A 144,179-nucleotide genomic window follows, 5' to 3' on the forward strand; every position below is an offset into this window, starting at 1 on the left:
CCGGGAATTCGGAATCAGGACCCCTCCAACCTCACCTTTTTACTATGCAACAATTAAATGGAGCATTTAATCAAAGAATCAAGTTTCAGGCAAAAACATAACAAACAAATATCTAATGTGGAAATAACGGCCACAGTTCACTTAGAATGACGAGGTCTGACATGATTACAGAATGCCGACATGATTGATTTAACTGACAAATCTGTGCACCATTGGTAGCAATGGATGCTCAAGTTCCTCAAGGTTCAGCCTAAAGAGAACGAGGGTTATGATCCCCAAATACGTCGGGTCTTATTCGCATCACCCCCTGGTTTCAGGGGAGTAAAGATTAACATAAAACTCTATATGCACACTGATTACATAGGCCATACTATGAATCATAAAACAGTCAAGCTCGAACTGGTACCAATTCAGAACCGGCCACTCAGGGTAGACATGAGATGGTCTCAACAGAACTTCCTGCGGTACCGCAGGAAAGTAAAAACCTAATATGATCCGACGTACAATTACGGGAAACGATCATAACCCCTTAATCTTGCCAGATCCCGACATCCTTTTTGACTGTGACGAACGATTTTATTACAAAATAATGAACAATTAGAATCAAGTAATCAAAATAAATGCTGCATGATTTTTATCCAAATAAAGTCAAAAGTTTAATGCATTCCAGGCGAAGAACTAATAGCAGGTAATGATACTTCCATTTTCACACTGCTGGTGTCTGAATATTTAGATAAAGGTGGTAGCCATTCATGAAATTTAGCATTGACATATATAGTTCTCGAAAGTATGATTCAGCTAGCAAATCCATCGGCTTGTTTGTCTCCTCTTTTTTGTCCAAAAAGTTATAGATCCGGCCTGTTCTGGTCATTCTGAAAAGATAAATAAAACAGCAGCAGACACAAGAATTGTTATTAGATGGCAGATTGCAAGGGGAGGTGGGTGGGTTTTTGAAACTTTTACATATCTACAAGATTGGCTAGTGCAATGTAATGCTGACGAGTCATGTGACGTTGATGTGCAGGAAACGAGAACCGGATCCGAATGAGGCAGTAATCATTTCTCTTTAATTGAATTGGTTTATCTTATAAATGAGATAAACCGTATTAATCAAAGAATCAAGTTTCAGGCAAAAACATAACAAACAAATATCTAATGTGGAAATAACGGCCACAGTTCACTTAGAATGACGAGGTCTGACATGATTACAGAATGCCGACATGATTGATTTAACTGACAATTCTGTGCACCATTGGTAGCAATGGATGCTCAAGTTCCTCAAGGTTCAGCCTAAAGAGAACGAGGGTTATGATCCCCAAATACGTCGGGTCTTATTCGCATCACCCCCTGGTTTCAGGGGAGTAAAGATTAACATAAAACTCTATATGCACACTGATTACATAGGCCATACTATGAATCATAAAACAGTCAAGCTCGAACTGGTACCAATTCAGAACCGGCCACTCAGGGTAGACATGAGATGGTCTCAACAGAACTTCCTGCGGTACCGCAGGAAAGTAAAAACCTAATATGATCCGACGTACAATAACGGGAAACGATCATAACCCCTTAATCTTGCCACTTGAGTGAGTCTATACACACTCATCAGAATCCCCCCCCCTTTCCACAACCTAAAGGTCCATTTAAGTGAACTAGCTAAGAAGGCATAAGTCTTTGTTAATACGTTTGAATCTTGGACAATCATAGTTTTCCTTTTGTAATAGCTTTGTTATAATGGTGCTGTTATCCTTCCATAATATCCCCTCAGCTGCAGAGAGATTTGTTTTGAAGATATCACTTCTTTTATTGTATTATCCATGTTATATACATATATATCTAAATCATCATAAAAACGCAATATTTTAGCAGTAATACGTCCACCGATCAATGGGTTTACTAAAAGAGTTATCTCGCCTCAACCGGCTTAGTTGAACAAATTTATTCTAAAGCACATACGTTTGGTACTTATACTTAAAATATTTTTAATATATATAATGCGATAAATCAGATAGTTTCTTCATAGAGATACACAGTTTAAGAATAAAATTGAATATCTGAGATTTGGGTAATAACTAGACTGATTGGTCACTGCAAAAGTACAATGCAAGATGGTGGTATACCATGAATCTACCCAATTGCTTTGTTAATCTGTAAAAGGCACTAATATAAGTTTTCCATTCTAAATTTTATTATCCTCTACAAAGTTTACGAAAATACATTACCTGTATATATAATTTATGCTATTCTAGGCACCCCTTCAAAGTCGTGTACATTTGAATATATATTTAGTTTAAACAAGTAACGTGACCAATATTTTGAAAACCAACGGCAAGGATGTATAACGTACACTTAAAAAAAAATATAAATTCATATCAATCAATATATATAGAAAGTACCACACTTCCTGTACTAAATCGTCAATCACATGCATTCCTAGTAGTACTTAAAATTCGGATACAGCTAAGCGGTATGTGCCGCTTTTTGGAAAGCTCAAACTTGAATAGTTTTACGTCGAATATATTTTGTGACCTAAAAGAACTAGGTGCTAGAGTAAGATTCCATGGTTTTACTTGAAGTAATGGGTGTATATAGATGCATAGTTGATTAATTCAGACTAGAATTAAAAAGATTCAGCTCTGTATATATATGAGAATGCTAAATGTTCCTTTTAAAGAAGGAAATAGATCAAGAGTATTTGAAATAAATTTAAAATTCATTGAGTCTCCCATCTGGATAATATGCGTGTTTGTTTGTAAAAGTCCTTAACAGTAACTTAAATACCGCATATTTGTTTGTTTCTAAAAATAGACGTGGGGAAGCCCATAGTTCGTGCTGACATGTAAAATAAATGTGATAGTAAAATACAAAGGTATCCTCAATGTTTACATACCCGTGTTAGATGATGATGCAATCAAAATATTAAAAACACTACATGTATATATACAATAACATTATCGCACTTCAAAGTAAAGAGGATATTGTGTACCATGCTCTGTCTGCTGCTTCGTGAGTTTATAAAGTAATTGGATAATTGTGTTAAAAGTGCACATAATTCCCTTATTTGCTCTAAGTTGACTTGTTGGTAAACTAATTGCCCTGTCCACGAGCTTTAGTGAGCTATCTGAAACCTATACAGACTAACAGATCATAAGTTAAGGTCTTTTATTTTTTGAATGATTCAACAACGTAAACATGAGCTCTGTAGATCTCTCAAGTTCAACTGACTTGATATTTTATATCAAAATCAACTATCAAATTTTATAAAGGCATATTTTATAACAAGAACACATGTATTATGTAGATGGCTAGGCAAACATGCAAAAATTAAAGCAAGCAAGCTAACAAGAAAATAAACGCACGTTGAAAAGTATAAATGTATATACATGTAACTGAGTAGCTCACTCGTGTAAAAAAGAATTGGTATGAGCCAACTCTTCACAGTAGACCAAACGGCAAATAAATCAATAACAATAAGTCATCGTACTGCCTTCAACAATGAACAGGGCCCATACCGCATTAATAACGATAAGTCAATTTACTGCCTTCAACAATGAGCGGAGCCCATGCCGCATTAATAATAAGTCCCTTTTCTGCCTTCACCAATGAGCAGGGCCCATACTGCATTAATAACAAAAGTCATGTACTGCCTTCAACAATGAGCAGAGCTCATACCCCATTAGTGAGTAAATAAAGACCCAAAAGAAAAATGTTAAACAAGTCAAACGAGAAAACAGTAGGCATAATTTATAATTTTTTTTTTATATAGTAATGCCGATTTAAGTGTATCAAACAATTTAGGAAATATTTAAAACTGTTCAAAGAATTTGCACGTGTAAATACTTTAATCGAAGCCATCGCCTCTGATTGGATTTATTCTAAAGCTATCGCGTCATCCGCCACAAAATTTGTCATTGTCTTCTAACTCTCATATAGTGTATTTCATTTACCGTACACCTTAGGTAAGCCATCTAACACATAGTGTATAATTGTGTATAATTAGTGGTAGAATCTATAAAGATAAGGTTGACGAATTTGCACTTAAAGCCCTCGTGTGTATCTTGTGTGTAATAACGCTAGGTGCGTCTTCAAACGACTGCATGGTTATATAGTACATTAAAGCAGAGACATGTAAAAAGGCCACAGTGCGATGTGAAATTCAAATTAAATATAGGACGTCAAATTATAATAATAAATAATCCTTTCAGTAATTTTATCTCATCACCATCAGATTAATCTTATTCCTTATGAGATAAATATCAATTAGAATAGTAATACACCACAAAACATCAACTTTTTTTTTATAAAATTTAAATTCAACATACCAAGATTAATGCTTGACGAAATCTGCAAACCGCTGGAACCAGCTAGTAATGAATTCTTGGGATCAGTGGTTCTCCTTCTTTTGAATCGCGTTTTCTTCTAAACGGGGCTCCTGATGTGAAGATATTGTTCTGCCATTAAATTGATCACCGGTCATTGAGCCACTGACAAATTGGAAGCTGTCCCTGTCATTCGAGCATTGTATAACTTTTATGGCGAAGATACATTAACTAAATTGTTTTATAATCTTTTCACATCTGAACATGTCGAAAGAAGCTGGATGTGTTCCTCGTGTTGATGGCATCGGATCGTGTGGTGACAGTTCGATTTACCTTTTAATTTCGTCATTTGCAAATGAAAATCCTTTCTTGGAGAATTACTATGTCTCTTCGATAGTTTCATATCAAAATATTAGAATATGATATGCGGATGTCAATGATTTTTTACGATTACATTTTTTGAAACTTTTACATATCTACAAGATTGGCTAGTGCAATGTAATGCTGACGAGTCATGTGACGTTGATGTGCAGGAAACGAGAACCGGATCCGAATGAGGCAGTAATCATTTCTCTTTAATTAAATTGGTTTATCTTATAAATGAGATAAACCGTAATATCATGTTTTTTTTCAAATGATAAATGCTTTTTGTCAAGGAGCATTTGTGTAGCCATAGTTAAAAAATAATGTAGTCGAGGAAAATATTTGTGCCAATAGAAAGAAATCTATGAAATAAACATTAACACATAGTTTAGATGTTGGTCACTATTATTAGTTTATTGCTACAACACAAAATTGGTAATTTTTAGACTTCGAGAGGTCGTGCATTCAATCAATTTTCCTTAATCATTGTTTTATTGTCAATTAGGCTGAACAACATTAGTTTCCTAAGTCGAATATATTGCTGCATATTTTTCATGTCGGGGCATTTGCATTATATATAAAAAGAAGATGTGGTATGATTGTCAATAAGACAACTGTCCACAAGAGACCAAAATGACAGATAAATTAACAACTATAGGTCACCGTACGGCCTTCAACAATGAGCAAAGCCCATACCGCATAGTCAGCTATAAAAGGCCGCAATATGACAATGTTAAACAATTCAAACGAGAAAACTAACGGCCTTATCTATATGAAAAATGAACGAAAAACAAATATATAAGACATAAACAGACGACAACCACTGAATTACAGGCTCCTGACTTGGGACAGGCACATATATAAATAATGTGGCGGGGTTAAACATGTTAGCGGAATCCTAACAGTAACAGTAAACATAAGAACGAACTATAAATACTAGTTGACAAAGTAGTTTTGTTTCTCTCTCATCATTATTAAAGGCCGCATGTGTGCCCATCAGTGCATACATCTACTTTATTCGAACCTTGCTGGTTAGTTCTCTCATAAGCAATTATACCACCCCTCTTTACTCTAATTATTGAACATTGAATTCGTACAGTGCATCTTCTCAAAACATCCTGCAGTCAGAAATTAACAGGAGTATATAGATTAAGGATGGGAGTTTCACTCTGGTTTATTTTGAAATAGAATAGAATGGCCTCTTTTTAGCCGAAAAAAAATCTTTCTTTCTCACATTTTTAGAAATAAATTGTCTAGATCCAAAATAAATTGGCTTGTTTTGCTCGGCATCTTTATCAAAATATAACGTTACAATAAATGATTAAAATAATAACAGTTATATATTATACCTTACATATATTTCAAACAATTCTATTGGGTGAAATGTTATCACGTGACATGGAATAATTCAGTTATTTTCATTCAATTGCAAGGAAGGACGACTATCCAAAAATTACACTATCAGTTGTTTTTGACTATAACAATGTGATGATCTCCCTATCAGACCCCTCTTTTATCCTGGGTTGGGACCCTCTATTTTTTAAATGGCTGGATCTGCCCCTGGCTCCAACACACGATATATACAAATAAATGGTGAGAGGTTTGATTTTAATCAGAATTAACTAGCTATGGCCAATGATGTATCTAATTGTAATTTTACTAACGGCAATTCAATATATTTATATATATCAAAATTTTAATTGATATATTAACATTTTATTGAGGATTGGACAAAGTATAAAATCTTTTGACACTAAGTATTTTACTTTCTTTCTGTAATATATTTAAACTACACTGTTCATGTCTAATCGATACCGTATAATTCATGCATTTTTAATCTTTACATTTTTAGATACTTCAGACTCAATCTTTTCACCAGATATATCTCCAGTTGAATCTTTCTCAAAGTGTGAGGTTGAAGTTCAACCAGAAAGTTGTTTGTCAGTAAACAATGATACCTCTGATACTATTACATGCACTCCCGCTACTGCAATTTCTTTACCAAGATACACAAGCACTCCATACTATAAGAACAACCCATCGAGGACTTCCCAACTCAGGAAATGCTAGCAAGGAAACAATATAATGTAAAAACAGTCAAGGAAGAAAAATTTAAACTTGAGGTAGAGAAAATAAAACTGGAAAATGAAAAACTTAAACTTGAAATTAGAAGGCTGAACCAGTGGAAAATACAAGAGAACGACGCCAAGTGAGAGGGTTAGCGCTATAGAACCAGGTTTAATCCACCATTTTCTACATTTGAAAATGCCTGTACCAAGTCAGGAATATGACAGTTCTTGTCCATTCGTTTTTGATGCGTTTTGTTATTTGATTTTGCCATGTGATTATGGACTTTCCCAATTGATCTTCCTCTAAGTTCAGTATTTTTGTGATTTTACTTTCTACTTACTATTGATGCATTAATGTATGAACAATGAAACAAAGAAAAAGATGATGTACAATTTTTAATCATTTATGTTATCTGTGATTATTTGTTTTATATGTGCTTTAGTATAATATAATAAAACTGTTATGCAAAAAATGTCCTTGCAATGTGATCTGTCACAACACGTCCTTCGTCTGGTCCTCGGAAATCTATGTTGATGTTCCAAAACATTTGAACTACATCGTCAGGATCCTCCATCGGTTGTCTCATCTCTATTGCAAGATTGTGCAAAACAGCACAGGCCATAATTAAGGTACATACTTTCTCTGGTTGCAGTCTTAATTCTGCGTGGTGGCAATAAAATCGATTCGTCCACCACCCCAAGGTTCTTTCAATGCAGCATCTTGTGCGCGTGTGAGCTGCATAAAATCTCTCGCGGTACGGCTCTGTTGGTCTGATATAGGGTGTCATCAGGAAACTTCTACATGCGTAGCCGCTGTCACCAAGTATTAATTCATCTTCTACACATTTATTTTCAGATATTTGTGAACATCTCATGATATGACTGTCATGAACACTTCCAGGCCACCTTGCTACAATGTTTGTAAATTTACCTACGAAAATAATAGTTGTATAACATGAATAATATAAATCAAGAAATACTAAAACAAATAAAACCTGTTAGTTTTTGAGAGCTAACTTGAATTGTTATTGATTTTTAAAGCAACACAATTTTAATTGATAGCAAATTCCGAATTTAGAATTTTATGACACCGTTCAAATGTTTTGAAATTGCCTTTTCAAATGTTTTGTTGGAACTTATACCTTTCATAGATTTTTCTTTGTAAGCGCTGGTCTGAATTTTACTTTATCAGGAACGCACAAACAGCTAAGCATCCAGATCTTGTGTAGCTGTTTTTATTCTAAGAAAAAGGATGTCGCAGATGGTGGTTATGTTCGTAAAACACACAAAAATAAAAACAAACATTGGAGAATGTGCTTGTTTTTCAAAACCATGTTTACAAGGATTTTCAAATCTACATTTAGTACCTGCATTTTTTGCGCTTAGTGCGTGATTTCTTTGGATAGGGTGTGTAATATCATCACGAACAATATCAGTTATCCTTTGGATAGATTGTCTCCCAAATCTATATCTGGATCGAAGCTGCTTGTCTGTCAAATCATTTAGGATGAGTAGTCTTTCTCTATACTTTTTGGTGCCAATGGTGGCCTTATATTACCAGCAAGGTTGCCGAAAAGCAGCATGTCTTCCATATTTAATCGATATGTAAATATTTAAAATTACCCCTTTGCCACTTTTCAATTTAAGTTATCTTTAAGTGTTACTTATCTCTAATAAACCTTTGTGCAACAGGAATAATGGTTACTTAATTTTAATTAAGGTTAAACGTATATTTAAATGACACTTAAATTTAAATGACGTTTGTACAATCCAGTCCAGATGTATAACTAACAAAAACGTTAAATCATACTGAGGAATATCAACATTGACAAGTACAACAGGATACGTACATTGCATTACATAATATATTGTTTTTTCAAAGTCTTGGAGATGGATGTTATTCAACAAATGACCATTGAGTGAAGAATACAAATATGAATACGTGGTGTTACTATAAAAGAGAAAAAAACTGCTTTGTTTGTTTAGAAAAAAGTAAAATCACAAAAATACTGAACTTAGAGGAAAATCAATTCGAAAAGTCCATAATCACATGGCAAAATCAAATAACAAAACGCATCAAAAACGAATGGACAAGAACTGTCATATTCCTGACTTGGTACAGGCATTTTCAAATGTAGAAAATGGTAGATTAAACCAGGTTTTATAGCGCTAACCCTCTAACTTTGATTATAGTCTCATCAAATTCCTTTATGTTTACATTGATGCGTTATCTAAACAGACACAATAAATAAAATAGTCAAAATATGGGTACATCAGCCATCATCGTATAACAATTTTAAAAGTAACAATTTAACAGAACACATATCATCTATCTACAAACACATTCATTGATTTGTGAGTCTGACGTCAGAAAATTTTATACGTCACATAAATTTGTCGAGTCAATGTGCATACAAACAATTTTAAAATTTATATAGGCAATGTTAGCATATAGGGTTAAAAAATCAAAAGCATGTAGTAGTAATAGTCCAAAAGCTATATATAGAATTTATGATGGTTTTGTAGCTTTGATATTAAAACTGTGTTTTATATGACTTTCCTATAGTTAATTTATAAAACATTTTTAATATTCATGGGACGTTTGGGCACAATCTAAAAAAACAAAAAAAGTCAATTGGAAATGTTAAGTTCAGAATAGCTTCGGATGGTCACGCTCTTTAACATTTTAATAAAAAAAAAAATTTCTAACAAATTCGATATTTTTTTGGAAAACTAAATCAATATGCTATTTGCATTATTATTTTTCGATTATTTTAAGCAAACTCAAGTTGCAGGTCAACTTTTCTTTGAGGTTCCTTTTTATTCTATCCTTTAGTTTTAAAACTTGTGGCGTTGAGTAATCCCCGTTTCGGTCACCACTTTTACTCCTCCCAAATGAAATTAAAATAATAAAATTTTCATAAAGTTACTGGTAAACATATTTATTTATAGTAGATTGGGATACAAGTTTTGCAATTTATATTAATCCCTTTCCACTTTGCGGGTGCGAGTGCTGCTTTGTAGCGGCATCAGCCTACTGTTTTTCGAAATCTTCAAGGGTGTTTTTTTTTACGTGCAAGAGCTATGGCTATCTCTTAAAACGGGTCAGCCATTTATCGTCCCATTACGACGGACTATCAACGTTTCCTGAAGACCATACTCGCAAATGGTGTCAAGGGAGAGCCGAACATTCAGTCCTTAAAAATTTCGTCCCGGAACGGGAATAGAACCAGGAACATTTGTGTTAGTAGTCCAATACACTTTTTTCTCTTGATAAAATTTTATTCAAATATGTACAATGAAACATTCACCAGACAGTACCTGGTGTCACAAACAGACAGTTACATATTGTCAGTAACAAACAAATAGAAATTCAACGTTAGTTCAGATACTAGTATGTTCATAATTAATATAATATTTCTGCATGGTTATCTGTTACTTTGATAACGGGATCCGGATTGTACAATATAAAATAATTTTCTAACAAGAAATGTTCTTTTTTCTGATTTAAAAGATAACAATAGAGAGAGATGTATTTTTTTTATAATGTTTTGAAATAGTCTACTAAATTGAGTTTAGCTTGAGGATTCAACAATATGAAATTTCTTCTTTTATTAATACTAAACCTTGCTTTAATCATAATAATACTAGCGAAATAAAAAAATAAACCCGTTACTTCTCTTTAAAAAACCATAAGCATCGCTTGGTCAAAATCAAGCGTATTAAAACAATTATCATCAACATTACAAATGAAATTTGATAAAAAAATCCTTCAAAAAATCAGTAAATTGTGATAAATTGACACAATTATTAAACATGTGTTCGAAATCTTCTCTAGATTGTGCACACATTGGACAAGTGTCATTATCAGACTTGTTTCATTTTAAAAGTTTAACTTTAGTAAAAAAAGTTCTATGAAGTATTTGAAAATTAAGTTCCCTGCATTAACCAGGCAAGATATATAAATTTGAAAAAATATACAAAGTTCTAATTCTGGATACTTTTCGATCCAATAAGATTCTGATACAGGCGATTTTCCAACGATACACTTACCACTACACCACGGCTCTTTCATAAAGTTATAAGTCCTACAACCAGTATTATATACTTATGCTATCGTGGAAAATTCAAATCGTTTGTTTTTTTCCATGCAAAGTAACCAATAGAATTGACGTAAACAATATATACAGCATGAAATTATTTGAGTTAATTTTTCATTTGCCTGTTTTACATACTAGTAACAGTTTTATCGATAATTTTTTGCATTATTTATAGAAAATGCAATGTCGAATAGATTCAGCTGTTTTAATCAGTGTTCCGTTTTAAATTATCCAAGATTGCAGATCTAACGAAATACAAATACTTCCAATTCTATGTATATGCTTTTAAAATATGTTATTATTTTGAAACTAAAATTGGACAATACTCTCATTAAAAACACAAAAGAAAACGTCATGTTAAGATAATGTTAGCAATCTCTTATTTATTGTATACAAAGCTACAATGCAATGAAAACAAATTACATATTTCTTGTTCTATACTAACAGTTTAAGACATTGTATCGACTCCAAGTACATTAATAAGTTACTGCAAATTACCAGAATTCGATTTCAGCCATGTTCTCCTATTTACTACTTTTTTTCTCATTAAGACTGAATCATATTTATACAATCCAATATACTATTAATAATCTCCTTCATTCTTTGTGGCTATGATCGTCGTTGTCCTTTTTTTGACACGGATAATAAGATTACAACGTTATATGAATGGACCAGAATCCTACTTAATGTATTGGTCTCGATGGTAATTGCATTATCATCGGCAATAATAAAAACTTTATAGACACATCCTTTATCTTATTTCATAACAAAAACAAAATAATAAAAAAACATCCTATCATTTACGAAAGACACTCAAGTGGTTAGATTACGTGCGATTTCACAGATGCTTGTTGACCAAGTAGAACGTTTATATATTTAATTACCATTCGAAGTGAAAATATGAATTTTTATGACTTGAATTATATTTTTCAAAATTTGTTGAAAGAATTACAGTTAAGGGTACAAAGACCAACTAAAGCAAAAAATAGACAAGTTCAACCGATTCCTTGTCAAACTATATGTTCATTTCAATCACATAACTTCGAATTTTTTTAATATGTCTGCTGCTATTTTGCTTACAACTCAAAGAGTCGATTTAGATAAATACCAAGAGTAAATATAATAATACGCTGATCCTTGTTGTTTGCATCAAGTCAATGTCAGGATTTTCAAGCTAATTCAGGACCAGAACAAGAAGTTTTCATATGGATTGAACCGTTGGTTTTCCTGTTTGAATTATTTTACAATAGTCATTTTTGGGCCATTGGTATCTTGCTATTCGGTGTGGGACAAGGCTCCCTGTTGAAGGCCGTACGATGACTTTTAATGTTTATTTTTCACATTATGAGATGGACGGAGAGTGATTTCATTTGCACTCATAACCCATCTTCTTACTTGTATTAAATATAAAATGTATGTTCTTAAAATGTTGTCAACTGTGATGTTGAAAAGTTATGTTGGAAAGTGGCTGGTATTTTCCCATGCATAAGGCCACACGTGGACCATTCATTGAGTCGATGAAGTGTTTTTTGACGTACATGCGCGTGTTAACGTTACTAGCTGACCAAATTCCCTTGTTGTAAATCATGAACTGTGCATCTCGGTTTAGAGATGTATTACCGTCTTGTACTAAATGTGAACGAGTTATTACATTGTTTTCCAATAATTGTTTCATTATATTTTGTCTAGAAGACACCATAACATTTTAATCATACAGCTGCAAAATAGTAAATATAAATTTCTTTACAATGTACAATGATTATTTAACTTCCGCTTGAAGTTCATTCATTATCAGGAAGATGATAACATTTCCTTTTTTGATGGAGGGAGGTTTCATGTATATAGACTATTAGCTTAAAAGACAATTCATATGATAAATACAGCATATTGCTTTGCATAATACAATTGAAATTCTTCTTGAAAGATGAGCATTCATAAGCTAAGAATAAACGCTTACCATTGAGGTTTAATTTGATTTCAAAGTGTCTTGTTTTGTGATTTGCTACTGGTATGTAGCCCCTCATAACGTTTCCGGTCTGTACACATTATTCGTTTTGCACCTTTTAGTTCATCATTATATCAGAATTTTGAGGAACTGATAGTCTTTATTTACGGCAAAAGTTAATTGATTCCCATTGTTACAACTAAGAGAACTTAATCAATACTACTTTTATATTATATAACGCAGTTAATCTACACCAACGAATCGTGTCATCGGCACTGATCTTTAATACAACTACATCATGAAAGAAATTGATGAAGTTGTAAAACTACTTTTTTTATCTGTGTAAAAGATAAAACATAATCGTTATTCCAAAAGCAATACAGCTTATATACATATCAGTACAATACATATTGTATTAGTATTCACATAGTACAGTTTAAGAAACTCATGAATAGGATTTAATTTGGGATCATTTGACTCTATATTATTTTCATTTGTCGGATTTTGTTTAACCTACGATGACATACACAATTTAAATTGTAAAATAAGACAACATCTGAGATAAAAACGTATGTTTCATAAGCTAACGATCAATTCATAAACCTATAATTCAATATAACGGTAAACATGACAAAGGTAAGATTGTTGTAGTATTTCGTTTAAGCCCCAGTCCCACTAGACCACGATCGCACCACGCTCACCGCGATCTAAAATAAATTTAGATCGTCGTGAGGTCGCGGTATGAGCGGCATGAAAATGTTAATTTTCGTTGCTTTCACGATGCTTCTACGTCCTAATTACGCTTCTACAACGATCCCGCTACGATTAAACCACTTCTCATCGCGCTATCTGCGACCTCTTGAAAATGCCAAGTCAGGAATATGACATGTCTTGTCCATTCGTTTTTGATGCGTTTTGTTATTTGATTTTGCCATGTGATTATGGACTTTCCCAATTGATCTTCCTCTAGGTTCAGTATTTTTGTGATTTTACTTTTCACTACGCTTATAAAGATCTTTCTACGCTCTTCAAGTTCTCACTACGACTCATACCCCGAGTTATCCGATTGCATCACGATCTTACTGCGATTATAGCACGTTCTTACCACGATTGTACTACGTTCATACCGCGATCTTACTACGTTCTCAGCAATACCGTCAATATCGTATTTCATATCAATATAGTTCCATTCCTTCTTTTTCTGATTAAAACGGAGATTTCTCGGAAACAATACAGTCATGCCACCAAAATCTACTAAAACACGTGGGCGTTGATGTAGATGCAGAGGGAGCAAAGTATGAACGTCATACTAAACTCCAAATAGTACACAAGAAACTAAAATTAAAAATAGTACAAGACTAACAAAGGCCAGAGGCTCCTGACTTGGGACAGGCGCAAACATAGTGGGGTTAAACATGTTTGTGAGATCTCAACCCTTCCCCTATACCTCTAGCCAATGAAGAAAAGTAAACGCAAAACAATACTCACATTAAAATTCAGTTCAAGAGAAGTCCGAGTCTGATGTCAGAAGATGTGACTAAAGAAAATAAACAAAATGACAATAATACATAAATAACAACATACTACTAGTAGTTAACTGACATGCCAGCTCCAGACTTCAATTAAACTGATACTATACACATAAGTAGTATAATACTTGTCAGCAAGAGATGTCGGAACGACCAATCAAACCTAAATTACAACCTATTGCTGGTCCATAAAGCTCAAATGACGATATTTTAGTGAACGATAGAAGAGATGACACAGATGTGTCAATATATATAGGAAGATGTGGTATGAGTGCCAATGAGACAACTCTCCTTCAACGTAAAAATCTATAAAAGTAAACCATTATAGGCAAAGGTATGGCCTTCAATACGGAGCCTTGGCTGACACCGAATAGCACGCTATAAAGGGCCCCAAAAATACCAATTTTAAACTATTTAAACGGAAAAAACCAACGGTCTAATCCATATAAAAACGAGAACCATGGTTGAGCCGTTAGAACAAATTGATAAATACATTCAGACAAACAAAATCTAGGGAGTTTTTTTTTATATATTTTATGTGAAAATGACAATAAAATGATGGTCGTAGTGTGAACGTAGTAAGGTCGTGAGAAGTGCGTGATGAGGACGGCAAGGGCGTGCTAGAATCGTACTATGGTCGTGAACAGCGTGTTAAAGTCGTAGTGGAAGCGTAATTGGGTCGCGGTGAGAACGTGATGGTCGTAGTAAGGTCGTGATAACGTCGCTGTGAGATCGTAGCGCAATATCTCCGAATAGAATCACGCTTTCGCTACGCTCTCGCTACGATTGTACAGCGACCTTTGCGATCTTACTACGATCTTAGTGCGCTCTCACTACGCTTCTTCTACGACCTTATTTCGCTACGACCGCACCACGATTGTTTTGAACATGTTCAAAGTTGGCCACGCTCTTCACGATCTTGAAGACCTCACCACGACCGTGGTACGACCTTACTGCGACCTACACGATTGTACCACGATCATCAAAATTTGCATTTTTTTCACAGATCGTAGTGCGATCGTGGCCTAGTGGGACTGGGGTATTAAACAACAAATTGATTAGATAGTTTCAGAAAGACATTTTATCGAAAATAAATAAATCATTATAAACATGTAATAACGTTATACTTTGTACTATTATGACTATTCTAGACAACTTCAAAAATAATATGTTCTCAATGAGTTCAAAGTTTTGATGATGTTCAATCTTTTGAAAAAGCATGTCAAAATAATAGAAATTTTTCATAGCCTGGATGGAAACAGTAACATGCAACCACCCACAAAGACAACAAAATTAATAAAATACCTCGTTTTATTTATACAATACCTTTAATACACAATTCGATGAAGATTTAGCCTTATAGACGTTTTTTAAGCGTTAGTACAGTATACTATAATATGACTTGCTAAATGTTAAAGTATCTGTAAAGTAATGCTACATATGATGAAAATTACAAATTCCTTTATTATATTTTATCAAATCATTTTTACACTTAAAACAAACTTGTTCAATAGGGTTGAGATCACAAAAAAACATGGTTTACCCCGCCGCATTTTTGCGCTTGTCCCAAGTCAGAAGACTCTGGCCTTTTTTTAGTCTTGTATGATTTTAAATTTTATTTTCTTGGGTACAATTTGGTGTTTTGTATGGCGTCCATTGTCACTATACTATTATAGATATTTGTTAAGGGGCAAGCTGAAGGACGCCTGCGGGTGCGGGAGTTTCTCGCTGCATTGAAGACCTCTTGGTGACTTTCTCCTGTTAATTTGATTAAATTGGGATGAGAGTGAAACCTCACAAACCAGAAGTAATACATAGAGATCTGGAGGTCACTGGACGGTCTAGGATGAGATATCATTTCAGAGCTGACAGTTGAACTACTTATCATATCTATACTTTATAACATGCGGTATCTGAAATTTAACTGGGAAACTTGATGAAATGCTGTACACCAAGTTTAATTGTTAAACAGCAATATGTGCAATAAAGAATTAATTAGATTGTTAAAAAAGGTATCTAATGTTTATAAACATACCAGCATTGGTCCGTTCATGTCGAAATATTTGATTACAGATTTATTCTAAATCTGAACAAACGTCTGACTACCAAAATATTGTGCCGTAGGGAAATAGCAGTTAATAGATTAGTTATGATATGTTCGTTTTTTTTTTATTACAGTACGTGTTATGTAATATATGTTTAATGGTTATCTCGCTTTTACTACTGAATAATTGAATGATGAATGTAAACCAAGATAAAACAAACCACAAGATGGAAAGAGTATTTGATCCTAATTTTGTCTTTTATGAACATGCATATGGACATTGATTATGTCTTTCTTAATCATACATTTAGTAACGTCATTCGATTATCATAAAAGTTCTTTATATTTGATTCTTTGAAATTTCAGTGTTAAATAATCATGTAGAAGGTTCGCTTAACGTTGTCAGATCTACAAAACTCGCAAAAAACTATGTTTAAAGAAGTTATGTTATATCCGACAATGTTCTAGCATTAATGCTTTGAAACGTTTAACCTCAGTCCGTTGATTGCAGCTTGACCTCAAAATTCTTTGTAATTAGTTGATAGCTGCTTCAAAGACCCGAAAACTAAGGACTCTTATTTTGCCATATATTTAAAAAATTAAAAAATGTTACAGTTTATGATTTTCATAATGTACGAAAATGAAGAATATGACTTCAATGGCAAAAGAATAAAACAGCCAAAATTATCTTTTTATAGTCTGATAAGTATTTCATTTACCTGTAATTACATTTGTTTTTAGGAATAAGAAACAGCTATATAACAATATAAACAACATATAAAAAGCTTACAAACAGGCCAACAAAAAAAGTGTCACACGAAAGTTAAAATACAGTTTTCAAAACTCGTCATGCAAAATAAGGTATAATTCAAAACATACCATTTGTACTGTATCTGAACTCGAAAAAGACGCTTAGTTAACGAGTTTAATGTTCCGGAATAACACACGGTTGTAAATTGTATTAAATGATAGAATAATATCTATATTTTAATTTCCGTCTGGTCGTAAAAAGTTTCTATGTTGACATTTTTGTAAGTTTACCCTTTAATGGAGTACCCCTCAATTTACGATTTTGGTTAGATACCTTAAAAATCAAAATATGCGATGCACATATCTCCAAGGATCATCGGAATGATGGAGACATAAATATAATACCATCTCCAAATAAATCTTTCAAACTTAAAGTTGGCTGCTTTTTAGATGGAAATTTAACGCGTTTTTCTCTGAAAACAAGAAAAAATACGATTCAAAAACAGTATTTGGCATTTGACAGGACAAAATATTATTGCTATACTGCATGCAAATTTTGTTGTACAAATTCTAAACAATTTTGTCAAAAACTCAAAAATAAAAACATCATTTTTACCTGGTTTAATTACGGAAATTCCCTAACCATCAATCATCTCCACCATTTATTTTTTTTTCACAATGAGTTTGATAGTTTGATGTGATTATGTACATTTTCTAGGATCAGATAATATATTTTTGAGTGATTTAATATAGTAGTTCTTTCGTGTATTTTCTGTAAATAAGTTTTTTTTTTGTTAATAAAATTTTGACTACGTATACATGTTATAAAAGTAAACCAAATCCTTCGGATAGGATGTTTTTCCGGATAATGACTAGTTGATATTGTGTGGAAATTACATTGTATGTCCATGTTCAACAATTAATATGCATGCAAGCGGTCGGGGACAAAGTCCTATTAAAGTTCCGCAGAAATTTGGTTTGTGACAAGGAGATGCTACAACCAACTTCTTTCTGCCTTCCTTGGACGAATCATCAGTGATGTTATGAGATGATCTCGTGGGTGTTTCTATTGAAAAGATGCCCGCATCGCTTCTTAAGTTCATTTGTTAGTTAATTGATGAAAAATCACACAAAGCCACTGTAGAACCGTATATTGTCCTTTAAGATAAAAAGAATTCGTAAATGTATGGTTATTACAAAATCAATCGTTTCTGTAGCAACATTCGCCCCATTACATTTGAGATTGGCCGCACAGGTATATCATGAATATGCATATGGGAATAAGGGTCACGCACATTTATAGAAACTTTTTACTTACATGGCTTTTGTGTTTCATATGCACTATTAGACTATACCTGACAAACATTGCCATGCACGAGTTTGACCGAATCAAGACGGTATTTACGCTCCAGATGGCATTGTTTCAAAATACCAAGGAGGGTGTTTGATACAAAAGGTGCCGACAATATAGTCATCAACACGGAGACAATTTCTCAATCATAACATTTTGTAGTAACGTCATTTAGTTATCATAAAAGTTCTCTATTGTCTATTCCTTAACTCTTCAGTATACATGAACCATGTAGAAGGTTCGCGTTACGTTGTCAGATCTACAAATCCTCAACAAATTATATAGAAAAAAAGCTATTTCAAGTATATTCATTACATAGAGCTTTGCAGTGAGGCTGCAATCTACTGAATTCCAAAACAGTGAGAAAATACCTTCAATTACAATTTCTTTCGAGGAATCAACAATTTAACAATATAAAAAACATATAAAAAGCATGCAAACAGCCCAACAAAATAAGTCGTACAAGAAAGTTAAAATAAAATTTTCAAAACTCTTCAAGCAAAATACAATGTAAGGTATATCAAAACGTACCATTTAAAAGTTTTAAAAAAGCATATTGTTTAACCCCATGGCAACCTCAATAGGGTTGAGTCCCGAAACAACGACAGAATTAAACGCTCGACGGTCTGACGATACATTTTTAGCATTTTTACCATTATTCTGACACCAATCTTACCAGTCAATACTCTCACTTCTTATTTCCACATCTTTTGCTGAGCAGCAGCTAATACTTTAAAGGTTTCAGATTGACACGACCAGATACAACCCCCAACATTCGTGATTAGCATAATAACATGATATTACAGAGGCGGTATAATACGACAGAAATTCGGATAAATGAGAGACCTGACCTCTTTATCTTTTCGGTTATAGATATTTTGTATTTATGGTAATGAAAGAGCCATTGAACAGAATAATTAATAAAAGACCAAACTACATTCTTGCATAGTCTACGATGTTTAACCCTATAATGTCAACTTATATATTGTTTTAAGTTTAAATTATTTGTGACTATTGACAAGAGGCTATCAATAACATTTATTTATTTTTTAATGCGACTGAACTTCTTATTTATCTCTGTTTTTATTCAATTCAAAGACAAATCAAAACAAATACACGATTTATTATTCCTTTTGTAATGAATCTTAAAGTGGGTACATTTATCTAGTCGAAATGACATCGATCTGGAAACTTGCTGTTACGGACAAAACAAACCATTTAAGTAATCGCAATATGTGAATGGATTCAGCTTATTCATTAGTGATATAAACAAAACAGACTACAGTCTTTTTCCGGTCGCTCGATTTACCGTATTTAGAGTAGTTGACCATAATTAGATGACAGGAAATTAACAGACGGGAAGGGAGTTAATAGTAGGTCAATGATACAACTAATTTAGTTGGAAAATAGACAAAGCATTAATTGTTTTGAACATGACGGGAAATATGCTACTCGGAAACACATTAAAGAAGCCAAAAAATTTCCTAAGTAACCAATGGAATACTGAATTTTAAAATATATCTTCAAAATGAAATTCTAAATGGCGAATAGTTTTTTCATTTCCCAAAGAAAATCATTTCTATCAACTGTCGATACAAAGGTATAAGTCTATTTTGAACCAAGAAGGAAATAAAAAACTACTTCAACTTACAAAATCACTAGTCACTCGTCTATCGTTTTTAACTACATGGACTTCTAAGCGAGGTAAGAAAAACTCACAACACGGCTTCTGCAAAATACATCTTGCAATTTTAAACTTATCATAACAATTCAAAACATCGCATCAAAATTAAAAAGAAACTATAAATTAGGACCGTGTAATTCAGTGGTTGTCGTTTGTTTACGTGTTACATATTTGTTTTTTGTTCATTTTTTATACATAAATAAAGCCGTTAGTTTTGTCGTTTAAATTGTTTTACATTGTCATTTCGGGGCCATTTATAGCTGAGTATGCGGAATGGACTTTGCTCATTGTTGAAGGCCGTACAGTGACCTATAGTTGTTAATTTCTGTATCATTTTGGTCTCTTGTGGCGAGTTGTCTCATTGGAAATCATACCACATCTTTTTTTTTATATCAAGTATATATCATTGTTATAGATTTTGTAACATCGTCTGAGGAGATTAATCATCAACACTAGTTGGAATACTACCGCGTCACTTTCAATCCAATTTTATTCTATATTCTATTTTCAGAAATTTATCCCTGACGTCACTGTTTATGACGTTGATACATTCGTGTGACGTACAGTTCATAATTCTATTTTACTGTATTTGCATCCTTTCGTAAATACGTTTTAGGTGTTTGTTGTTATTCTGCTGTTTGCATGTATAAATGTACCATTACATTATTCATTTATGTATGTCTCTGTCTTAAGTGACTTGAGTGGTTTTGCATTTATGTGTACTGTATTTCAGTCCTGTAATGTTGTTATCTCAGCAGTATCGTTAACGTTGGCATATAAACAGGAGATTTAGATAGCCATAACAACAGCTTGAAATCACCATTTGTTCTTGAAATGTTCTGTCCAAGTTAAGTCAGGACTATGGCATTTGTTATCAAATAGTCTGATTCTAAGTATTTTGGCGTTTATTTTTGTAGCAGTTCATTGTACCTTTTTTCCGTTTCTCTCCCTCTTGTAATGGATGTGTTCCCTCAGTTATGATATATGACCCTAATTTATTTCAGTTAAATCTATTTTTAACTATAGAATAGCGGTATACTTCTACTGTCTTTATTTATCAAATCAGGTGATAGATTAGCTCCTACCTACAGCACAGTTAGCAAAGCTTGATACTTGAGGAGCTGTTTTGATGCAAGTATAAGTACCACGAAAGGCACATTCCTTGGTCCAGGCCTTAATCAATCACATGTCAGAAACAGGAATTTCAACGACAGCCTTCTTTTTTAAATTATCACCAACCGAGCAGACCCTTTACAGAGTAATAAAGGGGTTGCGCTATTTTTATTTGTAATATTTTTTTACCAATTGTTTTTTGTATACTATATATATATATTATGTTGCTCTTGTTGCAGACAATGTGTGCATGAGTGTTTTAATAAACTTAACTTTTCATGTCTTGACAAAACCAATGCCATATAAGAATATCACATTAAATCGATGTTCATGTAAAAAAAGAAAATTTCACGGTCATACACTAGACACTGTCGATGCCATCAATAATATCAGTTACAACAGGGATTGACAATTTTGACAATGCAGCTCGTTTAAGACATCGCATTATATTAGTATATAAGCCGAAACCTTAAAGACAGAACAAAACCTGTAAAGGCAGCATCGTAAATATTCATAATCAAACCTTCAGTGGAATATGAAGCACTAACAGTTAACCAATCAAACCAGAATAAGATTAAAGCAATACAAGAAGTGCACATACAAGCAGCATTATTTGTGCACAATACCTATACGAACCGAACACTTATATGTAGCTGTGTCACAAATATTGTAAAATTATTATAATGAATCCAGCATGAAAGACTAGTAGTTAAAGATGGGCTTCAAAAATATTGTGAAGAGATATATTCTACCAGTGGTGTTATATTTTTAACCAAATGTGGATTCTCAAAAATTCGAGTAGTTTGACTAAACTTTAGAAAGATGTTTAGTCAAACATTCTGATGACCCAGCTATGTATCGTTCTTTATATGGAGTTTTGTGTAGTTTTGGTATCCAGTATAATGATGGGAAATCTTCTTCGATTTCTTTGATGTTGATACCAAAAGAAAGAAGGACAGATTTGTGAATTTGTAAAGTTTCGTCCTTGGTAAATGATGTTAAAGAATATGTAGGGTTACTAGTAGTTCTATTTATTCCAAGCTCTGTTGTGAGACATTGCAAATAATGGTTTTTACATATGAAGACAATATTATTGGGGGCTTTATCTGCTGTAACAACGAAATATTTGTCATGCAAAGAGGATAAAGCATCCATAACATCCGGATTCTTGAAAGGGTTCGAATCACTCTTGTGTTCATATTGCATCGTAGTTTTTGAATGCGCTTCTGAATGCATGATTGAACAGCTTTGATCCATTCAGACAAAGTGTGCAGTTCTGGTTAGTCTTGTTTGCCCTTTACCCATTATCTTGCATAGTCCTCAACTGCATCCATCAGTAACTTAATGTTCTTTTTCGAGTTGATGGGCTGGGGAATTCTATATTTTGGTCCCTTGGCTAACAACTCTATTAGTTGTTCATTAGTAAAGATGCCAAGGTCACTAGTAAAAACATGAACAGCTGGACTATAATTGTATTGTGACGATGCACATGAGCAATCCAGAGGCTTGTATTTCACATCTTTGAGGTTAAAGGCCTCTAAAACTCTCTTGTGGTTGAAATCCCTGGATGCAATAGACTTGGTGTAAGTATAAGAAATAACAGGTGTAGCTTTGTTTTTGAAGTAATCAGGTATAGTTTTTTGTACAGATTTCTGATGGAAAATATTGCTAATATTTACAGCATCTTAACCTTTATTGGCGAATTCTACCTTTAAAAAATAACGTTTTCCCTCATTTTTGGATGTAGTCGATACGGGTTTGAAAAGTCTATGGTTAGCAATGTCCATGATTATTGCAACTAATCTGTACAAAACAGAACGAGAATCAGTGACGGAAGTATTTAGGGCCTCTTGAAATAGTAAAAAAAGTTTTGACAATGGAATGGAAGACTCGTCACGACAAGGCTTGGTAACTGGGAAATAAAATGCTCACATTAAATCTCTACCGATACAGTGTGATCAATGTCTTCCTTTACAACACATCCTATGGTAATTTTCATATCAAAGGAGCAAGATATGCAACATACATACAACCGAAACCGATTCATATGTAAATTTTTATCAATACAAGGTATGAGAAGAGGATAAGGTAAAATCATTAATTTCGACATGGGGCTGTTATATTTGGGTTCGTAAGCCTTTATTTCTTTTTTGAATTACAAGCAAGTTAAAGATTGAAAAGACTGTAATAAATTATTCTGCTGTTTTGTTGCATTTATTGATTTTAATTTAGGGATAGAGCTAGGAGTATATACGACGCATGCAATATATATAATGTTGTTACAAAATAAGTAGAGGTTAAGCTCACTGTTACGACTTACTTATTTACTTTTAAATAACGTGTGCAAATTGGATAATGAACAATGATTTGAGCATTAACTTTTCTTGTTCCTAAGAAATTCTCATTTAGTAACGAGTCAGATATCGAAATCATCATGGTCTGAAACAACTTGTAAACGAAACGCGCGTCTGGCGTATTTAATTATAATCCTGGTACCTTTGAACTATTTGATTCGATGTCACTACTGTTGGACGTTTCGTCCCCGAGGATATCTTCAGCCTAGTAGTCAGAACTTCGGTTATGTAGAAGAAACGCGCGTCTGGCGTATTCGATTATAATCCTGGTACCTTTGATAAATATTAAGTGAACCATCTTCGGTTTCTATAGCTTTCGTAAATGTATTCTTAAAACTTTTTCTTAATTGATCTAAGTATTTAAAAGAAAGAGAATGAAAGAAGAAGGCGTCCATAAGACACACATGTCCAGTATTTTGATTAAAGGCATATTCAACATTTTTTCAATTTATAAAGGGACCGTAACTCATGAATGGTGAAAGTGACTTACGCAATAGCTGAACATTATCTAGAAATCTATGTTTGGTGGTAATAAGCATTGTGAATAAGTTTCATTATATTGGATAATGACAAATTAAAGGTAGAGTGTAGAACCAGCAAATTTAGCATTTTTTCCGATTTATAAAGAAGCATCACTCTAGAAGGTGACGCCACCCAAATTCAAACTTGATTTGTGTTTGGTCGTAGTAAGCATTGTGTATATGTAGCTTCTAAAACATTTGGTCGGAAACAAACCAAATCATACAAACAGACAAGTGTAAAACTAACTGCCCTCTCTGTAACGGCGAGGCCATGACAGTTTAAGTTCAACAACTCATTAGCTGATCAGGATACTTTGGTTCGTTGATATTTAGTTTTTTTTTGGGTATTTTATGGGAGTTTTTTTTTTATGTTTTTCAAATTACCAAATAACCTAAAATGACAATTTGTTTCAGCATGAAAGGCAATTTTGATACAAAATAATACATGTGCTGTAATCTTTTGTATCAAAAGGACATCAATCCCAAATTTGTATCTGACGAACAGTTTACATATTTTAGCATAGACATCCTTATTTTATTTTTATAGTATTGTATAGATAGAGTGGTATAATTTAATTAGCTTAAGGATTGTTACATAATTCAGCTGCTTGTTCAGAAATTTGATAAAATGCTCGTACTACATTAACGTTGTGTACTTTTATTAAACAAAAATATAAAAGTAAAAATTTAAAGACTCTTTTAAGATAGCCCTAGTCTAAATGTAAAATACGCTAAGAGATTTTTTGGCTCGACCTCCTTAGGAATATACTATATCCGTTGTTATAATTATCAATTTTTGAATAATTAATTTTTGATTCGAGCGTCACTGATGAGTCTTTTGTGTTTGAAACGCGCGTCTGGCGTAAATATAAAATTTTAATCCTGGTATCTATCATGTCTATGATGAGTTTATATCTTACAAAAATACCCATATATAAGGAAAATTGGTGAAAGGCATTATTTATGGTATGAAAATACTTTTGTTCGTTGTTATCGTGAAGAGCCAGATTAAAGACACAAGTGTCCTTAACCATCGTAAATGTTCATGACTTAATGTAAGTGTCACAACGGCTAAAAAGTAAAATCACAAAAATACTGAACTTAGAGGAAGATCAATTGGGATAGTCCATAATCACATGGCAAAATCAAATAACAAAACGCATCAAAAACGAATGGACAAAAACTGTCATATTCCTGACTTGGTACAGGCATTTTCAAATGTAGAAAATTGTGGATTAAACCTGGTTCTATAGCGCTAACCCTCTCACTTTAATGACAGTCTCATCAATTTCCGATATTTTTACATTGATGCGTTAAATAAACAGACACAATAAATATAATAGTCAAAATATGGGTACATCAGTCATCATCGTTTAACAATTTTAAAAGGAACGATAGGCATTTGAAAGATATTTTAAATAACAACTTCAAAAAATAATTCAGTGTCTTCAAAAAATTTTAATTGTTCAAAATGCAACGACATTTTCATTCTTTGATTGTGATGACACATGCATAAGGTCTTTCAAATGAGTGTGTATATCACAATGAGTTAGAATTGCACGCATTTATAGTGAAGTCATAGAAATTTACGGTAAAGATACAAAATGTACAAAATAACATTAATGTCATAAATAAATTTTTCACAAAAGTAGAAGTTTGATGGGAAATTAGAATGTTATTTTTTTTGTTTATATTTGATAGACATCTAGATTTCTTAAATGTGTTGTATGTGGATTGCTGACTGAATGAGATATCAAACCCTTTATCCCTTTGATAAAATTCCCTATAATATTCTAACCCTTTCCATCAATAGCAGTAATTTGCATTCTTTTCTTACGAAATTATACAAACCTAAAATCCTCGTGTTCTTACTTCAGATAAAAATAGAAAGATGTGGTATGATTGCCTATGAGTCGAGTCACCATCACAGACTAAATGACATAAAAGGTTTACAATTTTAGGTCACCGTATGGCCTTCAACAATGAGAAAAACCCATACCGCATAGCAAGCTATGAAAGGCCTGGAAACACAAATGTAAAAAAGTTAAAACCATATACTAACTTAAAAGTAGAATTACAAAAATACTCCACGGAAAATTCAAAACTGAAAGAACCTTATTTTAAAAAATGGCAAAATCATAAGCTCAAACACATAAAACAAATTGATTACAACTGATATATTCCTGACATGGTACAGACATTTTCTTAAGAAGAAAAGGGTGGTTTAAACCTCTTCTTATAGTCAGCTGAACATCTCAATTGTATGACATTGGCATAAAATGCCATTATATTAATAACTTTGACCAAACAAACATGTAAAAATGTCAAGAAAGGGGTACATCAGTCAACATTGTGCTATAATCTTAATCACTAAAAAAATAAACAAATATGCAAAAAGAAGCACAAAAAGTCATATAGACGAAGCACATTGGCAAAAATGCAAGACAAGAATATTTATATCTATCATAGCACAATAAAACAATAACGGGATGTGTAAGTACAGATAATCGTCATATGTAACAAAGAAGCATAAAAGGCATATAGACAAAGCACAATAGCAGCAATGATAGACAAGAATACACAAATTTTGCCATAGAAAAATAACACAATGCCAGGATCTATAAGTGCAGAGCATACTAAACGTATGTACTTAACGCCAAAACGGAAATCAAATACGATGTACATGTACAGCAACACAACATCCGTAATTATGTTTTCATCAGTGTTCTGTATTATAATGAGAATAATATTTTATATCTTATCAATTAGCCAATTTGTGATTTCGATATATTTATTAAAACAACAAACTTGTACTAATAAACTAAATTTTAATTTAAACATATATTACTAATTATTTTTGATTTAGTATAAGCAATATATAATGTTAATGCCAGTAACAAAACCAACTGTTACAATGTAGTTACAAAACAAAATTGGAAAAGCTTCAATCATCTACGATATCAAAATTAAAGTGTTAACAGCCTACACAAATTTGCATGCACATTTAATAACAATCTTTCTTCATCGCCTGTATAATTAAATAATTGACAAAATTGCATCATTCAAGGTTCTATACTTCGTTTTAAACTATAGGACACAGAGTTTCATATCTCAAAAATCCAATGCTTCTTGATTTGATGAAATTGATAAAGTTTCCGGCTTGAAAAGTTGGTAATTTTCAATCTATTTGAATTATTAAATACCGCAAAATCAGTTTTGAGCTTATCTGATTTGGCTGTTCTATTTAGACTGTACCTGCTTAATAATGTTTTGGTGCCGAAATTTTAATTTATTAGGCTATGGAATATGTATACAAGAGCAGTTATCTATAACAGCGCTACAAACTGAGTCTCAAATAAAGTAGTTCTGCGCTTTCATAGTTGTTAGTAATACATCTCTGATTGGCTACATTTGTATTTATGGTGGTTTGTGATTACATCTCTGATTGGCTTTTGGTGGTTTGATTGCATATCTGTAACCGTCACACGAATCATAGTCAGCACATTGAACTGTCGTGTTGGTATTCAACTTGAACTTTAGTTTGGTTTTTATTAGTCTTATGTGTATATAATTGGGAAGTCTATGGGCGTAAGTATTAGTAGGAGAATAAAATAACGGACCAGTTCTTTCCGTCGATTAAATCTTTATAATTCCTTTTTTTTAATTCAAATGTTCTAGGATATATTGAGTTTTTCACCTTGCAATCAATCTAAGTTTCTTTGGTTGTTGAGTATATTAATAGCCAGTCAATTTTATCTCCCATATGATATAAAATCAGTATCATGCGTTTTTCTAGAACAAACAGTGTATATAAAGTCCGTCCGGTCTTGTTAGCGCTCTCGCGTGTACATAGTAGGAGATATGAAAATAATTGTGCAAATCGTGATACAAGCATGAAATTTGATATAAAGGTTGACTGAATGATAATTAAAAAAATCAGCTGCTGGCCAAACCAAATTTCCATTTTTTTAAGATGACACCGCGTCATATCCAATTGGCTACATTTCATCAATCCTTGAAAGCTATGTTATAGATATAATCAAAAGTAACTTTAGATAAAACGTAAATAACACTTACTGAAGTAAAACAACCATAAATGAAGAAAAATCTTGACATCTGGTTCCAAAATGGCGGAAAAAACGTTGAAAATGTATTTTTTTTTATAATTTCCATCAACTAACACTTTCTTTATTAAGTTTAAATGCTTAGTTTGGCTACAAAGGTATTTATCTTATAATTATATGACAGTTGCCAATGAATAAATCCGCACGAGGAAGGCCAGAACGGTTGCATTTACACTTACCAACACAGCTGGATTTTTTGATTCTGCATTTTAAAAGTTCCTGACACGAGGATGCCATGGCAGCCAAAGAAGTCCATTTTGGTTTCCAAATGCCATTGATTTTTTCTTTCATCCAATCCCTGTGTTCATGACTTGGTACATGTACCTGTCGAATACATGAATCAGGCTGAGCCCAAACATGTCCTCCTTGATATGCTTCTCTTTTGATGTGCTCTAGAAAAGAACCTCTTGTAGGTGGAATTGCATCACAATGCCGTTGCTTCCTGGCAAACCATTCACATCGTGCCTCGTTAACAGAAAATGTTGATGTTGTTCTGTCATACATGATACAAACATAAGCTTCTATGATGTCCATGTCTGTGTCTTTATACTTAAGCGAAAAAAACGTCCGTTACATTTGGAAATACTTCCCATGTTAGCCAAGCAGAACTCTTCCCTTTTCAATGAAAATCCGACAAAGTGTCACATCCACTGAATGCATGAAAGAAAGGAAGAGAGGGGATTAAGATGGCTGCCAATAGAGTAGTGAGTTGAATTTTAGCTCTGCAGTTTTTGGCAATTTAAAGCTGGTTTTTGAAGGAATTATTTATGGAAATCATATCATGATGTTTGGAATTTGATGAACTTTACAGGAATATGATTTGCTTCACATTTTGTTGAAAGATGGATTTATTATAGTGGAATTATATATTTTGGATTGGAAAAAGTATTTGTGATTATTGATTTTTGAGTTGTGTTATCTGTATTACAACCATGCCTGGGGATAACAAAGGTGTAAGAACTGTACAAACTATGTTAGCATCTAAAAAGCCTGGGAGCAATGATTCATCTAAAGACTCTACAAAGGAAAAACCATCCAAGCAGAACAAACGATCCCATTCAGATGTTGCAAAAGAGGGACGAAAGATACCAAAGGGACAGTCAAACTCATAAATCTAAAACAAACTGACAACGCCATGGCTGAAAAGGAAAAAGACAAACAGAAAAACAATAGTTCACATGACACAAACTAGACAACTAAAGAATAAACAACACGAACCCCACCAAAAGCTAGGGGTGATCTCAGGTGCTCCGGAAGGGTAAGCAGATCCTGCTCCATATGTGGAACCCGTCGTGTTGCTTATGTGATTACAAATATTCTAATTCGGTAGGTCACATTCATGAAAGGGAAGGGGATTGTAGTTACGACATAAGGAACATATCCGATATCATTTGTGAAACGGTTATTCCATAACGGTAAACCAACTCGTGATGGCGTCCGTAAAATTTACGAAGGGATGATTTCAACTTCACCATTTGGAACTCTTGGTTTTATAGCTTCCTTGTGAGCAGTAACCCTCTATCAAGAAAATCATGATAGGAAATGCAAGCACGGGAATATCGTATCAATTGGGAGATATATACCCCGTATGCAGGTGCTGCTAGAATGTTGCTACTTAGAAATGGAAAGTTCACAATTGGACAGCTGAAATCCTCTCTTTTGTCGTAAAGTTTTGTTTTCAACCGACCCTCATTGTCAATTTCTAGATGTAAGTCAAGATATGAAGCCGACTTAACTGTATCTGTAGTATCCTTTATCTCCAATTCGATGGGATAGATGCGTTCCACATAGTCACCAAATGTTTAATTGTTTAGTGAAAGAACGTCATCTATATAGCGGAAAGTAGAGTTAAAGGATATTGCTAACTTCTTATCTTTCTTCCTAAGAAGTTCCTGCATGAAGTCAGCCTCATAATAATAAAGAAACAAGTCGGCAAGTAGAGGGGCACAGTTTGTTCCCATTGGGATGCCGACAGTCTGTTGAAAAACACGTCCTCCGAGCGTTACAAATATGTTGTCAATCAAGAAATCAAGCATCTTGATAACATCGGTTTCAGAGAATTGTTTGTTTGAATCAGAGTGATTCTTTACAAAGTATGATTTATCCCTCCTTAAGACAAGATACTTGTATCTACGTTGGCCATTCTTTTCTATGAAGCAAATTAATACCAACTCTTTCAATTTTTCTTTTAGTTTGGAATGTGGAATATTTGTGTAAAGAGTAGAAAAGTCAAATGTTTTAATACTGTTACAAGATGAAAGAGAGTTAGATTGTATGTACTCTAAAAGATCTTTGGAATTTTTAAGTATCCACACCTGATTCACGCCACCTCTAGAATAGGCAGTTTCACAATAACTTTGAAGCCCGTCTTTGATTGCTGATAAAATAGATGTTAATAATTTAGAAAGAGGTTTAGTGGAGCACTTGGAAGACCCAGCAATATACCGTTGTTTGTAAGGACACTTATGTAGTTTAGGTATCCAATACAGTGACGGAAGATCCAGTTCTTCATCTTTGGTTGAAATACCAAAGGAACAAAGAACAGACCTATGATTATCCAGGATTTCCTCTTTGGTAAGTGTTGTAAGAGTATATGTTGAGTTTCCAAGTGAATTGTCTATACCTCATTCGTTTATCAAGCAATTAATGTAGTGACTTTTACAGACAAAAACGATGTTATTTGGGGCTTTGTCTGCGGGGACAACAACATATTTATCATGGAGGTCGGATAAGTGTTTAGCAACATTTGGGTCTTTAAAGATTGACGTAGCGTGGGCATTGATGGACCCACTCAGTTTCTTGATTCTGATTTGTATTAACGACCTCGCTGCCTTAATCCATTCGGATAGAGTGTCTACGTCTTCCTTTTCACGTTTAGCCCATTGCCTGGCAAATGAGAGTGTAGAAGGAATTGACTTGACTTGTATTCAAAATGATTTAAGTGAAATTAAAAAATCTCTTGAGGGTACAGTTGCAAAAACTGATCTAAATAGTGCTATGGTTAATTTAGTACAACAAAAGGACTTAAAAAGTTTAGTTAATGACATTGTCCAGAAATTATTAAATCATTTTGAAGAGAAGATCACCAGTAAGTTTGAGTATAAAATAAGGGAGGCAACTGGAAAACTTGATGATAAGTTAGATACACTGATGATAGAGAATGAGGATCTGAGGGAAAGAATCAGGGCAAAAGATAGAGTTGTTGAAAACTTAGTGGAAAAGGTTGGTGACAATAATAACAGATCTATTGATGCATTGAAGTTAGCCAATTACAATGAGCAATACAGTCGAAAACATAACATAAGAATGCTCAACTTTCCTGAACAAAAGGGGTGCCTTTGTAAATATTGATTATATGGACACGCATTGTAATCTCTCATGTGTACAATTCTTGCCAGATATCAGTTTATTAAACTTATATCATAGGTTTGTATCAGCAATGTCTATAACAATTACGAAAATAATAGCCAATCAAATATTTTTTACGAGTTATGCTCTTGAAATATTAATTATATCAGAAATTGAATTGCAGTTGATCTCAAACATTCAGTTTCTAAGCTAATCATATCAAAAACGTTTGATAAGTCATTGCCCTTGGACAGATAAAATATGTCCAACGCGGGGCATATTCGATCTCAGATCTTTAAAAAAAAAAATTCAATACACGGTATATTTTGTTTATCCTCTCATTTCTTAAAAATGACGTTTTTTATATTCTATTTCTGTCGCAGATAACTCAATTTAACTGCCATGTTAAGCACGATTTCTTTTCTTTCTTGTGTTACCTTTAAGTGTATTTCTTATGTATTTGCGTAAATATCTTATAAACGTATGTATACATATTCCCTTTTAAGTAATACGCTTAAGTTTAATCTTTGTGCTATATAACTCCAACCCAAACCGGAGTTGACGATTATCATGTATTCCCGAAAGGACAATACTAATATCCTGTTCTCGGCAGGCAAAAAACCACGTGACGATTCACGACGGGTAATTTTCAGGGTTAACATCAGCAACGGAACAGGCTGTCATAAAGTCAAAGAATATCAAACTAAGAAATAATGTTCTCTGTCATGATGACCGTGAATATAAGAATAAAACGTACGTTATTGTATTGTATATGATAAAATGATTATATTTTGGACGTTACACGATTTCTAATTGGCTGATGTTTTTGTCTATAAGCTCATAAACATAATTTTGTCATGTAACCGTGACGTTATCAACGGTTTTTCATGAATTTGTCATTAAAATATAATTTAGAATTAAACTATAAGGAATGACTCAGTCTGAATATTTTCTGTCTATACGAAATAAATTCAAAAATATGGTGTACACTTTAAAATTACTTGCCCAGCATGTTTTTCAGTTTGCACCACATTTCTTTTTATTTCTTCATAGACAGAAAAAAATATTACAGTCATTCCTTAATAAGTAATGACGTATACACGTATTTTGATGATTGATTAATTATCCAAACGTTCTATAGCAAACAATTTCAATTTTGATACCATGTAGTATTTGATACACGCAAACGTACACAATTACATGCTCTTGTATTGCAAATATAAAAGAACAATTAGTAAACAGCAATTTAATATCCTTCTTACACCGACGAACAAAAGCAAATCATCCCACATATTATCCAATTAAGAAACATTACTAAATGTTCATAGTATTTTCAGCTTGTTAATAGACGCCAGGTTAGACCTTTCTATCCCCATGGCGTCTTTAATGAATCCCCTTATAATTATTTTTTGAAGTATGCTTAGTTTATGTTGTGCGTCTTTTTGATGCTTTATCCTCCGAAACAATTAACAGATATTTGTACCTGATAGAAGACTAACGTTCATCTAAATGAACACATTAAATTAATTGATCAGCTGCCGTTATAGTATACTGCATTGTAACATTTATAATTTAATAGATTTAGAATGGCGAAGAAATAATATATTTCAATCAATAATTGTCGTAAATTACCAAAGAATGATTAGATTTGACTTAATGTGATGTGATTGTGGAAAAGTGTGCTATTTTAAAATCTCTCGTTTTGTATGTTCTGCGAAAAAAAAATGGAATAAATATTGAAAAAAAAAGCAATTACATTTTTTTTCAATACAATTATTAGACGGAGCAATAAAAACCAACCCCCAATTACAAAGCAGACAAAATAAAGTTAAAAACGATTATCTTATGCCAGCTTTTGATTTATTTAAATACATGATGCTTGTTTCCTCGTAATATTAGGAAGGCACTGAAAAAAAATTGCAATGATTGATGCAAACAAAAACGTAAATTATTACGTGTGTAAACTTGATTATACAGCAATTTCTTTTGAGCGGTGACTCGAATGAACAAAGATGAAGTGATAACAATTAAACCTATAAATATATTTCTTGTTAAAATATGATAATGAAGGCTTTACCTCATTTTAAGATATCTTCGTTATAATAGCAGTGACTTGAAAGATAAGTAACAAAAGAAACTAATTTGCAAGACGTGAAAACTCTTGTGAAGTCTGTATTACAAATAATTTTCTACACGGCTGGCATATTATGATGCAGATGTTTTTTTCTCTCGATATTTATAGTATGAAATATAAGATATTAGTTAACACGTTTAAGAAGTAGTGATCAAACCAAATGTAAAGTATTTATCGTTTTATTGATTGTCTTATTAGTATAAATATCTGTATACCACAGAAACAGGTGGTCAATAACTTTTGGAGTTGTGTTTGACAAACAACCATCTCTAAACAGAACATCTCTTATCAGGATGTTTCACAACACTGATTGCGTATTATCGTCGTTACAATATCAACAAATGCACCGAAGTTCAAATTGGAAATGATTCGGAAAACTTTGAAAAGAGAAAACAAACGACATTGGATCATAACTTTTTTAGATGTGAAATAAGGTTTCTTCTTAAACCGTTAAGTTTTAAATACATTAAAATTCATTGTTTGGACCGAGTAATTACACTGCTAAACAGGAATTGTATAGAATAACTGGTATATGGATAACAAGTTTTAAAGAAATCAAAATTGATTATATGAACCGAGTAATTGCAAGGCAAAATAGGAATTGTAAAGCATAACTGGTATATTGAAAATTTAAGATGTGATTTGCCAATTGTGAAGTTGGGAAGCAAAAATGAACAACAGTTTCACAAATGAAACTTACATTTCTGAACAAAAGATTTCTCATTTTTTACAAACTATATTCATATTCCTGTATTCTATAATCGTAGTAATAGCTATAGGGGGAAATAGTATTGTTTGTTATCTAGTGTATGCGTACAAACGGATGAGAACTATTCCAAATTATTTTCTCGTGAATTTAGCCATAAGTGATATAATCATGGCGATTTTCTGTATTCCGTTCACATTTGTGGCCAATCTTTTATTAAACTATTGGCCATTCGGTGAAACTATGTGTCCTTTAGTGAGTTATTTACAAGTGGTAGCAGTGTTTCTGAGCGCTTATACATTGGTTGCAATGAGTTTTGACCGCTACATCGTCATTGTGCACCCATTTAGACCACGAATTACTACAAGAAAAACCCTGTGTGTTATCATTATCATCTGGATATTATCTTTATCTATACCCATTCCAACATTAATCAAATCAAAAGTGCAATATTATTCAAACACAAGTGGCCAATGTTTAGAAACATGGGATAACAATCACACTTTAATGTATGCCTACAGTACAGGAATAATGGTGTTACATTTTTTCGGACCATTAGTTGTGTTGATATTCTGCTATAGTAGAATAGGATATAACATTTGGAAGAAAACTCTTCATGGAAATGATGAAAATAAAAGACGATTACAGTTAGCGTCAGCAAAACAAAAGGTGAGTACAACGATAATAGAAAGTTCTCAAATGACGTCCAATTTGCGTATTTCATGATATTAATTGACTGTTAAGGTCATACGTACTCATATTTCTCTTTTTCATATGAAAAATTCATTTAAATGTTTTGTCCGTGAAATGATGATGTTTTTCGAAAGGTGTCTGTTCGTGATAAGAGATAACTAGTAGTGCCATTAGGCAACGTCAAGTGAGAGATGACCAAAGTTGTCCTGACATATAACAGAAATAATTGGACGAAAACAGACTTTTGATATTGATTAAATTAATAGTTGTATAAGAATCAATGATTTAAAATGTCATACGTTTTTGGAGTTGGCTAAGACCATTCCCGACTGACATAATTGTGAAATCGACTAAAGTTGAATGCCGCTGAAGGAAGAAACAAATGCGTTATTTGCTAATCGAAGATTGTTGGGCTAAATTTGAGACGAGGTTGATATAAATATATATATAACCCATACTTATCTGTCTTAACAGGATATTTACAGTATATTTAGTTATTATATCATAATCAAAAATTCAAATAGAAAATCTTTATAGAAAACTAACATTTAATTTGGAAATAATTAATTTACCGATAATGTAGTCGTTTTAAAGACGACTGGATTTTGAACAAAAATAATAGTAATTTTCTATATTAATTCTGAAAAGGAGATTTTAATTAATATTTTAAGGACATACATATTAAGGTCAAGGAACGATAAATGGTCACTTTTGGAGAACATCGTATACAACTCTTGTCCTTTAAACTATAATTGAAAATCGAAAAATAATGATTTATCTCTTTTATCATTTGAAATATAACTGATTAAATTCTTTGCAATATTCACGTTTTCAATTGCAATACAAAGAATTAAGTTTATTTTGTAATTTGTCAATAAAACCGAGATATGTATTCGTATTTTGACAACTTCAAAGATATATTTTTAAGCACAAACATCGTGTTCAATGTAATCATCCTACTCTTAGTCATTTGATACACAAACATGTTTTGAATTTCCGATTTTATATAATTAAAACCTTTTGATTTTCATTATCCCTTTTATGTCATTTTAATCCACATTAATTTGCTTACTAGTGAACATCTGTAATCTTTTACACGCAACCTTCTGTATCACGAATTATCTATAGACCTTCGGAAGCTGACTAAGCAAACTCACGATATCATACATTCGTCAATATAAAACATTACAAGGTGAAATTGTAGACAACAATGCATTGATTGATAACTGATAATCAACCTTTTGAATAAAAATAAATTGAACAAAGAAGTTGTAAGTCTTGAAGGTTTTCATATGATATATATAGAGAATTGAAAAATTGATAAAATTAATGTTATCTTTTTTCAATAATGTCACAATACTTAGGATCGTAATGAGTTCGTGGTAGATTTATGTTTATTGGTAAAGGACGTTCGGGGACATATACTAGTTGCTTACTTTCTATGTCATGTAGTCTCTGTTGGAGAGTTATCTATTGCAGCCATACCATATCTTTTTTTATAATAAAAGCTCAATACGGATATTGAAACTACCATTTATAAACGTGCACGCATTTATTATTTCTCCATTCATACATCAACCAAGATGAGAAAACAATAAATAATTAAATTGAGAAACAAGCTATGAACGATCAGATTTATCAGAGATGGAACAGGTATGTTTGATTTTTATGTTCTTTTTCGAGAAATACCTGTTGCAGCATAAATGAAGGTAGAAAATCGCGTTACAGTAAACCAGATCAGTTATTGCAGATCCTTCTAAATATTTTCATGGTAGAGAACTGACTGACATTTTAATGACTTTTCCAGGTCACCTCTTTACTGTTTAATGAATTTTATCTTAAGCATACGCACTGAGCAGTAGGATCAATCAAGTAGTCTTCTGTATTTAAACAGTAATTCAATTTAACACATAAATTAACTAGAATTGGACACCGAGAATTAAGGTTAGATTTGCGTGAAAATTATTCGATGAGTGAACATTTATTTACTTGAATTACTATACAGTGCTTGATTCTTAAGAAACACCAATATAACTAAAATGGTATACATAAACAAAACACAGAAACACCAATCTAACACTTAATGGTATAAGTAAACAAAACAAATTGTGGATCGATTGGTATACATTTCAATAACATAGATGTATCGAAGTAGCTTCAGAAGATACAAACTATAAGGTAGAATTTTGAACTATCATGAATATTTGTTTGACGCTTTATAAAAACATTGAAGGTTGCACTTTGTAAATACAGCTGTTTCTCAAAATAGGCCTCTTTTGGGGAGATCTTGAATATTCATAGAACATTAATTTTGTTTACATACTGGTTCCCAGTTATGCTCTCTGTGTTCCATCTCACAGAGACATAACTTGGGAATGTTACCAGTAAATAAACATGTGCATATTGTTTACATTGAAACCTAATGTAACCTTTCTTTCGATGTAGGGGAAGTTAAGAAAATTAGTGTTAGTTTAAACTCTGAGAAGTTTAGAGCATATAAACGTTGACAATATGCCGCATAGCCCTATATTTTGACCTTTGAAAAAAAAAATTGTGGTGCATATGAACTTCCAATTGTAGGATAAGATTTGTTTTCAAAACTTCATAGTAAAATTGGCACAGTTTAAGCCGTGAAAGGAGTTCCTATGGGAAATTGCATTGTCAATATTTACAGAAATGCAATCTGAAGTGTTTAACGCGATACCGAATATATTTTAATGGACTATACATTTTTTTTTTTAAATCTTCCGTATTTTTCTAAATGAACTGATTTTATGTAGCATTCACACGTACATTTATCGCATATGTATTTTGAAATATAAGATATGAAATAATAGTGTCCTATTACTTAGTGTGCTGTTAAAAGCCAATTTGACTTAATGATTATTTTTTTGCAAGTTTTCAAATATAAGCTACGACTCTGTTGAAAAGTTGTCTTCTTGGAAATCTTGCAACATTTCCTTGATTTATAAAACAAATTAATCAAGTTTGTAAGTTTCGTTTTCTAAATGCGTGTTACGTACGCTGTTATATAACTGCTTACTTTTCCAATCAAATCAAATTATTTTAACGAATCAATGTGATCATGTGGATAAATTATATAACAACCTTATGTGTTATTCTATTATTTAAAAAAAAAATCTTTTTACAATATAAGTAAATCTGGAGGAAAGTACACCAATAGCATACATCCAAAAATCGCTTGTATTAAACATATCAAATGTTTATGCATTACGTTATAGCTTTGACATTTAGAAATCATGGTTCGAATATTTATGTCAGTATAATTAAACATACAAATCGTTTTGATGCATTTACTCATTTTTTGTTTCAAGTATTTCTGACAAATGCATATTGAAACATCTCTGGATATGTTCAATAATTGTTTTTATCTGATTTCAACACGATTGAAAGCGTGCATTAAAATTTTAAGTCATCAACTGTAAAATTTATCTTATCTTAACAGAGATAAATTATTTACTTATCATGTAATGGATTAACTTTTGACAGAAAATCATACCTGATTTTATAGAGATAACTTAATATCAAAGTCAGTTGTAATCGTCTAGAGGTAATTATTCAGCCTCATGAGTAATAACTTTTAATTTACAATTTTAAGATGTATTAACGATTATGCAAGTTTTTTTTAGTAATGCAGTCACGGTAAAACATATAGTAGTAAAAAAAACGCAGTATACTCGTTTCGTAGTTTTTCGTGTATGCTATTGTATTGTCGGGTTTTGATGGCACTTCCGGTAGCCTAGAGCAATACCACCAGACCTATGGCTTGTAATTTTATTTCTATCTTTAAAACTAAAACTAAATTCTTCGCAGTTTATAACATCACAATCATCTAATTTGGTTTCTGTAAAACAGACAATATCGTAAGTGTTCAGCAGTGATTCAAATTCAGGGTATAGTAATCGATTTTTTATACCACAAACATTTAAGGATAATAGTTTAATACAATTGCTAGAGGGTTTATCTACCGAAAAACTATTACAATTTGAATGAAAGTCACAAATGTCAAATAATTCGTCTGATTTAACGGTTTCGTGTTCTATTTCCCACGGTTATCCTAATGCGGTGAACTGCGCCTTTGTCGTCGTCCGGGGTCGTTGGACCTTTTTGGTCGTGCACCTTGTTTGTTGTACGGTCGTCGAGGTGCATCATCATCTCTCTTCTCTTTATCTTTCTTGGCTGGGCAATATTCCACTCCTTCGATGAATAGGCCGTCTCGTTTGAAAAATGCCTTTTTCCGTTGTCTACGGGCTTCTTGAAAGTGTGGCCAAAGTTCTTTGCGCTTATCGTTAACTTCTTTAGGAAATTGCTCACTGGTACCGAAGTGAGTGTCCCCCAGCACAATATACAACGAAAAAGAAGTATTTATATTGTTTGAATAACAAGCGTTATCATTAAACGTTTTTTTACTGACCGATGCTAGGGATGTATAGCTACCCAAAAAACTAGGTTAACCATGTGACAAACGTATGATCGTTTTCTTTTAATATTTGAATCACAGATACTACACTGGATTTAGGGGGAAAAAACCATTTCATTGGGTTTCCTGTTTCAAATCGATTAAGTTTTTGCTATTTTAGACAAACTAATAACCTGTTTACTTTGTATTTAGCAGACTTTCATGGCTTGGTAGCAAAGTGTTACGCTATTAATAATTAAAAACAATCATTCGTTACATTTTCCCAATATCTTTTCCGTAGTCCATTTTTGTTACGAATTAATATATCAAATATGAACATCTCTACATCGATCACTCATAAAAGATCTGTGATAGTCTGCTTTCTGCGTTGTACGTTTAGAACTTTAAAAAAAATATATTTTGAAAAGCAGTAAAAATAATAAAAGAATTACACTTGAGACATTCTGATAGGAAAAAACAATTATCTGCATAATTGAAGGTAACTATGGTAGAGAATAAATGATTTTTGCATTTTTTGGAACATTTCCTTTATGATTGCAAAACATTATTAACAGCTTAAGCCAGGAAGGAAACTTTAACGGTGTTTTACTTAAATGTCATCATAATTAAATATCAATTCTATATTCTTTACTTCCCATGATATGAATGTATTAGTAAAACAAGGTGTTTGTTTAATCATATCAAATTTAATTAGTACCATTTTGTGATTCAATATTCAAATTCAAATTTAAATTCTTTATTAACTTTGAGCCTTACGGCTCATTAGTATAATCAAGTACATGTACAGCGTATACATATGGCATATTACAAACAATATAAACAATATGCAAAATAAACAATAGGTGACGTCAGAAGTTTCATAAAAAAAAAAAAGATAAAAAAAAAAAAAAAATACACTTCAGCCTGTCTCATATCTTGACTAAAATTTAAAAGTTTACAATAAGGTTAGAACAAACTTTTACAAAAATAGAAGGACTCAGCATCATAATCGTGAACTTTACATTTCTGTATAGCGAAAGTTAATTAACAAAAATACCGAGCACCGAGGAAAATTAAAAAGGAAAGTCCATAATCAAATGCCAAAATGAAATGCTCAAACATATCAAACAAATTGATACAACTGTCATATTCCTGACTTGGTACATACATTTTCTATGTAGAAAATGGTGGATCAACCCTGGTTTTACTTCGTACTTTATTTGGCTTTTTTCAACTTTTTTGGATTCGAGCGTCACTGATGAGTCTTTGGTAGACGAAACGCGCGTCTGGTGTATATATAAAATTTAGTCCTGGAATCTATGATGAGTTTATTTACAACCACTAGGTCGATGCCACTGCTGGTGGAGATTTATTTCCCCGAGGGTATCACAAGCCCAGTAGTCAGCACTTTTTGTGCTGACATGAATGGTCATTGATATTGTTATATTTATAAATTAACTGTTTATAAAATGTTGAATTTTTAGAAATACTAAGACTTTTCTACCTTAGGCATAGATTACTTTAGCTGTATTTGGCAACACTTTTAGGAATTTTGGATCTCAATGCTCTTCAACTTCGTACTTTATTTGGTTTTTTTTTCAACTTTTTTGGATTCGAGCGTCACTGGTGAGTCTTTTGTAGACGAAACGCGCGTCTGGCGTATATATATAAAATTTAGTCCTGGAATCTATGATGAGTTTATTTATAGTTAGCTTAACCTTTCACTTGTATGACAGTCGCACATTCCAGCACGTATTCATATGGAGTTTATATCGTCAAGTTGATACGATATTCAAGAGCTTGTATTTTCGATCCTGATTTCATTGTTTTTACAATATAGCCATCAAAGAAACTGTTCTTAGTAGTAAAGTTGAAATTATCCGTTCGAAAATGTTGTAGATGCCATATTTGCAATAACAGAATCATCTGTTTCACAGATGACAAACTATATGTTCCTACTGTCGTTACCAAAATATGTCCCCTTTTTTCGTATGTGACATCACTGATTTTGTACTTACATTAGGAATACCGGTACTTCGGGTGCAACATGAGAAACAAGATCTGATTACCTTTTCAAATTATCTGTGATCATCCCGATTTTTGGTGTGGTTCTTTTATCTTAGTCGTTATATTTGTATCTTATTTTTTAGATTCAAATATTGTATTTGTGTATAGTTGATTGTCTTTTAAGTTGTTTTTCTTAATTTTTTTTGACATGGCTTTTTCAGTTTGTTATTGACCTTTGACTTGAAAGACTTGAAACTCATAAAATGATGATATTTTATACCTTAAACCGACGTTGCAAAATGGTTTAGATGGAAAAGAAAATACTTCAAATATAACTGATGTAGATAAAAAGGCAACCAATTTCCCTTATTGTACATTGTTTTCTCATATTCACTGTTGAAAAGTAGAAAAAACAATACCGAGATCCATGTGCAAAGGGGGTTCGGGGGGGGGGGGGGGGGAGGAGGCGGATAGCAGTTAATTAAATCTGATAAGATCCTACTTTCGAATCCCTGTCTTGGTACAGGTCTTATCTGAGGATACTGGGTTTCACCAAAATTGTAACCTTCACATGTATGTTAATTGTTTATAGTTGATTGTGGTTTCGTTTTATTAACAAAATTAGGCGAGCAATGCAGTTCTTAACTATTATTTTAACCCTACAATAATTGCCAATAAAGACCCGATAAAAAGAATAAAAAAATATTTATGACCTGGTAAATATACTTACAATAATTAAACAACGTAACTGCATACATAATAAAGTGCTATAAACTCTTATACGTCCCCAGTGTGTACTTCTGACATAAAAAAAAGTTTTGACTGCTTGGTTTTTATGTAAACACTAATTAAGAAAAAAAAATTATATAAACGAACCTTTTCTTCTCTTAAAATTTATTATTACCAGGGGACTCTTATCATCTAGCACGATGAACAATTCTTTGACTAGTGATGATGGAATCAATATTATTTGTAATATTATCGATGATAATAGAATGACATGTACATGTATTTAATCATCTGTATGCTAAATTCATTAAGTTTTAAACTATACCAAACTGCCCTCATCAATACTATATATTTGTGGATGCATGGCATTTCAATTAAGTAGTTCTTCTTAATTAAAAAAAAGCTATGATAGTGTAAATCATGAATTTATTTTACCTCAGTTACAATATTGGTAATCAAAGATTCGTATGAAAAAAGAGAACTCTCCAAGTCCATAAAAGTATCAATACTCTGATATACAATGGTTAAAAACAGGTGTATCACAATTAAAGTTGCACACCATTGATACACCAGGAGAGAATATTACGAGAATGCAATTTGAAGCCCATGCATTATGTCGAGAAATGGTATAATGACAATAATATGTTCATGAATTTTATTTAAACTAAGTGTATGTTGACACATTATTTGTATTTATAAAACAAAAACTGCATTTCCAGCAAGAAGAGAAAAAAACGTATATAACAAATATACCGAATTACAAGTAAAGTTTAAACAGGTAAGTCCTTAAATCAAATGGAAAAATCAAAATTCAAACACATCAAAGGAATGGAAAACAACTGCCAGATTCCTTTTGGTAAGACAGTTACTTGTAAGAAAATGGTTAAACCTGTCGGGAATCGTTCCTGATCTCTAATAGATATGCCATGTTAATTTCTTATATTTATCTATTTCATCTAGACTCTTTTATTTTATAAATAAAGACATTTCTAAATTAGCTTAATTCTAGAAAATAATTTTCTCTCACTGATCGAGTATTGTAGTATTGTTTGAATATACGGAGACCTACAATGACCTACTGATTCTTACATCGACGTTGTTAAAGCTAAATCGTCTAATTGGAATTGATGCAACATATATTTTTGTTTTATAAATTTAATTGCAAAAAAGTAGCGAGACCAATTAGATACTAATCCTCGTTAGCTTTGGTGGATGCCAGTAGAAAACAGAAGAGAACTAAATCTTATACAAAAATCTGTTTTGATGCATATATCAATAGCATGATACCATTTTATATTTAACTCAACAGTTATGAGAAATGGTGGATAATAATTAATAATGTTCTAAGAATATACACTGTTTTCAAAACTAAAAGACCAATTAGCCAAATAAGAGGTGTATACAGAATTTCTCATATATTCTCAATCTTCCTTATAAATTAGATAACCATCACTTGAAAAATTGAACTTGAAGTTTTAGTTGATTAAAAGTACTTGATGGAAAATTAAGAATTAATGATACTAGACGAAAAATCTAACTAGTATAGATAACATTAAACATTGATGAGGTAATGTTAGTTTGTCAATACTGTATGAATTTATAATTTTGAGTTCATTACAATTTTTGATTTTTATCTTATATTTGTATTTCCTTTTCTGTAATGCAATATTGTAGGAAAGAAGTAATTAAAATTGGTGAAAGATCTTTGATATTATAATTCGTTAATTGATATCGATCGTGTACTGGAATCGTATCAGTACATGCATTTATATAGTGCATTAATGGTGTCTTGACGAAATACTTATCTTATATCATTTTATTATGCATGTTTGTTTTACTTATAAATGTTTGCCAATAATCGAATTTCAATAAATTAAACGAGATCTTTGAAAAACTATTTTGTTCTCTCAGAAAAGCATGTACCAATTCAGGAAAATGACAGTTGTTTCCCAATCGTTCCGTTGGTTTGTGTTGTCGAGCATTTGGTTTTGATAGGTTGGGTGGACTTTTCTTGTTTTAATCAACGTTGCAGTTCGGTATGTCAAGTTGATATGGACACTAATAGAAATATCCCCTATAGCTGACTTTAATCATGGTGCCGGGAATGGGAATATTTCTTGTCGTATTCAACCTTTTTCAAAATACTAGTTACAACTGCTAGGCTGGGATGTGTTCAATATCTTAGAGGCTACATAGGACTACGTAGATTTATGACTATTGAATGTGTAGCTAGCCTAGCTGCTGCATAGATATTGATAGCAGCTAAGCTAGCTACTCGTTCAAAAGTCATAAATCTACGTAAAACAACGTGTCCGCTATGATATTGAACTCAATTCCGGTGTGGCTATGTTAACCTAGCCATGCTTGAATTTTTACTGAAACAACTACATGTGACATGTGCATAGATCGCTCTTTACCAAATTTAGCTTTTGAGGTTGATATTAAGTACCACAGCTCTAAAACTGTAACAGTAACTCAATTATCTTGATATTCAAGGTATCACATCTAATCTGATAAGGAATGTAAGTCAGTTTATTTTAAGTCAACTGATTATGTTGTTACAATAAAAAATTTTGTGGACATAAATATGACACAGCAGCTTAACGTTTTCTTTGATGTAGAATTCCGCTTTAAGTCTGCATTAATTTGTAAATGAATTGTGTAAAAAAATCAAACCAACTAAGCAAGAGCAGGGCTTTTTAACACATTCATGATATCGTTTATCGAGAGCATTGCTTAGTTCGTCGCAGATAACTGTGATTTCCATAACAGAAGTATTTTTTTCTCTGCCAATGTATTTGTATACTCTGTACATTACAGCAAACATTTAACATATTTTGAAATTTTTGGTTGGTACTACAGGATATTTTCTCTGTTGAAAATGACATATCATTCTGTTTAAAACAAAACTTCATAATGGTTATTGTCATGCAATATGTAAACTCTTGCTGCTCATGAGATCACATCGATTACACGATGATGGTATTGTCTACCTTATACTTCCCTGATTACACCTACAATAAATTCTCGTGCTAACATAAGTTTATCTTCAAAGCCGACTAAACAAACGGATACGATTGATATAAAACCTATTGTTTCGTATTCATCGTGAAGTTTTTATTGTGTGATCACAATGGAATCAGATTGTAACTTTATAAAATCAATTTTACTGTCAGCAAATGTTATAATCATACTAACTAGTTCGCAACGGTATGACTTTGTGGTTAACATTATGAGCTTATGCCACCATTGGGTTAATATATAATGAATGAATACTTTATTCTCTTAAAACAATTGTTACATGACTCCATTTATAACTGTAAATAACCTCAAGTTGGTGTTTTTCTTTCTCGTTTCCTAGATGTCTTTCTAGATATTTAGCACATAAGTTCATTGTTTGCCTTCAATTGTTGTCAATTATACTACATTAGGTTATTTCATATAACGGCTGGTAATTCCATGGCTAATTGCTGTTATGTTAATGACAAATATCATTGAATCAGCGAAACTTCAGAAATAATAGGCATATTTCTCTACAGAAAATTGTCAAAATTAAAAAAAATATTATAATGCAGTTTGTTTAAAAAGTCATAACTAATGACATGAAATTCATTTTGTGGAATCACAAAGTAAGCCTCCTTGTGCAGTGTTATGTTAAAGTTCATTTGTATATGAGTCGATTCATAACTTGTTAATACTCACAGATCTTGGCCGATAGCTTTTGACTTATGTTAGAGAATCATACGTAGACATTTAATAATTTCTGCTTAACAATTATTCTTGTTAGGTTATCGCCTCATTCACGTCATCCAGCATATAATGTTTACTCCGGACACGTGTACCTGTTCATTGCTGTATACTTCATTATATGTCTCCCAATAGTATTCTGTTGTGACAAGACAGTAATGAATGAATATATTAACTTATTTATTAAACAAATCAATATGTTTACACTTTCGTAAGTGATGCATTGTGTGGCGTCTTGACAGCTAAAGCTATAAATGTTAGATGGGATCATGTTATACTCATCTCAAGCCGCATCAAGTATTCAAGTAAATCACAACTTCTCGGCTGGACTCTGTACCTGTTTGTATTCATATGGAAATGAAAATTTATTACACTGATTTAATAACACTTTTATTGTTGTGTTGACATCCGTTGATGATTCAATTTGTATTACTTCTGGTCAATTTAAATAAATAAATACACCGGTAACACTGATTTCGGAGTCTTATCAAAGCTCATTTAGCAACGTGACTACTTTCGCACTGCTACAGTCATAACTGTAATATTTATACGTTTACATACTTAACATATGGAGCTTTATTTACAATAACATTATATGTTCTTTCTTTATTTTGTAATTAACAAGTAATTTACACAAATTTCGTAAATGTAGCGATAATATACAATGCGATCACAATAATTAAGTAATCCAATACATAATATATTGAAAAGTGGCACAGAAAAGCCAGTTCATACGTTTCAATTTAATATTTTCTTTACTTTTTAGGTAAAGTGAATTTAATTTGACATGTCTATCAAACACGCTTCTCAAGTAAGATTAACATTTAAAAAAATCATGTAGCATTAGGTTATAACATGATATAAGAGGGGCAAAAGAATCCAGAGGGATACTCAAATTCATTAATCGAAAATAAAACCACGCCTTGTTAAAACAAGGGGAAAAAAACAAAAACAAAAACAAACAGACAGACAATAGTACAAAAAACACAAAATAGAACACTAAAGACTAAGCAACAGCAACCCCCAACAAAATCTGGGATTATTTTCAGGTACCCCGGAAGGAAAAACAGATCCTGCGCGACAATTGGTACTTCTTGTGTTACTCATGTTAGTACAAACACGGTAACAAGTCTTATTTGGTAGGTCACTTTGACGGGATTGTAGTTACGATATTAGAAACATATCCGCTATCATCTTTGAAACGGATATTCCATATCATTTAACCAATTCGTGATTGCGCCCTTAAAATTTACGAAGCGATGATTTCAACTTCACTATCTTGCACTCATGGTTTAATACCGTCCTTGTGATAAGCACCCCCTTGTCAATGAAATCATGTTAGGAAATAAAAGCCCGGGAATATCATATCAATTCACAAAGTTCACAATTGGGAAGCTGAAATCAGGGATGGGCACGATTACTGACAAATGTAATCGATTATGAAGGTATTTTGTGCAATCGATTAATAATCGATTACTCAGATTTTTGTATGTTATCGTACAATCGATTACTTTATCCAAAGTAATTACATAATGCTGAGTTCACACGTAATTCGAATTCGATTCGCATTAACTAATTCGAATTAGTTTAATTCGCATTCGAAACGTTTCACGTCCTAACGTCAATTCTAATTCGAATAACAATGCGCGTCAAAATCGCTTTTCTGTCCAAACGACGTTAACTTTTAAATTGTATTCACAAAAGCGTATTTCAAATGCGAATTGGATAATTCGAATCAATTCGAATTAAAAAAGAAGAGTGTGTGAACGCAATAAGCGAATTCGATTCGCATTCGATTCGAATTCAGGTCGAATTTAATGTTCGTGTGAACGAAGCATTACTTTTCGATTACTGTCAATTACATGCTTTGAAATTTACAAAAATAATAAAGTAAGTTAAACTCAATTATGTTGACCAACGTTTGAATAGAGGAAATTTAGAACTTTACCAAATAACAGCATTGAAAGGATTGTTTCCAAATTATAAGTTTACAGTTGTAATAATCTAGTTTGAATCTCTTACTGAGGATCAGAATTATTAAAAAAATCTTGAAATTTTGACTTTCAACATGAATTAGAGATGGCATCGCATTCCACCAATCACTTATCTATATATGTCTAAGGTTTTTTCAATAACTTTGCTTTCGTGCTGACTTCAGTTAGCTTTTTTTTCCTTCATTCAAAGCAGGTATTTTTAGCATAGTTCTTTACAACGTTGGAAGTTTTCTCTGAAAAAAATATAAAAAAGTAGAATTATTAATTAGTTCAGCTAAAAAGATCAAGATTTATAATTATAATCAGGCATGATTTAATCCTTTTGATGGATAACCACCCTAATTATAGGTTATAAAGATGAAATAAAACTGCCAATGGAGTACATTTTATAACCTGGGGCAAAATAATGTAAACTTCCTTCTTAATTAGACAAACAGTACTTGAAATAAAAACAAAGTATGTGTATAATATAGTGATTAGAAGACTTTGATAATCTGATTAGTAAAAACAAGGAGTTTGTAAAAAAGAAATCTCTAATAAAATTATAAACAGTATATATTTATAGTGTCATAGAGGGATTCATGTATCTTCTTTTGAAAAGAATTTCAATAAAATTGAGCATGGAAATGGGGAATGTGTCAAAGAGACAACAACCCGACCATAGAAAAAACAATAGCAGAAGGTCACCAACAGGTCTTCAATGTAGCGAGACTTTCCCGCACCCGGAGGCGTCCTTCAGCTGGCCCCTAAACAAATATATACTAGTTCAGTGATAATGAACGCCATACTTAGTTCCGAATTGTACACAAGAAACTAAAATTAAAAAATACAAGACTAACAAAGGCCAGAGGCTCCTGACTTGGGACAGGCGCAAAAATGCGGCGGGGTTAAACATGTTTATGAGATCTCAACCCTCCCCTTATACCTCTAGTCAATGTAGTAAACTAAATGCATAACAATACGCACATTTAAAATTCAATTCAAGAGAAGTCCGAGTTTGATGTCAGAAGATGTAACCAAAGAAAATAAACAAAATGACAGTAATACATAAATAACAACAGACTTCTAGCAGTTAACTGACATGCCAGCTCCAGACTTCAATTAAACTGATTGAAAGATTATGATTTCATCCTATGAATATCAGGCACAATCCTTCCCGTTAGGGGGTTAGTATCATACCATCATAACATATATGAGAAGAACATAACCCGTGTCATGCCAACAACTGTTTTTTTTAAATGTATTTAGTTCCGATGAAAAGACCCTATAAGTGAATCAATATTAACGCCAAAATAAGCAATCTTTAGTGACCTGACAACAGTATCGTAACTATATACCTTCTTGATAAGTCTATTTAAAGGTTTTGTTAGTTTCTGAGGTGAATACTGACATTTTTGTGCTTTATAAAGAATATTTCCATAAAAAATTGGATGTGAAATACCTGAACGTATTAGAAGTCTGCATGTTGAGCTATATTTACGAATGATGTCCTTATACCGATGATAAAATTTAGTAAATGTTTTGACTAGTTTGTGATATCGAAAACCCTGGTGTAATAATTTTTCAGTGATACATAAATTTTTCTCGTTAAAATCTAAAACATTGTTACATACACGAGCGAATCGTACAAGTTAAGATATATAAACACCGTAAGATGGTTACAATGGAACGTCACCATCTAAAAATGGATAATTAACGATAGGAAATGAAAAATCATCTCTTTTATCATAAATTTTAGTATTAAGCTTTCCGTTAGTGATATAGATATCAAGATCGAGGAAAGGGCAGTGGTCACTGTTAGTATTAGCTTTATTTAAAGTAAGTTCAACAGGATAAATTTCTTTAGTATACATACTGAAGTCGTCATTATTGAGAGCCAAAATGTCATCCAAATATCTAAAAGTATTATTAAATTTATTTATCAGATGTTGTTTCGATGGGTCTTTGCTGATTTTTGTCATAAATTGCATAGGCATTGGTTCATTTTTAAAAGAATTGTGTGTACTTTCTTATTTTTTATACACATGTATAATATACCATAAAAAGAAATTAACTGTTTATCTATTGTAAGCTTTAATTTTATTGAAAATTATGCTTTTAGGGAATTTAATACAAATAAGCTTACTACTTAAAAGAAGCACAGAACTTTAAATCTATTTTCTTATTTTAAATCTATTTGTTATTTTGATATAAAAGATGTTGATTTAATGGCAAGCACATTAATCCGTTTGTTTCAAAAGCAAATATAAAGTAAATTATGGTAGGGGATTTAGTTGATCTTATTTCAGCTTGAGACAATAGATAGAAATATAAAGGCAGTTGATAAACTCTAAGTGATATCAGTACTTCAAAGTGATGAAAACATGTATGTTTTCATTTAAAATAGGTTATATTTCATAAAACTATTTCACTTAAGTAATCGAAATGTAATTGAAAGTAATCGATGATACATTGTAACATCATGATTTTTGCTGTAATCGATTGCATTACGATTACATGTAATTGAAAATGTCTTCAATTACAGATTTCTGTCGATTACTGGAAACAATTTAATCAATTACAATCGATTACGATTACAGATAACGATTACCCCATCCCTGGCTGAACTCATTTCTTTTGTCGTAAGGTTTTGTATTTAACCGACCTTCTGTGTCAATTTCAAGACGTGAGTCAAGATATGATACAGAATTAACTGTATCTCTTGTATCCTTTATCTCTAGTTCGATTGGATAGATGCGTTCAACATAGTCACCAAATTTTGAATTATTTTGTGAGAGAACATCATCTTTATAGCGGAAAGTAAAGGTAAAGGATACTGCTATCTTCTTTTCTTTCGTTTTATAAATTCATGTATGAAGTCAGCCTCATAAGAATAAAGGTTTACTAATAAAACAAATATATTGTCAACCAAGAAATCAAGCATTTTAACAATGTCAGTTTCAGAGAATATTTTGTTTGAATAAGATTGTTTTTTTTATAAAGTATGATTTTTCCTTTCCTAAGACAGGATACTTGTTTCTTAAATGCGAATGTGATAAATAGCTAACGGTTTTTGTATTAGTGGCATCAGGTCATTGATAGAGACACCATGGAGAGTTGGTGGTGTATAATGACAATGCCCATAAATGTGTCTACGTCGAGGTGTAGAGTTAAAAAGTAAAATCACAAAAAATACTAAACTCCGAGAAAAATTTAAAACGAAAAGTCCCTAATCAAATGGCAAAATCAAATGATAAAAAACATCAAACAAAAGGACAACAACTGTCATAATCCTGACTTGGTACAGGCATTTTCAAATGTAGAAAATGGTGGATTGAACCTTATTTTATAGCGCTAAATCTCACTTGTACGACAGTTGCAGTTTCCGTTATATTGACAAAGTGCGTGATTAAAATGTCAAAAATAGGGGTACAAAAACAACACGGACCCCATCAAAAACTAGGGGTTATTTCAGGTGCTCCGGAAGGGATATTTATCACATTCACTGTGCGGGAATTTCTCACTGCATTGAGGATCCATTTGTTGACTTGGGTTGTTTTCTGCTCTTTGGTAGGGTTGTTGTCTCTTTGCACTTTCATTGTTTCCGTTTTTCATTTTATTGCATATAAGATACGATATTGACGTAGTTTTATATCACTTTGCAGTGGTTTGTATAAATGCAGGACTAATAATATTGAGAATGGAATATCTAATATTTGTTTACCGTAAAATTGTACAATTTATACAAATTTATTATAACAACAATATCGATACAATCAGGTTTTTAACTCTGATTATTTTGATATAAACATATTTTTACAGAAAGAACTAGATAGAATACCTATACCATCAACTTTGTCATTGCAACCATATGGTGTCGCAGTTCTCAATTACCGAAACCAGTAGCCTTCTCTGTGTCTATGGAGAGGCATTGTAAGATGAGGATTGTTAGTACTAGTACTGTGGGATATATTTTTCGATGATGCGAACTAGATTAGTAATGATTGGTTAATCTGGTATAATGCTGATAATACAGTCGTTTGCATCGTAGTTGATGTCTGAGCTATAACCACACAGACGTTTGTTTAGCCTTCTTTAGTGTCACGTCGTATATTTTTGTTGGTTTATATATTTTCAGAGTAAGTGTGACGTCCATTTTTTTTAACAAGTAGACACTTTTGATTAGGGGCTTGCTGAAGCCTGCCTTCGTGTGCGGGAATTTCTCACTGCATTGAGGATCCATTTGTTGACTTGGGTTGTTTTCTGCTCTTTGGTAGGGTTGTTGTCTCTTTGACACTTTCATTGTTTCCGTTTTTCATTTTATTGCATATAAGATACGATATTGACGTAGTTTTATATCACTTTGCAGTGGTTTGTATAAATGCAGGACTAATAATATTGAGAATGGAATATCTAATATTTGTTTACCGTAAAATTGTACAATTTATACAAATTTATTATAACAACAATATCGATACAATCAGGTTTTTAACTCTGATTATTTTGATATAAACATATTTTTACAACTTATTTTGCTATTAATAAAAACGAGGATAACATACAAACATAATGGATGGATTTAGGTATCATAGATAGCTTGTAAGTTGTTAATAACACATTAAGCTTAGAATAGCGAGTAATTGCTGGTGGAATTAAGTGTTTACATTTGTGTCTTATTTGTCAGAAAAACTAATCGTAAATAAACTTATCAAATATATCAGCTTTAAAGTCTGTTCGCCTGACGCCAGTCACACGTGATAAGATATAAGGCTAAAAAGCACGAAGTAAAGAAGTATTAAAGACCCAAAATTCCGAAATTGTTTGCCATATAAAGATAATTTGATATACTCCTGTGTTGAATATCCTGCTTATTTCAATTTATAGAAAACTGTATATCTTAATTTGCAAAAAAACATTGTTATCAAGAAAACCGACAACAATTCTGTGTAATGTAGGTTAACATGGTACATATCCTAGTAATTTTAAATCAGTGAAAAGACAACAAAGGTCAGTGCAAACCATAGTTCTAAGGAAAACAGGAAAAGAAATTTCTAAAGTTCAAAGAAAATGATCTAACAAACAAAACTACTCAGAAACATGAATTTGGTCAGCAAGAGATCCACCAATCGCCTTGATTGATCTCAGGTCAGGGGTCAAGTATTTCCTGCTCCACTAGAAGCGCCAATTTTTTTGCTTATATCACGTACAACTTTAACAATTACAAAGCGAAATAGAATATATTGCAACAGTTTGTCCCCACAGAGTAAGTAAGACATGTTGTTTACCCTTTGTCGATGATTAAAGCAATTTAATTCATTCTTTGCACGCTTCTGTGACCTTTGGATTTATTATTTCAAGGCGGTGAAAGCCCCAATTTTGACTGGGGATTCTATATATGGTCACTTAGGCCCTCTTCAAAACAAAGGTAAAACACTAACCAAAGTGGAGCGTACAATTGACTGTGTGGATTGTTCAAGTATGCAGGCACATCCGATCAGAATGTGGACCCTAAATCTATAATTTGAATCATAGTATTTATGCTCAGTGTTTTTTCCATGTGGTATTGGTTTTGATAATTGTTGAAAAATGTTATTTGGTGAATACGTTTTAATTTCTTATTAAAAAACATCCTATGATCATTTGTATGTCATATGAAAAGATGTTTTTGAAAAATGAAAATTCAATGTTTTGAAGTAAATTTAGTTTTTTGTTTGCCTCTTTTCCTGAGAACAAACTGAGCAGATATAGTAGCAATTCTCTATTCGTTTATTGCATTTACAAATTGATCATGAGCAGAGGAAACAACAGTGCATCATATTAATATACAAGATTCGTACAGTCTTGGAAGGTTCACAATGTATTGACGAGATTCGGAAACAGAGATAAAAGAGAAGGTCGCCGAACTTTTTTCTTGTTTAATAGCGAGTAGAAACAAAACTTTATGCTTTTCTACACTGTACGAATAGTATTTTTTATCCTGCAATCGTAAAATTTAGTTCTTTTTCTTCATACAAATCATTTAACTCGTAGAAATAAAATTGTCATTATTAAAACGTGAATCGCCATCATGATAAAAAAAATGAGCTTTTTTGAGAACAGTGATAAAATCATTACGTACGTATTAGTTCACATGCAACAGAAATAAAATACAAGGTGTTTATAAATCTGCAATGCTGGTTTTTCGTTTCATGTTATCTGTCAACCTGTATGTGTATAGTAGAAAGGTATGTTGTTGGATAAATCAATGTTTAGATCAAGTTGATCTGTTATTATTGATCCAATCGATGCCTCCTTTGGGACTGGTTTGTTTTATATAAATATACTAATGTTGATTTTGCTTTGTGTTGAATGCATACCTGTGACTTTGAGATAAAGAACAGAAATAAAAGCGCTGTTCCTGTGATTTTATGTGTTTTTGGTTTGCATGTACTGATTTTGTATCATGAATGGATACCCCATATCCTCGTTTTTTTCTATAGGTGATGTTCACAACAAACAAACAATTCGTCCTTGGTAGCATCTACCCTGAATATTGATTCAACTGCAGTCCAGTACAAAGACAACTTTTAAAAAATGATGATCACCGTGAAACAGACCAACAAAAAAACCGAGATAAACTCTGTTGCTTTTACTCCCTGATTGACATTTACTTCATATCAGCTTTAATTGTAAACTAATCACTTTGTTTAAACATATTTAGACAAATTACTCGAAATTTAGGTCTGTCCTAAAAGACTTGTTTTTTTCATCATAATTATATTACTCTTAAACGAAAGTACATCAAACATTTTAAGTGCATAAATGCCAATTTAATTCAGTATTAAGTTTAATGGTTTGCCTTAAAGCCATGCATCATTAACTTTACTAAGATTCTTTTGATTACAGCGAAAACCATAATATCTTGAATAGAAATAACCTTGTATCATAAAAAAATGTATGAGATGATCAAATTATATTTACAGTCAAACAGTTAATAATGAAGTATTATTATATATAATATCCTTTCACCACGGTAAAATAATGAAGTTAAATTGTATTATTGGTAAAACATCTCAAAATTGTACTAAACTGAAAACCTATTTTGAAAAAATGTACATTATCCGGCCGGCAGCGTTTAAAATTTTCGCATGTATTTTTAATCATCATGTATGTTTCAAGCAGAATGTGTGTTGTTTCTGTTATTTTCTATGTTTAATAAAATTGAGAATGGAAATGGGGAATGTATCAAAGAGACAACAACCTGACCATAGAAAAAACAACAGCAGAAGGTCACCAACAGGTCTTCAATGCAACGAGAAATTATCGCACCCGGAGGTGTCCCTCAAACGGCCCCTAAACAAATATATACTAGTTCAGTGATAATGAACGCCATACTAATTTCCAAATTGTACACAAGAAACTAAAATTAAAATGATACAAGACTAACAAAGACCAGAGGCTCCTGACTTGGGACAGGCGCAAAAATGCGGCGGGTTTAAACATGTTTATGAGATCTCAACCCTCCCCCTATACCTCTAGCCAATGTAGAAAAGTAAACGCATAACAATACGTACATTTACAATTCAATTCAAGAGAAGTCCGAGTCTGATGTCAGAAGATGTAACCAAAAAAAAAATTGCAATTTTACATAAATAACAACAGACTACTAGCAGTTAGCTGACATGCCAGCTCCAGCCTTCAATTAAACTGATTAAAAGATTATGATTTTATCATATGAATATCAGGCACAATCCTTCCCGTTAGGGGTTTAGTATCATACCATCATAACATATATGAGAAGAACAAAACCCGTGTCATGCCAACAACTGGTTTTTGAATAAATGTGTTTATTTCCGATGCAAAGATTGATTTCAAAATCTGTTGATAAAAAATAAATGATTTCAGTGTGAAATGAAAGAAATAGCTGAACCTGAAATTGATATAAAAATAGTTTTTTTTTTCTTTTTCATCTAAGGAAAATAAATATATATCATGCATTCTTTTCATAAAGAAAAAATGATTTCGTCTTGAGAGACAAATATATGCCCAACAATAGATAAATGCTCTGTACCTTTTATATTGATGTCCCGTGACCAATATACGAACTGGTGAACTGGGATTTGTGTTGTATGTAATATAACAGCAAATTGTCAGGTAATGTAAAGAAATCGAGTCATATTAAAAGCATTCATGTGTCATTAACATCATGCTTTGAACACATGTTTTCCAGAGTTTAGTTTGAGTGATATACAAAAAAATCTAAAAACAAACAAATAAATTCACTTTCCCGTGTTCACTACCGAAGAAATATTATACCATTAAAAACTTAGAGAAAATATGAATACTATGATTTGTTTACTCTCGATAAGTTGAATTTTGCTAAAAATGAGAAAATAGCCAAATATTATTAGTTACATAGTGTGCTAGTGACCTAATACGGTATATATGGGGTCAGTAAATTCCATATGGGGTGAGAGCGAAGCTCGAATCCCCATATGGAATTTACTGACCCCATATATACCGTATTACGTCACTAGCACACTATGTAACGAATTTATCTTACCGACTATCTTAACGTGTGAAATAGGGACTAGTGATTCTCAAAACGAGCAAGTCTTCAATACTGTTAGCACTAAGAAAATACTTCCATTGATCCTACAAAAACAGATGTCAACAATAACGACTTGTAAGGTTTAAATGTGTTTTATGAATTTGTTTCAATCTTAGTCATCAATTTCTTCGTCTGTTGGAACTTTTAAGATTTTTTTCTCAGTACCGTTTTGTTTTTTATAAAGGGACATAACACCATTACTAACCGTGTATGAAATAAGCCCCGCCCCCTTCTTACCTAATAAGGAATATAAAGGGACGTAACTCCACTACTAACCGTGTATGAGATAAGCCCCGCCTCCCTACTAACCTAATATCAAATATACATGGTTTGCACGCGGACGCTTTTAACCAATCATATTCCTGAAAATGTATAGGAGGTAAGATAATAATGTTTCTCAATAGTTGTTTTTAAGAAATACTGTATTTCAAACTTGATGTTAAATAACTTTATTTTATTTCACAGAAAATTATACGAGAGTTCGTGGATATGATTTGTGATTTGTTTATTTTAATTCAAGGAACTTTAGGCATTACAAATAGTCGATATCGAAATTTTAACTTTTGAAAAAAAATATGCTATTTAATACATTGAAACATTGTGAACCCGCCAATATTTATCGACAAAGTTATCGGTCCTGATAAAGTTTAGTATGTAATTACACCTTGTATGAGAATTCCGGATTTTGATTGATTAAAAGCTAGTGTATTAATCACATATTCCAACCTTCTCCAATCGTTTCAAACGAATTTGTTTGTTTTTCACCACTGCCGATAAATATGCCCCAAACTACCTTTATGCAGTGGTATTTGCCATTTTGGATATTCTTTTTTACCACTAAAATAAGTCGGAACCTGTCTCACCTTACTCTTAATGCCACATGATTAAGCAATATTGAGTGTTGATTGGTAACGGTAATTCAAAACTATACGTTTTTGGGAAATCAATTTGCGACAGCAAAATCAAGAATAAGGTCAACAAGTATACAAATGAAATACAGTCATTAATTAAGTTGACAGACATTTATTTCTAATGGGTAGATGATTAAACCTTTAAAAATTGAAATTGCATCACGTATTTGACGTATAAACAACATTTGACATTTTCACGTAGCAAATGATCACCCATTACTCCATATGTAGTGCTTCTTTGTATACAATTGAAGAGGAGTTGGCATTAAATGTACAAAGTTTTTATGTTTCTTTGTTACATATATGACGTGGCTTCGTACTCATTCATCCCGTTACTGTGTTATTGTACTATGGTAAATTTGTGTATTCTTGTCTTTAACTTTTGCTTATATGCTTGGTCTGTATGCCATGTTGTGCTTCTTTGTTACATATATATTTGTTTGATATTTGAGGTTGTAACACAATGTTGACTGCTGTATTTTTGACATTTTTGCTTGTTGTTGTCAATATAATGGAATTTGATGCGACTGTCATACAAGAAGTTGGAGGTTTAGCTAGCTACAAAACCAGGTTCAATCCACCATTTTCTACATCAGAAAATGCTTGTACCAAGTTAGGAATATGACAGTTGTTATTCATTCGTTTGATGTGAGTGAGCTTTTGATTTTGCCATTTGATTAGAGACTTTCCGTTTTGTATTTTCCTCGGAGTTCAGCCTTGTTGTGATTTTACTTTTTTTGTATATTGAAAAGTCTGTTTAGTTATGATTTATTTAAAGACATCAGCTGAGAAATAAACTAAGTCAAATTTACAAAAGTAATACTTTTTCCATTTATACAATGACCATATTTTGTAATAAGTCAAATTAGTACCTATTGACAAAATATAGTTAATGATTACAGGAAGACATGTCACTACATATTGTGCTGCTTTCGAAACTTGGTTCTTTATAATACATACATCTTGTTAAATTAGGAAGCTGCGATTTTGCAGTGTTGTTTTAACTGCCGTATGGTAGAACCTTATAGCACCGAAGTTGAGCGCGAATATCGATAAATGGTATGCTGGGTATGCTGGGTAAGTATAACATATATTGATACTTCTTCACAAAATTATTTACGATAGAAATTATTTAACTTCATGTATCCAGGTTCCATAGAAGCGAGACATACTTACAGACGAAGCAAACACTAAACGTTGTGGTATTGCTGTAACAGTGTGGACAACCGCAATACTTATGCTGGTAATACATATAGTACTGAATCATTTACCTTTAACTTGTTTGTAATCGGCTATCGATCACAATGAGTTTACCCTCACTCAGTATGTCAGAGGCAGTTCAGTGGGTATTTAAATAGAATGAAAGAGTAAGTGCGTGAATGCGCATGAGAAGAAAAAAAATGTTTAAGTATTCAATATTAAAGTCAACACAAAAGGTTAAGTCGTCTGCTGGTTATTCGTATTTGATTTCTGCGTTTAGAACCTTTGGCGACCCCAGAGTAGAAATATTTATAACAATAGATATAGGAAGATGTGGTGTGAGTGCCAATGAGACAACTCTCCATACAAATAACAATTTAAAAAGTAAACCATTAAAAGTTAAAGTACGGCCTTCAACACGGAGCCTTTAAGAATTCATTGTTACAAAGGAACGTTCACTATTCGGACCCAGTCAATTGATAACCTAGGCCAGCTAAGAAATGGTAAATTGATAACGTGGGCCCGCCAAGAAATCGTCCCGTCAAAACTGTTATAAAAATGCATCCAATTAAAATGAGTAGAAAATAAAATCACAAAAAAACTGAACTCCGAGGAAAACTCAAAACGTAAAGTCCTTATACAAATGGCAAAATCAAATGATAAAACACATCAAACGAATGGAAACCAACTGTCATATTCCTGACTTAGAACAGGCCTTTTTAAATGTAGAGCATGGTGGATTGAAAAGATGAATAGTTCAAATTTTGAATATTTTTTTCCCTCCTGCAATACTGGAATGATAAAATAAGCTCTAAGGTCTGTTTTTATGCTTTATAAACACTTCATTTTACAATCAAAAATTTCACTTAGAGTAATTGCAATGACGAAACAAATCAACTCTGTATATGGCTTTGTCTGGTCTTCACTTAATGATAATGATAGATAGTGTACTATAATATTAACTCTTAGGCATATCACGCAAGGTCTGGGATATTGTTGTGCGAGTTTGTAAAGTGTACAAAAGGCAAATATTTTGTAAAGTGTAAAAAAAGCAAATATTCATCTTGTCAATACTTTTTATAAAGGGTCGAGAGAAATCAGTGAAATTATCAATTCTAAAATGTGTCATTCGTCAATTAAGAAGATCAAATTAGCTGCATTGAAAGTTATAATTATGCTTATAATTATACGAAAAAATTTAAAAGCAAATGTTAGTCGCCAAATTACATGATTTCTCGGAAATTAACAGTTTTTATATTTGTTCATAATGAAACGAAATATTGCATGCAGAATTAAGCGCCTTAATCGAAAATGCGATGAAAGAGCTTCATTGGCATTATTCACCCGCCATCAAAGCGTCTAGTCACATCAATGGAATTAAAGACATTGATTCGAAATTGACACCGCACGAAATGACATCTAGTAATTGGTTTGTTGACATTTTATTTCAAGCGTTTATTTGATCTTATTGGTAATTAGATCATCTGAACGTTTTGACGTACATTTTCGAGAAATGATAAGTTCGTTTAATTATATTATGGGCTGTGCGCGTATCTTATCATCATGACAAGCAAGTCGTTACGTAGAACAACTTTATTTTTTATGAAGCTTTTGAGAACGAAGTCAACATCTTCTGAGTGATTTATGCAAATCTAATACCAACACAAAATATCTTACAAATTTCACAATATCTTTGAACAATGATGTAACCGTAGTAAAAACCAAGAGTAATCAGAACATATAAAACAAACAGTTCAGTTCGAAATGCTTTCTTAAACAATATTTGGAGTGGTATGCGTAAGTGTATATGGAAACCCATACATATACATATTATTCGCGCGACAAGATAATATATTTCAGTCTGCGGAATTCGGACTCTTAACATATAAGGAATAGTTCCCAATAATAACCGCGGATAAACACACCTTGAGATTTGCTTATATACATATATATACATATTTCAAAACGATCGAATTTTATTGAAAAAAGATAGATTACACGTCTGAAATAAAATCACCGAGGAAAACTTTCGGATATACAAGTTTAGGAAAATTTGTTGAAAATCAAAGCAAAACAGACAATACACATGAAAGTTGTGACAGCAAACTAGTGCTTATTTCCAAGAAACTGTTAACCAAAAATAGACAACAAACCATGTTTAATTATTATATTGATAATAACCGCATGGTATTTGTTATTTATATGCAGTCATGACAAGTGAATTATAGCCTCCGGAACTTGCTTTCTCAAGCAGTGGTATCGACAAATATTCATTAAGCTTATGCAACACATTCTGTTTTCCTACCTTAAATACACTTTTAATTGTAACAGACCAACTTTATGATCCACAATCCTTCAAAGTTTTTGTTAAACAAACACACGTTTTCACAACATGAAACAATTTTACTACGAAAAGTAAATAAAGGCAATAGTTGTATACAGCTTTTTAATAGTCGTATATCGATTGAAATTTATCAAATCTGGGTCACAAACCAAAATTAATGGAAACACATCTATTATAAGAGGGAAAACAAGAACAACAGAAACACTTAACTGCTACAAAAACAAATTCCAAAACACATTGAAACGGACTAACAAAAGTCATATTCTTGCCTTGGTACAGGACATTTTAAAATAAAATGGTTGATAGAACCTAGTTTTATGGCTAGCTAAACTGCCGCTTATATGGCAATGTTAAATATACCGCTAACATAACTAAATTACGTGACAGGAATATAGTACAAATAAATGCAAGGACACTATGGGAAGATAGTCTTGTAATGGTGCTATTTGATGTGTGTTCTAACAGTAACTGTTACTAGAATATTCATACAGAACTGTGTTAGAAATGGTGCAATCGTTTGTATTTTCAAACCATAAATTGTCTAACCAATTTTAGGAATAAAGAAATACCATGTTAACAACTTACCGTATAAGAAACCCCCTCAAACATGATTAAAGGTTTATCAAATATCCTACTATCAGATACTAGTAAACGAAACTTTTCCAACAATGTTGTATTCAGAACACCACTAAGTGATCAATGCATACATTTCTGATTGATTGATTAAGATAACCTTTGAAATACAACAAATACATCGTCTTCAAAGTAAAGAGTTTTTAAGACATGTCTGTTACAATATGTAAAATTTATGTAAAAGATGGAGTGGTGGGTGTTAGTGATTAAGTTCATTCTAACCTCTCTGTTGTAGGATATCGATACACAATACAGAATCAATTAATTTCTTTAAACTTAGAGCAAAAAACCTTCATTGCTTTACTGGCACAGTATAACCTGCAACGTGATTGTTTGGATAAACAATATTAATTCAACAAAGTGAATGTGTCAGTCAAGTGTGGTACGGTGCCTGTAAAATGCCTGTTACATTTTTTTTACAACAACAAAAATCTCATGAAAGACCGGAGGCTTATAACTTTTTATGCAAGACGCGCTTACAACAGACATATGTAATGTATCAAGTTCTAACGTTTGTTTTTACAACAACCTTAAGCTGATATTTGCCAAATATAATAAAATCAAACCTTTTATACTAATAACAGTTGTAATGATACACAGTTGCTTGATTTTTTACAATTATCAGGTGACTATGTATTCTCATATTGGCTTTGGTGAAAAATGTCATTGATTGACAGACAATTTCTTTAACAATAAAATACCTTCATATATTTTCTTTCTCTCTTCTAATTCTGTTCTTAGTTTAATGTATATGGAAGTTGCATCCTCTGAATATGTGTTTGTATAAAATATGGAAGGTCAACACTTTTTATGATTATTAAAATTATTAAGTGAAGACTGTTTTTGTTACATTACAATTTGATTTTTTATAGAAAAGAGAAAGCAAACGGGTGTTTGTCATATGGCATGACCTGATGTTCATACTCAAATGATTTGGTAGTCAGGTTCTAAGTGATTAGATTTATTCAACACTATTTGGTTTTAGAATTAATTACAAAAGTAAAGTACAAATATCACATAAGCAAACTGCATGTTTACATTCACCTATCGTTCAAATTATTTGAATATTACACTAAACAAGAACATACAACGACTTCATAATTCTTACTGATGTTTTTATACCCTTGGTAAAATGAGTTTTTCTCACGTTATAATTTCGGCTTTAATCACAACAATTATGATATTTCTCCGTTAAATCATCAAAGTCAACTTAGAGAGGCGAATCTTTTACGGATACATGAAACATTGTCTTACTACAATCTCGTGTACAAATTAAATGTACCTTTCTTAAGTTGTTTACCAAGATGAACCAACACATTAAAATAATTGTTGATGTGTATGCAATGGACGTAGAGTGAATCAAAAGAAACTCTTTTCTGTCCGTTTGTCCAAAATTGCAATTAAAGAAAAACAACAATATTGAAAATCAACTGTTAACTTGGCTGTAAACTTTATTTTGACATAAATAGCTTCGTCAAAAACTTTAAGAATGTCTTTTTCGGTATGTTTTGATTTGAAGTCAGCAAGTTAAAATACAAAAAGTCAGCTGAAATATACAAGAGTTTGATATATGTTACGAATATATTGTATTTTTTAACGGAAATGGGATACGTTTATTTACCAATGTTTATTTTCAGTTTGTTACAAAACCGGAAATAATCATTTGAATAATATATTCCAATTATATGTTAAAAGACAGGGATAATGACATATAACATCCATGCCAACTCGTTATAATTTTGTTGTAGAGAAGTGAAAATTTCCGCAATTATGCAATGCATTTCATGACAATTAGTCCCACATGACAAGCATTAACGATGGTTTTAAGGGAAAGATGACACAACATAATTTTTACTTCATGTTTTCTCAATCATAACGCAGTAATAAATCATAATTAAGGGATAGAATCAGGAGATGTTCTGTCATAATTTTATCATTTAAGACAATTGGCAATTATCCATAAATTGTATTTCCTTAATTTAACAATGCCTGTAGAGTTAAGGTGCAAATGTTGATATAACAGTAAAACATAACGGTGACAAGTGTGATGTTTCTGGTAAAAAATGATAAAAAAAGCTGCTAGCTAAATTTCAAAATGTTTTCCGAACCAACCCTTTTTCAAAATATCTTTCTCAATATGCAAAGTACCTTGCATGAAATGAATTCAACCTTATTTCAACACCCCCCCCCTAGTGGTTGGCAACAATTATATCAAGTATTATCAATTTAATACATAGCTTTATAAAACTCTGTCTCCGAAACGATGTTAAATATTTAGTTATAAGTACATTAAGCTAAACTGAGCTCACGACCTTGCCCTTGTAGACAGACATTTCAACCTTATTTTGTTGCAACACACTTTCTGATAGACGACAACATTGAGGTAAGAAAATACTGTCAGTAATATCCGTCAAGGCATTAATGAGTTCAAAAAGAGACACGACTGTCACAAGCAGACAGACGGATGAACGTACAGATAATGATGCTATATATACCCCCGAGGAACTTTCTTTGTGGGTTGCTTACTAAAATACATCTTTGATTTTGAATAAAAGTTTTATGCCATGTTTGACTAAGGGTAATATAAAGTTTGCTCTTTGAAACTGGTTTTCTTCTTATTCGATGCATTTGGTTTTATGGACAATAGACTAGCCACTAAGGATCTAGGTTTTATACGAATATTTTAACGAACAATTTCATGAATGGTGTTTATTTGTAATTTTACATAAACAAGACAATACGTGTTTGATGGTATGACCATTGTTAATAAGCAAACAAGCGGTCTCTTATATCTCTAACCATTATTTTCCATTAAATACACTTGAGACCTGAAAGTTCTGGATGACATTAGATCCTCATTAGTGTTGATTGACATATTCCGGAAATACTCGTTTCATTTCTTTTATAAGATTCAAATAATATAACAAGACATATAATGATGACATCTATGACCTTTAATTGAGTTCTTTTCTAATTTAGATCCGATTTTGAACAAAGATTCATGTATTCCTTATTCGCGCGTGATAAAAAAAAACCCAAAAAAACGCAATAGTTTTAACTTTAAAAAAAAATTGAAAAAGGAGAAATTATAAAAAAGAAGATGTGGTATGATTGCCAATGAGACAACTATCCACAAAAGACCAAAATGACACAGACATTAACAACTATAGGTCACCATACGGCCTTCAACAATGAGCAAAGCCCATACCGTATAGTCAGCTATAATAGGCCCCGATAAGACAATGTAAAACAATTCAAACGAGAAAACTAACGGCCTTATTTATGTCAAAATATGTACGTTTGTTTCACCTAATTTTAAACTATCTATATGTATATGTATAGGACCCGATTTTGAATTAGAAAAATACCAAGCTCACAAGTCGAAAACAAACTGACAACGCCATGGTCGAAAGAAAAGAAGACCAGAAGACGACAAAACAAACCCCAAAAAAAACCCACAAAAAAAAAACATACATGTAACTTCTTTTATTAATATTTCTATAAAGTGAACGGATTTAACATTAACTCTTTAGGATGTTCTTATCCCAAGCATACAATTTTAGCCGTATTTGACACAACCTTTTTCAACTTTTGATCTTCAGTGCTGTACAACTTTGTACTTTTTTTCGCTTTCGATCTTTTATATCTGGGCGTCACTGGTGAGTCTTGTGTGGACGAGGCGCGTTTTTGGCGTATTAAAGTTTAAACCTGATGCTTTTTGTTATTCATTAATCATGTGTTTTTTTGTCTAATACGTTTTCCTATTTGTTTGTATTGTAGTCCTGTAATATTATGTTGTCATTTCTATGTTATATTTAACATTGCCATTAAAGTACGAGGTTTGGCATGCCACAAAACCAGGTTCAACCCACCATTTTTTCCTTTAACAATATCCTGTACCAAGTCAGGAATATGGCCATTGTTATATTATAGTTCGTTTCTGTGTGTGTTACTATTTAACGTTGCGTCGTTTGTTTTCTCTTATTTTTGAGTGTAAATTGACATTGCGATAAGACGTCTCACGGTACTTGTCTATCCCAAATTCATGTATTTGGTTTTGAAATTATATTTGTTATTCTCGTGGGATTTTGTCTGATGCTTGGTCCGTTTCTGTGTGTGTTAGTTACATTGTAGTGTTGTGTCGTTGTTCTCCTCTTATATTTATGCGTTTCCGTCAGTTTTAGTTTGTTACCCCGATTTTGTTTTTTGTCCATGGATTTATGAGTTTGAACAGCGGTATACTACTGTTGCCTTTATTTAGTCTTTCCTTTTTGACTTAATATACTTGTACTGTTGCTAACGGATGTAATACTATACTGTCGATCATTGTGTGTGTTATGTTATTATTATCAATTCTCTATTTTTGTTAAGTAAAAAAGAATTATGATATTTTTATTTAATTATACTTTGTAAATGGATTTACCTAAACTAAGTATACTGCAAAAGACAACTGCCTTCGTGTGGTGAACATGGCGTTACTTTATGAAATCAATTCAGCATTTGTAAATAGAGTTAAGTAATTCGATTTTTATTTTAGCTACCGTCAACATTCTTTGATACTTTACAATGTTATATTATGTATAAAGAGTGAAGTACTATTTGACTTGAACTATATGTTTTTATGTCAACTTTATTACCGAGTTTTGTTTTCCTCCACAACACGACTGGTGATTCGTGTGGAGTTGGATATGATTCCCATCCGAAGCACCTGAGATAAAATATGTTTTTTTGGTTTTATTCATGTGGCTCAGTCTTTAGTTTTCTATATAGTGTTTTGCAGACTGCTGTTTTCTTTTCTTCATTTTTTGTTTTTGTCATGACGCATCTCTTTTTCCTATTTGATAGAAGTAACTGTGTGTCATAAATTGTGTGTTTGATTGCACGCTCATCTTAAAGTTTTCGTTACATCGCTGACTAAGATTAAGAATTAAATAGATTTGAGTGTAAAAAAACGAGTGTAAATAAAACCTTACTCTAACCCACATGCACACATCTACAGTTTCTTGTCAATTGTTTGATTTGGATTTATTTAAAATCTTTTTTCATGAGTACAAATTGTCAGCGTTTGAGGAAGCATGTGTTTTCTTTTTTTTCGTGTTTAACCTACGAATATAGGTTTCCCCCGAGTATTATAATGAATCCTGAGAATATTGTAGATCTTTGATAGTCACTGTTAATTTTGATATTGTTTCACTATTTTATACTCTTGAAGATATGCATTATTTCATATTGTATATTTACTTGTCTAACGCAAACATTTTTCATTACAGTTTTTTTCCAAGTTCCCAAATGAATTTAAACCAACCAAAAAAAAAACATTCCGTTTCTCGGACGTGTTATTAAAGTTCTGACTATCAACCAATATGTATAATAGAAGGACAACGTTTTAAGAAGTGCTCTTTGAAACAAAATATTTGTATAAAACAATAAATGTATGTCAAAAAGTAGTCATAAAAACTGCAGCACTAGTTGAAACCAAATATGTTATCCATTTTTTCTTCACAAAATTTATCATAAAATGTTTAACTGCAATAATAAATGTCAGAATCTGAAGTGTGCACTTAAACTGTTGACTAAAAGGGTCCTTGTGAGGAAACGGCTGTAAGAAGTGTAGTCTTAATGAGAAGAGTCCTCTCAAATATAGTAGTCGGCGGAACTAAAAACAAAGTGGTGTGTTTGAAAAACAAACACTATATGACAACTATATATAATAATCAGTAGGTTGCACACAGGATAAGTGCATACAAAATAATTAAAATAAAGTTCTTGATATACCCTTTTAACTTTCAGAAATATGAAAAGAACGCATTTGAGGTTAGACCCACTTGTTAACAATAATTTTAGTTTTATACCATCATTAAGTATCTTAAATCTTTGAAGCAATCAGAAAAATTTTCAGCTTTTTCACAGTTGAAAGATCCTTTGATGAAAAATATTTCAAAATCTAAGAAACTCAATATGACGGTATTTATTGAAAACAAAACTGAAACTTCTTTTAATTTTGTTTGAAGACAATGGATGTAAACAGTTTTGATGAAATCAGATTTGAAACTTGTATTGTGAAAAATTTACTTTAAAGTACGGTCCTGTTTACTAAGAACGCGCTAAGTGCATGCTTCCGGTATTGACATTTATTATTGCAACAAAACTTAAAATGTTTTAATGCTCCTTTGAGTTTTGAATTTATGGGTAACAAATGCTGTTATATACGTGTTTTATGCATTTCAAGCTGCGCATTCTCCAGCAGTTTATTAGTTGACTTTTTGTATGATCAAAGAGTATACTAATTATGTCATAAAAATTTTTGCAAAACAAAAAAATATGGTTATGAAACAAACCTTCTTTTTAAGTCTTTTTTTTTTATCTATAAAGATTAAAAACGAATGGAAATAGAACAAAACCGAAGTGCTACTAGAAGTTTGTCACTTCTCATTAGAAGATTGAAACATTTCTTATTATTTTAAATACATTCAAACAAATGTGTCATTGGTTGAAGTCCATTGAACTCTCCATCCATTTATAACGTTGACGCCTGAATATGCTCCACATAATATTTCAAAAGCTAAGTTTTTATTATGTAATAAGTTTTACGTGAGTTGATGTCAATTTGGTAATAGAGGGAGCATGTATTGTGTTTAATGCTTATACATGTACGTTCAACTGTGGTAATTTTATAAGAATGCATAAGTACAAGGGTAGAGCAAATATTTATATGTATATATCTAACATTGTTGGGTTGGTGTTTAGACGAGTTGTATATACATTATGTACACAGCCATGTATCACCATCATTGATGGCGATCCGATGGATACATCTGTTGTAGAGTTGTCACTGACTCAGACGTACTTATAAAAAAATATATATATATATATATATGTAAGAACACATTTTTCTATTGATGATCAATTTAGATCATTGCAGCGATTAAATTGATCACAAGTCTGAATATAATAATATAATAATAATAATAATAATAATAAATTCTTTATTTAAAGAGGGTAACTCAATTAGAAATAGTCTAATTTTCATTGAGGCCCTCAAACAAAATACATGCATACAGTTAACATTCATACATTCATACATTAATTTACAATATATATTACTAGTATATACACAATTCAATCATTGAAATATACAAAGGGTAATAAAGGACAATATTTGATATAGTTTTGTTAAAGGAAAACAAATTAGTTGACTTGCATATAATTTTCAAGAAAATGATTATAACTATGTTTCTTGAATAATTCCACATTAGGACATTTTTTTATTTCGAGTGGTAAATTATTCCATACTTTGGTTGCAGAATAATGAAAAGATTTTTTATAAAAATTTGTATTTGGTCTTGGAACAAAAAGATCATTATTAGAAACAGATCGTAAGTTGTGGCGTTGCACATCATCAATATTTAGTATTGCTAAGTAATCAGGTGTTAGCCCATTTACAATTTTATACATTAGAATTGATTGTTGGTATTTTATGATCGATTGAAAGTCATTTGACGCCAACCTCCAAAATTATATGCATACGTGTATGTTAATGATAGAGTATACAATATTGTGTTTGTAAAAGCAATAAACGCTAAGTTAGAATTATAACACGATAGGTTATAAGGCCAGTAATATTTTACAAGCAGAATTCATCGTACTCGGACAAAAATTTAGTTTGTTTGCTCAATTTGGTGTGCTTGGGGAATTTGCAAAAATATGAATATTCATTTAATTTGAAACAGCTTAGAAGTGTAACATCAACTTTTTGGTGCACTCGACGTGATAATGCTTTGACGAGATTACCAATATAGTTTCAGTTAGTCTAGGATGAGGAATTCTCCACATTAAAGACAAATGAGATGCATGTAGCTCTTATGTGATTGTCTACAAGTTAGCCTACACTTTTTTTACGCATACTTCTATATAGTGTTCTGTAATCTTGTTATATGGTTTATCCACAGTGCTTGTTTATATCAATTTATTTTTTAATTTGAATCAAAGTTGATGCTAACATTTTAACACTTTATCGACAATACAGATCCTCTGTTAAGTTCTATAGGTTTAAAACTGATTTCAGTTGTTTAAATTATTTATAACTTGGAAAATAATAGATGACGCTTTTGTCCTAAACTAATCTATAATAAGGATTTTATAAGATGCACGAAGCGATATGTGGTAGACATGTAGATAAAAGAAGATAACAAGTGGAAAATTAAAAACCTGCACAAGAGAAAGCAAATGATCCATATAGAAGATTGCTTGGCTTTTATTAGAAAACTTACTTACTTTTTACAATGTATTACACAATTTATATGTATATATTCAATTTGAACACGTGTATGTATTTGCTTCTAACAAAGAATACCAAAAATAGAAGACTAATATTCACCACCCGTCGAAACATCAGCATTTACAGGCCTACGCGTAGTTGAATAAAATTTTGATGTTTATAAAATATTTCTATTCTTTCCGCTATTACTGCAAAAAAAGTGTTACCTAAAAATGATCCTTCTCTTCAAAATTTGTCTATATGAACTTGTTTTAGTGCATGTAAGAGGGGATACAGCACTTAATGGTATATTCGATGGGCATAGCATGGGTAGACTTATATGGTTATAATTGTCATTTCATTTTTAATCCAACCTTTTTTTGCAGGATCTGCATATTTGCATTACATTTTCAAAAATTAACGATGTAATCTACTTGTATTATTCCTTAATATTTGTTTTCGAGTAGAAAAACAAGGTTAGAATGTATGGATGTATAAATGCAACATTTATACATTTACATTATCTATGTATCATGTGTTTGGATTTCAATGCAATGCACCAACAAATCAAAATGAGAATAAACAATCTCTTTAAGATGGTTTATGACAGGAAAATTGAACGTCTGTAAAGAAATCTGTTGCTACTTTAGTAAATCAAATCATAATAAAAGTGAGATAAAGCTAACTAAGAGGATATATAACAGACAGTAAGAACAAATCAATGTAGGACAAATGTACTGGAATTAATTATAAAGCAATTTCACTTTATCACCGCACTACGTTATATACAAGAGTCTTAAACGGCACGATCAAAAACGACGTATTGCTGTTATATGTTGTATGCTAAATTTTTCAAGTATAGATACTATGCCACCAATAGACTAAAACAGAGGACAAATGTAATGGATTTAATTATAAAGTAATTCCACTTTATTATATCCATACTATGATATATGCAAGACTATTTAATATTTCTAAAACGATATAGAAAGACCTATTGTTCTTGAATGTACCCAAAGCTACATGTAAATTGTCAAAGTAAGAAACCAAGGAAATTATAGAATCAAACTGAAAAGACAAATGTAATGGTATTAATTAAAAAGAGTATTTTGAAACAGAATATATTTGACACACCGATTGTTCTTCAATGTACTCAACGTACCTACCAAAATGTAAAGGTTAGAAATCAAAGCACCAACGGACGCAAACAGAAAAAAACAAATAAAATATAGATTAAAAGGAAATAAAAAAAGATTGCGGCTGTCACCTAGTTTTTACATCCAAGATATAAGCTAGAAGTAAAATTACTTTCAGTTTCCCTATTAATAAGAAAAGAAAATTGAAATAGCGACCGGAGAAGCATAGTTTTGAGGAAAATTGATTGATTGATCGATTGATCAATAAGTGTTTAATGCCGCTTACAACACAGTTGTTATTTGTGGAGGGTTTCGAAATATAGTTGAGGGATAAGAAAGCAAACAGGTTTATTTAACAAATAAGGGTTAGATTTGAACTAGAAATTATTTAAAAAATTAAAAACAGATGCGACAATAACATGCTGTGTTTATCAACCGTTTGCTGGTTGTACCTATGTAACGAAACCTTTTAATAAAGCTTACGCGTGCTATTTGTTTTTTACATGAATTACCTAATTAGTTCGTACACAAATGATAAAATGTGTGTTTAAGCAGTGTTGCGGGATTAAAAACTATAGATTTTTCATGTACATCTCAACAGGACTAATATGTAATAAGCGTTCATGATGCCAAAGATTATACCCATTGTGTTGATCATTGTATATTGTCCTGTTACTAAGTTGTAACGGTCTTGTATTGGACAAATATTTTATAAAAAAAGCTATTATGGTTGCCCCTAGACTAGCAGATTTTCACTTTCCAACATTTCCAAAATTATAATGTCCATTTCGTGGTCTGATACACATTCTGAAAAAAAAATCCAATATAAATTTACAGTTGTTTTTTTCACTTTGGTCCTAATTCTATTTTCTACATTCCGAATTATATTGAGACAGACACTAGATGAATTGTGGAAACGTTCGAATAAACATTTTCATCGGTATTGATGATTTGTCAAATAGTCATTTAAATTCATAAACAGAATTGCTAACGAAAATAGCTCAGGATTTTCTACTTAATATATAAATCATTTTTTTTTGTCATTCTCAAAACTAATCTTGTATATTGGTATTGATAAAGTAGATACTGACTCTTAAGATTTTTAGCGAGTATGTATATTTTCACTTTACAAGGCATTTTAGACTATTTGATTATACTGTTACAGTTCAAAACAATCAAAATAATTTCTTAACAACTGTAACATAGTTTTGTTTAAACATGTAATATCATGTTTAAATTAAACGATTTACTTTTATTGCAATCTGTGGTAGGCATTGATCAATCCTGCTGTTTTTAAGTATTAACTTTTAATTGTTCATCCTCCCTGTAGATAAGGTGTTAATATCCAATACAAAATTATGATCGCAAAAACATCACTGCCACTTTTGACTGCTTGCGTACATACTTACTTCCTTACTGTCCTTGTACAACATTGGCGTGTAGGGCAGTAGCAAAGATGTTCCCCTTTGACTGATATCACATGTTAGATATTGTCATGGACGCCAAAAAGAAACGATATTTACAAAATTTGATAATTGCAAACGTCATTTTTTTTTGGAAAAAGCCAGACAGTACACTTATGTTTTTTTAAAAGAGATCCACTGTTATTTTTTTTATTTGCAAGTCATATGTAACACAAGTCTGATAATTCCGGAAACACAATATAATGTCCCGCAAATGCAATGGATCTTTGAGTTTCTTTGAAGCTTAGAACTAGGTGCGATGCTTGTCGATTATTGTTGTCCCTTTTCAGTCTAGGTACTTTAATACACGTTTATTACTTGACTGAAATGTAAGTCAAACTTTTTAAATTGTATATCCTAAATTGATTGAGGAGGAAAACGTTAACTGTTAGTTGGCAAGTATTTGTGATTTGGTAAAATCCTGTTTTTATTCGGGTTTTAAATAGTTAATTCCAATCCCTCAAAAGTTTATTCACCGAATACGTATTGATTTTTCCGTCCCAACATGACGTTCATTCCCATCAGTCTGCGGCTCGTTGGTGTGATCATGGAAGTATTGTATTGACAACATAATACTTCCATGATTTGATAAATTCCCGATACTCAAGTCAACAGTCAGAAATATGAGGAGAACATATTCAAAATCCGATGTTTTCGGTACAAATATGTGAGAAAATTGTTATTATAAAAAGTTTTTGTTGTATCTTGTTTGTTAGTACACAGGTCTTTGATACTGTTAAGATCTTACTTAGCAGCTAATTCTTTCTCGTATCTTTTTCTTTTTCTTGATATTCTCCTTGGTGTTCTGAATTTACTATCAATAATATTTCAATAAATACATTTGACTTTTTAATTTCTTTTAACCATCTCATCATTAATTTATGTCAGTCATTTGATAATTCATCAGTTATATTTATCGTCCATTTTCCTTCAAATAATTCATTGATTTCAAAATGAAAGATATTATTGACATTTCGTATCTGGTCTTATGATTTCAAGTTATCTAAACATAAGGTTCGCCACGTGCTTGTTTTAACAGATATAAATGTTCGTTACGCAAACATGCATTCTTGAATTATTTATTGTTTCTCTGTTTAGTGCAACATTCAATTAACGTTTACAAAACGTAATACAAACATTGTACATGGTAAACAATTAAATTCCTTTATTCAAATAGGAAACCATCCATATTATATTTTTAAATCTCCACTGTCACTGATGAGACTTTTAGATTCCGAAAAAACGTCTGGCGTACAATTATTAATTCTGGTATATTATGAGTTTGTGTTATTGCAAACATGACCACAATTTTATTACACCTAAAATACTTTGCAGACATTTAGCTTTAACGTTAGCATTTTAATATATCTTTGATGTTTGTAAATTACACAAAAGCCCTTTAAAATGTGATCAATCGATCGTAGTTTCTTTTAATTTTTTCTACAGAGATTATTATTTTTAAGCATTTAGATATAATGAATCAAGACCCAAATAAAGGCAACAGTAGTAAACCGCTGTTCGAAATACATAAATCGATTGAGGAAAAAACAAATCCAAGTTACAAATTAAAACTGAGGGAAACACATCAAATATAAGAGGAGTACAAAGACAACAGAAACACAACACTTAAATCTTTGGATTTTAAATGTTTGGCTTTGACCGTTCCTGATGAAGGTAAATCCAGAAAAGCGCTTCTGACGCAATAAACTATAAAACGTGTTGTTTTCCATTTTTTAAATGGTACACACACAGAAACGAACTAGAATGTAACAATGGCCATTTTCCTGAGTTGGTACAGGAGATTTCAAGAAAAAATGGTGGATTAACCTGGTTTTGTGGCTAGCCAAACTTTCCGCTTTTATGGCAGTGTTAAATATAGCAATAAAATAACAACATTACATGACAGCACTACGTTACAAATAAATGGGAGAACATACAGGACAGAGAAACACACAACTAATAGCTATCAAAAAGTACCAGGGTTATAATCTAATACGCCAGACGCGCGTTTCGTATACATAAGACTCATCAGTGACGCTCAGATAAAAAAAGTTAGAAAGCCAAAACAAGTACAAGTTAAAGAGAATTGAGGACTATAAGTTCCAAAAAGTTGTACCAAATATGGCTAATCTTCCTGGGATAAGAAAATCCTTAGTATTTGGAATAATTCATACTGGCGTACTAAACCTCTTCACGTTAAACACTAATAGGTAAATTTTGAACATATTAAGAAATTCTGCAGTCAAATCTCTCATGCTATTTCACGTGTTTTTGTTAGGGTTAAATCATAATAGATATCCACTTTAAATGCGGCATTTATTAACAGCAAAACTGAAATATAAACAAAATAGATTTTAGGTAAATGTATTTACATAGATGTTTTTGGCAAGATATTATCTTTTGCATTTTATAATTTCTCACCAAAGGTTCTTTCATAAAAACTTTATCAGATTCTACCAAGACTGATTTATCAAGACTGTACGGAAATAGTAACTAACATGTAAGCGTAAAGATATGATGTAAATCTTTTTATTCAGTCACAAGCTTTAACAATATCATAAAAACCACCTGAAAATAACGATGTTATGAAGAAAATCACAACTTTATTGTAATATGATTACAAATGTACACTGTAAAAAGTTCAAAATAATAAAATAAATTCATTTACAGCACAGACATAGATTTATTTCAATACGATTAGGTAATATATGATTTATTTATATTACAACCTGTAACAAGCATTCATCAATACTACTGTTTTATAGATGCAATGCAAGATTAATACACCAAAATGTATTACCAGAAAAGTCTTATAATAGACAGTCAGACAATCAACATCAAACGCCCTACATCAGGAACACTCGAGCCGGCAGTCAGACAAAAATAAACAAATTAGGATCAATATAATAATATAAAGGGTAGTAATTGTTTCGGTCTACCTTGGTGGTGTTTTAGCTATAGTTTTAAAACATAACAGGTATTTTTCATTTACATGTAGCAAACTATGTCGGTATTCAATACATAAGTACTGACAGAAACAGTTTTGAAGAGAAAGTGTACTTGTATTGTAAAACATAACAGTTTATTCGATTCCGTATGGGAAAATAATTAAAGATGTTTCAATGCTAGAGGAGTTATATGACCAAAGGGACCTTCAAAAACAGGCTAAGTCAGTTTTGCTTGGATTTGCACGGCCTGTGAGGTATGCATAGCATGGGACACTTAGCCTGTCGACGCGTCCAGAATCTTCCGTTTGGAGTCAAACATTAGAAGTGTTGAATTAAGCGCTTGTCTCTCATAACTCTACTTGAAGTATTTGGAATATTAGTTACTCAATAATTTCTAAATTTATCATTTTAAAATTAAAGGAATGTATGTTAAAATTGATGACTTCTTGGGTATTGACATTGTTCACTACAGTGACATCGACCAAGTACATGTAAGAGAAACAGTTGTTTACCGATTTTTAAACTCTTCAATCCGTTTCTGTAATACAAATCAAACTTAATAAACTCTGTGAATCCCAATAACTCCGAACGAAGAAACATTACGTTTACATGGTATGCTTATCCTGTTTTGCACGCATTAATATTCATGTGAATCTACACTCAGTCTAAATGCCGTGACAATTTGTAAATTTAATTATCAGACGACAATATTTGGTAGTATGAACCATGATAACAAAACTTGTCGTTTGTCATTTGCGACTTAGAGATATCTTATCGTCAAATCAATTCGTGATTTTGATCAGCAAACGTGAGTAGTGCCGATTTAAGCCTTTCTTCCTCACACCTCTTTGTGAAATGCTTTTGTGTCAGAAGCACATCTCTGTATGATGGGAACAAGTTGAGGATTGTTATTCTCATACTGCTAATATATTGGTAGTTGACACAGGACAGCTGAAACAGTCATGGTTTCACAGAAAGAGTCGACAAGAGATAACCAATGTTAAATCTCGTAAATTGATTAAGAATAGACTAATTCAGAGGTTGTCGTTTGTTGATGTCTTACATATTTGTCTGTCGTTCATTTATTTGTACATAAATTAGGTCATTAGTTTTCTAGATTGAATGTTTTTTTGCACTTGTCATATCAGGGCGTTTATAGCTGACTTTGCTCATTGTTGAAGGCCGTACGGTGACCTATAGTTTTTAATGTCTGTGTCATTAGGTCCCTTGTGGAGTGTTGTATCATTGGCAATCATACCACATCTTCATTTTTATAATCAAGGTTTCAAAAAAATTAGGAATCGCATAAACTTCAATACGGAGATACCTGCTTATGCATTCATCACCCGCTATGCATAACTAACTCTGTAGTGAGACATCCTGGTACTCGGTCATGTAATAACAATAAAAAACAGAAATAAAATCTATCTACAACTGGGGAAATTCGGAAATGGTAATTAAGTGCTCTATTTTTTCTAAATGACATGCATCCCACGCGCCTTTTGTTTTTATTGATTTATTTTCATAAAGAACGCTCAAAACCAAAAATCTAGAACCCCCTACCCTAAAAAAGATCCTCGAGATGAAGCTTAAAACAAATAGTCAAATTACATTTTATGTATGTAGTGTAGAGTTGTCAGATTTATTGAAGGTAAGAGCTGTTGGTCCTAATTATATCATATTATTTCCCCAGCTCCAGAAAGACATATGTCTTCATTGGTCTTTAATCATATGTTTTTGTCATTCAAGTGTTGTTGTTTATTCTCCAAACAGCAATTTTCAGTTCCTGTCTGTTTTTCTTATATTCATGTCTAAATCTAATTCGCAATCACCGTTCATTATACATCGAAGTTCTAGAAGGAATTCAATTCGTTAATACTTGAGTTTAAGGACGCATATTCATTAATGGGATATGTTTTCATGTTTGCTTGGGGCTTTATCAGAAGCTTCTGTTTAACCTACAAGTTGTTCTGAATCTGCTTGCTTTGTGAGGTAGTCAGTCAATGTCTTTTGCAGAACGTATGACATTAAGATTGGTTAATTTGGTTGACAAGATACCATATATTCTGCTGCCTGTTGGTTAATTCAGCACTTTGTCAATCGTTCATGAGATACAAACAAATAATAAGAATGGTTTGAATTTCTGGAATGGTTAATATAGGTGTAAATACAAATACAGAATATATGCACATTATAAACAAAGCCACAAAATTTCCTATTGCAAGGCATGTACCGTACATAACCATATTTTTATAATTGAAGTATCTTTGCTTTTTTAATTTAACTTTGATAATCATATTAAATGAATAAAGACTTAACCCCGCCGCAATTTTGCGCCTGTCCCAAGTCAGGAGCCTCTGGCCTTTGTTAGTCTTGTATGATTTTAAATTTTAGTTTCTTGTGTATAATTCGGAGTTTAGTATGACGTCCATTATCACTGTACTATTATGCATATTTTAGGGGCCAGCTGAAGGACACCTACGGGTGCGGGAATTCTCGCTACATTGAAGACCCATTGGTTGCCTTCGGCTGTTGTTTGCTCTATGGTCGGGTGGTTGTCGCTTTGACATATTCACCATTTCCTTTCTCAATTTTATTAAAAAATTTAATTCCCGTTGACACTAAGTACCTCAGTAACTTAAACACAAATAAAATAACACATACAAAGTTACACTTCATTAACGTTATGAGTCCGAAATGCTCAAAGAGAAATATTTAAAAAAACTAAGAATGTATATAAACAAAAGCCGAGCTTTATCATGTTTATGACAAAAAAATATTTTTTTTACAGGTATGCAGTCTATACATGGTGCCTAATTGTATTAAACATGTAACGCCCTCTTCGTCTATTCATAATATCTTACCTTTGATTATATCATCAGAGTTCTCAGCTTTGTTAACACGAGGCATATTATTCAATCTTAAATTACTCTCTTTGTCCTAAATGTAAGTTTTTATTCTCTAAGCAGTTGTTCCTATATACTTAATTTGATATAAAATCCCTTTCTAAGCATTAGAAATCACCGCGGGTTTTTAGTAGAGCAAGAATTGATTACCATTCTCGGGTATATGAGGTCATTTTTATTTTCTAATGGGTTTATGTTGCATACTATTCAAATTTCTAACTGTTTTGTGATCTTTTTGTAAGCGTGATTTCTTTGATGATCATTGTTATAAATATTGGTAATGATCTTGTCTATCAATGTCAGATAAAAGCTTATATGGTGAAAACAGATCGTATTCGGTCCTATATTTGAAAACCTAAAGGGTCATATAGCGGTTGTTTTACCTTAATGCATGCTTAAGAGTGAAGAAATACATTAAGCAATCATTAATTGTATGATACCTAATCACCAAATATGATGTATCATTGGATTTAAGATTTGTAACACACGACGAATATCACGACTCGATATTAAAGGGAGAACTAGCTATTTATGCGAGCACACAAACTGAATATGAATTAACAAGGTTATTCTTATGAAAACATTATAGTGTGATAGCACTCGAATTTCATGATCAACTATACATCTAAATTGCAAACCAATATATATTTGCAAGAGTTAGCATGACATCAATATATGTCATCTAATAAATAAAAAGACAAAATGAAAGCATAATAAATAACACAATCTGATTTTTCTTTATAGAGACCATCAAAACATAGAATATAAAAAACGAGGGCATCTTGTTATCATAGTTCACATATGTCGTTTTTAAATAAAAATATCGTAAAATTGCTTCCTATATGTTTTTTTTTATTCATAACAATTTTAATTTCTACACTATGTATTTGTTCATTGAAATTAATTGCTATCATTGATATGTTAGTTATCTAAAATCGAGATATATGAACACAGATGTTGAATCGATCTGAAAAAAAACAACTATTAATTTCTTTTTTTTTGTTGCAATGTTTGGATTAAAATCAGTACTCCATATCAGAAATTTTGTTAATTTGCCACGAAGGTTAATAAAAATTAAAGATTTAGTTTTTTATATAAAATAAACTCGACTTGAATATGTGTCATTTGATATTAAACGGAACATGATAAGTTTCATTTCAGAACGCACAGCAAACAATTACTTGACATTTAAAATTTTGCTTGTCTTGAACTAGTAAGTCTTTCGTGCTGTCTCATTTTTGCACACATTAAAGGTTGATAACTCTACCCGATTTAAAGTTGCAGAATGATGTATAGACTTGGCATGTTATTTAATCGACAGGAAGGACTATGGACAAAGTCTGACATGTCGAATTGAAATGACATTTATATTCCTCTTAATGTTCGCAATTTCTACCCACGAACTGTAACCTGGTGAGGGAGATAGTAAATTTTCGTTCAGAATACTAGTGTACGTGTCATTATTGCCATAAAGCAACACCAATGAATAAATTTAACTGTATACTGGCTTTCAGTTCTATTCCATGTTGTTCAATGTATACATTATAATTTGCCTTTGGGCGTATAAGTCCTTATTAAAGGTACTTTGTGAATATTTCATTAACTCATTATTTACTATATTCTTAAACAGGAGTGCATAAAAAATTCGATATTTCAAAAAGGAAAATGTACGTATGAAAAAACGTGATACTCTAAATTAAATAGTCTCTTAACTGTCAAACGGTGATAAAAATAGCATGATTAAATAGAATTGTAGAACTGATGCTAAGAATTATACAATTATTCTTTGTAAAACAGAACAAATACAGGACATTGCCACATAAGTTCTCTAATACGCAATTTGAACGCCCACATTAAGTCGACCGAAAATTAATTACAGATGTGATAATTTGATTATTACTTTCTTCGTTCCAATTTTCAATGTGCAATGATACTTTATTTAAGACTGCCAGTCCAAATCAGATTTCAGTGCCAATTTACCATTGATTGTGAGTTAGATTTATTACTTTGCGAGAACTGATATGCTATAAATAATATCATTCACCCTACAGCCAGGTAATTCACATCTTCAAGGAGGAAAACAAATGACAAATAGGGACAAAAGAAAAAAACAATGTAATAAACTTTCAAGATACAAATTAAATGTTGCTGCAGTTTCATTTCAGTACTTGGAAATAAACTTAAAATAATGAGACCAAATATTTGCTGGACACATGTGTCTTTTATTGTTTATCTAATTAACAGGATACTCTATCAACAAACTGAAAACAAGAAATATTGTGTTTTTATTTTAAATTGGACAGATGTATAACTAACATAAACGTTAAATCATACTGAGGAATATCAACATTGACAAGTACAGCAAGAGGTAAATTGCATTACATAATGTATTGTTTTGTCAAGGTCATGACGATGGATATGAATCAACAAAAGAACAATGAGAGAAGAATACACAAATGAATACATGGTGTTACTATAACAGAGAACAAAATTACTGCTTTGTTTGTTTAGAAATAGTTTTGTAGCTTTGATATTAAAACTGTGTTTTATATGACTTTCCTATAGTTAATTTATAAAACATTTTTGATATTCATCGGACGTTTTGGCACAATTTAAAAAACAAAAAAGGTCAATTGAGAATGTTAAGTTCAGAATAGCATCGGATGGTCCCGTTCTTTAACATTTTAATAAAAAAAAAATATTTTTTCACAAATTCGATATTTTTGTAAAAACTTAATTAAGCCCCAGTCCCACAAGACCACGATCGCACAATGCTCACCTCGATCTAAATTAAAATCAGATCGTGGTATGAGTGCCAATCGGATAACTCGTGGTATGGTCGTAGTGAGAACGTGAAGAGCGTAGAAAGATCTTGATAAGCGTTGTCAGGTCGCAGAATAAGCGCGGTGAGAACGTGTTATAATCGTAGCGGGATCTTTGTAGAAGCGTAGAGAGGACGTAGTAGCATCGTGAAAGCAACGAAAATTTACGGTTTCATGCCGCTCATACCGCGACCGCACCACGATCTAAATTTATTTTAGAACGCGGTGAGCGTGGTGCGATCGTGGTCTAGTGGGACTAGGGCTTAAGATTCCTATTGATTGATTTTTCCAAATTATTTTAATCTTGTAGTTTTAAACTTGTGGCGTTGAGTAATCCCTTTTTCGGTCACCACTTTTACTCCTCCAAAATGAAATTAAAATAATGTCTTATAATTTCCATAAAGTTAGTTTGAACATATTTATTCATAGTTGATTGGGAAACAAGTTTTGCAACTTATATTCATCCCTTTCCACTTTGCGGGTGCGAGTGCTGCCTTGTAGCGGCATCATCATGTTCTTTTTTCGAAAGCTACAAGGGAGTCTTTTATGTGCAAGAGATACGACTGTCTCTTAAAATGGGTAGGCCATTTATCGTCTCCTTCCGACGAACTATCATCGTTTCCTGAAAACCATACTCGCAAACGGTGTCAATGGAGAGCCTAAAATTCAGTCCCTGAAAACTTCGTCCCGGAACGGGAATCGAACGAGGAACCTTTGTGTTAGTAGTCCGATAGACTCATCACTACACCATGACTCTTTCATAAAGTTATAAGTACTGCAACAAGTATTATATACTTATGGTGTCGTGGAAAAATCACATTGTTTGGGGTTTTTTTCGATGCAAAGAAACCAATAGAAAAGACGTTTAACAATATAAACAGAATGCAATTCTTTGAGTTAATTTTTCATTTACCAGTTTCACATAATAATAGTTTTAATTCTTTGGATTAAGTATAGAAAATGCAATTTCGGATAGATTCAGCTGTTTTAATCAGTGTTCCGGTTTAAATTTTTCAAGATTATAGATCTTACGAAATACAAAGTACTTTCATTTCAATGTATAAGCTTTCAAAATACGTCATTATTTTGAAGCTAAAATTGGACAATACTCGCACCAAAAACACACAAGAAAACGTCAGGTTAAGGATGTACTTAGGTGAGGTTTTGGAATTTGTGTAAAATGTTCGGACTCCTTGGTATTTTTCCATAAAATACAATGTAAAATATTTTGCCCCATTACACCTATTTATTTTTTCATATAAGACTAAATAGCTCATCAAAGGTCATTTACCAAAATTTAAGAAGATTCTTGATTTTCTTTCTTCTGTTTTGAGACACAAATAATACCAATGCAAATATAAGGTAAAAGTCCGAGTAAGCCTTATCCCGCCATATTTAAATCTCAAATATCTCGAAAAGAAAGTCTATGACCTATCAATAGTTTTAGCTTATCTTTATCCTTAATTGATGCTCTACCAGCTTATAGTATCAATTTTAATTTCTTAATTTTCACCTAACCTCACCTAAGTACATCCATTTTTTTATACTTTGTGAAATTTATATTTGAAGTATTGTAAATGATAAAATGCAAAAAAATTGGGGGTCACCGGCCATCTAAGAAATATTTTGACCTCTGAAAATGAGTGCAAATAGGTTATATGGAAATATAGGAAAAATGGACAAAAAAACACTTTGATTGAATGGTCGACGGCCATCCAAGAGATTTTTTGACCTCTGAAAATGAGTGCAAATATGCAAAATATATGGAAAACAGACAAAATCTCTTTGATTGAATATTCAGAGCAAAATAAATGACATGACAGTAGTTGCTCATTATTTCATACTGTAAAGCTTGATGTCTCTATTTCATAAAATTGAAATAAAATGTTGGGGTCAAAGGCCATCCAAGAGATTGAATGACCTCTGAAAATGAGTGCAAATAGGCTAAATATAGGGAAAACAGACGTAAAATCTATTTGATTGAATTTTAAGAGCAAAATAAATGACAGAAGTTGCTCATTATTTCATACTGTAAAGCTTGATGTCTCTATTTTATAAAATTGAAATAAATTTGGGGGTCACCGGCCATCCAAGAGATTTTTTGACCTCTGAAAATGAGTGCAAATAGGCTAAATATAGGGAAAACAGACATAAAATCTCTTTGATTGAATTTTCAGAGCAAAATAAATGACAGCGGGGACAATTATATACAATTGATATAAAATGTTTCAATGTCTTAATGTAGTTCAGGGGTATAGAAAAAAAAATGACGGAATTTTTTTATACTTTGTGAAATTTACCTTTGAAGTATTGTAAATGAAAAAATGCCAAAAAAATTGGGGGTCACCGGCCATCTAAGAGATATTTTGACCTCTGAAAATGAGTGCAAATAGGTTATATGGAAATATAGGGAAAATGGACAAAAAACCACTTTGATTGAATTTTCAAAGCAAAATAAATGACAGAAATTGCTCATTTTTTCAAACTGTAAACCTTGATGTCTCTATTGTATAAAATTGAAATAAAATTTGGGGGTCACCGGCCATCCAAGAGATTTTTTGACCTCTGAAAATGAGTGCAAATAGGCTAAATATAGGGAAAACAGACATAAAATCTCTTTGATTGAATTTTCAGAGCAAAATAAATGACAGAAGTTGCTCATTATTTCATACTGTAAAGCTTGATGTCTCTATTTCATAAAATTGAAATAAAATGTTGGGGTCAAAGGCCATCCAAGAGATTGAATGACCTCTGAAAATGAGTGCAAATAGGCTAAATATAGGGAAAACAGACATAAAATCTCTTTGATTGAATTTTCAGAGCAAAATAAATGACAGAAGTTGCTCATTATTTCATACTGTAAAGCTTGATGTCTCTATTTTATAAAATTGAAATAAATTTGGGGGTCACCGGCCATCCAAGAGATTTTTTGACCTCTGAAAATGAGTGCAAATAGGCTAAATATAGGGAAAACAGACATAAAATCTCTTTGAATGAATTTTCAGAGCAAAATAAATGACAGCGGGGACAATTATATACAATTGATATAAAATGTTTCAATGTCTTAATGTAGTTCAGGGGTATAGAAAAAAAAATGACGGAATTTTTTTATACTTTGTGAAATTTACCTTTGAAGTATTGTAAATGAAAAAATGCCAAAAAAATTGGGGGTCACCGGCCATCTAAGAGATATTTTGACCTCTGAAAATGAGTGCAAATAGGTTATATGGAAATATAGGGAAAATGGACAAAAAACCACTTTGATTGAATTTTCAAAGCAAAATAAATGACAGAAATTGCTCATTTTTTCAAACTGTAAACCTTGATGTCTCTATTGTATAAAATTGAAATAAAATTTGGGGGTCACCGGCCATCCAAGAGATTTTTTGACCTCTGAAAATGAGTGCAAATAGGCTAAATATAGGGAAAACAGACATAAAATCTCTTTGATTGAATTTTCAGAGCAAAATAAATGACAGAAGTTGCTTATTATTTCATACTGTAAAGCTTGATGTCCTTAATTTATAAAATTGAAATAAAATTTGGGGGTCACAGGCCATCCAAGAGTTTTTTTGACCGCCGAAAATAGTGCAAATAGGCTAAATATAGGGAAAACAGACATAAATTAAATCTCTTTGATTGAATTTTCAGAGCAAAATAAATGACAGCGGGGACAATTATATACAATTGATATAAAATGTTTCAATGTCTTAATGTAGTTCAGGGGTATAGAAAAAAAAATGACGGAATTTTTTTATACTTTGTGAAATTTACCTTTGAAGTATTGTAAATGAAAAAATGCCAAAAAAATTGGGGGTCACCGGCCATCTAAGAGATATTTTGACCTCTGAAAATGAGTGCAAATAGGTTATATGGAAATATAGGGAAAATGGACAAAAAACCACTTTGATTGAATTTTCAAAGCAAAATAAATGACAGAAATTGCTCATTTTTTCAAACTGTAAACCTTGATGTCTCTATTGTATAAAATTGAAATAAAATTTGGGGGTCACCGGCCATCCAAGAGATTTTTTGACCTCTGAAAATGAGTGCAAATAGGCTAAATATAGGGAAAACAGACATAAAATCTCTTTGATTGAATTTTCAGAGCAAAATAAATGACAGAAGTTGCTTATTATTTCATACTGTAAAGCTTGATGTCCTTAATTTATAAAATTGAAATAAAATTTGGGGGTCACAGGCCATCCAAGAGTTTTTTTGACCGCCGAAAATAGTGCAAATAGGCTAAATATAGGGAAAACAGACATAAATTAAATCTCTTTGATTGAATTTTCAGAGCAAAATAAATGACAGCGGGGACAATTATATACAATTGATATAAAATGTTTCAATGTCTTAATGTAGTTCAGGGGTATAGAAAAAAAATGACAGAATTTTTTTATACTTTGTGAAATTTACCTTTGAAGTATTGTAAATGAAAAAATGCCAACAAAACTTGGGGTCACCGTCCATCTAAGAGATATTTTGACCTCTGAAAATGAGTGCAAATAGGTTATATGGAAATATAAGAAAAATGGACAAAAAAAAACACTTTGATTGAGTTTTCAAAGCAAAATAAATGACAGAAGTTGCTCATTTTTTTAAACTGTAAACCTTGATGTCTCTATTTTATAAAATTGAAATAAAATTTGGGGGTCACCGGCCATCCAAGAAATTTTTTGACCTCTGCAAATGAGTGCAAATAGGCTAAATATAGGGAAAACAAACATAAAATCTCTTTGATTGAATTTTCAGAGCAAAATAAATGACAGAAGTTGCTCATTATTTCAAACTGTAAAGCTTGACGTCTCTATTTTATAAAATTGAAATAAAATTTGGGGTTCACCGGCCATCCAAGAGATTTTTTGACCTCTGAAAATGAGTGCAAATAGGCTAAATATAGGGAAAACAGACATAAAATCTCTTTGATTGAATTTTCAGAGCAAAATAAATGACAGAAGTTGCTCATTATTTCATACTGTAAAGCTTGATGTCCTTAATTTATAACATTGAAATACAATTTGGGGGTCACAGGCCATCCAAGAGTTTTTTTGACTGCTGAAAATAGTGCAAATAGGCTAAATATAGGGAAAACAGACATAAATTAAATCTTTTTGATTGAATTTTCAGAGCAAAATAAATGACAGCGGGGACAATTATATACAATTGATATAAAATGTTTCAATGTCTTAATGTAGTTCAGGGGTATAGAAAAAAAATGACAGAATTTTTTTATACTTTGTGAAATTTACCTATGAAGTATTGTAAATGAAAAAATGCCCAAAAAATTGGGGGTCACCGGCCATCTAAGAGATATTTTGAACTCTGAAAATGAGTGCAAATAGGTTATATGGAAATATAAGAAAAATGGACAAAAAAACACTTTGATTGAATTTTCAAAGCAAAATAAATGACAGAAGTTGCTCATTTTTTCAAACTGTAAACCTTGATGTCTCTATATTATACAATTGAAATAAAATTTGGGGGTCACCGGCCATCCAAGAGATTTTTTGACCTCTGAAAATGAGTGCAAATAGGCTAAATATAGGGAAAACAGACAAAAAATCTCTTTGATTGAATTTTCAGAGCAAAATAAATGAAGAAGTTGCTCATTATTTCATACTGTAAAGCTTGATGTCCTTAATTTATAAAATTGAAATAAAATTTGGGGGTCACAGGCCATCCAAGAGTTTTTTTGACTGCCGAAAATAGTGCAAATAGGCTAAATATAGGGAAAACAGATATAAATTAAATCTCTTTGATTGAATTTTCAGAGCAAAATAAATGACAGCGGGGACAATTATATACAATTGATATAAAATGTTTCAATGTCTTAATGTAGTTCAGGGGTATAGAAAAAAAATGACAGAATTTTTTTATACTTTGTGAAATTTACCTTTGAAGTATTGTAAATGAAAAAATGCCAAAAAAATTGGGGGTCACCGGCCATCTAAGAGATATTTTGAACTCTGAAAATGAGTGCAAATAGGTTATATGGAAATATAGGAAAAATGGACAAAAAACACTTTGATTGAATTTTCAAAGCAAAATAAATGACAGAAGTTGCTAATTTTTTTCAAACTGTAAACCTTGATGTCTCTATTTTATTAAATTGAAATAAAATTTGGGGGTCACCGGCCATCCAAGAGATTTGTTGACCTCTGAAAATGAGTGCAAATAGGCTAAATATAGGGAAAACAGACATAAAATCTCTTTGATTGAATTTTCAGAGCAAAATAAATGACAGAAGTTGCTCATTATTTCATACTGTAAAGCTTGATGTCTCTATTTTATAAAATTGAAATAAAATTTGGGGGTCACAGGCCATCCAAGAGTTTTTTTTTTTACCTCCGAAAATTAGTGCAAATAGGCTAAATATAGGGAAAACAGACATAAAATCTCTTTGATTGAAATTTCAGAGCAAAAAAAATGACAGCGGGGCATCATCTGTGTCCCTTTGGACACAGTCCCCATTTATTTTTTTAGAAGTTACTATTAATTAATATTAATTTTAACCATGACTGTATCACATTTTATATTCTAATATTTTATGATGGATTTAAATGAATAGTAATTGTTGCATTAGAAATTGAGATCATTGTTGGAATAGGGGAAAGGGGGAGGTGGCAATTTTTCTAATTTCATATTTAAGAAATTAAATCTGAATTTCTTCAAATATTTTTTTTTTAGAGGATTTATATTCTTCAGCCAAAGTGAATTGCTCAATTTTAAGCCAAAAAAAATAATATTCTAAGTTCATTAGACCACATTCATTCTGTGTCGGAAACCTATGCTCTGTCAACTATTTAATCACAGTCCAAATTCAGAGCTGTATCCAGCTTGAATGATGTGTCCATACTAGCCCAAACCGTTCAGGGTTTGACCTCTGCGGTTGTATAAAGCTGCGCCCTGCGGAGTATCTGGTTATGATAGTGCTAAAACCATGATTGTGACAACATATGAAAAGTGTGAGCTGACAGTCTGCTAAGTTTTTATCCATAAGTCTCATTCTGACTTTCTATCTGACAGGTTTTCATGTGTCAATATTTGTGTTTTAATATAAAAGAAAGATGTGGTATGGTAATTGATTGTTAATGAGGCGACTATCCACAGTAGACCAAATGATACAGAAGTTAACAGCTACAGGTCAAAAGCCGTTATCCCATAGTTAGCTGTAAAGGTATAATACCACCAAATCATGGTACGTCACATCCGGTTGTATACGAAAGTATGTCTAAAAAAATATTCCCTTGAATTTGGCAGTTGTAGGTAATTAATCTTACATTTTATTGCAGTAAAAACATTTCTGTGTCATAAACATATGTCTTGGATATTTCAAAACACCATTATTTTTTATTTGGGATTTCTATAGAAAATTTTGTAATATTGAGGTTACATGGTGACTAAGGCAGCAACCATTTGATTTTCTGGGGGGGGGGGGGGGGGGGGGGCTATGGTTTTTTTTTCTGGACAAATTATTTTTTTCGCGACAAGTCGAAAACAATTTTTTTCTTTCAATTTTAGCATTACATATAGTGGCAGCTGAGGGTAAGACAAACAATTTTTTTTTCTCAGAATCAAAAACAAATTATTTTTTTCTCCAAAAACTGGAAACAAACTTTTTTTTCCAAAAAAAAAACCATAGCCCTCCCCCCCCCCCCCCCCCCCCCCCAGAAAATCAAATGGTTGCTGCCTAAACCTTGTACACAGATAAAATTAGGGGAGACATTTGATTGGTTAACTTCCAATGATGGTTATTTTCTTATATGCAATGAAATGATATGTGATTTTTTTTCTATAGTACTGGTCCGAGACCACAATTATTTCGTAGTGCATTTCTTTTAGAACATAAATGAAAATAAAAAAAATCCCACCTGCGCTTTCTCAAAGTAACTTTTACAGTGTGTTGTACTACTTTTGGGACAAATTATATCAAAATTATAGAAAACTTCATCGTCTCTAACTCAAAATATGGACAATTTTATATCTTTTGGGCGTCTTGAAATCTTTTGACAGCTTCCGAAGTACAATTTTTCAACCTTTTTCACCTGGACCAAATCACTACTTTCCTTTGAAATTCTGGACCCAATTTTTTTTACAGTGTAATTTCACCCCCTTCTTGCACTTTGAGGCATTAAACATGGAGAAATAAATTCGGAAGGGTTATAAAAATTAATGGCAAGTAACCCACTGTCAACACTAGGGACTATATTTGTGAACAACGAAAGTCAAGGAACGACAATTGTGGTCTCGGACCTACTGGACAGGATAAAACTTTACTCATGCCAAGTATTTCTTTATTTGAAACAAATATAAATTCTGCACATTTTTTTGAAAAATGCAAAGTTAACAAAGACTAATAGGGGGAAATCAATGGTGGTATTACACATAAAAAGGCCCTTCAATGACTAATGAAAAACAATTCAAACGATAAAACTGAAGGCATATTATTGTACAAAAAATATATGTGACACAACAATAAAAGACAACCGCTGTCTGAATTACAGGGTCATGACTTGGGACAGGCACATACATAATGTCCATAATGTTTGAAGGTGACAACCCTTCCCCTTAACCTAGATACAGTGGTGTAAATTGGTACAACATATGGGTTTTATCAATTTGCATTATTCATTTGTGAACTTTGAATGTAGCGAAAAGTAGATTATCACAGATACATTTCCAGAATGAGTTGTATGAATAGTCAGGATTCATGTCTTACAACCTTTATGAAGCAAGAAAAATGTGACGATGTTTGTATGTCCATAAAAGTCTGTCATGAAATTAAAGATTTCAGTATATTCCCATTTTACAATATCTTTTGTAACTGCTGTATTTCACATGTTATTTGTCTTTTCTACTGTAGGATAGTAAGTGGTTCAAATATACATGTTTGCCTCTTGAGACTAAAATTACATGCAATAGAAATCAGCCCCAAAAAAGCAAATTTTAATAACTACAGCTAGCTGTAGTATGCATTTTTAAATGTAAATACAATGTATGTGCTGTGGCAAGAAACTTAGTTCGGTAACATCATGTTTTCTTTTTATTTTCTTAAAACATATTATGAAACCTATCTTCTCACATGTCTCACAATTTATTTCAAAAGTCTATCTAATAGAATTTTTTTTAAGCACTCCTATGTGTTTTTTCATGAACAAACTAACCATACTTTTTATTATATTTTTGAAAAAAGCATAGTAAAATCTTCATTTTGGCAAATTATAAGAAAAGTCTGTCTCAAAAAACATTAACTTATGATCTACCTTAAAGTACAATTTGTACATATGAAAGGATTCAGAGGCGGCCCTGGAAAAAAATTTGGTTAATAATATAGGGAATCACTGGAGCATGATCTGAGCGGGTCCCCTCTTAGGCAGTCAGCTTATGAAAAATTCTGGATCCGCCACTGGGATTATTTATTCATCAAAAACAAGCAAAATTACTGGAAAATATCACATCTTCATACAAGCCCCCCCCCCCCCCTTTCATTCAAAAACCTCCTAAGCATGCTAAAAGGTACATACTCAATACTCATACATTTTCATAATTTTGACGTTTTAATAATTTTTATCCATTCAACATGTCTGATACATGTACATCAAATTAGTCTTTAAAAACATTTTGTCTATAATATACATCTTTTAATTTCCATGGGTCCACAGGCTTTTAATTTAGTAAGCTCTGGTCACACAAATTTGGTTAAGATCGATTAATTCCTACTATCCTATTATATAGGAACATAGTTAATTTATTATCCTTTGATTTTATCTTTATTTTATACAAAATATAGACTCTTGTGCGAACATTACACATCTTACAATTTAGAATATTTTTTTTTTATCATACACCTTTAAAAAAAATATGGCTTAACATGCTTAAAGAGAATCCAAGTATTTTAAAATTTGAAATTATACTGTAACTTTTGAATATGAATGGACCAGCTAAAAAAGGTTAAAAAATGTCTGAAGCCATCAAGAGAATATTACACCCACTTAGCGCAGGTGTAATTTTTAAAAGTTTGCATTTAATGTCTTTAACATGTTAAAGAAATGCACTTTGAAATAACTCTGTAGAGACCTAACAAGCTTTTAAATTTAGAAAAAAAATCATTTTATGACAAGACCCCATTTCCTGTTTAGGTAGAAAAAGTTTTGTTTTTCTCTCATGAAGGTTCTGTAGGATCAAATATATTATAGGAGGGTTAGGAAAAGTTTAAAGAATAGAGAATAATTCATGTAATGTTCACAATACATTTGTACAGTAATAAAGAAAATAGACATACATGTAACAATGAAGAAAAACCGGGTGTTAAATTATAAGAATTACAGAATAATGGAAAAAACAAAAAAATAAATAGAGATAAATGGTATGACGTATGAAGAATTAGATAAGAATGAAATGAAGGACCCTCCATCCAGACAATCGGTAAGAAAGGTAGTTTTGTGAAATGATTCATTTTTAAAATAATGTACATAGGCTAGATCCCGCTAAGGTTTAGATCCCGCTAACATGTTTAACCCCGCCACATTATTTATGTGCCTGTCCCAAGTCAGGAGCCTGTAATTCAGTGGTTGTCATTTGTTTATGTGTTACATATTTGTTTTTCGTTTATTTTTTGTATACAAATAAGGCCATTAGTCATGTTAGTTTTCTTGTTTTCTTGTTTGAATTGTTTTACATTGTCATATCGGGGCCTTTTATGGCTGACTATGCGGTATTGGCTTTTCTCAATGTTGAAGGCCGTACGGTCACCTATAGCTGTTAATGTCTGTGTCATTTTGGTCTCTTGTGGATGCAGTGAAGTTGTCTCATTGGCAATCATACCACATCTTTTTTATATAGATGGGATATGTTCTAAATTTTAAGCGTGCATGCTTAACCAAAAATGTAACAACTGGAATCCGGGCAAAATTAACTGCATTCGCGTTCAAATAATCCAAGTTTACAACAAGAAAATTCTGTTTGCATATAAATGTAATTATATAAACCGCCTACTTTCATGAATCATGACCTTTTCTCCCAGAAACGCCAATGGTCTGAACCCTATGCAGATGACATATTTCTCAGGTCCACAAATTTTCAAATCTAATACATGACAGAAGTACCATGAGCTATGCCTATGGTTAACTTACATGTATAATTTATTTTCAGCCTGAAAAGGGGGAGGGGGATGTCATTGTTTTGTTGTTCGACACGGATATTGTTTTGAAATTATTTCCGCTATTTTTACGCTTACATATCATTTTTCAGTGGTCGTGAATCGCTCTTTGATCATGTATATTCAATTCATTAGGACTTACTTTTCAGTTTAAATTTCCCCCTTTTCATGATTTGTTTACATCCATCTTTCGCATGTTTGTCGGACCTTTTCTAGTATAAGACAAGGGTGAAACTGCTTCATAAGCTACCAAAATGAAGATCGTTATCTATAATTTTGATCAGCATTACAGTATTCATGAAAAGCAGTTCACGTGTTCGATTAATATGAGCTATTCTCTCTTCATTCTTCTCCTACGTCAAAACATGCTCCATATTTATTTTTAGAACGGAAGTACTATTTCGACAATGCCAATAGTAGCAATAAACTTTATTAAGTTTTAAAATGGCGTTTAAAAGATATTCCACTTTTTCTCAATGTATTTGAATAAAAAAGATTATTTAAATGATCATATTTTATTTTTATGGAAACTTACGACAATGTACATGACTTACGATATCATTGCGCAACTTTATGCGCAGTCGGCGCGAAAATTTAAACCCCCGAACTACCTTAAAAGTCCAATAGAAAAGATGTTTATAACCGTCCTCAAAACAATTCAACTTGAAAAGTAAATCTATTAAAAAAAAACCTACTCAAACTTTAGTTAACGTTTATCTATCGATTATACCTCATTGTTTAAGCTGTAGACTTCAAACAAATCTAGACCAAAGTTGATCTATTGCAGATAATAAATGTCAATATTTACAATTTATATTTGCAAACTGATATTGTTTTTACAGTAACTGTTATCAAGTTTTTTTTTAGCCTTAAAAGAGTACATCATATTTATTCTAATGAACCAGAAACGCAGAAATTAAAGAGTAACCATGAGCCACATCACATTACAAATATTACCCTTGATCCAAAAGCTAAACTTAAAATACACATGCTCAGTAACGAACATAACACTCTTCAAATGAATTGCTTGATTGATTGATGTTTACTGAAGATTCATTCACAACTATTTCATGCAATTCAAATAGAGAACATATTAGCAGTACCTTCAAAAGATAGGTTCTAAAAAATGCATCAAACGGGATAAAGGATGGGCAATTTTACTGACGCTGGAAAAAAAAGAACGAAAGAAACAAAAGGGACAAGAACACACTCAGTAGGAATTTATCGACTTAAATCAGACATGGGGTGTAGATATTTTTTTTTAACATTATGACTAAAGATAAAGCCGTAGGTTGAATTAAAAACCATGTTTAAACCCGACGTTTTTTGTGCCTTTTGCATTTCAAGAACCTTTTATCTTTGTTACTCGTGTGTTTCTGTTTTATTTCCTGTCGTTTGTTGTGTTTGTTTCTTTAAACAATTATGCATTACTGTTTCATGTATTAAACGGCTGACTGAAACCGCCTCCGTATGCGGACATTCCTCGCTGAGTTGAAGATCAGTAGACGGCATTAGCCTGTTTTCTGCTCTTTATTCGAGTTTTTGTCTTTATAAAGACATTCCCTGTTACAATTCTATATGCTATCATTCGTTATGCACTTATTTGTTTTCTCAGGGATTGGCATTGTCATATATCGTATGATATTTCTCGAGTTTATTATTCTCAGACAATGAAGATCGATCTTTACATAATCGTAAATAATAACCGGTCAATATTTTGATTTCATTCACACGGTGTTCATTGTTTGTTCTTCGATTAACAAACTCTTTATTACTCCCTATCTCGCTTAAGCGGAGATAACCAAGTACAAATGAGCAATAGAAAATGTTTACATCAATACCGACATCAGCCATAAAAATATGTTTGTTTTCATAACATGATCTTATTTGTCCCATGAGGCGTGTAATCAACATTTCTATTTTTTTTGTATAATGTCATGATTTATCCGGTTAATGAATCTTTTAAAAGTTACAACTAAAGCTACAGTAACTGTTGGTCTATAATAGCCATAGTTCCAGAATTATTGCTTCCGTTTACTTGTCACGTTTTGAGTTCAATGTAGCTGTTATAATATACTTTGAATGTATTTGTATTATATTTCATTTGTTATGATTTAACAGAAAAACTACCATATTACGATATCATAAATAGTTTAGTTCAGACATTTTGTATACACATCTTATTTCGAGATCGATTATGGTACAGAATCCTAATATTAGGCAAATGCAAGTTATTCCTAATTAAGTGATATAAAAACTTATGTATGTCAATTGACTCTTTATATTGTATTGTATTAAAATCTATACTGACAATGATAACTATCGACTTAATGTATGACACAAAATTTGTTGGAATGGAAATTTTATATTGGTATAAACTGGTTCCATCAAACTAAATTTGTATGTCGACAAATCATATTTTGGTGCGAAATGGTTCAAATAAGAATATTTCGATTCTTTTTTTTTTAAATGTTACGAAACGTAAACAGCAGAATTTTAGCATTTATACAGAATAAGTATTTATGTCGCTCATTATCAGCATTTCAGAAAATAAGAAAAAGAAATGTGTTTTCTTGGGTGTACAATGTCATTTGTTTTACCAAAATTAAATAACAAATATATATATTCTCAAAACAATGACAATTTATGTATCAAATTTTTATTTATTTTTCAGTTAATAAAGATGATGGCTACAGTTGTTGTATTTTACGCACTTTGTTGGCTTCCGTTCCATGTGATAACATTGGTTGGCGACCATGACCATACTATATATGACCAAAAGTTTATGCCAAGCGTATGGGTATTCAGTCATTGGTTAGCTATGAGTAACAGCTGCTATAATCCAATTATATACATTTGGTTAAGTCCAAAATTCCGTGCCGGATTACAACTTGCTGTACAAAAATGTACGAGAAGAAAGTCAAAGAACTGTGATTCGAACGAAAGTCTAGAAAAAATTGGTCAAAACAAAAATGTTATTTTAAGAATCGAGAATAGATCGTCAAAAGTTGACTTTTGTTATAAAAAGGGACAAAAACCATGTGCTAATTTTGAAAAACTTTTGGCCGGCGACTATAACAAGATACCAGGAAGTATACACAGCGATACCTAAAAAATGTGTTTTCTAGATGCCAAACACAAAGAAGCAAAATAAATATCAAAACAAATGCGCCAAATTATTGTTTTTAATTTGTTAAAAGCAAAGAAAACAAATGCGCCAGATTTTTGTTTTTAATTTGTTAAAAGCAAAGAAAACAAATGCGCCAAATTATTGTTTTTAATTTGTTAAAAGCAAAGAAAAAAAATGCGCCAGATTATTGTTTTTAATTTGTTAAAGCAAAGAAAACAAATGCGCCAGATTATTGTATTTAATTTGTTAAAGCAAAGAAAACAAATGCGCCAAATTATTGTATTTAATTTGTTAAAGCAAAGAAAACAAATGCGCCAAATTATTGTTTTTAATTTGTTAAAAGCAAAGAAAAAAAATGCGCCAGATTATTGTATTTAATTTGTTAAAGCAAAGAAAACAAATGCGCCAGATTATTGTATTTAATTTGTTAAAGCAAAGAAAACAAATGCGCCAAATTATTGTATTTAATTTGTTAAAGCAAAGAAAACAAATGCGCCAAATTATTGTTTTTAATTTGTTAGAAGCAAAGAAAACAAATGCGCCATATTATTGTATTTAATTTGTTAAAGCAAAGAAAACAAATGCGCCAGATTATTGTATTTAATTTGTTAAAGCAAAGAAAACAAATGCGCCATATTATTGTTTTTAATTTGTTAAAAGCAAAGAAAACAAATGCGCCAAATTATTGTATTTAATTTGTTAAAAGCAAAGAAAACAAATGCGCCAGATTATTGTTTTTAATTTGTTAAAAGCAAAGAAAACAAATGCGCCAAATTATTGTATTTAATTTGTTAAAGCAAAGTTGAGTGATAAAATATAGCAAAATCCTAGTGAATGATATAGCTTATCAAAACTTGTTTTCCATATACTGGTGATATGTAAGGAGCCATGTTGAAGAGTACAATCGTATTACATTCTATATAGGATGAAATAAGCCATATATGGTTGTTTTATTTGTTTTATTTGAAAATGGTTGAATATATGAAAAATGTATTTTGCAATAAATGGTTACTTAATATATAAATGATTTCTTTGTAATGTAAAATATCATCAATCTAAATTCGCACAGCTGCATATAAAGAATTGCAAAATACAAAAACAACTTATTTGTTAGGAGGCATAACAATGAGACGACAAACATAACAGACAAAGACCATTACACATCAATAGCAAAATGTGTTAAGTTGTAAAAAGCAAACATTACTGATATTAATTGCTTGAATAATCCAAACATCTTAATAAGAAAGAACGAACAATATATACCAAGGGTTAGAGAGTTAGCACATTTTGAATTGCATTTATCACAATTATCAAATTAGTAAATGGCTTCATGTAAAAGAGAAACGAAAGACACCATTTAAATTCATAAGTCAAAAACAAGCTGTCAGTGTGATATTAAAACAAAAACGAAAACAAACAATACGCAAAACAAATTGAGCAATACGAAACCAACCAAAAACTGGTGATGATCTCATGTGCTCCAGGAGGGCAAGTAGTTCATATTTTCTAGTGGCAATAAATAAAGGCAACAGTAGTATACAGCTGTTCAAAACTCATAAATCCATGGACAAAAACAAAATCGGGGTAACAAACTAAAACCGAGGGAAAATATATAAGGAGCCATGTTGAAGAGTATATTATGTTGATAATGGTTGAATATATGAAAAATGTATTTTGCAATAAATGGTTACTTCAATATATAAATGATTTTTTTGTAATGTAAAATATCATCAATCTAAATTCGTTTTTGTTTTGTTTTTGTATTTTGCAAACGTCGTATAGCACATATAAGTTCGAAACGGGTTATCAGACTAGTCAGTATGTAAATAAACTCATCATAGATACCAAAATTAAATTTTGTATGTACGCTAGGCGCGCGTTTCGTCTACACAAGACTCATCAGTGACGGTCGAATCCAAAACAGTTAAAAAAAGCCAAATAAAATACGAAGTTGATGAGCATTGAGGACCAAAATTCCAAAAAGTTTTGCCAAAGACTACTTAGGTAATCTTATCCTGAGAAAGAAAGCCTTAATATTTCAAAGTTTTTGTAAACACATTCCTTGAAAAGAGGATAGCGTTGTGGTAATTGCAATTTTAACATATTCGTAGTCATTTGTGAAACATATATTCAATATCAGTGAAGCAACCCTTGATGGCGTCTTTACATTTTTGAGGTATCAACTCAATTTTGCAACTTGAAACTCTTGGTTTAAAAGCTTTTTTGTAAGCAGCAATCCTCTACAAAGGAAATCATGGTAAAATGTACAAATTCTATGGGTTATTTATAATCCATATGCAGGCGCTCCTTCATTGTTTTATTATGCATTGGTAAATTTCAGAATTTTTTTCGTATGTGCTTTGTTAATATGCCTTTTTGTTTTTCTTTATTGACATTTTTCTTTGTTGTTATAGTGATTTAGTTTGTTACACAACGTTGACAGCTGTGCCCCTATTTTTGACTTTTTTTATTTATAATGTTTGTTTGTTTGTTTACACATCGTTGTCAATATATTGGACTTTTATGAGACTATTACACAAGTCAGATGTTTAGCTAGTTATAAGCACTGGTTTAATCCACCATTTACTGCATACCGAAATGCTTACACCTAGTCTGGGTTTTATTTATGATGTTTTAACCTCACTTTTGAGCACCGCATTTAGGCTATTTCGTGGCGGCAAGTTTATTGATGGATGAAGCCGGAGTGCCCGGAGAAAAGCACCGACCTTCGATAGGAAAACAATCCTAGTCAATAAAGATTAGGGTCGAGTGCACTCGCACGAGCTGTGTTTGAACTCACAACCTCATTGTTGACAGGCTAGTGGTTACAGTGGTAACTACTTAGTCATTAGCTTAGGGACTTGCTGTTTAGAATTTCTTTGGAGTCTGCTATTTTTTGCAACTAACTCATAAAAGTGAGACGAAAAATACAAGAGGGACATTCAAACGCATAAGTCAAAAATAAACCGACAACACCAGGGCTTAAAAAAAAAATATGAGACACATTAAACTGTGTGTGTTGTATTCTTTATCTCAAGTTTGATGGGATAGATGCGTTCAACATAGTCACCAAATTTTGAATTATTTAGTGAGAGAACATTATCTATAAAGAGGAAAGTAAAGTTAAAGGATACTACTAATTTCTTTTCTTTCTTCCTGAAATGTTCCTGCATGAACTCAAAAGCATTTTGTTTGATTTATTTTTGGATAAAACCCATTAAAATCAACACACATTTATATTCGTTAAGTTGCTATATCAAGAGATGTAATATCCTCGATTATGTACTATTCTACATCAATACCATTACCAGGGTTATACTATGTCCTATTTTAAATGCGACAAAAATAGATGTGGAATGGATTTCAACGATAATTAGTCTTGTGATACGCAACATATATTTTCATTTTATGATTTCTCATTAATATCGATTATTTGAAAATAACTATCATTCCCTATATATGTCGATTGCACTTCTCGTGACCAGAATATTTGTCGTCAAAGCTTATGACAATAGAGCAGCTGTAGAATGAAATCCGAATGTGGTTTTTAACAAAATTTGAAACATAAAAATATTTAATTTTAATACATTGCTAGTTCTTTATTTTGCTGTAAGTTTCGCTTTCACCATTTCGTAGCCAAGGATCTGTTTGATTGAACTTGTAAATAAATGATTAGCTGAAGAAGACGAGGCGAAAGTTTGTAACAACGAGAAATGAAGAGAACATAAGGTATGCAATAACTGACATCTAGAGAAAACCATTAAATATTGGTTAAATAGTGTTTAATAGATTGTATATATTCCTTAATTTTGAACTAAAATTCTAAAGAACGCTTGCTCAACAAACCATTAAGTAAACGATATATATAATGAAGTACCCGTGGTTATGAAGGTTTTAAATTTGAACATGCCTCCATTGAAAACAATACTATAATACATTGCAGTTATATTAAAAAAAGATATAAGTACGAATAATCTTCGAAACCGATGGCGATGATGGATAGGCCATCTGGATATAATTTTGTTTCCCCAATAATTTATCAAACTAAAAAATCACATGGAATATAACAAACATGGTTTTACTACTTTTGAACAGGTCTCCTGATTGAGTTAAATAAATGTGACGGTTGGAAATATTTAAAAAAAAACCAGAGATGATAGATGTATGACTTATTGTTGTTTGCTTTACATCCAGTAATTATTGTCTATATGTATAGTCAGGTGGCAAATAGGGTAAATAAAGTAACAATATAATTAACAAGTATGTTTTGTACAGTGGGTTGAACATTCGTTATATGTAAATCGCTACGGAATAAATAAGAGCATTTGAAAAGTTGATTAAGAAAAACGAAAGAAAACTGGAACCCAAACCAATGCACCGACAAGCAAGCGTTTCTTGCAAAGCATGAATCATCACCATCATCATTATCTGTCATGCAATTCACATTCAGTCAAAACGTCACAGTCGGGAATTAGACACAACTGACAAATTAAAGATCAGACGACTATTCTGGTATTTGAAGATCTAAGACTGCGAAAACATGTCGATTGTAAGTAGAGACTTCGACATCGAAAAAAAGTGACCTCCGTAAAAGTATCTTTATGAAATTGTATACAATGTATATAAAAACATCATGACTGGACAACCTTATGATCTTTGCGATTAATATACTGAGACAGTGACAAAATGTGAGTATGAGCTGCATTCTTTAATAAGTTATAAGAACTGATAGATGTTTACAATAGACATGAAAAGTCGTAATATCTCTGTTAGGACCATGGAAGTTATTTTTCATATTCAAGGTCGTAATAAACGATGTCGTGCTCAATGTTCAATTAAAATATCGAAAGAGATAACTTCGCCATTTTGTAGGTGTTTTTTTATTAATCATCATTGTGACTCTTTTCATTTCAGTCTCTGTTTTAAAATACGCAAAATCTGTTCATACAAATACTGGCATATCATTTCAAAATCTCTATTATCATGCGTCTTGCCACATTGTCAATTTTATATCATTTGCTGTAAGGGCTCAATCATTTGAAAATTTCATTTACGATGATTGATTATTCTTTGGAGGCGTTGAACCTAGTCAGAAAGTATGTTATTATTGTAGCGACGTTAGCTTTAAATTGTATTAATGCTCAACTGAACAATCGTATCTAACGGCATATTGTAACAATTAAACAAATAAAGCATCCCTTTGTTTAAATTAAACAATAAGCAAACATACCCAAACAATTAATACTCTTTACTCGATTTTGTTGTTGGCTTAAAATGCTTTGTAGGTATAATTACATGTATTTCAAATGTATTGAAAGTTTTAAATTATATCAATGTCCATCATCAAAAATGTTTTACAACTATGTCACAATATGCCATAACCAATGTTCACCTCTCGTTTTAATTAAAACGGAAAATACATTTCAGGGAAAGGGTTTCCTTCTACGTATTAACTTGAACCTTTATGCATATTACAATGTATTATGTATCATAGTAAATCTCTTAACAATAATGCTGAATAGTATACTATTACATGAGAATAATGTTATTGAACTTCGGTAAAATATTGTCGCTGTAATTGATATAAGAATAAAAAGGTGTGGTATAATTACTAAAATGAGACAACTATCTACCACAGACTAATTGATGGTAATTAATGAACCGAAATAGAACATTAAATATAATAGAAGATGCAGACAGCTCTCTCACAGACAAAAACTGTGAAGGTATAAAATATAATTAAAATTGAGAATGGAAATGGGGGATGTGCCAAAGAGACAACAACTCGACCATAGAAAAAAACAACAGCAGAAGGTCACCAACAGGTCTTCAATGTAGCGAGAAATTCCCGCACACGGATGCGTCCTTCAGCTGTCCCCTAAACAAATATATACTAGTTCAGTGATAATGAACGCCATACTAATTTCCAAATTGTACACAAAAAACTAAAATTAAAATAATACAAGACTAACAAAGGCCAGAGACTCCTGACTTGGGACAGGCGCAAACATGCGGCGGGGTTAAACATGTTTGTGAGATCTCAACCCTCCCCCAATACCTCTAGCCAATGTAGAAAAGTAAACGCATAACAATACGCACATTAAAATTCAGATCAAGAGAAGTCCGAGTCTGATGTCAGAAGATGTAATCAAAGAAAACAAACAAAATGACAATAATACATAAATAACAACAGACTACTAGCAGTTAACTGAGATGCCAGCTCCAGACTTCAATTAAACTGACTAAAAGATTATGATTTCATCATATGAACATTAGGCACAATCCTTCCCGTTAGGGGTTTAGTATCATACCATCATAACATATATGAGAAGAACATAACCCGTGTTATGCAAGTATGTATTTGATAATAAAACATATATATGCTACGTATGCTATGTATATCCGTTTCTTAAAATATGTTTATTTTATTTCATCAGCCAACTGTCTTCTGATAATGTTATTTTTGCTAATCCTGATTTAAATCAATGCGCAAAACGTGGCATTTTCATCTATTGATTTTATTTTTTGGGCATTTTCTTGGCATTTCATCATGTGAAAAGTAAAATAATAAAAAATACCGAAATCCTAGGAAAATTTTCAACGGAAATTACCTTGGTAAAAAAACTTATTATAGATCACAGGAAAGGAATTGTGTATTTAGGGCTAATCAAGAACCTCAACACATCATACGAATGGATAACAACTGCCATATTCCTGACATGGAACAATACATTTTCTTATGTAGAAAAAGGTGGACTAAACATTGTTTGACAGCTAGCTAAACCTACAGACTGAGGTACAAGAGGGGCGAAAGATACCAAATGGACAGTAAATATATCAGGCACAATAAGTTGTACAAAATGAGGAGAGAGTGCAAAAATATAGGACAGTTGTAAACAACTAGATACTAGTGCAATAAAGAGATTTTTAATGTTAAAAAAAGATAAAATTGCTATAAAACCTATACAAATTACGGTAGAAACTAATACGATATTAAATGGAGTAATTCCCTACATGTCATAGATATTATAAAATTGATAATTTCCCATAAGGGAAACAGCAGAATGCATGATTGAAATTCTTGCAACGTTCCACTAGAGCGACATCAAAGTAAAATGAACAACAATAAGCTAATATAGCTACTTTACTAATTTCATCTAAAAATGTGTAGTTTGTCCCAATTCCTTACAGTTCAAGTCCATACCGGTCTAGGAAATCAAATGAAGTTAAAAGTATTGCAGACTGGATCGAGTCTAGTTGAAATATCATCCATATACTAGTAATTGATATGATCATTTTCTGTAAATTTACAGTTCATTAAATTAAACAATCATTTAAAAAGCTAAATGCTTATTTATTCCAAGGTAAATTTGTGCCTAACAAGATTTTGCAAAATGTTTTTGAACTTTGGTTTCAATTCACTTAAACATCTTCATAGTATGGCTTTCCGATTTCGTAAATTGAACGTCACACACATGACAAATGAACCTTAAGTAGACATACGGTTGTGAATTAAAATTATAAATCTAGTGCCCTTTGAAAGTTTGTATTTCCAAATTTATTTCCGATGTCTATTTTTAATGGATTCAAAAGAGTCAAAATTAGAAATTAGAAATCATTCAACATGGTATCATTAGTAAAAGAAGACAAGATACACGGTCATTATCAAATACACAAATTCATCAACTTATGTAAAGTATGACACACACAGTACAATAAATTTTGTTGGAACTATAGTCATGTTTCAACATGTGAAGATATTTAGATGATGTTTAAATGCTATTATTGTAGAAAACAGTAGTATTACCGTTTAACATAGTTCAGGAATTGAAGGATTACCTATAAAGCAAGGATTACTACTGAGAAGTAGAAAGTGAAAACCAACATAAACATGTGATTTAAAAGACAACCAAAGACTTAGTTATTTATTGCGATGCAGATATACAATATGTTCTATTACACTGTGTCAACCCATAGCACATCAAATGAAACAGAATTGTCAACAGAACAAGCAACACAAGTAGTAAACTAAGCTGTCAAAAGATAATATCTACGCAATAGGAGAATACAATCCTAATAGAAAAGGTATTCCGAGCTCTTCCAATATTGTTTGAACATGACACCTAAATCATATACCGTTACGGAAGTCTTAACAATTGACCAATGAGATTGTGAATAATGATGCTATCAAGCTGCTATTTTATTAAAAGGCTTCCGTTTCTGCAGCTGTATCTACTAAATGTTCTTTATATCTGCTGCATCGATGTCGTTTCAGTAATTAAGATTAGTATATGTCAGGGAGTGTAAACTAGTAAAGATGTAGCTTTCTTGATAAGTATAGACTAAAAAGTTTAAATCAAATACCAACTTAACTTGATTCAATTATTGAAGTTCAACATGACAAGAGTCAGGTTAGCTAACGCAAACATTACTGATTTATAGTTCAAAATTAACATATTGAAACGTAAACAACATTACGCTTTACGGAACATTTTTGTTGTATTTATAATACCTTGAGTCTATTTCTAGTTTGTTTTTGTTGTTCATATTGAAAAGTTGGCTGCAAAAAATAAAACCATTTTTCGAAGAATAAAAAAAAAAAAGATAAAGTTGGTATAAGACCTATACACATTACAGTAGAAATGAATAAGATATTAAATGGATTCATATTATAAAATTTATAATTTCCCATATGGAAGCGGCATAATGTATAATTGAAGTTCACGCAACATTCCTCTAGACGACATTAAATAATATGAGCAACAATTACTTCAACAAAGTTACGTTACTTATTTCTTCTAAAAATGTGGTAGTATATCCCAATATCCTAAAGTTCAAATGCATATCGGTCGAGGAAGACAAATGAAGTTCAAAGTATTGGAGAGAGGATCAAATCCATTTTAAATATCATTTATATAATTGATACTGTCATTTTTCTATAAACTTACAGTACGTTGAATTAAATAAACATTCGAAACTCCGAGAAAAATCCAAAACGGAAAGTCACTTTTCATATAGCAAACTAAAAAGCTCAAAAACATCTAACGAATGGATACCAACTGTCATATTCCTGACTTTGTACAGGCATTTTCTAATATCGTTAAACGTTCGTCGGGAATTTAAGGGTAACCAATTACCCAAGGATTGCTCCTTAGTTGAAATTGAGTAAAACAAAAATAAAACAGATAATTCAAAAAAATTACTAAAGACGTAGTAGATTTTCTGAGCCAGTGAAAAATACACATCCTACCGGAAAAGGTATTCTGAGCTCTAAGAACATTGTTTGAATATGACATCTACATAATATTCTGTTACGGAAGTCCTAACAATTGACCAATGAGATTGGAAATACTGATGTAATCAAGCTGTTTCAGTAAAAGGCTTCTGATTTTGCAGCTGTACCTACTAAGTGTTATTTATATCTGCTTCACCGATATAGTTTCAGTAATTAAGATAAGTATAAGTCAGGGAGTGTAAACTAGTAAAAGTATAACTTTCTTGCTAAGTATAGTTGAAAAGTTTTAAATCAAATGCCGACTTAACTCAATTCAATTATTGAAGTTCATCATGACAAGAGGCAGGTCAGTTTACGAAAAGATTACTGATTTATAGTTCGAATAAATCGAAACTTAAACAACATAACGCTTAACGGAGCATTTCTGTAGTATTTATTATACCTTGAGTCTATTTCTAGTTTGTTTTTGTTTATCAAATTAAAGTGTTGGCTGCAAAAAACTGAAACTTTTTGTCAATATAATGTAAAAACTAAATAAAAAAGTTTACATGTGTTACTTCAGATTCTATTTCATTTTCTTCGAACAAATGATTGAGTGGTTTGAAAGATTATCTTAAATATTCACATATATTATTGAGCTCATGCAACAATCGCAAAGTGGGGTTCATAAAGACAAACATTCTCGTAAAAATTTAGTTGTTTCTTACATGCTTTTTTTCTTCTTTTTTTTAAAGATCGTTGTTAAAAATCTACAATGTATGCATTTTCTCACAAAAACAATTTCGATAACGTCATAAATGAATTGGTAGAATCCTACCAGTTTTTACTTTAGTTAGCAGAAACCTAATACATGGGTATTTGTTTTAGAATAAGATAATTCTTAAGAAAGACATAAAAGAATGTCTTAAATTAAAAACACATTTAATATTTGTTAAAGAATTGTAAACTTAAGCCCTTATCGTACTTATAAAACAAATATTTCTGTAAAACAAAGAGATTTTCGATAGTTGCTTTCATGTTTTTAAGTGTAAATAAACAAGTCACTATATAAAATGTAGCTTTAAAATATCTGCTGTTTTGTTTTATTAAGAATATCTTTTAAAATGAACCGTGTCTGGCTTTTTAGAATTAGTTAGTACCTAAAAAATTAGCATGCCTATACAAAATGAACAATACGACGAAGAGACACTGACAAACCAATGAAAAAATAAAAACGGTTACAAAACAAACAGCAGTCTACAAAAATTACATAGAAAACTAAAGCCTGAGCTACACGAACCCCACCATTAACCATCATAAAGTGTACTTTTTATTTTGTACAAATACTAAAGCCGCAAAAGTTCTGTCATCTTCCCCTTTCTATTCGCACTTTATGAACCTTAAATTAATAATCAACAACAAAAAAAAAACAGTCAATATAATACATGCTGCATCAAAGATCGCATATGTTCCTTTACAATTTTTGCCAAACTCATTATTCTGTAGAAATAATATGATAAACCAATCTTGCTGGATTTTTCTTTCTTTCTGAATTAATCGAATGCTTCTGAAGGTTTGAAGTCTAGCAGTTTAGACTGGTTGCCAAAGAGAATCTATTTGAAATATCATTTATATAATTTCATACTTGCAATTATCTGTAAATTCACATGCATCAAATTAAACAATATTTCGAAAAGCTAAATGTTTAAGTATCCTAAGGTTAATTTGCGCCAAACTCGATGTTGCAAACATGTTTTTGGACTTTTGGATTTCTATTCTCTTGAACTTAGCTTGGCCACAAATTTGACAATTGAACCTTCTAAGGTTGGTGGTTGGGTAATAAAACTATAAATCTTGTGCCATTTGATTTTTTTTACTTCCAAAATTATTTCCGATGTCATTTTTTTAAAGGATTCAATAGAGTCACAATCGAAATTCGAAATCATAATATTGTTTGAGTAGAAAAAGACAAGATTAACCGTAAAATTCACCAATTAACCAACTTATGTTCAGTATGACACAGTTTGATAGAAAAAACATAATTTTAAAATTTTAAAACAATATCAAAACACAACACAACAGATTTTCTGCAACTTATAACGATATTTTACAGTTTCAAGTGATGTTTGTATGCTTTAGTTGTAACGTTCGGAGGACGTGTTTTTCAACAGAATGTCGGCATCCCAATGGGAACAAACTGTGCCCCTCTACTTGCCGACTTGTTTCTTAGGAAGAAAGATAAGAAGTTAGCAATATCCTTTAACTCTACTTTCCGCTATATAGATGACGTTCTTTCACTGAACAATTCAAAATTTGGTGACTATGTGGAACGCATCTATCCCATCGAATTGGAGATAAAGGATACTACAGATACAGTTAAGTCGGCTTCATATCTTGACTTACATCTAGAAATTGATAATGAGGGTCGGTTGAAAACAAAACTTTACGACAAAAGAGATGATTTTAGCTTCCCCATTGTGAACTTTCCATTTCTAAGTAGCAACATTCCAGCAGCACCTGCATACGGGGTATATATCTCCCAATTGATACGATATTCCCGTGCTTGCATTTCCTATCATGATTTTCTTGATAGAGGGTTACTGCTCACAAGGAAGCTATTAAACCAAGAGTTCCAAATGGTGAAGTTGAAATCATCCCTTCGTAAATTTTAAGGACGCCTTCACGAGTTGGTTGACCGTTATGGAATAACCGTTTCACAAATGATATCGGATATGTTTCTTACGTCGTAACTGCAATCCTTTTCCTTTCATGAATGTGACCTACCGAATAAGACTATTTACCGGGTTTGTAATCACATAAGCAACACGACGGGTGCCACATGTGGAGCAGGATCTGCTTATCCTTCCGGAGCACCTGAGATCACCCCTAGTTTTTGGTGGGGTTCGTGTTGTTTATTCTTTAGTTTTCTATGTTTTGTCATGTGTACTATTGTTTTTCTGTTTGTCTTTTTCATTTTTAACCATGGCGTTGTCAGTTTGTTTTAGATTTATGAGTTTGACTGTCCCTTTGGTATCTTTCGTCCCTCTTTTTGTAAAGAACAGTAGTGAAAAGTAAAATCACAAACATACCGAACTCCGAGAAAAATTTCATAAGGAAAGTCCCTTATCAAATGGTAAAATCAAAAGCTCAAATACATGAAATGAATGGAAAACAGCTGTCATATTTCTGACTTGATACAAGCATTTTCGTATACTGTTTAACATTCGTCAGGAATTGAATGGTCAACCATTACCCAAGAAATGCTCCTTTAGTTAAAAAAATCAACCAAATACGTAGTTTATATTTTTACGTAAGTGGAGAATACACACCCAGACAGAAAAGGGTCTCTTTTTAAATATGGTTTTAATATGACACCTAAAGTAAATTTCGTTACGGAAGTCTTAAAAATTGGTTAATGAGATTTGAAATACTGATGTAATCAAGCTGTTTCATTACAAGGCTTCCGCTTCTGCAGCTGTACTTATTAAATGCTTTTTATATCTGCTTCACCGATATAGTTTCAGGTATTATGCTAAGTATAGGTCAGGGAGTGTAAACTAATAAAGATGTAGCTTTCTTTCTAAGTATAGACTGAAATGTTTTAAATCAAATACCAACTTGAATTGATTAAATTATTGAAGTTCAACGTGACCATTGGCAGGTTAGTTTCGGAAACATAACTGATTTATAGTTCAAATAAATTGAAACTTAAACAACATTACACATTGTTACACTTTACGTTTTTTGCAGTAAAAATTACATAGAAACCTAAAGCCTGAGCTACACGAACCCCACCATTAAAACATGTAACCATTATACTTTGTACTTTTTATTTTGTACAAATACTAAAGCCGCAAAAGTTCTGTCATCTTCCCCTTTCCATTCGCACTTTATGAACCTTGAATTGTTACTTAAGAAATAATCCATGGAAGCCATAGATTGTTGGAAATTTACACATGGCCTGGGCCGTGATATTCGAATTTTATCCTGAGCGTTAGCGAGGGATAAAATCAACGAATATCACGGCCCAGGCCATGTGTAAATTTCCAACAATCTATGGCTTCCATGAATTATTTCGATTCTAATAGGACAAATACGGTCATTAAAAAACTGAAGCGAGGGTGGGTATGCGGTGTGTGTGGCTGTTCTTTTTTACTCCCTGTTAGATAAAGCTCAAATATCTATATAAATATGTAGCTTGCGTAGGTTATTTCGTGAATAACTGCTAGAAAAAAACTTTTTAATTCTTGAAATTCTCAAACCCAACATTTGCCATTTTTAATTTACATGTTTTGTTCGTAAGCTTCCGTCAAATCCAAAGTTGACATTATGTAACTAAGGAGCCACCATGTTGACTTGCTAAAATGAGCAAATATACAAATAATGCAATAGAATAGAAAATAAACAAAAACTACCTCAAAAATCAGTTTTTAATACAATATCTTACGAATTCCGATGGTTCACGTAAAAGAAAACTTTCAACTTTAGCGGTTTCATTTGTATGACGTCATGTTTTGAAATGACTTAGATGCGCCAAAAAAATTAATAGACTTTCGCGGAATTTAATTTAATTTTAATTTTGTTGATTTCACCGAGCTCTTGTGCATTACTTTTTTTTATTATGCATACGAATAAGAATAAAAGTTATTTTGTCTTTTTTGAATTGCACTTTTTAAAACAATAAAATCGGCAAAGGGTCTGCAAATAGGTTCCAATACATGTAGATTTACGTGGGAAGTATATTGTAACAGCCATTATTATGTATATCTCTGAGTCTGCGCTAAGTATATTTTATCGAGAATTTTATCACAGTGTTGTTTACAAAGCTAAAGAAGCACGTCATATTAGAATGAAAAATAACCAACAACTACAAACAAAAACAGTCAATATAATATATGCTGCATCAAAGATCGCATATGTTCCTTTACAATTTTTGTCAAACTCATTATTCTGTAGAAATAATATGATAAACCAATCTTGCTGGATTTTTTTTCTTTCTGAAGTAATCGAATGCTTCTGAAGATTTGAAGCCTAGCAGTTAAGACTTGTTGCCAAAGAGATTTGTTATAATCCCAAAGTTCGAAGAATTGTAAATATTGGAACTTTTATGATTATTTAATCATGTTAATAATATAGATTCATTCTAAAAAAAAATCATTTAGCAGACTGACTAAATTAAATAAATGTCTACCAACGTTTGCATTTCACAATACTGTGTACCCTTTAACGATAATGCGATTGCATTTTTAACAAGATATATAATTTGTTTGAGGCAATTCTTCATGTTAATTTTGTAAGTTGCCATCCGAATGTTGAAATTTGTGTTTTTAAATACTTAGTGTTCAAATATATTATTATTAGAAATAGTTCATGAAATCAGAACTTGTTAACAAATTATCAGCTCTATATCATTAATATTTGTACATGCCAGTCAAGGAATATACATTAGGATTACTTCTGATTTCAAATAAATTATCTCAGCCGAAGAAACTTTCTACAAAACTTGAATAAAAAAATTGCTCTGTTACCCTAAGTCATTTCAAACTTTATAATCAGTGTAAATGTAGCTATATATATATAGTTTATAGTCAAAAACAAATTAAATGCTCTCAACATTAACATTCCAGCAAGTAGCAAAATCATGCTCCAATCTGCAGATTGAAGATCAAATTAATGTACGCTCCTTTAAAGAATGCTCAAATGTAAAATGGTTTGAGAAGAAACTGGTTTGTGAGGTTCACATACAGGTAAAATTAATTTCCCTTTAATGTTGTAATTTTTTGCAACGGTTTTGTTTTATCTAAATTCTGTAACAAATATAGCTTCTTCTACGCGTTCATAATTCGTTTAGACTCTTGATATCGTCTTTTGTTGTATTACGTCAGAGTAGTGAAATAAACATGTGAAATTATCGATTTTTATTTCACTATGAAATCAATGTAATTCATTGGTTAATAATAAGATAAGAACACAATGTTGATTGCTGTGCCCCACTTTTTATATTTTTCCCTTATATGTCTGTTTGTTTTGTTCACGCATCGTTGTCAATATATATAAATTTTATGCAACTGTCATACAAGTGAGAGGTTTAGCTAGCTATACAACCAGGTTCAATCCACCATTTTCTACATAATAAATGCCTGTAACAAGTCAGGAATATGACAGTTTTTATCCATTCGTTTGAAGTGTTTATGCTTTTGATTTTTGCTATTTGATTAGTGAATTTCCGTTTTGAATTTTCCTCGAGTTCATTATTTTTTTTATTTTACTCTTTTCCGTACAGTGACCTATATCTGTTAATGTCTGTCATTTGGTCTCTTGTGGAGTGTTGTCTTATTGACAATCATACCACATGTTATCTTTATATACAGAGAGTTTCTCTCCGCTTCATGGCGGAAAAGGACTCAAACAATTACTGTTTAAAATTCAGGAAATTCTATAGCTGGTGTTGAATGAGGCAAGTTGATCCCCATAACATATCTCCCAGTTTAATTCAGAACATAGTTTAAGACAGTAGTGTGCAATACAAAATAATTGCAGTACATTTGTATATCACTTAATGTTGTCCACATTTGGACAATATCCTAAAACAAAGTTTTTGTAATTCATTGTATATTTATCAGCCATTACTTTTAGCAGGAGATGTAGCGATCTGTAGACACTAAGAACAGATGAAAGTTCCACTAGAATACAAACACAGGAATTGCGTTTGTAAGTGCAAACTTTCATGTCCAAATTAAAAAAAATATATAAGAATGCTTTTTTGCTAAAACAAAATACTTCTAGTTCATGAAAACATATTTTCGTCAATAATAAGCAAGAGGTAGGGTTAATTCATCATAAATATATTACATACCATGGGCATTTTCAAAAAAAAGTCTTAATATTTACTTCAATTTATAATATCAAAAATGGCGCTATATGTGTGTACTTTATTGTTTAATGATATTATATCTATTATACCTTATAAGTTGTTGAAATTATAAATGCCTGAAATTGAACAAAATATTTATAAGTGCATGTGCTTGAATTGCTTCAATTATTCCAAAACGCAAATTAGACATATTGAGGCAATTTTGTTAATTTATAACAAAATATACAGAAATGACTTCTTTAACCAAAGCCACATAATTCTGTTTTATTTTGAATTAAAGCCATGTTGTCGTTCGAATACAGTGAAGTCAAATTATACCCCATTTACGGTAATTTAAATTAAAATGTACACCATAGCTTCATATAGTAATCCTATATTTACCCCACAAAAAGTGATTGACTACAGAGATCTGATCACTTGCACTTGTCCCTTTCGACAATATGACGATAAATGATAGTTTAAACAAGCACAACGCATGATCTTAGCACGAACATGGAAAAACTTATTTAAACCAACATCAACTTGAAAGGAAGACTTAAAGTTTCAGGTTCAATTGCAGGTGCTATTCCTTCCTGTTTAAATAAAGGCAACAGTAGTATACCGCTGTTCGAAAGTCAAAAATGTATTGAGAAAAATTTCGGGTAACAAGCTTAAACTGATAGAAACACATTAAATATAAGAGGAAAATAACGAAACAACAGAAACACTTAAGCGCAACAAAAAAACAAACCACAATGCAACACAACCAGAAATTAACCTGGTTTTGGGTAAAATTGAGAATGAAATGCTTAAAAAATACAGCAAAAATTGTAAGTTTTTTTTTATTTGAAACAAAACCGGGACAAACAGCATTTGTTGATTTTACTTTTGGTCTTTTTATAGAACTCACCTTTCTTATTCATACATGTAGTATGCTTTTTGCCGAGTGTCGGCGATTATATTAATAAATTGTTTAACCTTATGTAACATTTAAAAGTGCAATAACATGCTTTATAGTAATCGAACCTATGTGATCAAAATTCACTCGATGCATTGTGGGTTTGTCTAAAGTGCATATTATGATTTGGAAATAATTTAGTAAAACAATGATTACAAACAGAAGAAACAAGTATTTGTTTGAGTTTATTACACTGCAAAGTCAATTTTATTTGCCCACATAACGTGACATTTGGCACTTGCGAGAAACAATATCGGCTAATTTTCCAAGTAAATATTAAGCATGTTTAAATAGCATTTTACATGTTATATAATAAAAATTGGATAATCTTTTTATTCAATATAAATAGTTAACTAAGTACGGTTTTTATCGACCAAAAGAGATCCGATTAAGGATTTAACTTTATAACGTAACATTTTTCGACATTTGGAATTTTTAAGATGATATCGGATATGTCCCTTACATCGTAACTACGATCTCCTTCCTTTTTCATGAATATGAACTACCGAGTTAGACTATTTACCGGTTTTTCAAGACCATGAGCAACACGATGGGTGCAACATGTGGAGCAGGATCTGCTTACGCTTCCGGAGCACCTGAAATCACTCCAAGTTTTTAGTGGGGTTCGTGTTACTAAGTCTTTAGTTTTCTATGGTGTGTCATGTGTACTATTATTTGTCTGTTTGTCTTTTTATTTTTAGCCATTGCGTTGTCAGTTTATTTTCGATCTATGAGTTTGCGTTGACAGTTGATTTTTCGATCTATGATCTATGATCTATGAGCTCTTGTATCTTAAGCCCCTCTTTTAAGCTTTAAGTTTCTTCTCATTTTTTTCTAAAGTAGATTATATACTATTTGAGCAATACCAATACCCAGAGACGATTGGATAGAACATAATACTGTTCATACATTACAGGTCAGTCGTTTTGTTTTAATGCAAAACAACGTTATTGAATTAGTTCACAGAGGCAGCGATGCGTTTTTTTTTCTATCGTTGCATATTTGTAATCGCGTATAACATCTACATAATCAAATCATGCAGAAAATTAAATTAATAATTCGATGTTGGAATAAATGAATCGCAACTTTATACTGTCGATTCATTAAAAACAAGAATGTGTCCAAAGTACACGAATCCCCCACTCGCACTATCCTTTACCATGTTCCATGGACCGTGAAATTGGGTAATAATCTAATTTGGCATTAAAATTAGAAAGGTTATACTATGGGGAACATATGTACTAAGTTTCTAGTTGATTGGACTTCAATTTTATCCAAAACTACCTTGACCAAAAACTTTAACCTGAAACTCCCACTTTCATTTTCTATGTTTAGTGGACCGTGAAATTGGGGTCAAAAGTCTAATTTGGCTTTAGAATTAAAAAGATCATATCATAAGCAACAAGTTTACTAAGTTTTAAGTTGATTGGACTTCAGCTTCATCAAAAACTACCTTGACCAAAAACTTTAACCTGAAACTCCCACTTTCATTTTCTATGTTCAGTGGACCGTGAAATTGGGGTCAAAAGTTTAATTTGGCTTTAAAATTAGAAAGATCATATCATAAGCAACAAGTGTACTATGTTTCAAGTCGATTGGATTTCAGCTTCATCAAAAACTACTTGACCAAAAACTTTAACCTGAAACTCCAATTTCATTTTCTATGTTTAGTGGACCGTGAAATTGGGGTCAAAAGTTTAATTTGGCTTTAAAATTAGAAAGATCATATCATGAGCAACAAGTGTACTAAGTTGCAAGTTGATTGGACTTCAGCTTCATCAAAAACTACCTTGACCAAAAACTTTAACCTGAAACTCCAATTTCATTTTCTATGTTCAGTGGACCGTGAAATTGGGGTCAAAAGTTTAATTTGGCTTTAAAATTAAAAAGATCATATCATAAGCAACAAGTGTACTAAGTTTCAAGTTGATTGGACTTCAGCTTCATCGAAAACTACCTTGACCAAAAACTTTAACCTGAACGGACGAACGGACGAACGGACGAACGGACTCACAGACGGACGGAGCCACAGACCAGAAAACATAATGCCCCTCTACTATCGTAGGTGGGGCTTGAAAAAAAGGACAAAGACATCAATTGAAGCTTGAGCAATAAGCTTAACACTTACAGGTTATCTGTTTATATGTTAAAGTGTATGTCTTGTAGTATACGATGTTGGATAAAAGTTCAATGAGTTGTTACATTTTGAAATACAATTGTTTATATCCAAATATAACCAAATTCGCATATATAGACACCTAAAGGTTACAATCCTTACCCAAAGGCGGATCCAGGGGAAAAAATTTGTTTGATTATATAGGGAACTGAAGCATGACTGGAGCGGGCCCCCTTAGGTCAGTCAGCGGTGAAAAGTTCTGGATCCGCCACCGTTACCTGTCTGGTTACATGATTAAAAACCATAAGATGTCTGCATAATATTGTGCATTTAAAAACCTTTTCTTCTTAATTATCTTTTAGTTGAAAAATTATGACATACATCCAAAGAGGTAATTATATCTTTTTGTACCAAATATGAAATATTTCAAAATAATGTTCTTATTATAGAAAACGCATCGGACGCATGACATTTATATCAAATTCAACTTGTTGTTTTGATATTCTATGACAAAATGGTGATATGCAGACTGAATGAAACAGAATTATGTTTGCATGTAAGACCATCACATTTTAAAACATAGAAATTCTTTTGAAATTTACTTATTTTGATAAATCTAATGTGAAACATTTAAACTGTATTGTCAATCGGCACTCAAATAGTTCTATTTAGAAATTTATTTCAGAAAATTTAGATACGTACAATATTTATTTTTTTAGACTGCCTTAATAGGCATGTTAAATTTTAAGCAATCTAAGTTTTTTCAGGAATATTAATGTGTTATTTTACTCAATATTCAAGGCTCTCTGGATTTAAAACTGCACAGTGTAATGTCACCACTTTTTTCGATATCTTTAGAGAGCGAGGAAAAATCAAATGACACAAAAGAAAAATAAATAAATTGAAAAGCGTATTTTCCTTCTGTACTTTTTATTTTCGATCTATGAGTTTGCGTTGACAGTTGATTTTTCGATCTATGATCTATGATCTATGAGCTCTTGTATCTTAAGCCCCTCTTTTAAGCTTTAAGTTTCTTCTCATTTTTTTCTAAAATAATTACTGTTTGCCTTTATACATCAATGAGATAAAAATGACAGAGAGACAGCCCACTTTGATTAAATTGTCAGAACATGTTCTTGATCTTATAGTAATGCTTAACCATGAGATAACACTCGCAGGATCGCACGTTCCAAATTTGACATTTTCACACATGAACTGCTCGCTTTAGCATATGAGGTCACAGAAATTTCATTAGGATTTCGTCGGCATTGTTTTTTCTATATAGATCGTTTCTATAGTAAAGATGGCCTGTTTGAAAATTCAAGAGTTGTCAAATAACATCTTCATATGATGGTTATCGTTATACAAGAGTTTTCCAACTATCAGATATTTTTCTGTCTTAAGTACAAAAAATGGGTGCATAAAAACGTTAAGCATTGGAGAAAGTTAAAGATCTATGTGGATCGGCTGTTCGTTTTTCAAGTCACCTACCTAGATTTTGATATTCTGTTCAGGTTCCGTTTGTTCTAATACCTTTTGACGTGTTTCAGTACTAATACATTCTTGGCTACGAGCGTCCATGCTGAAGGTAAATACAGAAAAGTGCTTCAAATGCATACAATTTATGAAGTTTTATTTTGATTTTTCGTTCATATATCCACCTGAATAACGAGATTAAAAGATATAAAGAACGTCTTTTTCAAATTGTAATTTTTTTCTGGATATTAACAGAGATGAGTAACATCACACTACAACTATACCAAAAGTGATGATTTAAAATTTTCAATTGTCAATTTTCCATTTCTCAGCATCAAATGACTGTGAACCTTATCGTTCAGCTTTAAATAAAGAACCTCGGAAATATAGGGAAAAAAATAATATTTGCAGTATAGTGATTTAATCAAATAACTTACAGGTAATGTATCTCAGGTAAATATTATTGGTAAAGGTTTTGATTAAATTAGTATATTCAAATGCTGCATTTTTTACAAAACTATTAAAACATAAGTAACAAAAAGGCAATAATGAATAGACAAACAGTTTTAAAAGCTACAAATATATGACAATATTTTAATCATATATTTTGTAACCTTCCAATTTCATGTGTATAGAGGAAAGTTGTGACTATTTATTTGACCAAGATGCTTTATAATACACGATTATAGGTCGAAAAATAAAGAATAACACCACAGGAATCACAATGTGAAAGAAGAAATGAAAATCTGTTGGTGTTGCACAATGGTATATATCTGTCAGGATGAGAAAAATTAATGAATGAAAATGCCAAATTAGAAATTAATCCACTTAAATAGTGTTAATTCTTTTGTCTTTTGCTGTGCAAACTTGAAATTGACCATTTTGGTCTGTTTTACAATATCATCAGTTGTTCTCATTGTCAAAACGATCTTAAAATTACAAAAAATTGCTGACCATGCGGTAAAACACTCAACTGATATTAGAGGAGTAAAATTCAGAAAAAAACCCATCAGTGGTTTTATTTTTTTTTTTTTTAAGAAACTAGATTCTATGTTTAAAAAAATCAAAATAGAGGCTTTATTTTCCTGACTTTATTTCCTGCTATACATGTATTAGGGGATTTTTTTATTTCTATATTTGCCTCCATTACCCTCAATACAACTATTAGTTTTAGCTTGTTGGTTTCATCTATATTATTAAAACTGAATTGTTTTTTCAAATTTTAGCTGAGATATTTTATGGACTTTCCAAAAGTATACAGAACCTAACAGAAAAGCAAAACACAAATCCACAGGGAGCATGGTTTCATTCAACAACATAATGAAACACGTGGATTTCGAAGTACAGTCCAGCATTACGTGATTGGTGTCTTAATTCTGTTAAACCAAACAAAATCATTCAAATAAACCAAAGACCAAAAGTAAGGACATTTTGATTGAATTGAAAATACTCATGATACCGCATTCAATAGTTTACTGCTTCAGAACGGAAATTGATTTGTATCACAAAACAAATATAAATAAATGAAAATATTTACAGTACATTTTTAATGATACATTAAATCACTTTTCTATCCTTATGGAATTTTAACGAGAAAAACCTCTATTTAAACCAGTAAAACTGATAAAATCATGAGATACTGCTTATAAGAGAGGAATAGAAAAAAAATAATTGTACAGGTTATGCATTGAATCAATATATATATGTTACTGCTAAGCAAGTAAATTCATTTCATTCAATAGTTAGACAAATTAGTTCAAACACGAACCCATGCTTTATGACCCCAATAAATGATAATTATTCTAGCATTGTATGTACCCATTAAAGACCCCTAAATGATGTTTGACATTTCTGAAAGTATACTACGGGCTAGGTTGGTCCCCTCCGTAAAACATTCAGTATGCCTTCGGAATATACAAATATTAACAAGTATTGTCAAGAATTTCAATAACGGTCGGGAAACAGACTAACTACGGGTAAGATTGTATTTTGATTGTTACGTTACTCTAGTGCTAGTTCAAACTTTACGGAATTCGTATACAGGATTGTAATGAGAAAGAAAGACTCAAAACGACAGTATATAAGTCTTTACTGTCACCATTTGGAGTATCTTGATCGATATATGCTTGTCCCCCATATCAATAATTAGATATTTTCACAATCTAAACTCTTTTAGATACCAGAACAGTTGTCTGAATTATAATTTACCGATTGGGTCCTATTGAATAGTCTGGATTTGCATGATGAATGTCGAATGTATACAAGATTACTTACACCCTGTTCCATGCCCCTAGTTTTGTTCGTTTTTGGAGTTATGCGTGCGTCCGGGTTTTTTTTATCTTGATTTGCGTTTTTACTTGATTTATGGAAATCGTATGTTGCTTTAGAGAAGGATAGTAAATGTATATATCTAGCAAACCTAAATTTTCTCGTACAAAGGGATTTAAGGTTAATATTTTACTTTTATTTTATTTCATAAAGTCTATGTCCAAACTTCTTTTGTCGGTTATTGCTAGGTGTCAAATTTAGACTCGACGCAGACTTGTTGTGACTTAATGTCTGGCATATAGATTAAAATGTAAGGCATGTTCTCTACATTTATTGTTTTTCATTAAGACATTTGATAATCTATTTGGTGGGACCTAGAAACAAACGTAGCTAAGACCTTTCTAAAAAATAGCATCTCGACGAATTTTACCCACTACGTTAAAAATATAAATTCACGTCATTGAAGTTCCAAACAGAGATCATCAAATTTATCTATAGAAAACAAGCCGAAGATTTGACGTACAAAAGAAAAACTAACTGAAAAAAAAATTGAAATATTTTATACGAGTTTATTTTATATAAAATCGTAATTTGTTGTTGTTAATGAATTATTTACGGTAACAAATTGCAAAACCTTTAACTGTCATTTCAATATGTATTCTATGAAAAATGGGTCGACTGGAATGTAAGGCATCAACGTTACCAATGAGCTGACATTTGAAAATTTGCATTTCTCGAAGTTATTGCAAGGATTTTTTTTTAATTGTAGTGTAGAAAAATTGTGACTCGAACATTGTGACTGGCAACGAGGATATTGAGTTTAGTATTTTGTCTACTTACAGAACTGGGCACATAGATTTAAAAAAGAACAGGCTTTCACAAAGGAACAGAGAAACAAACACAAGAGAAAAATTGATTCTTAAAAGGTTGAGAAAAAAGAACTGAATAAAACGACTTATCATGTTAAAATGAATTAGGGAAAAAGAAAACAATTATGTTGATAAATGGAACCACTAAATTGATGTAAAATGATTTATGATATACCAAATGCAGTTTTAATGTGTGCCAATTTAACAACCCCCATACTATCAAAAGATTATAATTGCATCAAACAAATTTTCAAACAAACTGTAATTTGAAAATATTCAGAAATACATTCGTTTGTGAAATACTTTTATCTTTGGTTAAATTAGAGTTTACTTGATTAAAACATTAATCAAATGAAGTTTAATGAAAACGGTTTGCTGTCTTTGATCATTTTGATTCAAATAATAGGACATGTACGATGTCCTTATTTCATTTAAAAAGTACAACGATAAATCAAATGCGTCAAACATATAAATACTAATAATGGCAACCTTTAGAAGTTCAATAAGGAAAAAGGAGGAAAGGCAATTAGTTGTTATGATAACTTAATTGAAATACATTTTCATGAACTGGCCATTGGTATTTTGTACTCTACAACTGAGTGGTAATCAGCTGTATTTCCTCAAATATGGTCTTTAATTGAATTCCTAGATTGATGGAAATTACTTTCTGTGTTATTAACAGACAGATATATTTATATATTTATATATAAATAAACGGAACAACTGAAATTAAATCGTACTTTCGGAATTTTGACACAATAAATGCCTTCTTCAGTGCTAGTCCTTTTAAAAGTCTGATGACACCAGACCATTGTGTGTGACAAAAGCCTATTCACCAAACACTTGTATTCTATCTAATTAAAATATTTCATTTCTAAGCAGACATTAATTCGTATGTTTTGTTTTAATCCTATTACTTAAAGGTATGGGTGGGTACTTTTTACATCTACATTTTGTTCCAACTGTTTTTTGTTTTGTTGTTTACAAATTTAGTCCCGAGTGTGGACAGAATATAACTTGTTAATTTCATCAAAACAAAACTCATTGTGTACACGAAACATCATTGATTTGTTCATTTCTTATAACTTTATTGTGCATTGAATGACGAAATATTTGACGCACTTATGTTTTAACCCTGGCAAGGTTAACTTGTCCCTTTTTGCCAAACATTCGAAATCTTGAGTTTCCAATGCTCTGGAACCTTGTATTAGATTTCGCCTTACGACTAGCGTCATTCAAGCTTCACTGATGAATATTTTATGTAAATACTGAACGCATGTCTAGCATACCGAATCATAAGCCTTGTACCTTTGATTGGGATTTGTAACATTAGTGTGTAGGGTTATTTATACTTCAAAATTATTAAAACCATTTTAATTGAAACAATTCGACTCGCATGTAATCAGAAGCTTATATTATCCAAATACTGCAAGTTAAAAAGATAAATTTTTCGCAAAATTACCGATGAAAAAGTGTCTAGATTTTATGAATTCTTATTCAAATTGAAATGTTAAAACATATGATTAAGAAGCCAGTTATGTCTAGTTTGTCAGTGCTATTTCAGGGATGTTTGCAAACACTATTGAATTCAATTATATTTTATTGGCTGATTTCTTTGCGTTGATTCCATCAAACAGTTCCGTTATGATCCGAATGAAGATTGACTAGACCTTTGCAATTTGTCTATAGATCAAATGTCTTCAAATCAAACTTGTTAGTTTTAATAACTATAAATCCTTTTTATAATCCCCATTTAAATGCATTAGCTATTTGACGGTTGTTATTTTCATGAACTTATTGTCTCCAAGGAGCATGATCTATAGATATCATGATTCTAAACATGTAAAATATGATTTCAATAAACAAAACATGTATTTCTGGAATTACATCTGGATTATCAATTGTTTGATACGCTGATGTTCAAAGTTATGATATTAACATTTGATAAATGTACGCTGAAGACTTCAGAAGAATAAACAGACGATGGCAAATTTTGTTTTTATATGTGGAACCCTTAATCTAATAAAAATGACATTTTTACAGGAAATAAATATCATTTAATAAAAAATATTTAGATATAGAAGTAGTGATTATGACCCTTTATAAAACATATCATACATATGTTACAGCGGGAATAGATTTTTTTAAATGGATAACACATTGTTTTACCAATACAAATAAATAATGTTTTATCTTTAAATACAATTTTTTTTGGTTTACTTGACCTGTATGCATAGCTTTGATAGCCTTTAGGAAAGCCTACACGCGGTTCTTTCGTTTATATCTGCTCTTCAACGTTTTTATTTTCAATCATGTTGGCCTGAGGCATCACCAAAAACATTTATTGTGTATTTGGTGCAGACAATTTACGTTCTTTTTTAAGTAATTGTCAGTTTTGCTTTCTTTGTATTTCATTCTTGAACAAGACGTTATCTAATGCTTTGACCGTATATAATATGAATGAAGTCATCATCAACCCTTCGGGGCAATTTTAACCTTTTATAAGATTTGTCATTAAAATGTTGAAGTTGCCCAATATTGTGTATTATTTGAATTGTATTCTTATATTTTTGTTATATTTATCACAGTGAAGTGTAGTTTTGCTGTTAATTGGTTTTAAGTCGCCTTGTTAAAAGAGTTGAAACATATTTGTTAATCGGGAAACTTCTAGAATTCAGAATTTTTCATTAAATATTTACTTGATAAAATGCCTTTCATCACCAGTGTTTCTATGTTTAATATACAGATATTTAGATATTTCATTCGCTGAAAATACATATATCAGGTGATTTCAAATTAGTGAAACTGGTGTTTGCAAAAGTCGACGAATATTATATTAAGATTTATGATGTTTTGTTTTTGTTTTTTTAACAGACTTATAATGTAACATTTTTATATGTTTTCTGTGTTTAATACTTTTTTTGAAATCGCCAATTTTGTCTACCTTGATTATGTACGCTTTTTGTCAAATAAAGTTTCTCTGTATCAAGATATATCTTATTTGGATCTTCTTGATTTCTAACCGAAAAACAAATTAAGGCTTTTGATCAGAACATAAATATTAACAGGAAGCCGCAATAGGAACATTGATCAATAGGGGTACTCATAAACGTCATACAACAACTTTTACCTCTTCTTGAAAATCAAAATTCAATATAACAATCATGATTTTGAAACAATTGAAGTGAATGTAAATTTTACTCCCTTATGCGACAAGTATAATATTAGGTGTTCATCAGGGACTCACATATTTCATACTTGCTACCCACATCATAAAGGCGTCCTTTAAAATGTTAAATTGATGACTTCTTTTTGCCAAAGAAACCTGTTAAGGCATTCGTGAAGAAATATATATAGAGTATCGTATTATATATCCGACAATGCAAGACCTGCATGGGTATTCAGTGTCAAGACGCTGCTCAAATGTTGCAAAACGGGCATAGAAAGTTCACAGTACGAAAATATAAAACAAAACCCTTGTGTCGAACAGTTAATATTCTTTGTCAATTTGTTAATGCGATACGAGGCAGAGGTAACTGTATCTATAATATCATATATCTTATGTGTATTGTGATATTTGTAGTCAATTTGTCAACATGATGGGATGCATGTAGTCAATTTGTCAACATGATGGGATGCATGTAGTCAATTTGTCAACATGATGGGATGCATGTAGTCAATTTGTCAACATGATGGGATGCATGTAGTCAATTTGTCAACATGATGGGATGCATGTAGTCAATTTGTCAACATGATGGGATGCATGTAGTCAATTTTCATCATATTGAATATATATTCAATTGGTCACAATATTGTTATTCATCAGTGAAATGATATCAATATATCGGTTCTTAATTTTAAATAACTTAGCAATAAAATTGAGAATGGAAATGGGTAATGTGTCAAAGAGACAACAACCCGACCATATAAAAAACAACAGCAGAAGGTCACCAACAGGTCTTCAATGTAGGGAGAAATTCCCACACCCGGAGGCGTCCTTCAGCTGGCCCCTAAACAAATATATACTAGTTTAGTGATAATGAACGCCATTCTTTTTTCCAAATTGTACACAAGAAACTAAAACTAAACAATACAAGACTAACAAAGGCCAGGGGCTCCTAACTTGGGACAGGCGCAAAAATGCGGCGGGGTTAAACATGTTAATGAGATCTCAACCCTCCCCCTTTACCTCTAGCCAATGTAGAAAAGTAAACGCATAACAATACGCACATTTAAATGCAGTTCAAGAGAGGTCCGAGTCTGATGTCAGAAGATGTAACCAAAGAAAATAAACAAAATGACAATAATACATAAATAACAACAGACTACTAGCAGTTAACTGACATGCCAGCTCCAGACTTCAATTAAACTGATTGAAAGATTATCATATTCATCATATGAATATCAGGCACAATCCTTCCTGTTAGGGGTTTAGTATCATACCATCATAACATATATGAGAAGAACATAACCCGTCTCATGTCAACAACTGGTTTTTGAATAAATATGTTTAGTTCGAAGCATACCGAACTACAATGAAAATTTAAAACGGAGAGTTCCTAATCAATTGGAAAAATTATAAAATTAACAATTGAAAGAAAATGTTCAAGAACCTTGCAAGATGACTTTTTTTTTGTATGAAATAATCTTCCTGTGTGTACACAGACATATCGGTCAGCAGTGGTGTACAATTCGTACCCATTTTCAAACCAGCAAATCAAAGAAATCTGTTTTCGATCAAGAATAAAGCACATTGATTGATCTTCAGCGTAATCGTTGCGAGAATTAAAATGGTTCTTTATGATCTTAAAAAAGAGAATTTGTATATACGTTTCTAACATTTGAAGAACACGCTGTGTTCAATGAGACAATGTAGTCGAGCTTTTAGCTTGGTAATAGTAGTTTGAAGCTTTTAATGCAGAAATGTTTTGATATAACTGCAAAAATGCAGATTGGTATTGAGGATTTTGATTTTGATTTTTTAAAGATAACTTCTCTTTATTAAGACCACTAAGTTTCAAGCACATCGATTCGGCTTGCTAAAAAGACAGAAAAAAAGGCAAAATAAAAATTTATTAATTGAATGGTAAAGGAAACACCTATGTTGTCACTTTTTTAATCGATGAAATATCATTAAATAACGGCATTTTAAGTTTTATTGGAGATTTGGTGCCACCAAAAATTCAAACACATCAAATGAATGGATAACAACTTTCATATTCCTGATTTGGTGCATGCATTTGCTTTAGAAAATCGTGGATTTAACTGGTTTTATAGCTAGCTAACTTCACACTTGTATGACCATCGCTTAAAATTTAGTTATATCGACAACAATGTGTGAACAAAACTATCAGACATAACAGGTAAAATCGACGAAAAATAGGGGTATATCAATAAACCTTGTGTTATCATGTAATTGGCACATCCTTGTTATCGAAGTCTGCATAGTAGGAACATTCACGAGCGTAACGTATTAACACAGATTATGTAAATGCCAAGTGCGGAGAGTGAGTATGTTACTGCTGAGAAATGAGAAAGTTGAAATCATCAAGTTTTTCATTGATTGTTTAAAATTCATCGGTCAATATATGGAGAAAAAAGATTAAGAGATGAAGCAGACCTTTTTCTCCTGGTTGTAACCTTGATGTTAAGTTCACTGGGGATATATACTTTTCAAACACTCATTGTGTGACAGGACATAATCAATATATCTGAAAGAAAATGTTCAAGAACCTTGCAAGATGACTTTTCTTTAGGTAGGTTTTGTATGAAATAATCTTCCTGTGTGTACACAGACATATCGGTCAGTAATGGTATACAATTCGTACCCATTTTCAAATCAACAAATCAAAGAAATCTGTTTTCGATCAAGAATAAAGCACATTGATTGATCTTTAGCGTAATCGTTGCGAGAATTAAAATAGTTTTTTATGATCTTAAAAAAAGCAATTTGTATATGTTCCAGACCGTATGAGTATTTGGACCGTACGCGTACGGTCTGGACCGTATGCGTACTTTTTCAATATACGCATACGGTCGGACCGTACGCGTACGGTCTGACTAATATTAAGAATTTGGTCAAGTTTATTAGATATAAATGTATATAACAGATCAACATAACTTATATCTCAAATTAATATAAAAAGTTGAATAGTTATTGAAATAAAAACTTAATATTTTAATTATTTGTAAAAAATCAGGCTTATTTAATCTGTTAATCTCCTGTACTTAGCATGTGAGTAATTCATTAATTACAGCCAAGTATGCTCATTGAAATTGAAGTCATCGGAAGTAAACATAATGTGGGAGGACAATTGTTTCAGAATATTTAGGAACTTTACAAAAAATGCATATGCAAAGGAACATGCATGAACAAAACATGTTAATGTAAAAAATATATGACGTTCCTTGTGGAAGCAAGTGTCATCTTGGGCCAGAGTAACAAAATAGGATTCATGGATATAAAATTAAACAAATATTTAATTTTAATTGTTCTCTTATTCACTTTATCCATCTAATTGTAATTATAACAATTTGTATAACTAAAAATAAAGATTTTGATAAATGTTTGTTAACATTTAACCCATATGATCCCAAAACGTGTATGGTCAGCTGGACCGTACGCGTATACTCATACGGTCCGACCGTACGCGTATGGTCGGACCGTACGAGTATACGTATACGGTCCGGACCGTACGCGTACGGTCCAAATACTCGTATGGTCTGGAACAACTATACGTTTCTAACATTTGAAGAACGCGCTGTGTTCAATGAGACAATGTAGTCGAACTTTAAGCTTGGTAATAGTACTTTGAAGCTTTCAATGCAGAAATGTTTTGATATAACTGCAAAAGTTGTAGATTGGTATTTAGGATTTAGATTTTTTTAAGAATTACTTATCTTTATTAAGACCACTAAGTTGCGTGCACATCGATTCGGCATGCAAAAAAAATAAAAAATGGCAAAACAAAAATTTATGAATTGAATGGTAAAGAAAACACCTATGTTGTCACTTTTTTAATTGATGAAATATCATTTTAACGGCATTTGGTTTCAAAATAAAAGTGTTATTGGAGATAATGACAAAATCGGGCAGTAACTTGCGGTCTGAATTTGTAATACCCAGTCTAAGACATTTAGTTTTAGGGCACATTTTACATTGTACAGTTCATCAGATTGGAATGAGATGTACCAATCGGCATTAGAATTGTCAGAACCCTTCAATATCGTTGAAAATATGCCGAGGCGATGTGGTCGACAGACTACAAGAGTCAATCCCCTGCAAACACACCAAAACAGTATTGGAAAGACTCATTATTTTTTGAATTCATAGACCATAATATAAGGGAACTTGAGAGTGGAGTTGCGTCTAACATTATCAGCAAATCTCATCTTTGCGCTGTATCTGCTTCATCGTGTTGTAGGAAATATAACAAACGAACAAATCTCAACATTGTCTGAGACATACGAAACTGACCTGGCATGTAATTTTTACGAATTCTATTGGGAGGTCGCACGATGCCGAACACGTACCCTGGTTAATAACATCTTGCGAGTGCTACCATGGAGATCTATCAGTTTACTACGTATGTTGAAAACAAATGTACGATCAACAATGAACAACGACAGTTACTACATGTAGCATTACTGCATATTCATCGGGCTTTCAGTGTGAATATTGACAAAGTAATGAAGAAGTTTGTTTCTGCCTAGACCCAAAGAGCAGATTTTTGACAATTTTGAGTAAGTTCTGTATCACAAATATGTGTTGTTATGTATTACTCTATTCAGAACATTCATTAATAGTTTTACATTCATAATTTTTTTTATTAGCCCTATCTACATATAGCTCCTCTTTTAACCGTCCTATGACCGAAACCCGAAAAAAAAAATATTATGCATAAGAGGGTCCCGAAATTTTTTCGCCTCGCTACGCTCGGCAGTAATACTGGTAGTTGCTTACACATCGTTTCGTTCTAGCTACGCCCTGGCACTTGTTAACATCTGTGATCAGAATATTTTGGGAAGCAGAATTCAATTATAGGTGAATATGTTTTTTTTATAAGAACCCTGTATATACGATCAACAAAACAAATAAAATAATTATTGTAATTTCTTTCCAATATAAATTAACAGATAAATTCGGATTTCTGAACGAAATATTTACTCTGATAAAAATATTCCAATAGCATAATACATATTACGGTGGGATTTCAATGATTCCCTATAGACAAAAGTATTTCGATCGTCTTCTTTATAGACGATGTATTCGGCTGATTAATCTGACTTTTTAAATGCACATGAAAAAAAAGAAATGGAGATAAACAATTCAGATGTTTTAAAAGAATGTTCTACCTCGACAATGCACAAAATGCACTTTCCTTATTTTATCTTTTAATCTAGTCCTAATTGAATTGACGTTTAGCTCAACCATGAATATATTTAACATATGAAACAATTATTCATTAAAAGACCTTTATGTAGTTTTTTCTGAGTCCTTGTATATATATTACATAATATTAGTTGAAAAAAGCGCAGTAATTGGCTGATGTGAATGATCAATGCCGATAGATTTGAGGATAATTCATTGTTTGGGCATGATTAAATTGGAAACATTCAACCTTCAAGGGGTCATTTTATTCGAACAAGAGACAAATATATCACTAAATGTCTATTAGGTTGAGTCCTTAATAGGATGAGACAACCTTGAGAAATATGTTGAAAAATCAGATACATCGAAAGAAAATATGTTTATCCATCCTACACATTAAAAGGACTTTCACATAGAAACATATTTTACTTGAAGATATAGTAACAACCCATCAGGAAACTCGTGGCTACCTTGATCGTGAAGATTCTGTATATTTACTGATTTATAATGTAACATCTCGAAGGTTATTTCACAGACATTATATTGTAGGATGTTGATGGTTTTTTCCCATAGTTTTATTCATCCTACATGTACACATTAAAACGACTTTTAGTTATACATTATTTAAATTGTGGTTAAAGTATTTCTACCCTCAGGCACAGATAGTCAACTCGTATTTTGCTAAACGTTTGGATAAATGCTTTTCAACTTCGTATCTCATCAGTTCTTCTAACTGTTTTTATTCAAGGGTTATAGACAAAACACACATCTGCAGTAACATAATTTTATCCTTAATTTTGATGGTTTTCGTTACAACCACTCTGGTGACTCTTGGCGAATGTTTCGTCCATGATAATATCACAATCCGAATTGTCAGCGATTCTTGTTGAGATGAAATATCATTTATCGTACTTTTTTATCCATTTACTATTCATGAAATATTTATGAAAGTAATTATACGAATCACTAACTAAAAACTTTTACTGCCATAAAACACTAATTGTTTTAGTCTTAGCTGGTACAGCTTTCCGGCTTTTATTTCTTTTAAATTTGATCTAAGTTCTAAACCGTACGGTTTTAAGTGGGTCTGGTGAATCGTATGCTGAATAAATACTGGTCTCGACGTTCAAAGTTATATGGATTGTGTACGTATCTTCCATGATTTATTTTGACGAATTATTGGATTTTCTAGGGAAAAAACATATAACATGTAAAATGCAAGAAGTGTATGAACCGCTTTGAAGTCGTTATTATTACAATATGTTGATTAGATCTCAGGCCTATAGAGTCTTTGTTCATTATCATTACAATACAAGTTTCACATTACAAATATACAATCACAATGTACAGCTATTATATGACATTGAAGTTTATTTCGAATTATTGCTATTTTTGTTTTGTTTCTTTGGCATTCCTGAAAATGTTCAATAACAATGCAACATTTTAATAATATATTGAATAATGTTGATGAGTTCAAATATAAAAGAGTTATTACCCTTGCCTTAATTGATTCGACAAGTTATATATTGAGTTTTAATTCAAATCACAAATGTAAATGATCTGTTAAGGATTTTTTTTATTAAACCTTAACAACGGATATGCTGTTTTGTATTGTATACTTTATATAGTGTACTATTTATCTATTAATGTCATGAAAATACTATATCAAATGTATCGCATCGTCCTTTTGTTATTAATTTGATCGTTAGGATAAACTTATTATTATAAAGCAATTGTGTCTTATCAATATCGAATGATATGTAATAAAAGCCACACAACTGAAGCAAACGTGCATTCATCTTATTGGATTAAAAACAGGTACAATATTTCCTATAACATGTAATCTAGTTAATTGCATTATAAGAAAAATAGTTCGGTTGTTCCTCTCCCATGTTGATTTACTCTTATTCATTTAATAAAAGCGATAAATAATTTTCTAACACAGAATTGTTTAAGGAATGACCGTCTTTGAAGAAATAACATAAAAAATCTGGTGTTCACTGAATAACCCGCGCAGCGGGTTATAAAAAGTGTGCGCAACATTTTTTATTTTATTTCGAATAGGCAGAAAAAATATTACAGTCATTTCTTATAATTTAATTTCTATTTTAAACCGGAGTAAATAATGAAAAAAACGTCGATGAAGTCACGGTCACATGACTAAATTATGTCTATGAGCTGATAAACAAAACGTCGTCAGCCAATGAGAAGACGCGTTACGTCCAAAATTAAATTATTTTTGTATAATCTACATCCAGCACGATATGCAAAATTTAATAGAGAGAACAAATTAAGCGTTTTAATTGCGGGGAATTTTTTTCTTTTCATTCAATCTATTGCCTTGTGTGCTGTAAGCTAATTTTGAAAAAGATAAGGAATAACAAATGAAAAAACAAATTGTTGTTTATAAGGTATGAAAATAGAAAAAAAGTTTACTCAAGGTGTTGTCTTAGTAAATATTGAACTAATCGACGAATATATTCCAAATAAAGTCTTTAACCTTATTTTTCAATAAGTATGATAAATTAATAATGTATAAACATTTCCTTTTGACCGGTGTCATATGGTATTTTGAACCCCCTAAAAAGTGAACCCGGGGTCAAAATACCATGCGGTAAAATGACCCGGGGTCATTATACCGCATGGTATTTTGACCCCGGGGTCATTTTTCACATATGGTATTTTGAACCCCCCTGCGGTATATTGAACCCCCCTGTTTTTGATAAATAGTATTGCAGATAATCTAATTTACAATTTATTGGCTATCATTTTTTTAAATTTGTGGTTTAAAGTAGGGGGTTCAATATACCGCAGGGGGGGGTAAAAATACCATGGCTAAGCAAAATTTTCTAAATATCTTTTCCAGCATTTTTAACACATACAAACCACTTATTGGAGTATTATAACTATGTTAAGGAGTTAGAATAGCTTGAATTTTTGAAATTCAAGGTCTATAGTATGGGGTTCAATATACGGCAGGGGGGTCAAAATACCATATGGCTAAGTAAAATTTTCAAAATATCTTTTCCAGAATATTAAATACATACAAACTATTTATTGGAGTATTACAACTATGTTAAGGAGTTAGAATAGCTTGAATTTTTGAAATTCAAGGTCTATATAGTAGGGGGTTCAATATACCGCAGGGGGGTCAAAATACCATGGCTAAGTAAAATTTTCAAAATATCTTTTCCAGTATATTAAATACATACAAACTACTTATTGGAGTATTATAACTTTGTTAAGGATTTAGAATAGCTTGAATTTTTGAAATTCAAGGTCTATAGTAGGGGGTTCAATATACCGCAGGGGGGTCAAAATACCATGGCTAAGTAAAATTTTCAAAATATCTTTTCCAGTATATTAAATACATACAAACTACTTACTGGAGTAATATAACTATGTTAAGGATTTAGAATAGCTTGAATTTTTGAAATTCAAGGTCTTTAGTAGGGGGTTCAATATACCGCAGGGGGGGTCAAAATACCATGGCTAAGTAAAATTTTCAAAATATCTTTTCCAGTTTATTTAATACATACAAACTACTTATTGGAGTAATATAACTATGTTAAGGAGTTAGAATAGCTTCAATTTTTGAAATTGAAGGTCTATAGTAGGGGGTTCAATATACAGCAGGGGGGTCTACTCTAGGGCTTTAATTTCAGAAATTCTATCAATTCAAACTCTTTTATGTAGTTAGAATACACCCATAGGTAGATGTATTTATTAAACTTGCTGGAAAAGATATTTTGAAATTTTACTTTGCCATGGTATTTTGACCCCCCTGCAGTATATTGAACCCCTTACTATAGACAATTCAAAAAAATCTGGCAATTTTAGCTCTTATTTGTAGTTAATATACACACACAAGTAGTTTGTATGTATTAACTTTGATGGAAAAGATATTTTGAAAATTTTACTTTGCCATGGTATTTTGACCCCCCTGCGGTATATTGAACCCCTCACTCTAGACCTTTAATTTAAAAAGTTCTGGCATTTCTAACTTTTTAATGTAGTTAAAATACACAAATAAGCAGTTTGTATGTATTAAACTTGCTGGAAAAGTTATTTTGAAAATTTGACTTTGCCATGGTATTTTGACCCCTCTGCGGTATATTGAACCCCCTACTCAAGGCCTATAATTTCAGAAATCCTGGCAATTCAAACTCTTTTATGTAGTTAGAATACACTAATAAGTAGTTTCTATGTATTAAAATTGCTGGAAAAGATATTTTGAAAATTTTACTTTGCCATGGTATTTTGACCCCCCTGCGGTATATTGAACCCCTTACTATAGACAATTCAAAAAAATCTGGCAATTTTAGCTCTTATTTGTAGTTAATATACACACACAAGTAGTTTGTATGTATTAACTTTGATGGAAAAGATATTTTGAAAATTTTACTTTGCCATGGTATTTTGACCCCCCTGCGGTATATTGAACCCCTCACTCTAGACCTTTAATTTAAAAAGTTCTGGCATTTCTAACTTTTTAATGTAGTTAAAATACACAAATAAGCAGTTTGTATGTATTAAACTTGCTGGAAAAGTTATTTTGAAAATTTGACTTTGCCATGGTATTTTGACCCCTCTGGGGTATATTGAACCCCCTACTCAAGGCCTATAATTTCAGAAATTCTGGCAATTCAAACTCTTTTATGTAGTTAGAATACACTAATAAGTAGTTTCTATGTATTAAAATTGCTGGAAAAGATATTTTGAAAATTTTACTTTGCCATGGTATTTTGACCCCCCTGCGGTATATTGAACCCCTTACTATAGACAATTCAAAAAAATCTGGCAATTTTAGCTCTTATTTGTAGTTAATATACACACACAAGTAGTTTGTATGTATTAACTTTGATGGAAAAGATATTTTGAAAATTTTACTTTGCCATGGTATTTTGACCCCCCTGCGGTATATTGAACCCCTCACTCTAGACCTTTAATTTAAAAAGTTCTGGCATTTCTAACTTTTTAATGTAGTTAAAATACACAAATAAGCAGTTTGTATGTATTAAACTTGCTGGAAAAGTTATTTTGAAAATTTGACTTTGCCATGGTATTTTGACCCCTCTGCGGTATATTGAACCCCCTACTCAAGGCCTATAATTTCAGAAATTCTGGCAATTCAAACTCTTTTATGTAGTTAGAATACACTAATAAGTAGTTTCTATGTATTAAAATTGCTGGAAAAGATATTTTGAAAATTTTACTTTGCCATGGTATTTTGACCCCCCTGCGGTATATTGAACCCCTTACTATAGACAATTCAAAAAAATCTGGCAATTTTAGCTCTTATTTGTAGTTAATATACACACACAAGTAGTTTGTATGTATTAACTTTGATGGAAAAGATATTTTGAAAATTTTACTTTGCCATGGTATTTTGACCCCCCTGCGGTATATTGAACCCCTTACTATAGACAATTCAAAAAAATCTAGCAATTTTAGCTCTTATATGTAATAAATATACACACACAAGTAGTTTGTATGTATTAACTTTGATGGAAAAGATATTTTGAAAATTTTACTTTGCCATGGTATTTTGACCCTCCTGCGGTATATTGAACCCCCTACTCTAGGCCTTTAATTTCAGAAATTCTGGCAATTCGAACTCTTTTATGTAGTTAGAATACACAAATAAGTAGTTTGTATGTATTTAACTTGCTGGAAAAGATATTTTTTAAATTTTACTTTCCCATGGTATTTTGACCCCCTCCCCCTTTTTTTACCATGGAAAATCAAAACTACCCTTATATATATATATATACATATGTTATAATTACAAATAATTAAAGCATTCAAGCTACATATGGTCTTGTTATAATGTGTCAAAGTATTTTGAATGACATTTTGTTGGTAAAGACTTCAGAGCACTTATACCAAGCAAAGATATTTCTTTTAATTGAGCATGGAAAATGTACCTCCCCTTCTTGTATGAATGATTTTTTAATCTATGATAAGCTTTAGAATAATGTAAAATGTTCTAATATTCATCTAGGATGAAAAAAACAGGGGGGTTCAATTTACCATGGGGGTTTAATTTTCCATACAGGGGGGGGGTTCAATTTACCATGGGGGGGTTCAATTTACAATAGCGGTATTTTGACCCCGGGGTCAATTTACCATGGGGTTCAAAATACCATATGACACCGGTTATCAACTGTTTGGTTTTACAAATTGTGACATTTTTATAATCAATGTACACGTGAGTATAGAGTACATGGTAGATGAATAACATGACTTAGAGATGTTTACTTTTGTTATTTATATTTCTATGCCTTATCATTTCTAAAAAAAAAAAACATGCATAGTAGTTGTATTCAAACTCCATTTTTGTCATTTGACCTAAATTTTAAGTGACAAAAATTGCATGCATTTTCAAAACAGACAACAACGATAATCTACTAGGAACAAAAGATTCTCTTAAATTATCATATAAGATATGAAACATAAATCGTAACTGTGACACAGGACAACAGGTGACGATGGTCTTATACAGTGAAATTACGGAAGGATCATAAAAGGACATTAAATAAATATCATCAAGGTAAAATTCTAAAAGCAACATTGAAATATATATAATAGTTATGATACAGTGTGTCAGTTTTTCAACAGATCTAAACACATTTGATAAAAATCATTACACTGTATCATTGATATTAAGATGATAACACAATATTGACTGTTGTACCCCTATTTTTGACATTTTTACTCTTTGAGTATGTTTGTTTTGTTCATGCATCGTTGACAATGTAATGGAATTTGATGCGACTGTCATACAAGTGAGAGGTTTAGCTAGCTATAAAACCAGGTTCAATCCACCATTTTCTACATTAGAAAATGCCTGTACCAAGTCAGGAATATGACAGTTGTTATCCATTCGTTTGATGTGCTTGGACTTTTGATTTTGCCTTTTGATTTTTGATTTTCCTTTTTGAATTTTCCTCGGAGTTCAGTATTTTTGTGTTTTTACTTTTCACAGAAGAATGAAATTTGTATTTTCTGACAACAAGCTTTTTTACATGCAAACGTGAAATAATTTCACCTTACAAAATACCAGTTGCTATATAAAATAAAAGAATTGATACAAAAACGATGTAAACATATACAATAATTTACATGATATTTAGTTATGCCAAGAGCAAACTGTTCACATTTAGATACAGACAAACATAAGAAAAACTCATTTAAAAATGCCGCAAACTATTAATTGGTGACTATCCATGTTAATTTACAAAAAGACCATACCAATTGATCATGATGATTAAACAACATGTTTATAATGTACATTTGTTTTAAGTTTAATCAGCCAAAAGAGAACTGAAAAAAAATGACGGAAACATGATTGATTGATCATGATCATGATTGATTGATTGGTTGATTGATTGATTAATTGATTAGTTGGTTGGTTGGTTGGTTAAACACGTTGGATAGGGTCAATTGAAACACGGAAAAAGAAACAAAGAAGATCTTGGACCCTATATTAAACACATGAGACGGAAACATGATTGATTGATCATGATCATGATTGATTGATTGATTGAATGATTGATTTATTGATTGATTGATTGATTGATTGATTGATTGATTGATTAGTTGGTTGGTTGGTTGGTTGGTTGGTTAAACACATTGGATAGGGTCAATTGAAACACGGAAAAAGACACAAAGAAGATCTTGGACCCTATATTAAACACATGAGACGGAAACATGATTGGTTGATCATGATCATGATTGATTGATTGATTGATTGGTTGATTTGTTGGTTGGTTGGTTGGTTGGTTGAACCCTATAAGAAACACATGAGACGGAAACATGATTGATTGATTGATCATGATCATTCTTGGTTGATTGATCATGATCATGATTGATTGATTGATTGATTGATTGATTGATTGATTGATTGATTGATTGATTGGTTGGTTGGTTGGTTGGTTGGTTGGTTGGTATGTTGGTTGGTTGGTTGAAATTCAAACACACATAAAACTGTTTAAATAGTGCCAAAACCACATAATTTGATGACCTTGACCTTTGACCTTGTAACCTTCGTCAAGGTCATTGCTCCACAAGGTCATTGCAAAAGACCCTATGGGTCAAGGACCTTTTGTTTAAGAGTTTTGCCTAAAAATGGCCTTTTAAAAACCATCGATGGGAGTTATGTCCCTTACATGATGGTAAAATCAATATAGTCATAATGTAAAAAAAAGTTGCCCCTTGAAGTACCAAGCATTTTTCACTGCTTAATTTTTTTGTATCTATAACCGTTCAAGAGTTAAAGGGAAATCAAAGACATATGAAAATCTAAAATATGACCTTGACCTTTGACCTTGACCTAATTTTCTAAGTTAGGAATCAGGGGACTCAAATAAAAACATTCCAGGGTTATACGGTTAACGGTTTATGAGTTAAAAAAACATACCGACAAATTTATTCCGAAAAGATAGATAACTCCTATAAAATTTCTTCGAATCGCTTCGATCCAAATACGCCAAAAATTACTGAGGATGTAACGAACAATTTTGTAAAATAAATTTGTCATAATCTTTAACAGTTGCGAAGGAGATGCCATAACAAGGAAAACAGTGTTTGGGGAGATAACTCCTACAAAGAAAAGTATTCGTTTACGCAGGGTAAATTTCAAAAGCGCATAAACTGTTCAATATCATATACAAAATATCTAAGCGACATATTGCGAAACAAATGTTTATCGCAAGAACAAAATTAGGCGGAAGAAAAAAAAATAATCAGAAGAAAAACAATAGGTCTTTCCACAGAAAAGTGGAAAGACCTAATAACCTTTACTTTAAAACATATCAGTTTCAAATTATTACGATATCAAGTGTACTGAACTACAAAGAATTAAATATTTTTTCATGTTTATTCATATCTTTTCTACCTTTAAGCCTGTGTATGGGTTTTCTGATGTTTAACAGATTACGAAACATATTTGACACCATAAAGTAACTATCCAAAACACTTCCTGAAACTTGTTAGTTTAATTTTTGAATTTCTGATATATTTTATAAATATAAAGAGAACAGAAATTCACAGTGCCAAATATAAATGTAATGCATGAAAACAAATCTCTAGAGAAATGTATACGGTAATGTATTATTTAAAATGCACAAAATATAAAAATATATATTTTACTTATTTCAGATCTTCCAAATGTTCTAGAAATTGTTGGACCACAAAGATAAAAAAAAGTCTCAAAACTTTGAGGGCTTTGTAGCAAGTAGAATTTACCCAAACACAAACTTGCTGGCTGTCTTGCAGAAGATGATAACGAAGGGTTGATTAATTATCTAACAATGATGAAACCAAGTGTTAGTTACCTGCCAATTACCAACTGTCCTGCTCATATATAGAGAAGAAAGGACAAGACCTCCAGAATATGTATTTTAAGGGACGCATTTAATCAACAAATTACCAAACTACAGCACATTTTTTTAAGTAATTTATCTCAGATACAATGATATATCATACTGCCTTATTTCATATTCTAAAATGAGTTTGTGGTACCGGAGGATAGTTTTGGCAAACACAATGAAAGAGAGTCTATCTATAAATAATGCATGCGGTGGTCAGAACAGATATGTTCTATGGTGCTACATTTTGAAGTGTAAATTCATACTTAACCTTCAGTATATGTGTATTGGTATTTTTTATATTATTCGAAATGATGTTGTTTTATGTGTCTTTTTTGGGGGGATATGTATTAATAACTTCTGCTTCAGTTTAAGTCATCGTCATAAGTTTGCAAATATTATTTTTTAACATAAAAAGTATTTGGAAAAAGTATTATAATATTTAAAGGTTTAGCACCAAGGCATCGGACCTTAAAACTTCATATAAACTTTTAAAGTCGAGATGTTGAGGCAATTTGTGCGTGCAGTTATAATGCTACGAGAACCAGATACCGTGGTTTAAGAATGTAGTCACTAAATATTATAAATGTGTCTTTCTAAATCCAAATCAAGATGCCAATCTGTTAACATATGCATTATTTACAGATAATTTATAGCTTTGAAATCTGTACATATTATTGATTGTATTCATTTGTGTTCAATTTTCTTTGCATTTGAAGTTTTGGTCAAAACCGTAGACTCATTAAGAAAAGGGAAACATATGTCATTTAAAATGAAATTTTGAAAAATATCATTTACGAAAAATATTAGCTTTATCAATTATTCCCATTGTATTTTTGAAGTATGAAAATAGCATTTATGTTTCTTAATAGTATTTATCAATATCAAAACAAATGTAAGGCCGATACAAATCGATACTGAAACTACTCATTAACAAATGACAACACCAAAATGCTCTTTGTTCAAATATATAACTACAAGAGTAATGAATTTCCTTTTAAACAAACACATGATTAAAAGACTACGCATAAAAAATAACACAAACGTCATCAAGTTTATTTTGTCAAGATAATGAAGAATAACTTCTGCCATGATGAATCTCATACTCACATGTTTAACTCTATGCCATTGTACGACGAAACATTTGAAAGAGAGGAGAAAGATAAAAAAAATGTACAATCATACGTATAAGTCATAATATACCTGTTTTATTGATTTTTTTCCAAAAAAAATTGCAAAAATAAGAACTTGGAGTCATGTCTTAACAGCATGTCTGTTGTATGACGATAGATGGCTTAAATACCTCATAGTGTCAGTTTAAGAGCTGAAATTTCACATCAACAGAATTTTCATCCACTAAATTTGATAAAACATGATTACTGACATTGAATATGATCAATTTTCATTGGACCAGGTAAAACTATAAAATTGAATTTCTTATGATTCTCTGTAATAGAAAGTACACCACTAAAGTATGTTCCAATACTTTCTATGTTAAATTACTTAATTTCAAGCAAGCACATTTCTTTTGTTTTAAGTTCCAATATAGTGACAATAATTGCATGTAAAAGCAACACTTTATGGTGTTTTGTACAGAAAAAAAAAATCAGCATACATTTAATGGCACGTAAGAAAAAACTGGTTCCAAGAACTTTCGACTAACCAACATAGGTACTTCAAATCTGACAGACAGGCACATTGTACCCTCTTTATTCTTAAATTTCATGCAATTGTCTTATTATTCAAAATTGTAGTCAAAACGTGTTATACAATGATCACCAGTCGTTCAGCTTTCATCTGATATCAACATTACATATTTTGAAAGTTATACCAAAGCGTAGGAGGTATTTTGTGTTAAATATGTACTACTTTCTCTATTTGGTTTCTAGCTGGGCTCAATTAATTGGTGTTACACCATAAATAACGCTCCTTATATTTAAAAGATAATTTCGATATCATTAAAAAGTTTAAAATGTATTATATATCTTGTCGCTGCAAAACAATTTAGCCGTCAGAGCGAAACTAATGACTATACTATCTTTCGTTTTATTAAATCATGGTTTAGTTCTTAAAATAATGTTATTAATGGACATTGAAACAAACCTGATGACACAGTTATGTTGACATTATGCTTATTTATAGCTACAATAGGCTCAACGGTAGACCGTATTTTATTGAGTTTGCAGCTTATTATCAGTCATAATCAACTAACTGCGCCGGGAGGCATTATTTCCAGAAAATTGTAAGTAAATTAGACACATATAATGTACGAAAAAGTTCCGGATTCAGCAGAATTTATTCTGTTTAACTGCAAAACAAACAATTAATATTGGCCATATTAAGTAAAAAGTTGTATATTCCAAGAAACAGATGAACATCTATATATGTATATGCAAACAAGTTAACAAAACACTAGGTAGTCATCAAAGAAGCCGAGCAACACGACATAGGAGCTTTAACATAAATAGAAATCAAAGCCTTTTTTACTTTTTGGGATTCGAGCATCACTGATGAGTCTTTTGTAGGCGAAACGCGCGTCTGACGTAAATACAAAATTTAATCCTGGTATCTATGATGAGTTTAATTACAGTATTATGAACACAATGATGGAATGTTATGCAACTGTCATACTAGGGAAAGGTTAATCTAGCTATAAAACCAGGTGTAATCCAACATTTTCTACGTAAGGAAAGGCCTCTACCAAGTCAGGAATATGATAGTTGTATTGTATCGTTTTCATGTGTTTGAACTTTTGAATATGCCATTTGATCTGGTACGTTTTGATTTGAATGTTCCTTGAAGTTCGGTATATTTGGTTATTTACTGTTCACACTGTATAGCTTATCTATTGTTTTAATTAAATATGTGATTTCCTAAATAGGGATAACATATTTGACACTTGACCTAAAGAAAGCATCATCTAAGGATATTGCAAAAGTTAGTTTTTAAACAGGAGTCGTTATTAAATATATCAAACGAAGGGAAAAAAATAACTGTATGAAATTCAAATGGAGTACATTTTCAAAAAGAAAAATCAAAGGATCAAACACATCAAACAAATTGAAAACATCTGTCATATCTTTATTCGGTAAAGGGATTTCTTTATGTAGAAAATAGTGGCTAAACCCCGGGTTGATATCTAATTTAAAACTCTTACTTGCATTTCAGCATATTGCAATATATATCTGTCACAAGTATCTTATTGTTCATAGTATAAATTTTTTCCGAAGCAAAATTGATTTGCTGAGCAAACAAATCTTTTCGTAATTATTTAAAAAAAAAATGTAGATTTTAATTTATGAATAATTTGATGCTTAATATCAACGCTTCAAAACTTACGTTTTTGTGACCGGTAGTTTGTCTTAATTCTACATTGTAACTGCAAATATCATGGATTATTATGCGATAGAATACCATAAACATAATTCTACCAGATATACTTGTAAAACTTCTTATTCAGCAAGAATCATGCAATCTTCTCCACCCAATGAATAAAATTTTTGCAAAAATTGCAAAATGATAAAAAAGATTTGTCAAATAATACTATAAAAAATTGAATATGCAAAAATAGCAAAAATAGCAAAAATAATACAAAAAAATACTAAACAGAAAGCATAAAAATAAAATGTGTGGGCTAAAATTGAAAAAAAGGCAAAGAGCAAAAACTGAAGAAAAAGATGATTATGCTTAATATTTTTTTTCTCGCTATCTTGGTGTAATCAGATATGCACATAATTCAATACTTCGCCTGGGTTTTTTATGATTTTCCACGTCGGTGTTAAATGATGTACACCCCTAATAGCATCACGATTACTATTAGACATGTTACGAAAAGGTATATTCCTCCTTTATTTCCTTCCAACTTAATTTGTCTTATTTTAAACAGTTTCAGCTCAATTTGTATTTTCCTTATAACGGGTTTGTGATTGATTGATTGTTGGTAGGTTTACATCCAGGGGCAAATATTTCATGCATGATCAGAACGATAAGAGGTTTGTGTAAAATATGAGTCTTTTCTCACCGGTTGAACATCCTTGCAGCGTTTCAAAAGCATTGCATAATGACTTTGATTATACACATAAGCACCACTTTATGCAGATATTTTGTATTTTATAAATTCCTGAAACGTTTTGAGGAAACTCGTCAACCGTTTCCTAAGAAAATGACAATAGTAAAATTAACACCGATGACCGATGGGTCTTTCCTCTATTTAAGATAACAATGCTAAGGGTTTCTCTAAAAATACTATGGCGTTTTTATATTAAATCTGTTGGATGTGTACCTATTACTACTCTACGGAGGTACTAGTTGTTTTTTCATGGAGGGGGAGGGAGGCTAGGATTAATTTGAGAAAGGCAGGTCTAGTGAAGCTAGCTTACATTTCTGGGTAAGCTGAGGCACAATATATAAACAAACCGTTTTCTCATCAACATTTATATTCTTTCTTTTTCAAATTCTAAACACAAAACAATATCGGAACATAATATTCCATATAAAACTATACAAAGAACGATAACTCGTATGAAAACTCACTGACCATGGCAATCTACATTCTAACACAGGACAGGAGTTTTGAGTTTTAGATAAAAAGGCAGAATATGCAACTTGACAAAATAAATAAGGCAGGATGGCAATTTATGTAAAAAACAAGACAGGATAAACTAATAAAAAAAAGTCCGGACAGAACAGGGCGAAAGAAAAAGGCAGGAAATATATATTACACACATGTTTAACCCCGCAATACTTTTCATTAGCCTGTCCTAAGTCAGGGGCATGTACTTCATTGGTTGTCGTTAGCTACACTACAAAAGTCTAAAAGTCTGAAAAGACCAGTTTTTGTCTTAATTTGCATGAATTTTTACTCGACATTCTCCAAAAGTATGACTTGTGTCTTAATTTTTCTTGAAAATTCTCATTTATATTAAATGTGTATTAAATTTACTCGACATATTCTCGACATTCTGAATATTGTCTTAAAATTTCTTGACAAATTCTTGACATTTGAATACTGTCTTGAAATTTCTCGACATATTCTTGACATTCTTATTTTTTATCAGTATAGCTTGACATTTTCTGAACATTTTGAATTGGTCTAAAATTTACTTGACAGTTCTGAGCTCTACTAATCATGACCAATATACATGATATAACTTTATAACTTGAATGATTAAAACCAATCATACTGTAGACATATTTCATTAAATACTCAATGTTTATATGGTAAATAATTATTGTACCAAAATTTGGTTTATATAAATAGCAAATCATGATGATATACAAATCATTCATTTAATAAAAGAACAATTTGTGTAATGTCACCTGTTAGAATACACATGGACAGGATGTTCCCCATAATATTAAGGTATTCCACGCCCCAGAGTACACGCAACTGTCAAATAGAAATTACTGATTTACCTGTAATCAGCCATACAACTTATCAGTTGACTGACCATGCCAGTACAATTTAAAAAGTTTGTTGATAGATGAAAATGAAAATCATCATTTTGATGATGAAAAATTGAATTAAAATGAATTTTCTTCATCAAAATTATAAAGTTAATTATTTTAACATAAAAACAAATTGAATAATTCCCAAAGATTAAAAATAAATTATTATCTACTCCAGAAATAATTAGTCTGTTCACATTTCAGGCGAACTTTATACTGTTGAGATAGTGTCAAGACATATTTAAGACTGTCAAGAATATGTCAAGACATATTCAGACATGATTAAGAATGTCAAGAATATGTCAAGACATATCGAGACAAATTTAAGACAGTCAAGAATTGGTCGAGACTAATCCAGACTCTTATCAGATGATACAGGAAGTGTCGAGAAATTTTAAGACAATGTTCATACTGTCAAGACACATGTCAAGAAAAATCAAGAACCTTATTAGACAAATTCATACTATGTCAAGAATTTTTAAGAATTATTCAGGCAAATTAAGAATGTCTAGTAAAAATTCATGCTAATTCAGACTAAAACTGGTCTTTTCAGACTTTTAGACTTTTGTAGTGCTACTGTCTGGTATATTTGTTCTTCGCAAATTGTTTTGTTTAGATTATTTCACTATTTAGGGATCTTTTATAGCCAACTATAATACGGTATTAATTGGCACCAACTACGCGGTGGGTGACATGGAACCGATCATACCATTTACAGACCATAGACGGAGTCTCAAGAACAATTTTTCTCCGGACACAGACACAGACACAGACATTGCATTCATACACAGGTGATTGTGGTGATTGTGGACAATAGAAATCATATAAGATTTTTTCTATGTCGATCGCCCCTCGTTATCCCCTTCAGACGCCATCAACTATGAGCTAAACCACGAGTAGAAAGAATAAAATGTAAAAATATGAATTTGCATATATCAGAATGTGGGGTATATGTCGAACACGCTATAAGGCACTAAAAAAAAATCAGTCATGAAAAGCTTATGGAGACACCTGAGATAAAAAATAAACCAGATTGTAGAGCTGTGTGAGGGATTAGTGGAGCAACAGATTGAACTTTTTCAGGAACTGTAATACAACAATAAAACTAATTTCTAATTGGCTTACTGCGTATATATTATCAATCTATAATTGAAGCAACTTGTATAACTCTCAGCCCAGTCTCCCTTATTTCTAGCCCACCTACTCTTGCACGCGTACACTTTTCACGTCTTATGATAGCCAGCAATGATATAACAAAAGCAATTGTCATATATATGATTTTTCATAATGATGTTCTAGATGAATGTGATTTGAATTAACCCATAGGTACAGGATTTAAATTTTACCTATTGAAATATGTAAGCTATGTTTTGACACCGTCCCCAAATTTAAAGTATAATTTGTCAACCTCAGCGTCGAGAATATACCTTTTCGTAACATGTCTATTAAAACACAACTAGTCAAAAAAGCAAATGCATAAACATGGTTAAGTATGATTCAAAATAAGCAATTTAGGTTTGTTAAATTTGGTGCGATTAGATAGATCGATTATCCTGTCGATAAAGTAGATGACACAGGGTTATGTTATCATACGTACCTTTTATCTGTATAAGTCTCATTGGGATCGACCATATTAATATCATTTCAACTTTTTTGCTGATATTGTAAAGTAAAGGCCTTTTGCAGTAAATTTTTTCAATAGTTAATATTC

General features: G+C 31.7%; 1 protein-coding gene across 1 annotated transcript; it reads left to right on the plus strand.

Moving 5' to 3' along the window:
- Positions 1-33,765: 33,765 nt before the first annotated feature.
- Positions 33,766-96,554, plus strand: LOC139488829 (RYamide receptor-like). Its single transcript, XM_071274771.1, has 2 exons — positions 33,766-35,123; positions 95,069-96,554. Exons 1-2 carry the CDS (start codon positions 34,419-34,421, stop codon positions 95,504-95,506), a joined length of 1,143 nt encoding a protein of 380 aa, XP_071130872.1. The 5' UTR covers positions 33,766-34,418; the 3' UTR covers positions 95,507-96,554.
- The last annotated feature ends 47,625 nt before the right edge of the window (positions 96,555-144,179 follow it).

Source organism: Mytilus edulis, chromosome 9 (assembly GCF_963676685.1).
Source record: "Mytilus edulis chromosome 9, xbMytEdul2.2, whole genome shotgun sequence".
In the NCBI taxonomy this organism is placed as follows: Eukaryota; Metazoa; Mollusca; class Bivalvia; order Mytilida; family Mytilidae; genus Mytilus; species Mytilus edulis.

Bases quoted from the DNA above. Each gene is read 5' to 3' on its own strand.
- LOC139488829 (XM_071274771.1), top strand. From the start codon at position 34,419: ATGAACAACAGTTTCACAAATGAAACTTACATTTCTGAACAAAAGATT. The intron at 35,124-95,068 runs GTGAGTACAACG...TTTATTTTTCAG, and splicing joins TAGCGTCAGCAAAACAAAAG to TTAATAAAGATGATGGCTAC.